Genomic DNA, 120,654 nt, shown 5'->3' on the forward strand with positions numbered 1-120,654 from the left:
AAGGAGTCGTCATATTTAAAAGCCCTCCATTATATCGCATACTCTCAGTCCTCTCCTCCTTTCTCCTTCTCCTCATCACAGCTCACTCAAGCAAAGAGAAGAAAGAGAAGAAAACATTAATACAGTACAGCAAAATCCCAGTGCATATTATAATAATTAATTAAAGGCATTAAACTCCTCGTCTTCTCTCTCTTTCTCTCCTGCTCTGGGGTGTGAACAGCGTATATGGGATCCACTCTGGCTGTAAAATAAATGCATGCAGGTAATGCAAAGACAAATTAAGAATTGTAAAGAGAAAAACGGAGTTGGGCTGTTTTTGGTGCGTAGCGGCTTCTGTTTCAGGCAAAGGGGAGTCCTCTGACAGGCGGGGCGGTTTCGGAGCAGTTCCGAAGAAATTCTCAGAAACAAACAAGAGCTAGAGGAGCGTTTCCCCGCCCAAACCCGCTTTTGCCTCATAATCTGTTGGCTTCATCTGCTCCCCCACTCCTCGTCCGACTTCACAATGCCCCTCCTCCTCCACTTTATAAGCCCCCCTCTCCTCCTCCTGCTTTCCCACACCACCGCTACTCCTCCATCCTTTCTCGAGGAGTAGTACTATACTCGATCTCCGGCCTCCATGGCTGACCCGCCAGCGGCGCACGGCGACAGCAGCTGCAGCAGCGGCGGAGGCTGCGGTGGAGGCGGAGGCGGAGGCGGCAGCCGCAAGAGGCCCGCGGAAGTAGGGAAGTACGCGAGGTACACGCCGGAGCAGATCGCGGTGCTTGAGAAGCTTTATGCGGAGTGTCCGAAGCCGAGCAACGCTCGCCGGCTGGCGCTCATTCAGGACTACCCTATATTTTCCAACGTCGACTCTAGGCAGATCAAAGTGTGGTTTCAGAACCACAGGTGCGTGAGATAATATGTAGAGTTATTTACTAATGATCCATTTTACGTTCTTGCAACAGTACTTAATGTGTGTGTGTGTGTGTGTGTATCTATGTTGGCTTGTGAAGCCTGTTGCTTAGAAGCTGACTGACTTTGTGTTTTCCTACCTTGCAACTCTAAACAGAGAAAGCGTCGACCAGGGTGGCTTGGGTTTTGGTCAGATCTTGCCGGGTCTTGTGTGTTTATTTCATGTTTTCCTATAGAAGCGTTGCCCATAAACCAAGTGGCCGTGTTGGTCCCAAAAAGGGGGAAAAAAAAAAAAGAGAGAAAGGGAAATGAGATTTAAGATCTCTCTCTCTCTCTCTCTCTCTCTCTCTCTCTATATATATATATATATATATATATATATATTAAATAATTTCTTCACACTCCATTCTTGGAAAAAATATCAACTGTACTTGAGGATATGTATGGACATTGCCTTGCCGTGCTGATTCAGTTTGTGTCTTAGCTTGTGCAGCTCTGCGGCGCATTGCAATCACGACCATAATTTCACCTAAATATGTAGTTTTAATATATATATATATATATAATCGGACACAATATTTTTGGGTTTCAAGGTTTTATTTTTCGTCAGCTTGACTTGTGCAAGTAAAAGGCTACCTTGAGCATAAAAGCTGCTTACCTATTTATATATCACCATTTTCAATATTGCGCATGATGGTTATGCATAATTTATTATTTGGTTTATCTTGGTGCATGCAGGTGCCGAGAGAAACAGAAGAATGAGACTACGCAACTTCAAACAGTGAATAAGAGGTTGACGGCAAATAACAAGTTGTTGATGGAGGAGAATGATCGTCTTCAGTCTCAAGTATCACAGCTGGTATATGAGAATGTGTGCATGCGGCAGCAACTGCACCATGTATGCCCAGTATAGTGCAACTCTAGTAATTTGTTACTATTTGATGTCTAATTTTCTTAAATGATATATAATCATTTAGGACTGCATTCAAATCGAGTTGAGCCTTACCATTTGCAGACTTGGCTTGTTTAATAAACGAGACTTTAAAATGGAGCTTACTTGGGCTCCTTAACTCAGGGAACTGAGCTCGACTCATTTATTAATCGAATTTGAAACAAGTCTAAACAAGTCAAGATTAATCTTGTTAAAATTTTAATTAACATATTTTGATATCGAAGTTCCATATTTTAATCAAATCAGAGGATTGGATTCATATGAATTGTTTTTGATACTTTTGAATCCCTTCCTTGCTCATGCTACAGTACAGCCTGCCTCCTTGAATTCCGTGATTCAGCATGCACGATTCATGTGATTTTAGGAGAATATTTTTCATTTTCTAATTTTTATAGTTTTCCAAAGAATTATAAAAATATTTATTTATTTTTAGATTCGTGTTAAAAAATTAAATATTAAAGAGTTTGTTTACATGTGCAAAAACAGTTTTTTTATTTTTTATTCCTAGATTTCAAAATAATTACAAAAAAGAATACTTGTTTTTCAATTTTTTTCCAAATTTATAATATTTACAATCTTGCATTTTTAATGCTTGAATATGGATTGGTATGGATTTATAAGAAACACTCTAATTATTCACGCAAATGTTCTAAACTCGCACACATACGACACAAAGTAAAATTTAAAAATTTAGAAAAACAATGAAATCTTTTTTTCAACTTTTCTATATAAATTGAAAAAATTTAAACATAAGGTGACATTTTTATAATTTATTTAAAATTAAAATAAAAAACTATTTTCACAAGCAAGTTTATTGTTGTTCATTTATTTCATAAAAATGATAAATTAGTTTACTTTTTTTGTAATTTTTGAAAAATTAAAATAGAAAATAGAAGCAGTTCTTCACAATATAATTGGACGAACCCTTATATTTTGTGCACGGGTTCCCAAGGGCGAAAGAAAGAATTTTGTGCGAGAAAAATAAACATGCTTTTTGAATATACAATTTTATCGTGAAAAGGAGTTAATTTAAGAGGATACAATTAATTAATTGCTTTTCTCCAATGTGAAAGCGTCCACTAGCTAGCTACTGCTACTATCTAGCTATTTTAATTGGGTGATGTAGTTGGAATGGAAACCCATATAAACAAACGAAGCCTTATGGAGAAGTTAATCACAGTTTACATGAATGGTAATAATTTACTTTTCATTTTTAACGCAGGAACCTGTAGCAGCCGCTCTCGCAAGCTGCGAGTCTCGAATTGCCACTCCACGACATTCATTAGTGTCTGCTAATAATTCCACAGGGTATCGTTGAACAAAATAAGCCCATCTTTTAAACTCTTAAGTACCCACGTCTCCTGCATGCATTTCAATTGTATATATAAGCTCCTGGTTTATTTCAAACTTCACATTTTGCAGACTCCTATCCATAGCGGAGGAGGCAAAAGGAAGGTTCTTGACCAAAGCTACAGGAACTGCTGTTGACTGGATCCAGATTCCCGGGATGAAGGCTAGTTATTTTATTTAATTCTTGATTTGAATGATTGAACAAATTTTTTTTTGTTTTTTTAAGAGGGCGGACCCTGCGGAGGAAAATGTGCAAACAGATAAACATAAAACGGAACAAGGACAAAACGAAATCAAAAGGACACATTAGACTCTTAAAATAGGAAGACAAATTTTGTCAAGACGTCTGAAGCCTCAAACTAGAACATGCATTGTTTGGGTGATTCTGTAAAAAAGGAGGTAAGTGATTGTCAAAGTTTATATATGTTTTCAGCCTGGTCCAGTTTCGGTCGGGATTCTTGGCATCTCAGGGGGCTGCAGTGGAGTGGGAGCGCGTGCCAGTTGTTTAGTATCTTTAGAACCTAAACAAGTAAGCTCTGGCATTTTAGCATTATGGTACCAGCTTCAGCATTCTTCTAAGTAGTTCTGATAAAATTGAGAATGAATGATGCAAATTCGATCTATATGGTCAAGTGAAATCATAGACGCAGTCTTTGTTCATTTGTTTGAAAGCGTTTAGCATATATCAAGGCACCCTTGTTTGTTAATTTATTTGAAAGCACTCAGTTTCCCCTTTTATTTGATTCTTAATTAATTGCTTGACAACTAATATTTTCATTCACTTTGTTTGGCAGATAGCGGATATTCTCAAAGACCGCCCGTCTTGGCTTCGAGACTGTAGGAAACAGGAAGTTTTTGCAAGTTTTCCGGCTGGAAACCGGGGCACAATTGAATTGATATACATACAAGTGAGTGAAAAGAATTGAAAGTTTTCTGCACTTTAATTTCTTCCTTTTGGTTTTGACAGCTGCACCTTTGTGGAGACTTTATTTTTTTTAGTAAGATCACTTTCCATCTTTCCCTTTCTGCTTAATACACTAACAATGGTTTTCAGATTTGTGCTCCATCTACACTTGCGCCTGCTCGTGACTTCTGGACCCTCAGATATTCTACGAGTTTAGAAGATGGTGGTGTTGTGGTAGGATCTAACTTGTGTTGCATTTGTCTGTCTTTTAATTTCGTAAGTCTTCATTGTGGTTGTCTTCGTGTATGCAAGTTGAGCGGTGTGTAGCAAATATTGGTGCTTCGTTTGTATGAAACAATGCCTCAGGCATTTGTCTATCAACAAGTACCTTTAATTTCTGAGAATCCAAAGAACTTTGAATTTCTATTATTTTTGAGAGATCGTTGTTTCATGACTACATAGCATTGACTCTAATGGTCAAGTGGGCTACTCAACTCTAAATGAGTCTTTCTTTAAAATTCATATGGTATTGTTTTTGGAGATCATAATCTTAAATGCTCATTGTTACAACTGCATCGACAATATTTGAAGGTATGTGAAAGATCGACGTCCGGTTCTGGTGTTGGTCCAAACCCACCGGCTACTTTAGAATTTGTTAGAGCCAGGATGCTGCCCAGTGGGTATTTGATTCGGCCATGTGAGGGAGGAGGGTCAATTGTCCGCATAGTCGATCACCTGGATCTTGAGGTTGGATTTCTGTCAATAGGCTTTTAAATCTTTTTTCATGATTACAACTTGATTAGCTCTATGTGATCTCCACAGGCAAGGAGCGTGCCTGAAGTGCTGCAGCCACTGTACGAGTCATCCCAACATGTGGCTGAGAAAATGACAGTTCCAGTAAGTGTTGATTGAAAATGGCAGTATTTTGAGGTCCCTGTAGCTTGTGAAATTGTGGTATTTACTGTTTAGAATTCTGGTGTTTGTGCATAAGGGTGTTTATATATAGTAACAAAAAATGATCCCATCATCTCCACTTACTCCTTTACATATGAGTTACTGATAGCCATAACCCAATGCACACGAGTTGTTCAATTTAAGAAATACTTGAGAGAAGGCTGCTGTCCAAGCATGAGAGAAGGGCAGAATATCGTTAGAATCATAGGGTATGGTTATATAATTTGAAGCTAATTAGGGCATTTGAGTGTTGGTGGGTTGGTATGCACCTTCAATTTCAAGTTAAAATGAGTTTGAATATCTACTTATATATATCCTTTCCAAACTTAAAGAATTCAACCAATTTTGAAGGAACTAATCAAGCCTTTTAAAAAAAAAAAAAAAAATCTCTGAAGGCACTGCACCATCTTAGGGAAATGGCGGAAGGACTCAGCAGTGAGGTAACGCATGCTATGGCCAAGCAGGCTGCTGTTCTTCGATCTTTTAGACAACAATTGAGTCGGTAATTTCTATTTTCCTATTAGGTTTTCCACTTTTTTCTTCTCCTACTTCATTTATATTTTATCTACATTGATAAACTCCTATTAGCATTGAAGTGTTTATCGTATTGGAAACTTTGTTAATTTTCATGGGTCCATCCATTCATTTTTTTTTCATTGATTTTTTATAGGGACTTCAATGACGCTATAAATGGATTCCACGATGATGGCTGGTCGCTGCTCACTAGTGATGCAACTGAAAATGTTATGATATCTATCAACTCAACCAAGGAGTTGAGCTCTCTTGGAAGCTCAATTGATGCTTCTTCATTGCCCATAAGAGTTCTGTGCGTGAAAACCTCCATTCTACTTCATGTGAGTTGTAAACACTTGACTTTTAATTATTTTCACATTTATTATCTGGATTGGGGAAGGCATCTAGGCGGCATTCTTTTCCTGAAAATTACGATCTTGAAATGTTGCAACTCTTTGGGAGTATGTGGTTTTTGCTTATCATCATAGTTCCTAATGTTGCCAAATATCTTTAGATATGTAATACCATGTTCAATCCAATAAAATTCACAAACCCAATTGGGGAATTAGTCATTACTTTGGGAGCTTTTGCTAGGTTTTTCTGATTCTTAGTAATTACCAAAATTGATGTTGAGTTTTAGTTATTGGTCAAAAATTTTCCCTTTCTCAGTCGAATATAATCTCACATACTAAAGATATCAACGCACCTTATGGGCTATGCCTAAAAATTGCCACCTGTCTTATGTACGGTAGGCTAGAGTATCTAAAATTTACCTTATTATGGATTCCTTCAGTACACAACATCTAAAAGATATGAAAGTGGTTATGTTGATGTTACAAGAATCTGATGGTCTTTCTTGATCCCAGCTGAATCTGATTACTACCTTGAATTAGAGTGGATTTGTTTTCTTTTCAGATAATAAATTTGGCTTGAAGAATGATGTTATTTTGAATGATTACTTTGCCAGAACATTGAACCCCCGTTGCTAATTCGATTCATGAGGGAGCGTCGCTCTGACTGGGCTGATTGCAGTGTTGATGCGTATTCTGCCGCGTCACTGAAAACAGGCTCATTTGCATTGTTGGGATTGAGCCCTACACAGTTTTATGGCAACCAAACCATCATGCCACTTGGTCAGACATATCAAAATGAGGTCTGTGTGTGCTAAATTTTAATCTATTTTTAGCTTTCTGGAATAGTATTATGAATTATACGGCAACAATAGAAATTCATTAAGTTATCAACAGCGAGAAAAATTTAAGTGTTGTTTTTCTTGTGTTCATTCTTTCGTGGAATGTACCGATGATATGGCCCATTATTTCAATAAAAGAATGCTTGCAGCAATGATGAACATAACAGATTGTCTTCTGGTTAACACCAGATATGCCCTTCTTTAAAGTTTTGTTAGAAAAATTTGCAATTTGCATTGATAAATATGGACAGATCCCATCAGACATGGAATGTTACTACTTCTGGAGTGTGTATATTCACTTGATAGTCAATGCTTCAATTATATGTTAATTAAATCATTTTTTTATGTTTTCAAATTATTTTGACTATAATCCTTATATGCACCACAGATGCTGGAAATCGTTCAACTCGAACATCGTGGTGTTAGCCAGGAAGAGGGTGTTCTATTCAGGAATATTCGTCTTTTGCAGGTGCTATCTCCAATCATTACTATAGTTAAGGAAATCTTGCTCGCAGTTATTGTGTTTCTTATTGCATTAATGCATGCGCATACACCTCCTGTTCATGCATAATATTGCTTCAGTCAACAGTTGATATCTGAAAAGAATGTTGCTTCAGTTTTAGTTGAACAGAATGGTTTATAAATTTGATAGAAACATCGCCAAATCTTGCCTACATCTTTCCACGAATGGTTATTCAATTTTCTATGATTCATAATAATGGCTAGTGGGACTTTAGGCTTGCTGTTTTTGCCATTGTTGATGTATCCTTCAGTTTGCAAGCACACGGGATCCTGATATTTGATTTATCGCAGATTTGTAGTGGAGTAGACGATAGTGTTGTTGAAACCTGCTCAGAGCTAGTTTTTGCCCCGGTCAATGACATGTTTCCAGATGAGGCTCCATTGATATCCTCAGGTTTTCGGATCTTGCGGTTGGATTTGAGAACAGTTGAGTTACAATGCATTTTTCCTGAGCATAACTTATCAGCTTATTATTATACAGCATCTTACTCATAATTTATCAGCTCACTGTTACACATTTATCTTAGCCATCTGAAAGTTGGCTGGATGGATGGAGCAAAATAATGATTATTTGTTCTCAAGTTTCATTTAGTCTATTGCCTTTGATGTGCCCTTGAATTCACATATTTGACCATGAAGCAGAATTGGTTTCACAGTTTTCACTTCACCTGGTATTCAACATGAGATCTCTGAAGTTGGACTTCTAAATGCTATAACTATGTTGATGATAAGGAACCTCCCTTTTTTCTTTTTTTTTAATTATTTGTTTTTTATTTTTTTTTACACTAAAACCCCAAATTTATTGATAGCTCTAACAACATGACACATAAGGAACCTAGTGATGCTTTATCTGCTTCCAATGTTATACAAAAAACACTCTTTAAATTCCATTTATTAATGATTATTTTTGCAGAGCGATAGGCAGGACATGCTTGCACAACAAAGGTTGGATCCAGCATCCAGCCTTGAAGAGCAAGCTACTTCAGGACAAACGGCTGGAAGCACAACTTCATCGGATACTTCACGCTCACTGTTGACTATTGCCTTCCAATTCCCTTTTGAGAGCCATGCTCAGGAGAATGTTTTGACCATGGCTCAACAGTACATCCGCAATGTAGTCTCCTCAGTGCACAGGATAGCCACGGCAATAGTACCTCCTGGATTGAGCCCGCATGCAGCACCAAAGCTAACTCCATGCTCTCCAGAAACCCTTACCCTTGCATATTGGATCTGCCACAGCTACAGGCAAGTTAATGCTTATATGACAGAAGTGCGAAACATGAAAAAAGCTAGTCTATTCATAAATCTTCGATTATTGGACCACTCAATTTTCACCAACAATGTAGATAAAATGATAATAATAAATTGCTCCAAATAGGAAAAATAGCTGAACTGAAACAAAATAAATTAATAGAACACGATAAATTTAGAATCTGTGGTTTTTACTGTACGTGCGCAGCTGCCTTTAGCAGCTTCGGCATCCACTCTGATACCAGTAAACAAAAAAGGGATTTCTGTGATTGAATATGTACACTGTCCAATATTGTCTAAACCCAAATCATCTTGTGTTAAGCTCAGGCTTGTAACATCTTGAAATTGATACCTTTTATTTTGATAAGGCAAAGTTCCTAAGCTGTATTTGTATAACTACGAGTTCACGATTTCTTTGTTTCCTTTTTTGGTTTTTTCTAGGGTTCACCTAGGAGCTGAATTGCTTAGTCCCAATTGCCTGGCTGGTGGTGACCCGATACTGAAACTGCTCTGGCATCATCCCAATGCGGTTGTGTGTTGCTCATTGAAGGTAAGATTTCAGAACCTTGGCCAAAGGAGGTTATCTCTCACAAATCACATGTGTTTAACTCTATGTTTCTCCAAAGAACTTTGTTGACCTTTGGCGTGTCATGATTTTTCCAATCTCATTTGTGCTTATTCCTTCAGCCATACATCACATATATATATATATATATATATATATATATATATATATGCATATGGAATGCTTTTTGATAGACATGTGATAGTTAATTATGAGCTAAACAATCTGATCCATATTGAATTGACTTTAATTGGTATGGCTGTTGTGATGTGCAGCTGCTTCCTGGTTTCGTATTTGCCAACCAGGCAGGGCTGAACATGCTGGAGACCTCACTATTGACTCTGAAGGGTATCACACTGCATAAGATATTTGACGACTCTGGATGGAAGGCAGTCTGTGCTGTAATTCCAAAAATAATGGAGCAGGTAATTAAGATGGACAATATTTTCTTTTCTGCTGCTAATTTGTTTAGGTTGAGATCATCTATGGTAATGCAAATATTAAAAGCAAATTGTTTCATATGGATTAAACCATTAACCATGCAGTTTATGAACCTCATGTGCTCTCACTGTGCAGGGCTTTGCGTTTTTACCTGGTGGGATCATTGTGTCAACCATGGGTCACCACGTTGCATATGAACAAGTAGTTGCGTGGCAAGTCCTCCGCCAGGATGGTGCTCTTCACTGCCTCGCCTTTGCTTTCATCAACTGGTCTTTTCTGTAAGTTAAATTATATTAGAGCAGAGAGACGTAGAGACGGAGAAAGGGTGAGTTTCCATGAGTGCTTTTCTCTAGGTAAACTCTTGCAAGTAATGCTGACAATTAAACTCATGTTCACCTTGTCCATTTATAAAAGTTAGATGTCGTTACCCTTTAGCTTGGGGGTGTCACTGACGTAATAATCCTTTTCTCTTGCCATGTGTGTGTGATATGATTCACTGGGGCAATAATTTTTCTTGGGCTTTCAGACAATGACTTCTTGCCATGTGCCTGGTCACAGTGCTCCTAGTCAACGTACACTGGAAAAAGAAGTTGGAATTAATTTCTAGCCCATTGTTAATTGAAAATCTCTTTCCCGGAGGGATCTTTCTCAAATAATGTGATTGTACTTGTTGTGAAGTTTTTACATAAGCTAAAAAATTCTTCTCTATTTTCATATTCAAATACAGAGTATATGTTTTGTATTTATATAATACAAGAATCAAGAATAAAGAAACTAACTAATCAGGCTAACTAATTAACTAATCTTCTCTTCTTCTAATTTAACTTGTGTAGCTTTGGATTTCAGTTCCAACTGTTCAATTCTTGAAGCAATATTCCAACACCCCCCCTCAAGATGAGCATGTATGTTGTGAATGTTTATCTTGCGAAGATTATGATGAAAAGGAAGTGAGCTGAGAGGCTTTGTAAAAATATCTGCGAGCTGTAATCTTGATGGAACATGAAATAGCTTTATGATATTTTGTTGGAGTTTTTCACGAATGAGATGGCAATCAATCTCTATATGCTTGGTTCTCTCATGTTGAACAGGATTAGTAGTGATGGACAAAGCTGATTTACTATCAGTATAAACCAAGGCTGGCTGCTGATGAATAATATGTAAATCATGTAGTGCATACAAAATCCATTGAAGTTCACAAGCTATTGAAGCAAGAGCCCTGTATTCTGCTTCAGCTGAGGACCTGCTGATAGTAGCCTGCTTTTTACTCTTCCAAGAAATTAGGGAATCACCCAAGAAAATAGCAAAACCAGTGACACTCCTTCGAGTATCGATACATCCTGCCCAATCACTGTCAGAGAAAGCCTTGAGCTGTAGTGTTGAAGAAGCTGGGGAGAATAACCCTTGACCAGGAGTTGCCTTTAAATACTTGAGAACTCGTATGGCAGCAATAAAATGACTAACAGCTGGTTTATCTAAAAACTGACTTAGAACCTGAACTGAAAAAGCAAGATCAGGTCGAGTTAAGGTTAAATATAACAGTTTCCCAATTAATCTTCTATAGGCTGAAGGATCCTCATGGAAATCATCATCTGCAGCAGTAAGTTTTAAATTGGAATCCATGGGAAAAGCCACTGGTTTAGCACCAAGAACTCTAGCTTGTTCAAGTGTATCCAGAATAAATTTCCTTTGACAAACAGATATACCAGTTCTACTTCTTGCTATTTCCAAACCCAGAAAGTATTTGAGTTCCCCCATGTCTTTAATTGTAAACTTGTCATGGAGAAAAGATTTAAGCAACTGAATTTCATTTAAACTATCACTGGCCAAAAGAATATCATTTACATAGACTAATAAAGCTATGAAAGATGATGTAGACTTCTTGATAAACAAAGAACAATCAGAAGTACCTTGAGTAAAGCCATAAGCAAGCAATGCTGTGGATAATTTAGCAAACCACTGCCTAGATGCTTGCTTCAAACCATATAAACTCTTTAAAAGTTTACAAACTTTATTTTCTCCTTTGACAACCAAACTACGGGGCAAGTCCATGTAAACTTCTTCATTCAAGTCACCATGTAAGAATGCATTGTTAATATCCAACTGGTGAAGATGCCAATTTTTAATAGCAGCTATAGCAAGTAATAACCGAATAGAAGTTATTTTTGCTACAGGAGAAAAAGTGTCGAAGAAATCTAACCCTTCTTGTTGAGTGTAACCTTTAGCTACTAATTGAGCTTTGTACCTTTCAATAGTTTCATCTGCCTTATACTTAATTCGAAATACCCACTTACAACCAATGGTCTATTTATGAGGAAGAGTTACAAGTTCCCAAGTTTTATTTAATTCCAAGGCATTTAATTCATTTTGCATTGCAGCTTGCCATTCAGGTATTTGAGCAGCCAATTTGTAAGTTTTGGGTTCTTTAGAAGCTGAAATGGAGACTAGAAAAGCTTTATGAGAAGGAGATAATTGTTTTTCAGAAAGATAATCAGATATGGGATATGGAATACCTTCATTAGAAAAACAATTAGCAAGATCAGATGAAGAGGTTGCAAGTGAAACCTTGGAAGCTGTATCACAGTAAAAATCCTGCAAATAGCTTGGCTGTCGTGTAATTCTTGAAGATTTTCTGAGTTGTGGTGAAATAATATCTGGGATGGGAACATTGTTCAAAGATGTTAGATGATTGTTGGTTGAATGTGAAGAGGATGGAGAGGTTTGATTAGAAGAATAAAAAAAACCAAATGTAGAAGCTGATGGAGGGAATAAGAAAGAATGTGATTCAGGATTAGGTGAAAAAACCTTAAAAGGAAAAATATTTTCAGAAAAAACTACATTTCTTGAGATGAAAACTTTATTAGTATTAAGGTCCATTCATTTGTAACCTTTTATGTCAGAAGGATAACCCAAGAATAAACATTTGGTAGATCTTGGATCAAATTTATGTCTATGGGTTGTAAGTGTTGATGCAAAACAAAGGCAACCAAATACTTTGAGATGAGAAAGATTAGGAGGTTTATCAAAAAGCATTTCAAATGGTGCTTTGTTGTTAAGAAGTGGAGTTGGAATTCTTGTTTATAATGTGAGCTGCAGTTAATACACAGTCACTCCATAAAGTTAAAGGCATATTTGCTTGAAACAATAAGGCCCTGGCAGTGTTTAATAAATGTTGGTATTTTCTTTCCACAACTCCATTTTGTTGTGGAGTTTCCATACAACTTCTTTGATGTATAATGCCATGGTCATTATAGAATTGAGTTAAAAGAAATTCAGGACCATTATTTGATCTCACTATTTTAATAGGAACATTGAATTAGGTTACTAACATTGTGCCAAAATTTTTAAGGATAGAAGAAACTTTAGATTTCATCTTGAGCATGTATACCCAAGTACAACGAGTATGATCATCAACTATAGTAAGAAAATACTTGAAACCAGAATAGGAAACAACATTGAATGGTCCCCATATATCACAATGGATCAAATCAAATTTGTTATTTGAACTAGACTGAGATACAGGAAATGAGAGTTTTCTTTGTTTTGCTAAATGACATACATCACAAACATGTGTGGTATTAAAAGATATGGATGACTCCAGCTGTTTAAGATAAGGTAACCTTGAGTTGGAAACATGACCAAGTCTGTAGTGCTAGGTATCTAATTGATTTTGGGTAATGGTTGAAGCCAAAGATGAAGAATGAAACTTGGCTTGATTGTGAGTAGCAGCCTATGAAGGAACTTGAGATAAATGGTACAGTCCATGTTTCTCAAATGCAATCCCAATCATCTTCTTTGTTAATTGGTCTTGTAGAAGGCAATATGAGTTAAAGAAAGAAACACAAATGTTAGATTGTTTTGTTAGTTTAGAAACAGACAACAGATTGAATGAAAAATAGGGAACACACAACACATTATGTAAAGACAGTATATTTGAAATGCAAATACTGCCAATGTGTGAAGTTGGAACAGAGTTTCCATTTGGCAAATTTATGGAAGTGTTGATTGGTGTAGGTGGAGAAGAATATAATGAAGGTGAACATATCATGTGATCTGTTACACCTTTATCTAGAATCCATGAATGTACATTTTGCAGAGATGAAGAAACTGAATAACAAAAATTCGAAGGGTTACCAGAAAATTGAGAAGTAACAATCTTAACAGCCGGAGAAGATGTTTGATGAGATATTGGAGATGAAGTAGAGTTTGCAAGTGCTAGCAATTTATTGAATTTCTCAGATGTAAAAGAAAACTTTGGATCCTCATTACTCTGTTGAAGAGAGAACTTAGGAGTTGTCATGGCAACATGTGCAGTAGGTGGCTTCCTTTTTCCTTTTCGTCCAGTCCAGCCAGGAGGAAAACCATGAAGATGAAAACATTTTTCTATTGTATGTCCATTGTATCCACAGTGTGTACAGTATAGAGAAAATCTCTTCTGTTTATCCTTTGAGAATTTCAAAAAACCAGATGGCTGAATGTTTTGTTTGGCAATCGAAGCATGAGTTTCACTGCTGACAACATTATTTAGTTGTCTTTGACTTTCCTCTTGAAGTAGTAAAGAAAATACTTTGGTCATACTTGGTAATGGTGAAATCATAAGCAATTTGCTTCGAATTGGAGCATAGGAATCATTCAGACCAATCAAAAATTTCAACACATAATCAGATTGCTGTCTAACCAGCAAAAAATCAAACAGGTTGCAAGTACAAGTTGCCATTTTTCCACAGCTACATGTAGGGAATGGTCGGTAGTTAACATACTCATCCCATAATGATTTGAATGAATTAAAATACTCAGTAATTGATAAAGAACCCTGAGTAATAGAACTAAGAGTTTTTTCAAGATGAAAAACTCTCGGACCATTACTTCATAAGTATCTTGTTTTCAGCTCATTCCAAAGATCAACAGCAGATGTAACATAGAGAAGACTATTTCTTATTTCCTTGGAAATGGAATTCATTAACCATGAAAGAACTAGATTGTTTGCACGCAGCCATGCAATATGGAGAGAACACTGATTTATAGAAGGAGCAAGAATCGAGCCATCAATGAATGCTACCTTATTTTTAACTGTTAGAGCAATGGTGATTGACCGACTCCATGCAATGTAATTATCACCATTAAAAATTTCAGAAACCAGTAATGCACCAGGATTATCACTTGGATGTAAGTAATATGGACTGGATGAATCATCAGAAAGATTGATCATGCAATGAGAATTTTGAGAACTGGTAGAATTATCAGCAGAAGTCATATTTGGAATTTCTCCAAGAAATATAAAAAAATTGTAGAACAAAGAATTTATCTTTGTAAAGACCAGAGATAAAAGCAATTTACTTGAGGCTTTGCAATTTGATACCAGAATAATGCCGAGACAGAATACTAATCTATCAGCTTCTCTTAATCAGGGTTAGAATTTTTTGAATATTCTTACTGCTCAGAATTTGGAGGCGCAAGTGTGGCTAAAAACAGAGCTTTCATGGTTTCTTGAAACTTAAAAAAAATTGCGGAAGGGAAGCATTGCTCTGATACCATGTGAAGTTTTTACATAAGCTGAAAAATTCTTCTCTATTTTTATATTCAAATACAAAGTATATGTTTTGTATTTATATAATACAAGAATCAAGAATAAAAAAACTAACTAATCAGGCTAACTAATTAACTAATCTTCTCTTCTTCTAATTTAACTTGTGTAGCTTTGGATTTCAGTTCCAACTGTTCAATTCTTGAAGCAATATTCCAACACTTGTCTCTAGTTTTCCTAGTTCTGTTGATGATTGTTATTAAGCCTTTCTGCCTGGAGTATGCTTAGGTTTAACTGTACTTGTTTCTAGATTCATCCTAATTTTGATTCTGTTTGTTTTTAATTGAGAGCTTTGGCCTCCTTCTCGGTGTATGTTTCATATTTTTCTGTATATATTCCATTTGATCAATATAATTTACCCATTACTGATAAAAAAAACAGATAAAGAGATGACAAAACTAAACACAGTTTTTATCTAATATTCATAATATATTAATTTCACAAGAAAAAATACCATAACTTTATTTTCCACATATTCATTTAATCAATAATATAAAAATACTGCTATAATTTATTCTCTTTACCTAACTTCTTGAGAGATTCGTTAAAACCCATATCCTATGCCCCTAGCGCCCGAAACTCAAATCCTATAATTCGCATTTTTCCTACATTAATTAACTCATTTTCCAAAATAATACCCATATAACCTTCCCTAAGCTCCATATACTTCAAATTAACATTCAAACTAATATTTAACACTCTTACCTGATTTCTTAAATTATGCATGTAGGGTTCCGAAATTACACTTGCGACGCTCACCTAGGTCCTGAATTCCAAAAACCCTACTTCAACTTCAGAATGCCTAATATTCTAACATTTCTAAATCAACATTAATTAAATAATAATTAGCTTCTTAATAACCTCCTTATCCCAATTTTGGGGTTATACCTACGACGATTTCACGAGAAATCTGCTCCGTTAGACTTGTAGAGAATTATCCCTAGATTCTCGTGGTGGTGTCTGATCGTCAATTGAGCTTAAAATTTACAAGAAATTGAGGTAAAAGTGAAAATTTAGTTTACCCTAAGAGATACGCCTACGCCGCTCCTACAACCAATCTGCTTTGGTAGAAATAACGATAGCGAAAAATGGAGTCCAATGGTATTTTCTGATTTTCGATCGGGCGAGTATCCGTTTGAAAAAATAAGGAGAGAGAGAGAGAAAGAGCGCGAGAGGTCAGAGGGCGTAGCTTCTCTTTTTTTTTTTCCTTTCTGTTGTTTCTTCCTTCCTTTAGGAAGGATGGTTGTTATATATATATATATATATATATATATATATATATATATATATATATATATATGTTAATATTATAAAATAATATAATATTATATCATTTTAATTAATAAAATTTTAAATTAAATTAATTTTTTTAAAATTTAATTTTAATTTATAATTAATTTTTTTAAAATTTAATTTTAATTTATAATTAATTTTTAAAATTTTTTAATTAATTCTTTTATAAAGAAATTTTTTTAGAATCATCCCACTAATCTTACATAATAATTTTTGAGATTATTACATATAATTTTTTAATTTTTTTAAATTTTATCATTTGAAAAAGTTGGATCCCCCACATGAACTGGACCAACCTAACAATTGCATGACAAAGGGATATCTTTGGCTATCAAACCTAATGTTAAATTAAGATAATAGAAATATTTTATTTATCACTTAATAACACATGCATACTATCTCAGTGTTTTGTGCATGTTGTATTATGTGCATTACATAGTCATATAAAGTGGTAAGTGTAAAATTATGCTTGGTTTGCGCAATGAAATAGAATAGGAAATGAATAAAATAAAATTTTGAATGTAGAGCTAACATGAAAAAGTCAACTAAAAAATTTGATTTTATTTATTATTAGGTACCAAACATGCCACAACTATAATGTTTGAATGGTAAGTATGTACTAGTGAACAAATAAATATATAATATTTATTATAATAAGCCTATAAATATGTATTTAGTAGACTCTTAAAAGAATAAATACATTCATTAAATTTGTGGGTTGATTCGTGGGTTAATTGCATGCTAATTCATTACATTCCAAACTATAATTTTTTAATAATTTTATTAGTAAAATCATGAAATATGTATATTGCACAATACTTTAAATAAAAATTTTTTTTTTAAAGAAGGGCGGCATCTTCATTTATTTATTGATAAACCCTCACTTTTAGCGGAGGAATACTATGGTTACAAGATAATTAATAGGAGAAATAAAAGACAAAACTATAAAAGGCCTCCCAAAATAACAACACCAACAATCAGCCAAAATAGGATTACATGTCCAAGCAAAACAAAACAAAACAATGACCTACAAAACAAATCTCAAGCAATAAAACAAACAAAAAATAAAGAACATAAAACATAAACCAAAACTAACAGGAAATCAGCTAAACATATCTCATATAAGTCGTACCCATCTTCTCTAGTTTATACAACACATTGATAACTCTAGGGAGTTGACTATTATTTGTAAACAAACTATTCCTCTCCATAGCACCTTGACGAGTCAGGGCATCTACCACTTTGTTCCCTTCTCTATACCAATGCTTTATCGAAAAGTCTACTCCCTCCAATAAACCGATCAGCTGCTCCCAAAAATCCCACAAATACCACAAGGAACACTTACTGGATCTTATCTAATTTACAACAATATTCGAATCACATTCAATATCAATACTAGTATGATCCAAATGTTTTCAAATCTTTATTCCCTTCAACACAGCTCTCAATTCAACTTCATTATTTGAACAAGAACCAAAATATTTTGAAAAACCAAAAAACAAAAGAACCTGTATGGTCTCTAAGGATGCCACCACCACCCGCCGGCCCTGAGTTCCCCAAGCTGCTCCCATCCAAATTTAGTTTCAATCACTTGCCCCGGTTTTAGCCATCTCACACATTGCATAGTTATACTTCTTTTATTCACAATTTGCACTTCCAGATTCTGAAATATCCGAAAATCAACATCCTTTAATTGAGTCATTCATGTCATATTCTTACTCAAAACCCCCATCCAATACTTAATAGACAGCTACACATCTGTAGTACTCTCCAATTTTCCCTCCATTTGAGCCGCACATCTCCTTCTCCACAGCTTCCAAACTACTAAATAAGGAATCAAACCCATCAATGATCCCATTTGAGAAAATCTGGAAGCCCTATTAAACCACATTTAGACTCTTTCTTTCCAACTTTGTTGTCTAAGGAAAGGAGCACCTACCTCTACTGAAACCTTCCTCCAAACCTCAGTAGCAAGGTCTCCCTTATTTAACACATGCTTCATATTTTCTGGTTGCCTCATCTCATAACAATTACACGCCGAAACCAGCGAAACCTCCACCCATCTCACCTTTTCATCAACACTTAAGCACTCAAAAGCAGCCTTCCACATGCAGATAGTAATTTTCTTCGGCAACCATTTATTCTAAACCCACTTTGCCCAATTAAACTTTGGAGCTTTAACTCTGATAACATCCTATGCAGGCTTTGTATTAAAGTAACCATCCTTTTTCGGGAGCCATAGCAGTAGGTTCGAAGAGTTTATAAGATTTCCCACCTTTTCCATCACTTCTTCCGCTTTATTATACCCCATAATCCTCTGCAAATTTTTCACATCTCACGCATTATTGATAACCAAATCTTTTAATTTGATATGTAAATGTGCACCATTTGGATAATCTGTAAACAAAGGTCATGAATCTAGAAACTTATTATACCACAATTTTACATATCCTTCTCTAACCTTCCACTTAGATTTACTTAATAGTTTAGGTATACCCTGCAAGACTTTCCTCTAAAAGGAAGAATCCGATCCATGCGATATGCAAAGAGCAATATGTCCTCCTTAAACATATTTAGCTTTAAAAAATCTAACTTATAAAGAATTTTGCATTAATAAATGCCAACCAAACTTCATGAACAAAGACCGTTGCACTTCTGAAATGTCCCTTACTCCTATGCCCCCCTCCTCTACAGGAACACACAATTTCTTCCAAGCCCTCCCTTTCATTTTTTCTTTTCCATCCTTAAATCCCTAGAAAAAAGAAGCAAACATACCTTGTATCTTTTTAATCACTAGTTTTGGTACATTTAGAACAGCTAACAGATGCAATGACATACTTGAAAGCACATGTCTCAACAAAACATGACGACCTCCTTAAAACAATAGTCTACTTTTCCAGCCCTCAACTCTCTTACTGATTTTTTTGGATTAAAGGGTCAAAATGACAACCTTTCAATTTACTATCCACTATTGGCACACCCAAATACGTAAAAGGAAATTTACCCTCAATAAAAACCAGTCTCTTGAAGAATTTCTCCTTTCCTCTTAACACCCAACTTGTTTGAGAAAAAAATAGCTGATTTATCTTTATTCACCCTTTGGCTAGTCCAGTTTTCATACTCCTTAATCACCTCCATTAACTGACTAACAAATTTTTTTCCAGCATTAGCAAAAATAACAACATCATTCGCGTACATTAAATATGATATAATAGGTGCACCACACGGGTGTGCAAATGGTAAAATCCGCTTCTTAGATAACTTTTTTTGAATTAATTTAGAAAGAATTTATTCCATGATGATGAAAATATACGGCGAAAACAGATCCCCTTGCCTCAAGCCCCTTTTTGACTTGAAAAAACCTCTATAAGTGTCATGCATCACGACAGAAAACCATGGAGTGGAAATACAATTCTAAATCAACTTACAAAACCAATTTGAAAAACCAAGAGCCCGAAAAATTTGATCTACCACCTGCCACTCCACTCGATCATATGTTTTGCTCATATCAAGCTTTAGCACTATATTACCTCTTCTCACCTGCCTATGTAATAATTTTTTCATCTCTTGAGTAAGCGTTATATTTTCAAAAATACTCTTCCCTTTCACAAAAGCACCTTGTTCTAAAGATATTAAATTACCCATCACCAACAAAAGCTTACCAACAAGGATTTTGGAGAAAATTTTATAGATTACGTTACAAAGGCTTATCGACTGAAATTTATCAAAAGACTGAGGATCCTTTACCTTAAAAATAAGCACTATGTAAGAGGAACAAAAATACCGAGGCAACATATTACCTCTGAAGAATTCTCTTACCTCGTCCATCACATCATTTTTAATAATCTTCCACTAGGTAATATAAAAAGAAGACCCAAATCCATCCGGTCCTGGGCTACTATTCACAGAAATAGACGAAACAGCTTCATAGACCTCCTCCTCAGTCGGTTCTTCCCTCAGCTGACCTATAGACTCCTCTGAAACTACCGAATGGATGATATCTTCTAGGTTTGACCTTTGCACTGAACTATTTTGCCCCAAGAATTGCTCAAAATACTTCACAGCCTCATCATGGACTATCTGCATATTTTCCAACACTGAACCATCAGGAAACGTCATTGAATTTACACAAGAATTTCGCCTTTTTTGCGTAATCACAACATGGAAAAACTTTGAATTCTAATCCCCATCTATCAACCATTTCATCTTTGCTTGTTGCGCCAATCTAGCCTCTTTCCTTCTATACCAAACCTTCAATTCAGCCTTAGAAACAAGGAATTCTTCTTCAATTGATTTTGAGTATTCTGTCTGCAGTAAATTCTCATATTTTTTCACCCTTTCCTCCAACTCTTGAATAAAACTACCAATACGACCGAAAGTCTGTTTATTCCACACCCTAAGCCTTTGTTTTCTAGGAATGTGTTAATGATACGTATTTTTTTTATAATGAAAAATCAGCGTACCGGCTGAGATTTTTTTATATGTTTTGCCGGCGTACGGGTCGTACTATGTGTATGATTTGCCAGCGTACGGACTGAGCTATGGATATATTTTACCGGCGTACGGGCCGTGTTATGGATGTTATTTACCAACGTACGGGCTGAGCTATGTACATGATTTGCCGGCGTACGTGCCGAGCTATGGATATGATTTGCCAGCGTACGGGCTATGCTATGATATAATTTTTCGACATACGGGCCAAGCTATGGTAAAATGTGAAATACCGGCGTACGGGTTGATGATTTTTCATGATATATGTATATATGCAAAATGATATGATTGATCTGATAATTAATGATATGAGATATTCATGTATCATAGTTTCAGTATATGTTATATGGTATCAGAACCTGGTTGGCTTGGTCTAGGCTAACACTTGCACGATACCGTTGCTATGTGTCTATAGTCTTCATGATCATGATATTTGTGTTAACGCCGCTATACGGAGTGGTGTGAGATTGGATGATCGATGTGATTTATAAGAAGTGTGTGAGCGCCCCTAGTGTACGGATCAGGTCTAGCTAACCCATTAGACTTACAGACTGTACTTTTGACTTGGCAGTGGTCGGCCAACCATTGTCAGGTCCCGCCTTCGGGCCATACAACCCAATCATGTAGGGGTAATACATGACAACAGTCAGCTAACCTATCAGGAATGTTTTTGTATTATTATTATATGAGATGAAATATGTTTATGAAAATGCAGTATGTTCTGTCATGTTTTGATGATATATATATGTTTTCCCAGATTTGACATAACAGTTGCTGAATATGTTTTGTATGGTATATATATAACACGGAATACTCATGTTGCCACACACTGGTATTAGTTTATTTCCCTTACTGAGAGGTGTCTTACCCTAAAATTTTATAAACTTTTCAGGAGCCCTAAATAGGAGAGCGGAAAAAGCCCCGCTGATCTAGTGCTGCTTGTCTGTCCTCTTTGAAGGGTAAGTTTTAGTGGGACAGTTGAATTTTGTGGAAAATTTCCCTAAATCTTGTTTTTGGTATGTATATACTGAAATACAGTGGATATAGTGACTCTGGTATTTATGGTAATGTGATGGATGTTTTTGTATTTATAATATTGTGATCGTATGTTTCCTGCTGCTTAGGCTTCTGTTATGTGTTCTGATGTATCACTGGTACCCATAGGTCCAGGTGAATTATGATCTGCTGAGTTGAGGGTTTTGATTTTGTAATATGGAAAAAAAAATATGGAAATTAAGCAGGTCATCACAATCTGATCTACCACTTGCCACTCCACTCGATCATACGCTTTGCTTATATCAAACTTTAGCATGATATTACCTTGTAACGACCTGAAGAATAATGATATTTAAATAATAAAAGAAAGGGAAATGGAAATCGAAAACAGAAGGAGAAGCGTTCGTCGACGACATTGCATTTTGAAAAGGATAAATCCTGAGGAATTTTTCAGCTCCTCGTCGACGAATACAAAGGACTCGTCGACGAGGGTATAACAGGAGCTTGTCGACGAACTTTCTACGGGAATCGTCAACGAGGTGACGTGGCTCGTCGATGAGGAAATACCGAGGGGATGATTTTAGGGTTTTTGAATTTCATTGATGAAGGGGAGAGTTCATCGACAAATTTTGTATTGACCTCGTCAACGAGTTGACGTAGCTCGTCGACAAAGGCCACAGTTTAAATAGACTTAAAGTTCATTTTCGGTTGAAATTTTCAACGCAAATCTTTTCTCTCTCCTACCCTTCGGTCCCTCCTCCTTCTTTCTTCTATTTTGGGCTGGATTTTCACCGGTTCGACGATCTGAAGCCACCACGACGCTCTTGGAAAAGTTCTCTACAAGTTTTTCGGAGCGGATCATCGGTGGGGCTGAGTTGGAAACCATCCCAAATCCAGGGTAAGACTTTCTACTCAGTATTTGGTTATTTGACAGATGTAGGAATTGTTATACGCGTAGAAATATTGAACTTTAGTTTTGGGAAATGTTGTTTCCAAGGTGTTGAGTTGGGAACCCTGCGGGTGCAGGACAGATTTTCTTAGGGGCTTTTCAGGAATCAGGTAAGGGGATAAACTAAGCTAGTTTTTTTTTAAGAAAATGTATGTATATATAACATTTGATTTCAGGTAAGTAAATATGTCTATATATATATGATTTATATTTGAGGAAACACTATTGAAAATGATGGTATGTTGAATATATGAAAAACCTGTTAGTGTGGCATGAGTAGAAATTGTTATGAAATACTGTTTTCTAGGAATGTGTTAATGATACGAATTTTTTTTATAATGAAAAACCGGCGTACGGGCCGAGATTTTTATATGTTTTGCCGGTGTACGTGCCAAACTATGAATGTGATTTGCCAGCGTACGGGTTGTGCTATGATATGATTTGCCAGTGTACATGCCAAGTTATGGTAAAATGTGTAATACCGGCCTATGGGCCAATGATTCTCATGATATACGTATACATGCAAAATGATATGATTGATTTGATAATTAATGATATGAAATATCCATGTATCACAATTTCAGTATATGTTATATGATATCAAAACCTAGTTGGCTTGGTCTAGGCTAACACTTGCATGGTACTGTTGCTATGTGTCCATGGTCTTCATGATCATGATATTTGTGTTAACGCCGCTATACGGAGTGGTGTGAAATTGGATGGTCGATGTTGTTTTTAAGAAGTGTGTGAGCGCCCCTGGTGTACAGACCAGGTCTAGCAGACCCATCAGACTTACAGACTATACTTTTGACTTGGCAGTGGTCGGCCAACCATTGTCGGGTCCCGCTTTCAGGCCACACAACCCAGTCATGTTGGGGTAATACATGATAACAGCCAGCTAACCTACCAGGAATGTTTTTGTATTAGGATTATTATATGAGATGAAATATGTTTATGAAAATGCAGTATGTTCTGCCATGTTTTGATGATATATATGTTTTCCCAGATTTGACAAAACAGTTACTGAATATGTTCTGTATGGCATATGTATAACACGAAATACTCATGTTATCACACACTGGTATTAGTTTATTTCCTTTACTGAGAGGTGTCTTACCTCAAAATTTTATAAACTTCTTAGGAGCCCCTGATGGGAGAGTAGGTAAAGTCCTACTGATCTAGTACGGTACATCTGCCCTTCCAGAAGGATAAGTATTTTAATAGGATCGGTTGTATTTTGTGGAAATAGCCCTAAGATATCTTTTTGGGTTGAGTGTTGTGTATATATATATAGTGATTGTAGTAACTCTGGTATTGTGATATATGATATACTAAGATGTTTATGATTATATGTTTCCTGCTGATTAGACTTCCGTTATGTATTCTAATGTATCCCTGGTACCCACGGGTTCAGGTGGATTATGATCTGATAAGTTGAGAGTTGTGACATTGATTTTATTATTTATTATACAAAAAAATGTGGAAATTAGGCAGGCCGTCACATACCTCCTCTCACCCGCCTATGTAATAATTTTGTCATCTCTTGAGTAAGTGTTATATTTTCAAAAATATTCCTCCCTTTCACAAAAGCACCTTGTTCTAAAAATATTAAATCACCCATCACCAACGAAAGCTTACCAATAAGGATTTTGGAGAAAAAATTATAGATTACGTTACAAAGACTTATCGGCTGAAATTTATCAAAAGACTGAGGATCCTTTACTTTAGGAATAAGCACTATGTAAGAGGAACAAAAATACCGAGGCAATATATTACCTCTGAATAATTCTCTTACCGCATCCATTACATTATTTTTAATAATCTTCCAACAGGTAATGTAGAAAGAAGACCCAAACTTATTCGGTCTCGGGCTACCATTAACAAAAATAGAAAAAATAACTTTAAAAACTTCCTCCTCATAAAGATAAAATGCAAAGATATTCCAACTAGAAAGTAGCAGACAATGCTGCCTTTCACCAGTTCAAGTATAATCTAAAATTTTTAGGTTTTGTTTATTTACACCATTTTTTATTATTTTAAATTTAATATTTTTTCTACTTCAATCCAGTGATGGCCATGCAGGATGTTACTTGAGGTTGATAATGAAATTAAACATATTAGACTCTTTACTTAAAAAAAAAAAATCTCTAGCAGCAGTAATTTCTTTTTAAAAGCCTAGGTCATTTTAGGAGTTGTATTTTTTATTAAAATATTTTAGTTAATACCTCTCATTACAAATATCCCCAAATAAAACGACGTTGTTTTATTTTGGGACTATAGTGGCTTCGCACGTGAAACTATCACAACGACGTAGTTTTGTGATCTGCTTAAAACCGCTGCATCACAGTGCGGATCTTTTCGTGAATGAAAGCAAACAATCAAACGACGCCGTTTTTTTGTTCTCTCGAAATATTGGTAGCTGTTTTTGCAGTCGCGACAGCTTCTTCCTCCACCGAGCAGGAGGTGGACCAGAACGGACATCTGCCAGCCCTCCTTCCTTTAAACTGCACTTCTGTTCGCACCTCCGAGGTCAAACTTTACGAGCCACGAGGTTCTCCCCCAATAATTCCTTCTTTCAGATTGACCTACTTTTTTCTTTCTGTTCATTTCGGTTTTCAAGAATGTCCAATAATCAATCTTCTCTTATATTCCGGTTATAGATGTATGTACGGTTCGTGGTTTGGAGGGACGACTCTGTGTTGATTTTTTATTTGTTTTATACCCATTTCAATTCAACTTCTCTGCCTTTTTGATGGTTATCACGGGATCGGAAAAAGTTCTGATCTGATAAGTAACTAATGTTGTATTTCAATGGATGGATTTCAAGGTTTGAACTTGGATTTGTGTATATATGGACAAAACCTAATACAATTTTGTATTACATTTTGTTCACACAAATTCAAATCCAAACTTTGAAATACCAAGCTTTCAAATACGGCAAAAATGTTGCAAAGAATGCAATAATATTTGTATAGTTCATTGGTGAGATAAATTTTTTGGGTTATTTTCTTCCATTTGGAGGAAAGCCCAAGTGGGCTTTATTAAAAGTCCAAAGCTCAGCTCTTTTAGTGTAAAAAACTTAAAGGAAGTTATAAAAAGAGAGGGGAAAAGAGAGGAGCCGTCACTTCTCAAAAGAAAGAGAGAAAGACATGATTTTTCTCATGCTGCCCAGATTTCATTAAGACTCCGATCCCGCTTTGTTTGTGGTCCGATCGAGCTGAAATTTGGAGGAAAGGTTCACGACTCAAGGAGCTACAATCTGAACGGTGGAGATCGGATTTGGAGCTTGGGAGTTGGGGTTTTTGTCCGTGAACAGTAACCGTGAATTTGGTATATTCTCTCTAATTCTCTTTATATTTGCTAAGATTGTTGATATCTTGATGAGAGATATTTGTATCCTCTAATTACGATTAGAGAAAACTTTATGTACCCATTATTTGATTGATAGTGGAGATTTTAATTAGACTAGGTCCCGTGGTTTTTCTTCCTCACATTGGGGAAGTTTTCCACGTAAAAAATTGCTTGTGTTCTTGAGGCTTCGTGTAATTGATTATTTTTCTTATTATTTCTAGCACGTATAAAAGTAGAGATACACTATATTTGCTTGCATATAGGGAGAAAAACTATTCCACTGTGGTTGTTTATTGATATCTCTCCCAACAAAGTGGTATCAGAGCCCGGTTAACAGATTGTCAGGTTGACAGTTTGAGTTATGGAAGCAAATACTAGTAGAATGATTAATCTCAATGGTTTAAATTATCACATATGGAAAGAAAAAATGGAGGATCTTCTTTATGTGAAAGATTATTACCTACTAGTGTTTAGTGCTGAAAAATCAGAAAAAAAGTCTGATGTGGAATGGACTTTGTTACATCGACAGGTGTGTGGGTATATCAGGCAATGGGTAGATGATAATGTTTTGAACCATATTAGTGGAGAAACAAATGCATGTTCTCTATGGAATAAGCTTGAACAGTTATATGCTAGAAAGACTGGAAATAATAAGTTGTTTCTAATTAAACAAATGATGGCTTTGAGGTGCCAAGACGGAACTCCTTTATCTGATCACCTGAATACATTCCAAGGAATTATTAATCAGCTGGCTGGAATGGGTATTAAGTTTGATAATGAGATACAAGGGTTATGGTCGCTTGGTTCATTACCGGACTCGTGGGAGACGCTCAGAACTTCATTGTCTAACTCTGCTCCAGAGGTGTAATCACAATGGATATGGCCAAGAGTTGTTTGCTAAATGAAGAGATGAGAAGAAAAACACAGGGATCCTTTTCATAGTCAGAGATCTTGGTTACAAAAAAGAGGGGGAGAAGTAAGAGTAGAAGTCCGAAGAACGGAGATAATAGTAGAAGTAAGTCCAACAAGTTTGCAAATGTTGAGTGTCATCATTGCGGGAAAAAGGGACATATCAAGAAATATTGCAGGCAATTGAAGAAAGAAAACAAGAATGAGAAAGGGAAGGGAACGAAGAATGGAGATGACAAAGATGGTGATGATAGAGTTGCTACCACCACTCCTGCAGAATTCCTCATTGTTTATGATGATGAGATGATAAATGTTGCATATTGTGAGACCAGTTGGGTGATTGACAGTGGTGCCTCCATTCATGCTACATCTCGGAAGGATTTCTTTACATCCTCTTGATCTGGTGACTTTGGAACAGTAAAGATGGGAAATGATGACTTGGTTAAAGTCATTGGAATTGGGGATGTGTATCTGACGACAAATAATGACACGAGTTTAGTTCTTAGAGATGTGAAGCATATTCCTGACATTCGTTTGAATTTGATTTCTGCAGGTAAACTTGATGACGAAGAGTACTGCAGCACTTTCAGTGATGGCAGTGGAAGCTCACCAGGGGTGCTATGGTTGTGGCTCGAGGCATGAAGCACTCTGCATTGTACATTTTGCAAGCAAAGATCTCCAACGACATTATTAATGCGATGGAGGATAATGGTATAGCAGAGTTGTGGCACAAGAGACAGGCTCACATGAGTGAGAAAGGATTAGCTCTACTGGGGAAGAAAAGTCTACTATGTGGACTGAAAAGTACACTTCTGAGAAGGTGTACCCATTGTTTGTCAGGGAAGCAGAGCAGAGTTTCCTTCAAGAATTCCCCTCATTTGAGAAAGTCAGAGATACTGGATTTAGTACATTCAGATGTGTGGCCCTATGAAGACGAGAACACTTGGTGGCTTCAAATGCTTTGTGACCTTCATAGATGATCATTCAAGGAAGTTGTGGGTATATATCTTGAAGTCAAAAGACCAAGTGTTGGCTGAGTTTAAGAAATTTCAAACCCTAGTTGAGGGACAGACTGGGAAGAAACTGAGGTGCATCCGGACTGACAACGGTGGAGAGTATTCTGGTCTATTTGATGAGTATTGCAGACAGTAGGGTATTCGGCATCAAAAGACTCCTCTGAAAACTCCTCAATTGAATGGCATAGCAGAAAGGACGAACAGAACACTGCTTGAGAGAGTGAGATGTTTGCTTTCACAAGCCCGGTTGCCAAAATCCTTTTGGGGGGAGACATTGAGCACTGTTGTTCATGTGTTGAATCTTATACCCTGTGTTCCTCTGCAGTTTGATGTGGCAGACCGAGTTTGGACAGGTAAGGATATTTCCTATAATCATTTGCGTGTTTTTGGGTGCAAAGTATTTGTGCATATTCCAAAAGATGAAAGGTCCAAACTTGATAAGAAAACACGACAGTGTATATTCCTTGGCTACGGTCAAGATGAGTTTGGATACAAGCTTTATGATCCAGTTGAGAAGAAAATTGTGAGAAGCAGAGATGTCGTGTTTGTAGAAGATCATACGATTTAGGATATTGAGAAGGTAGAGAAATCTATGTCTCAACAGGGTGACAGTTTGATTGATGTGGATCTAGTTCCTTTGAAGAATTTTTCATCTCAGGTTGAGAATGATGTTCAGGATGACCACCAGGGTAGAGGTGATATGGATGTTCCCTTACGGGTTCAGGGAGATGTTGAGACTAATGAGCAGTTGACAGTGCCAGAGATTCCACTAGAGATTCCATCCAGGAGGTCAGCTAGAGACTGACATCCTTCCACTCGGTATTCAGCAGAACAATATGTGTTATTGACTGATGGGGGAGAGCCCCAGTGTTTTTCAGAAGCCATGGAAGATAAACACAAGACAGAGTGGGTTGAGGCCATGTAAGATGAGATGCAGTCATTGTATGATAACCACACCTTTGAGTTAGTGAAGCTGCCTAAAGGAAAAATGGCTTTGGAGAACAAGTGGATTTACATGAAGAAGCCAAATGAGTTCTCTTCACGACCACTGTACAAAGCTAGAGTGGTTGTAAAAGGGTTCGGTCAGAGAGAATGTATTGATTTTGATGAGATCTTCTCTCCAATTGTAAATATGTCATCGATCCGTACAGTACTCGATTTAGCAGCTAGTCTTGACTTGGAAATTGAGCAGATGGATGTGAAAACTGCCTTCCTTCATGGTGATTTGGAGGAAGAGATTTATATGAAGCAGCTAGGGGGTTTCAAATGAAAGGGAAAGAGAATTATGTGTGCAAGCTGAAGAAAAGCCTATATGGTTTGAAACAAGCACCGAGACAGTAGTATAAGAAGTTTGAGTTTGTTATGGGGGAGCAAGGTTACAAGAAGACAACTTCAGATCATTGTGTATTTGTTCAAAAATTCTCTGATGATGATTTTATTTTCTTACTACTTTATGTGGATGATATGCTAATTGTTGGCAAGAATGCTTCAAGGATTGACCAGTTGAAGAAGCAATTGATTAAGTCATTTGCTATGAAGGATTTGGGGTCAGCAAAGAAAATTCTTTGCATAAGAATCAGTCATGACAGGAGTGCCAAGAAATTATATTTGTCACAGGAGGAGTACATTGAGAAAGTGTTTCAGAGGTTCAATATGGACCAAGCTAAAGTGGTTAGCTCTCCTTTTGCTACCCACTTCAAACTAAGTACAAAGGAATGTCCTTCTACAGATAAGGAAAAGGAAGACATGGAAAGAGTTACTTACGCCTTAGCAGTAGGAAGTTTGATGTATGCAATGATTTGCACAAGACTAGATATAGCCTATGCAGTTGGTGTAGTTAGCCGATTCTTGTCCAATCTAGGAAGAGAGCACTGGAATGCAGTGAAGTGGATCATGAGGTATCTTCGAGGCACTTCCAGTTTGAGACTTGGTTTGGGAAATGGACAACCATTGTTAGTTGGCTACATAGATGCAGATATGACTGGGGATGTGGACACTCGTAAGTCTACTTCGGGCTATTTGATAACTTTTGCAGGTGGAGCTATAGCTTGGCAATCGAGATTTCAGAAGTGCATTGCTCTTTCTACGACAGAGGCAAAGTTCATTGCAGCAACGAAAGCGACTAAAGAGTTGTTATGGGCAAAGAAGTTTTTGAGAGAACTTGGTTTTGAGTAACAGAGGTATGTGTTGTTTTGTGATAGCCAGAGTGCTATTCATCTTGTTAAGAATTCTAGTTTTCATGCAAGATCGAAGCACATTGATGTACGATACCATTGGATCAGAGATGCGTTGAATGATAAGTTATTGGAACTTGAGAAGGTTCACACTGATGATAATGGATCTGATATGTTGACAAAGACACTACCAAGGGAGAAGTTTGAAGTTTGTTGTTCGATCGCTGGGATGGCGATTCCCTCCACATAGTCGGAAGGGGGAGATTTGTTGGGTTATTTCCTTCCATGTGGAGGAAAGTCCAAGTGGGCTTTATTAAAAGCCCAAAGCCCAGCTCTTTTAGTGTGAAAAACCTAAAGGAAGTTATAAAAAGAGAGGGGAGAAGAGAGGAGCTATCACTTCTCAAAAGAAAGAGAGAAAAACGTGATTTTTCTCATGCTGCCTAGATTTCATCAAGACTTCGATCCCGCTTCTTCTGTGGTCCAATCGAGCTGAAATTTGGAGGAGAGGTTCACGACTCAAGGAGCTACAATCTGAATGGTGGAGATCAGATTTGGAGCTCGGGAGTTGGGGTTTTTGCCCGTGAACAGTAACCGCGAATTTGGTATATTCTCTCCAATTCTCTTTGTATTTGTCAAAATTGTTGATATCTTAATGAGAGATATTTGTATTCTCTAATTACGATTAGAGAAGACTTTATGTACCCATTATTTGATTGATAGTAGAGATTTTAACTAGACTAGGTCCTATGGTTTTTCTTCCTCACACTGGGGAAGTTTTCCACGTAAAAAATTGCTTGTGTTCTTGAGGTTTGGTGTGATTGATTATTTTTCTTATTATTTCCAGCACGTATAAAAGTAGAGATACACTATATTTGCTTGTGGTTGTTTATTGATATCTCTCCCAACAAAATTATCTTGGGAGCCATTATCTATGTTAAGTAATGTAGTTGGGTTGTTTTCAATGTCTTAACATTGGAAGTTAAAGCTGTGTTCCTTTTGTTGTCTTTTGTTGAGATCACAAACCGCAGCTGGAACAGAAAAAGAGAATCATTTCCTGAGGTTAACTTCTAATTTTGCTATGATAGGGTGTTTCTTGTACTGCCACCAAATGCAGCCATCTCTTTCATCCTGACAATCAAGTATGCATCATTTAGGGTGGTGTGTTGAGAGTAAAATTTAGGGTTTATGGTCACATCACGACAAGCTCCTCTAGAAGTTCATAGATTGTATACCACTAGTTTGAAATCAAAGTTATTGACGAGTTGATTTGTAAATTCAATGGTAAAATATATTTCCTTTGATAATTTGCACAAGTGCTGTAATGTTGAGTTGAGCCTATTATTTTTCTCTACGTTCTTTTCCATATTTGTGTGCGCCTCACATTTTGTTAGCGCTGTATGATGAATTTTTAATAAATTGGGCTATCAATTATCAACAGGTGCTTGCATATTGTACAAAATGCGGCGGAGGGTTCATAATTCTTCATCGAAAACCATGCCATCGATAAATCGTGAAGTGGGTGATTCAATTGTGGTTGATGAGGAAAAAACCAACGCTCATGTTGAAAAGCCAACAAGGTCACCATTTTTGTTTCTGGCTTTGTTTGTCATGATCATAAATGGCTCTTGGGCTGTTCATCATTACCAGTTCGAGAGTATGCCTATGCCTCTTAGTGCTGATCAAGCAGGAAAAAGGGGTTTCTCAGAAGAAGAGGCTATGAAGCATGTCAAGGCATTGACTGAATTAGGTCCTCATCCTGTTGGTTCTGATGCTCTTGATCTAGCACTCCAGGTTCAATCAATTGAATAGATATTTTTTAAAGAATTTTTAACATTTCTAATATTTTATTTATTTATTTATTTTTACACGTACACTTTTCTTGGGCATTGTTGTTCTTCCGATCAGCGCATGAATTGGTTTGAAAAAAAAGGCTTGTCTATGTTTTTATTTTCATTTATTTTATTTTATTTTATTTTTCATTTTGGTTAAAGCATCATTATTAAGCAAGAAAACTGTAGAACACCATTTAAATTTGGATGTCATTCTTTTTGCTACTGGTTTGAACAAAATGTTGTGGCATATTTTTTTTTTCATGAATCTGATGTATGCTTTCATATTCTGTATGCATTTATCATGCACTTTTTTAAAAAGGTTAGATCAGAGTGATTCTGTTCTAACTGAATTATAACTGTACATGTCCACTGGGTAGTTTTTAAATCTTTGGCATGCCACTCTGGGTGAGCATTTTTGAATTCTGGAATTTTTTTAGTGTGAAATATTTTGTACCATGCATATGCACATGCAGGCACACATTATGTGGTTTTAAATTCTCATATATATATGTGCATCGTTCATTCTTTCCTTCCACTGATGGTGTTCTAATATCGTAATTGCCTTTTGGTTGTCTTGTGTAGTCAGTCATCTTAGAAATTCTTTCCTAACACGCTTCCCACCACAGTATGTTTTGGCAGCATCAGAAAAAATTAAGAAAATGGCTCACTGGGAGGTTGATGTTCAAGTGGATTTTTTCCATGTAAAGACTGGTGCAAATCGTCTGGTCAGTGGCCTGTTTATGGGGAAAACACTTGTTTATTCGGATCTAAAACATATCATACTTAGAATCTTGCCAAAATATGCATCTGAAGCAGAAGCAAATGCTGTTCTCGTTTCCTCTCACATTGACACCGTTTTCTCAGCGTATGCGTTATTTATCTTTGCATTTCTATACACACTTACACAGTTGCAAATTGTTTATTTGTTTTTATATTTTTATATAGGATCCTGCCCATGGTTACTATGCAAAATCATCTTCTTTGCTCGTAGATCTTTGGGACCATGAGAAGTAAAATTCATTCCATAGATGTTCACATATTTCTGTGATCGAACAATATTCCATGGCCAGCTAGCCTAGTCCATGGCGATGCTTCCACTGTCTTGCATCAGAGTCCTGTTAATTAATGAAAATTCATTTTCTGATACCTTTTCCTAATGCCAAGAATTTCTTTCAAAACTTACCAAGTAGTAAATCATATCCTTTTTTTTTTTAATTTATTTTTTATTTTTTTATATTCATAAGTTGCTATTTTACATATGTGAATGTCAATTTGAACTCTTTTGAGTCTAAAAGAGAGCTTTATCTAATAACTTTTCCCTTTGTCGGATGACATTTTGTTGCTTAAATCAATTCCTAGTGATCTCTTGGACTGCAATATCTTAAATCTCATTTCTTAAGGTGACCCCTATTGTAGTGTCTTTTAGCTTTTCAAGCACCACTGATGAGGAAGAGAATTATCCTAATTTACTAGATTCTCTTCTCTCACACAATCTAATAATAAGGGCAATATAACACAGCATATTCTTGTTAATGAACATACATGCTTAATTATTGAAAACTGCAATTTCAGGGATGGAGCTGGTGACTGCAGTTCATGTGCAGCTGTTATGCTGGAGCTTGCTCGAGGAATTTCTCACTGGGCTCATGGATTTAAGAATGGTGTTATATTTTTGTTTAATACTGGAGAGGAGGATGGTCTGAATGGTGCTCATAGTTTTATAACTCAGGTTTGGAGCACTTAATATGCCTGCATTGTTATGAGATAATAATTTCAAAGTTGAGATTGTTTTCTATGTCTGCTCATGTATCAACTTAGTGTATGCTGTATTCATAGTTGCCCAATGCAAAATAGATGTCTTTATACTTCATACATGCATGCATGCTTTCTTTCTCTCCTTCCTGTGTGTGCCAATACATACCCTGACACATTTCCTCCTCTAGTGATTAGTGATTATGAAAGAATTTGTTACCATCTAGTGTTCTGAGGCACACATGAAGTCATAAACTGATGCTAGTCATCTCCCTTTTGCAAGTGCTGGAGTAAAATAGTTTTTTTAATATGTATCTTCAGGTAAGTTCTCTGTAAAAAGGAAAAAATAATTGATATGAAAATCTTATAAAAAAAATGGATAGAAGCAGAATTTTAATGGGAATTTTTTAACCTATTAGGTAAAACCTTGTATTGTCCACTTTAATGTATACTTTTCATTGTGTCAAATCTCAATTTGATAGACTTAACTGTAGATTAAAAATAAAGAAATTATTGATTTCTTTGTTTTGTAAAATCATTTTGTATTTGTAAGAGGATAAAAATTTCTATTTCCAGTGTATCAGCTTATCAATAAAAAATATTGCAATCAATTGCATTGGAAAACAGAAAAGTATTAAAATAGCCCCACTTGTAAATTCTATGAGTTTACTCAAAAGACTGCATCACCTAGCCATCTTGGGAGGATATGAACAAAGCCTTAGTGAGTAAACTCTGCCATCTAGACTGAAAAAGGTAAACTCTGCCATATAGACTGAAGAATGCTTCAAACCAGCTCTTCTCAAGGATCCAATCATAATTTGAGCATTCATTTTTTTTTTTTGACATTCTTAGGAACTGTACGTCAGTTTAAATGGATGAAGTATGAATAATTAAAAAGCATTCAGGTTATGGGTTGGTCTCAAAACTATTATTTTCATCTCTCTCTCTCTCTCTCATTTTAATTTGTTGTGGGATTTACATCTTGCACACTCATTGCATGTGCTCCTTGTTAATAGAACAAAAATTAAATGTAATACTGAATTTTATCAAATGGTTCTTTATAACTATAAGACATAAGTAACAACATAGTTAATTTGAGAATTGAGACCCTCCAACCATCGTAGAAAGCATAGGAGGACTGTAATTTTGGTTGCATGATGTCCTTTAATATTTTTTAAATTGAATAACAGGGTTGAACTTAAACCATAAATTAATCACTTTTCTTATTTATTTGAATTCAGCTCTCTCTTTTTGATTGAGATGAGGCTTTGAAATTCTATAACACCAATACAGTGGTGATCTCAACTGTTGGGAGTAAATAAAAATCTAAATAGTCATGGACCACTTGTCAAAACATTCTTTTATTATTTGGAAACTAGTTGGTAACACGCACAAAAATGTGTATTTTATTTATCATTTAAAAAATTAAAAGAATTTTGAACCGTTGATTGTTGATATGAACATAACTAGTAAATTTTTCACGTGCATGTCACATGATTTCAAGCTAGTAATTTTAAATATGTTTAAATTATTGAGTGAAATGTTAAGTTAGTCCTTGTACTATTAATTAAAATCTATTTTAATCCTTATACTTTTATTTTTTACAATTAAGGACTTGTACTTTTTAATTTTATTCAATTAAAGTTGCAATCTAAATCTTGTGAACTAGAGAGTAAAAATTAATAGAAGGCCCCGCCCTTAGATTAGTTAGTCCATTTGAGGCTTGAATATTATTGATTATGAAAAAAAGTATATATTATTTCTGAATTATTTTATAATAATTATGCTCCAGAAGCCATAATCAATTCACAAATAAAAATTACTTGAGATTTTTAGTTAGAGCTGGGCTCATAACAAATAATAGCAATACAACATGTAATGTCAATTCAACATTTTATACATGTAAGGACAATTCACCAATATTTTCAATTTAATAGGATGGCCAAAACAATTGCATGAAATTAGTGAGTACAAGTTCTTAATTGTACTAATTAAAAGAATAGGGACTAAAATAGACTTTACATAATAGTATAGGGACTAACTTATGATTTCACTCTAAATTATTTAATTTCTAAATTATTCAATTTATTAAATACATTATCAATTAATATGAGTTAAAAGTCCTACTTAGACAATATAATATAGTCTTAACATTTTAAAAACAATTTGATAATATATTGTAAATTAAGTACTAATACTCAAGACTATTGTTGACTTTGGTGTAATCCCAAGAGGGGGGGTGAATTGGATATTTAAAAATTCTTTCCTAGGTCAAACAGTCTAACAACAGTATTACGCAACTTAGGGTCTGTCTATGCAATTTTAAATCCAATCATTCACAATAAAACATACACATGCAGTAAATAAATTGCGGAAAAGTAAATTGCGCACACGATATGTTATCGAGGTTCAACCAAAGTGCATACGTCCCCGCCTTGGCTCACCAGGACAAGGATTCCACTATAAGCTTACTTCACGGGTGGAGTGGTACCGATTACAACCAGGTCAATTAACGAGGCTGACCCCAACCTACAAACACACCTTACTAGGATGGTGCACCTAACTTTCCTAACTGAGTTTAAGCCAATCTGAGACTATTCAACAGGGCTAGTCTCCCTCTTGAGGCCCACGCCTGGAATACAACAAATGTAATTTTTGCGTGCACGGAAATGTGCTTCACAACAAGTAGAAATGTACAACAATTCAACACAGTATAATCAATGCACACCAATAGTGTAAGAACTATAAGCTCAATGGTGTATATGTGCAATCAACACTCAGAATAATGATTATCTCAAATCAAGCACAAGAGTGTATCTACAAGCTAATCTTTGAAACTATGTAAAGATAAATCTCAATCATAGTTTTATGATTTCAAAGATTTGTACCTAGAGAAATTTGGAATATCTTAAAAAATATTTTCTCAATATATAGGCACAAAGAGATATTCAAATATAAGCTTGTAAAAAAAATTTTTTTTTTGCACAACCAAAAATATAAGCCCAATGAGTCTTGCAATAATAATGCAAAGACTCATTTAGCTATAAGATTTTGCTCAACCAAAGATTTATTAAATAAAATCAAGGGGAAAAATCCTTTGCTTTACCCTCAATCAAAAATCAAATATGTGAGAGCAAGTGAGGGTTTCTAACACACTAAAACAATGAATAAACACTCACAAGGCTTTGATTTTTCAAGAGAATGGTAGTATATGAGTGTATAGGATGTGTATGAAGAAATAGGGTTTAGGAAATTTCAGAGGAAATTTTGGCTAATCAAATTCCTAATCTCTTACTAATTTTTGCAAATGAAGGTAAATATATAGATTTCACTAAAAATATGAACGTTAGGATATAGAGAGAATAATTAAAAATGTTTTAAACAAGTTTAACCCAAAATAACCCAGTTTTATCCTTAATAACCCACGGTAAAAATAGTGCAACTCGAGAGGTTCGGTCGACCCATTTGCCAGGTTTGGTCGACCGAGGCATTTTTGAATTGTAGGTTCGTTCGACCAGACTTGAGGCGATTTCAGAACCTTCAAGGTTCGGTCGACCGGACTAAGTTCGGTTGATCGAAGTTGAATGTTCGGTCGATTGGGCCATTTTACAACTGTGAGTTTGGTCGACTAGGACGTTGGGATTTCCCACGTGCCATTTCAGTCGACCAGGGTGTTGACGCTCATTTTGAGGTCGGTCGATTGAAGGGTCAAACCTTTGACCCTAGGGAGGTTCGGTCGACCGAAGATCCATGTGCGTTAGGATTCGATCGACCGAACACACTAAAAATGTGCATTTAGGTCCAGATTTAAATTAAAAGTTTCCCCTGATAGCATATGTGATAATGGGGGCTTTTCTAAGTGTTAGTACAAGGACCTAGGGTCTTTTCTAAGGTCTTTTTACTTAGGCCAGAAAATTTGGCGTTGGTGGACCTTTGGTCGACCGAAGGGTGATCCCTAAGGTCCATCTATAATCTTGAGCTTATAGTCCTACATGCATGATATGCAGATTATTACAGACCTTTTTGAATTTAAATATTATAGACCCGAATATGAAAATACAACAAGTAAATATGCCGGGTCTTCATTCTTCTTCAAGTTGCCGCATGCCATCAATATAATCTTGCTAGTATTATCTTGCACATAAACTTAACAAACATTAAATACCTTGTATTTATCATTATCAAAAATGAAATATGACTCAAAAAGTCAACAACTATTCATAGAAATAGTACATAGTGTATCTATACTTTGTATTTTCTTTCCAAAAACTAAAACATGATGCACTTGACATATTGTATTAACAGATTTTATTTTTTTCAAAGATAAAGTTTTAGAATAATGCCTAACAGGGTGAACCTAATTGTAGAAGAATAATCTTATTTTAAAATTTTCTATGATTGAAGTACCTTATTTTATCTATGTGTGATGATAAAATGCTCTTGATGATTGGCAGAAAAGGAAGGACTTAATAGTGAGGAAGGAGTAGGCCTAAAATAACCTGAAATGAGGTAATGAGGAAGGATTTAATAGCTCTTAAGTTTGGAGGAGGAAAATCCTTCTGATCGGGTGCATTGGCGAAAAAGGATTTATGTAGCTGACTCCACGTAGTGGAACTTTAGACTTCTTGTTATCTGCATGTGTGATAATTTTCTATTGAAGTCTGAATGTTTTTTAAGCAAATGTAAAATACTTTGTTGTAATTAGACTTATATTAGTTTTGATATTTTAAAGGTGTAGATCATATTCTTTTAAAAATAAAATTTGAAAAGGAAAAATTATACAGAATAGACCAATAAAACATGTGAGATAATCCTTGCCATCATGAAAAAAAGTAAATGAAGCTAATATGCAGCAGGCACGTATAAATATGGTATGCTATTATGGAGATGTATATTTTGAAAGCATGTGTATAGAGGTAAAATAAATGTATTGTTGGGCACCAAGGAGGAGCCAACTTTTTTATGCAGAAAAATGAGATTAAAAAAAAAATCCCAAAAAAAGGAGCCTTTCACTCAGTGCTGGTGTAAAAATTCCAGAGCTCCAGTAAACATGGGTATAAATAAAAGAATCTTTAATATTCTGTACAATACCTTGAAATGTCCAAATGCCCTTTATGTGTCTTTCTCTCCAAATGCATCCAAAGTTCAAAACAGACCAAGGGGGGTCTTTTCAAAACTTTTTTCCTGCTCATATGGATATTATGTATCCTACTGACCAAGTTGCAGAAACACTGGAATGAAGCCAACCCACCCCCTCCCCCCCAACACTCTGGCATGAAGCCATTCCCATATGAATCCCCAGAAATTTCCCTGCTATTAAAGTGGTGGAGAAATGGTTAGTATTCTCCCTAGTTCCTTGCACATGTAACAGCAGCTAATGAGGATGTTGGTCTTGTTTTAAGGTTTTCTTCAGCTAAAATTACCTCTCAAGCAAAAAAAGGCATTTCCTTAAGACTCTTGCCTTCCGCACAGCTTTCCAAGGGAAGCAAGCCTCTGTCCTGTAGTTGATAAGATTAAAAATTGGTGCCTTGTACATTTTTTCTTTGTTAATATTATTCTTCTTTTTTGATAAAAAAAATTATGATTAAAAAATGACTTGGCATTTGGCCAAAAAGGTTGATTTTCCATGTCAGCATATGACTGACCTGCCAATCATTTTTATCTCTTCTAAGGTTGAGATTCCACACTACTTTGTTCTCTCCTTTGGATGGGACATTTGCAACCAGCTGAATTTTTTAGATAAACAAAGATTTATATTAATAAGAGAGGAGAGAACAGAAGATGGAGAATGAGGCATCCTCCAAAAACAGTGGGGAAAAAAACAGAAAGAATGAAAAGAGAAATCCTGAATAACTTGTGAAGTAGCCAGTCAGTTCCTTTGCATATCAGTGAAAGAATTTCCTCTAAAACCATTCAATGAATTCAAAGTGATTCTGAGAACGCCACTCTATGCCATAAATTATCATGCAAAGCATAGCACTTTTGCCAAAGTCTCTTCCTTTTGTCCCCTTTGCCAAAACCCCAAAAACAAAGAGAACATGCTTCTTCCAAAGATAGGGCAATCACCAAACAACTTGTTCCTAATCGCCTATGAGAAGAAACAGAGTGGCAGGAAATACAAATGAGGGCAGCTTCTCCATCCTCATTACTGAGCATGCAAAACAATAAGAGACTGAGCTTTATTTAGCTCTCTTCTGAATGAGATCATTTGTAGTAAGTCTTTAAAAGGTTGAGGTCCTCATAAAAGCTTTGATTTTTTGGATGAAACATAGTTTTCCAAATAAAGGTATGTAGTTGGAAAGGAGCAATATTGGGAACATATGAGTGAAAATGATTAACAAGAAAAGATAATCCAAACTCAAGATCTTCTGTACCTCTCCACTGGAAAATGAAACACCTCGAAGGTGCTCAGGAAATGCATGACGTAATTAGTCTCCCTCTGATTCAAATTTTGAAGAAAATGCAGACAAGCCAATCCCCTTGACTAGGGAAAAAATTAACAACAGGAGCATCAGGGAGATTAGAGGGATAGTGAAGATGGGCAAAAACTCAAACGAAGGGAGCTTCCCCAATCCAAGAATCCTCCCAAAACTTTAGCTTCTCACTTATAGCAACTTTATACCATACCCAAGGGAAGCAAAAGGTGTGAAACCTGAGAAACGAATTTCCGGCGGCTAGCATGGCTAACAATCACTCCAACTTCAGCACCCTACCCTTTCAGTTGAAGCTCTTAGTTGCTACTTGCTACCAACTACCTTATCCCACAAGGAGTTAGCTTCTAGAGGGAATCGCTATAACCACTTCCCCACTAATGAAATTTTTTGACACCAAATTGTCCTCAAAGGGACTTTAGATTCTAGAGGGAATCACTTCTGCTCAAGGAATTTTTTTTTCTAGATACCAAATTGTACAGGCATAACCCTCCCTAACTCTTAGATATACAGTCTCCCACCTAACCAGATGACCCCCCTTAGTAAGTCCAACACCTGACCATAAGAAAATCCTCATCATATTCTCTGTCAGGCGACTTGCATGGGCATCATGAACAAAGACAAGTAATGCAAAAGAATATAAGAAAGACTGGTGTGAATTAAAGTAACAGCCCTCCTAAAAACCTTTTGAACTGCTAGATCATGAAACCTCCTCAACCAACTCATTTTGGTTTATGGCCTGATTGAACAACACTTGGTAAGAATTTTTTATGCTTCATCCCTCACCACACATCCATATCCAAGCAGAACTTGATACGATTACCATACCTTGAAACCCCAAATTTGTCATGGACTACCCTCTTCTAAAGCCTCTTCCTCAACTGCCTATCTCCATTACCATTTTGCCACTAGTGCTTGATTAAAACTTTGTAAAGGAATGTCTTAGCCCTAGACTAAATCCCAATCAACTACTTAACTAGATGGATTTTCCTATCCTCTTCAGTCTTGTAAATATGATAGTTTGTTATGTGATTAGCATGTATAGGATAATTAGAAAGTTGAGGTTACTATTGTCTAACACAATGTTTAAACTAACAAAACATTTATTGCATGTGTACTTTAATATAGATCTTGTATTTATTCAGTTTTATTATTTTATAGGTTGATGTGGATGGACTAAACGAAGTTTAGTTATTAATTTTGATATAGGTGATATGCATTACAACTCAAGATAAGCTTTTCCTAGAATTTTTTCAGTTAATATAGAATTTTTTCATGTGTTTAACCAGATAACTGTATTTTTTATCAAATTTTCATTGATAAAATTGAGACTTCCTAGTTCAGTAGCTTTTGACGATATGCCTTCATGTATGATACACATCTATTTTTCATGATATACCTTTTATTGTGACTTTATGAGTGATTGGGATCATTCCCCAGGTTAGCCCCATAAGTATTTTTTGGTGTGAATAAATTTAAGAAGTAAGGATTTTTGTCAAACATAATATTGTACATGTATTAGGCCCAACAATTTTAAAAAGTAACGATTTTTTTGTCAAAGGCAGAATTATACTTAAGGTATGCTTATATAAACACATTTTTGTCCAAACAAGCGTAAAAATATGGATATTTTATTCAACACAATGTTTTGCATCCTTTACTTTTCTGTACTTTTATATATAATAATATTGATTCACATATTCAATTTTAATATTCAGGTTTCCTTTTGATGGCATTGGTAAGTATTGTATTCAAATATTCATTTGTAATTGAACATAATTAAAAATGAATTATTGAGCAAAAAAATTGAGTAGCTTGAATAAACAGTATTCCGTTTCTTGTAGGATTCAATCTTCATGCTCCCATTAAAAGGGTAATTAACATGGCTCAAGTTAGAATTTAACCTCAATTGTCCCTAAGTTCCAACTTCCAACTGTACTAACAAATACCAAGAATGCAATAATAAATATAATATAAAGCATAAACAGTGTGGAACATATCAAAAAAATTTACTGTATGTCAATTCAATCTTAATAGATGTTATCTTGAAATAATACTCACTTACACAAACATGCGCATGTGCGTACACATATACTCAGAAGCATGAAAGAATGTTATGCTAAATTAGTAATTTGTGATGGTTTTTAGGGATATAAAATAACGAGTTGACTGCATGGTATATTCATAGATTGATTTCAGGATGGATGAGCTTTCTTAAAGTCAAATATTATATTAATCAAATTTTGAATTGATATATGGATAAAATAGCATCTCAACCTTAAATTAGTAATAGTATCATAGCATATGAAATTGGAAAATTGAGATGGATTTTACGTGTAGGGTATGAGGAGGTAAATAAATTTTTTCAAGATAATATGCTCTTGTTGGACTTATGACTTATCTACGTAATGCAGAATAATAGGCCATCTGTTTGATAGGAGAAAGAGAGGAAATGCTGGTTAATTTGGAATGTTACAGTTGGCAAAATAGTGACAGGAAATGCTGTCTTCTTATTTTTTTATGACAAGAGGGAATGCTATTCTTGTAAGCATTGAGGTAGCAATTTCATATGCTTTGGTGGGTTGGTGCATTTGTGTATCATATTGGTCATGTGGTTGGTCTTTAGATACCTTCATTATACATTTTCATTATGGATTGCATCTACATTAAGGCTTGTTATTGTTGCATTGTCAAGGCATCACTCATAAATATTTAATGGAAGTTAGAAATCAATAGCATTATGGTATTATAAAAAAATATAATAAATATAATTATTATGTGAAGATTTGATTAGTTAATTATGGACATGCAAGACATCCTATGGATAAACAATACCTTCTTATAATAAGAAATCCAAATGATAGAAAATAGAAAATCTTTAAGGTTGCAGCCGATACTGGAGCTAAATTTCTTGTCTATTGTCATGTATATGGCTGCTATGTGTGCTTTCAACCATTTTTAGGGGGCTATTTCCTAGTTAGCATTTTTTTCTTCTTCCATAGAATGTTTGAAACACTTTTTATAGGTGCTTCCTTATGGGTTGTCTGCCTTTTTCCTATTTGCCGGATGATGAATTACTTTACACACCTCCCACTCAAAAGAAACCTTAAAGAGAGTCGGTTTGAAGTAGAAAAATGCCTATATACTTACTGTTTTACAGCATGTTTTATATGTTGAAGGGATAACATTGAATTTGCACGTGCAGCATCCATGGAGTAGTACTGTTCGAATGGCTATTGATTTGGAAGCAATGGGTATTGGAGGGAAGTCTTCAATATTTCAGGTCTGAGTTTGTTATCTGCTTTTAGTTATTTTAGCATTTTTTTTATTGCCCATGTGATACAATTGCACTGTGTAAACCTGAAGTTACTGGTGAATTAGATGATGTTACTGCTTGTTAATGGGCTATTAATTGCCTGAAATCAAGCAAACTGCTGAACAGCTTTGGTTATCTGGTAAGTATGTGGGTGGTTTTTGTCATAAATGTAGTCAATAAATTAACTTGTGTCTTCTGTTGGACATCTAATGGCCAAAAAGTGGCCTAAGGAAGTCTGAGATATTTAAATGGTTTATCTGATTCTGATATGCTCTCCAAGCTCTTTCTTTAGTTACAGAGTTGCAAAAGTTAAATCAATGAGTAATTTTTTAACCTGCTGGATTGGATTGTAAACATAATTTTGTCCTCTTTCTGATTTTCAACTTAAATTGAGCAGGCTGGGCCTCATCCATTGGCTATTGAAAACTTTGCCAAGGTTGCAAAATACCCATCTGGCCAAATCATGTCTCAGGTTTGTGGTTTATTTATTCATTTAAATGGAAACTTTTCATGCTTATCACATTATTATATATTTCTATATGTACAGTGGAAAAGAATTTAAATCAAGTGACTCTAGTGCTGCAGGATATTTTTTCTTCTGGACTCATAAAATCTGCCACAGATTTCCAAGTGTACAAAGAAGTTGCTGGTCTTTCTGGGCTTGACTTTGCATATGTAGATAAAAGTGCAGTATATCACACCAAGGTTTTTCTTTGCACTTATTTGGATCTTGAAATTCTCTTGTTAAATTCTATCCATCTTTCCATTTCTGCTGATGGAAATCCATATCCTATTTTGGTCAATGTATGGTAGTTCACCAGCACAAAAAATGACCAACTTTGTCTGATTCGATCTACCACGTGAATCTTCTTTTGTTTGATTTGATCTAATCTATGAATTCTCCATATTTTTCCTTGTGATTGCGGCTCAAGAGTTTGAAGTGGCTTTAAACTGAGAGTTTAGTCATACTTTAACCCTTGAAGGGCTTGGATGGCCAGACAAATGCTGGAGACAAAAACACCTATGTGGATGGCACTGTCATATATGATATATGCAATGCCTGCAATGTGTGTTGCATAGTTCATTGAAAAGTGGTGCGGTTTGTGGTGATGAGAAGCAGCATGATGTGTGGTGATGCAAGGTGACAATTAGTTGATGGTTGTGAATGATTTACTGGTCAAAGTTGGGCAAAGTGGAACGCATAAATTTAAACTATTTATGACTTCTTGTATTTGCTTTTAGTAAATGCTATTAGGAAATTAACGCTTGCTATAAAAGCATATTGATTGGTTTGTTATTCATTGGCTTCCTTGCAAAATTTATATGTAAAAATTGGAACTGGAAATCATTTCAAGAATAAAATTTTTTGTATTTGAATTTTGAAAGCCAATTGAGTAATTGACTGCCTGGAAGGTATCTAGTCCAATTAATTTAGAGATTACTCAGCTGAAGAAAATACAACTGGTATGACCTTAGTTATATCTCAAATGTTAATTTATTGATGCAGCTTCACCGCCTCACCATCAAGAAAAAAGCCTTTCACCCCATTATCTGTCAGCTGTGCGAATCCTTTTTCTTTGCTGAAATCAGTTTGCGGTTGCCTCCTCATTTACATTAAATTTCATTGGATCTTTTTAGACTGCCTTGACCTGTGTTTTCCTTGGTTTCGCTCTTGCTCTTTAAATTTCCAATGATAAAATGAAACAAATTTTTCTTTGTGCAGAATGACAAATTAAAGCTTCTGAAACCGGGTTCCATTCAGCATCTTGGAGAAAATATGCTTGCTTTTCTACTTCATACTGCTTCTTCATCTCAACTTCCAGATAACAAGGCAATGGAAGCAAATGAAATAGAACGTGACTCTGCTATATTTTTTGATATACTGGTACATTTATAATTGATACTATTTATTAATATTCTTGGCTTAATGGAATTTTCTTATTTGACACAGGGTTGTTTTGGAAGGACACTGTACTACTTAAGTTTGAAATGTAATACCTTTCTTTTTTAAACAAATTATTGAGAGTTGTTTATTGTCTATATCTCAGGGTTCATATATGATCGTATATCGTCAAAATTTTGCGTCTATGCTTCACAATTCAGTGATAATGCAGTCTCTTTTGATATGGGCTACTTCATTGCTTATGGGTGGTTATCCAGCAATGATTTCAATTGTGTTATCATGCTTGAGTCTTATCCTCATGTGGACATTTTCAATAATTCTCTCTGTTTCTGTTGCCTTTATTCTACCATTCATATCTTCATCTCCTGTACCTTATGTTGCAAGCCCATGGCTGGTAGTTGGGTTATTTGGTGCACCAGCTGTCCTTGGTGCATTGACTGGTCAACATTTGGGTTATCTCATTCTTCTGTCATATTTATCACGTATATGCTCCAATAGAATGCAGCAGCAGCAATCTCCTGTTACTCAGACTGATTTGATCAAGCTAGAGGCAGAAAGATGGCTCTTTAAAGCTGGATTTGTTCAATGGTTTGTTCTGCTGATGATAGGAAATTACTATAAGATTGGGTCTTCCTATTTAGCCCTTGTTTGGCTCATCTCGCCTGCATTTGCTTGTAAGTCTTTTACACAAAGAATTATCGTAATCGTCAGTATGAAATGTTTAGACACCATGATCTGAAAATGAAAATTGGAAAGTGATAAATTTGACCATGAGGATAACTATCTGACACTGACTATCATGGTTTTAAATAAAGGTCGCGACCGTTACGTAACACCATTACGTAACGGTTTTTTGTGTTGCCGATACTGTTACACACCGCAAAATTGGTGTGAAGAAAAATCACGGCTGTAATGGCCGTTACGAACCGCGACCGTTACGTAAAGGCCGCTATGGCTGTTACGTAACCGCTACAAGACTGTTACACCAAAAAAATTATTTTATTTTTTACCTTTTCTTCTCACTTTTTCCCTCTCTTTCATAAATCCTTCTCAATATATCATGTGGCGAGAGAGGGAACAAATTATAATGAGGATGACAATGATACAAAATTTGCTATTTCTTTAAATACTCACAATAGATACGTTAATTAACAATTTGTAAATAGTTGTTAGGAAAATATTTGATTTTGATAATATTAGTAATGTGATATTTATGTTCTATATTTTCCAACTTCAACCATCTTTCTTTTCTAATTATTTTATATTTGTATTATTTGTATGTCTTATGTGTCTAATAGATTAATGGAGTGTATAATGTATTTTGTTCTATTAATTAATTTAGCACACATAAGAATTTATCACAAATAAGAACAATGAGAAGTATAAATGCACACGCACACGTAATTTTTCTATCAATGGTGGTTTAAAACAAATGTAAACTTGTTACCCTTACCAAAGAACTTAGTTACTTGAACTAAATGATCCAAAATACACTAAAACTCTTTCTAAGAAGGGCTAAAAGCTTAAAATATGCAAGTACGCTAATATGCACAAGGCTGTGCATGCTTCAAAAAAATTCACGGCCGTTACACCCGCTTCCCGTTATGTAACATCCGCTACCCGCACTTCCTATTACACCCGTTACTGTTACGTTACGCAAATCGCGACCGCGATTTAAAACCATGCTGACTATTGTTCCCAAAATGGAAGAGAAAAATAAAAATACATTATTCTTGTTGCTAGATAGTGGTGCAGTTTGTGCTTCTTGTTTTTATTACTTCTTTTTTTTTTCTATCTGCTTATTCTATATTTTGGAATGTTTAGATGGTTTTCTTGAAGCAACTTTAACTCCAGCCCGATCACCGAAGCCACTCAAAGTTGTAACCCTACTGATGGGCTTAACTATACCAGTGTTAATGTCTGCTGGCATAGTTATTCGGCTGGTGGCCACAATGATTGGAAGTGTAGTTCGGTTTGATAGGTAAAATCTATGATATTGTTGTTACATTAATGAACTGTCTTTGAGTTTAAAAGCATGGCAATTATTTATTTATTTATTTTTGTAAATGCCCTCCATGTGGTTAAACTTATACTTCTAGGTTGCTTTGATACCACATGGGACTTTTGATTATGATTATCAATAGGAAATACTAATAAACAATATTAATTATGGTTGCTTGCAATTGTCTGTAGGTTTTGCTTAGCATTGAAATGTTATCATCATAAAAAAGATTGAAAAAATTAAAATAGTTAAATCTTTGGAAGTCAGTATTTAGTTTTTCTTTGCATGGGTGGTATTCTTGATCCCTTTCAAGGTCTCACTTTGTCCAACTGAAAACAAAAGGGGACAACCCTATCACCATTTATGAATCACAATATTTGCATTGGTGATACCTATAATATTAGTATAAATACTTGAGCATCTCTTTTTCCCTTTCATAGTCTGACTACTATTTTTTTTTAATAAAAAAAAAATTTCATCATTTATGAACTGCAATATTTGCTCTGGTGAGGATTGCCCATCTTGTTAGTGGAATGGAGCTGGTTTTCATGCATGTAGTGATGAGAGTCATGAGACTAATATTTGAGTTGCAATGATACCCTTCATTGTGTTGTTTCCATGTGTAGTGTCTGTGCTTCTGACAACTGTAATTTAATCATTATCTTGAGTGTAGTAATGTATAACATTACACGTGTTAGTAATGCTTTTAAGTAATGCATGTTCTAGATTTGACAACATCACATGAGATGTCACTCTGCATATTAGGGCAACATTAATTAAGTGAAAAACATCAAAATTTTCTCAATTTTTCAACCATTTTAAAGGAGAATATGAACATAGCATTAGTGCTTGACAATACAAATGTACATTTTATTCTGCTGCGGAGTATGTGACCGCAGTGACGCATGAACTTTACACCATGGTAAATATCCAAAATCTCCATGGCAAATTCACTAGAAGATCTAGGCTTTCTGTAAGCACTGTGATCTTGTTGCATCTGTTCTCTTGGGCATGCATGTTTGTATTTATGCTTCTGCCTATTATCTGCTTCTATATTGCTAGGGATTAGTTTTTCCAATGCCTATATGCATGTGTAGCAATTCCCTGTGCGATAAACTGGTGGTCTTTGTTGTCAATTACTTCAGTCTCTTAATGTTGTAAGTTGATTTTTATTTTTTTTACCTTTATCAATGAAACTTTTTAAAGAGACTACTAACATTGCCTTTGTTTGCAGGAATCCTGGTAGCTTTCCTGAGTGGCTGGGAAATGTAATAATGGCTATTATTATTGCTGTTATTGTTTGCCTGACAATAGTGTTTCTACTGTCGTACCTTCATCTTTCAGGTTTTATTTATTTGTCTATTTATTTATTATCTATTTTGGAAATGTATTTTTAGTTGCATGCAGAGTGAGACTTCTTCTATTAATGATGATTGCTAATTTTGGGTTAAACTTTTCTACAGCCGACCCTATAAAATGAATATTTTTTAGGCGAATAGTCTCTAATAATAACTGTCTTTAAAAACAGATTTGATCCCATGGTAGATGACTAATAACCATACCTTGTAGCCTTTTTTATTATAGTGTAAGATAGTGTATGCATTTGTATGCATATATATCATAATCATGCTTGTGCTATGAAATTTGCCTACAAAGTGCATTAATTTTCATTTAAAACAATACATCCAAAATTAGGATTCTTGCATTTGAACCTCTGACAACAAAATATAAGGCTGGCTGAATAAGATGGGTATCTCACCCCAGTATGTGGTAATCATTCCTTAATCTAAAGTACCAATCTATTATTGACAGATAGATGAGATTTGGAAAAATGCCCATCTTACCAAGGTCAAGGTACCAGTCATTAATAACTCAAAATGGAAGCCCCTGCTGTCATATTTCCTTCTTCTTCACCCTGCCAAATTTTTCATACTTTTAAACAAGACCAGTGAAAGTAATGTTTGCAGTGCTTGTCTACTTACAAGGATAAACCCTAAGTGGCTTAGACTCAATTTTCTTTTCCATTTAACTGTGCCCAAAACAATGAGAATTTTGGAATTTAGTAATTAATGCTCGAGGAAAAGACACTTTCCCGATTTAGACTAAAAATAGAAATAATTAAGATTTCCTAAACTTTTAGAAGATATATGGGTTCTGAGCTGGGCCAGCCTTTCCTAACAATCTGGATTTACAAACTGCATTATGAACTGAGGATTCATTTGTTGTTTGACATTGTCAACAGATCTGTAAATTTTTCTTTGGTAATCTTACCCTACCTAATCAAAGCAGAAGCCCAAGCCGAAGCTGAGCCCCAAGCTAACTTCCCCACAACACTTCTGTTCACCCACAAAAAACCCCAGCTTATGTATTCCACACCAGTTGACATTGGAATGTGGAGCATGAAAGTGGTGTTAAGCTGCCACTGAACTCTGAGAAATTTGATTCATTAAGAATTGGTTAACCCCATGGGGGTGAAGTAGCTATTTATACAGGGCAATTTTTAGTTGATTAACAAGAGTGAGCTGGCTCCATGCAATTTGTCACCTCCTTTATCTTTAACATCTATATTTGAGCTTATTCAGATCTGCAACTTGTATTTTTTTGTTCTAACACTATGACAATTAAGGCATGAACAATCTCAATAAGCTCAATATTCTCAAGTTAAAATGGACATGGGGATTTTTAAGGCCTTAAAATAGACAGAATATCTTTAGTAATCGGATCAAATCATCTCAAATGATTGCTACTACTAATTTAATACTTGTTAAAGAGTTTTACCATGTATAGAGACCTAGAACCCTAGTCACATCAAGTTCAAGTTGAAGATGGAATCATTTGTTAATACTTAATAGGATATAAAATGGGGTGTGTCAGAATGATCAAATTATTCTTTGTTCATATTTACATCCTTATATGTAGATTTGATCAGGTTTTATATGGGGTTGCAAAGCATAACTGGTTCCAATCTATGCTAGAAATAGGATATCAATATTCTTTGACTATAGAACCAACATGGCAGGAGTCTGTTCAGATTCATTGCCACAATTTGGATCCAGGACCTCTTATACCCTTCACACTTTGTGCTGGAGTACCCATGTAAATATCCATAGACTCAAATCTGCATGAAGTCCAAGCAGCATAATCTGGTCCATATCTGATTTACTTTTCTTTTCACTTTACGTATGTTTCAGTCCCTAATTATGTTTCCACCTTATCTATACTACTAGAACAGTGATTCCCTGACATAATTTGCTTGATCTGGTTTTTGAGTTTTCAAAATTTTACTCTATAAACTGTTAATTCCATGCTAAAAAAGGTTCAATTCCATGCTGAAAAACAGTTATTTAGTCCTTGAAACCATTATAGTCCTGGAGCAGGAGCAAAGTGCTTGTTCATGTCTAGTTTATTTTATGTGCACCATAACATTAAATAGGATTTTTCTACAGATAAAGTGCTATGCTGCTTGTTAACTCATATATGATATCAATTGATGAGTAGGTGCCAAAAGATCAACAATTCTTGCAGCCTGTATCCTCTTTGGCCTTTCGGTTGCTGCAATAAAATCTGGTATTATTCCACCATTTACAGAAGACACGGCTAGAGCTGTTAATGTAAGTCATGATTACCTCTTGATATCTCTTATGCTGTCACCTCTCAGCCATTCAAAATATCTTCACCTTGAGCAGTACTTATCCCTAATATTTTAATTCTTCATCAATCAAAACACTCGTTGGGAATCTTTTCTGTGCATCTTGTTTAACAGCTGAGAAGCTGTTTCACATTGGAGATTTTCAATCAACTGAGCTATTTGACACATTCAAGCTAGTTTGTGTTTTGGTGTGGCTATCTTACTTGAGTGAGTGTGTGTGCACAATACAACGCGCACACGCACACACACACACACACATGTATATATATATATATATACACATACTTGTGCGTGCATACACACTATTTGTGGCACAAAGTATGTGTGTGCTCCACAATGCCAAGCTTATTGTTTGTTAGGGAAGAATGGAAGTTATGGAGATAATGACTAGTTATAGAAATAATTTGGAAATTTGAAAATAAAATTATTTTATTAAATTGCTTTTATATCCATGGTTTGTACATGTTAGAATTAAATGATAGCTTGTAAGGCCGAGCACATTTTAGGAATAATGAGGAAAAATATTTGATTGAAACTACCTCCTCTTCTCATAATTAATAGCAGGGATATATGCAATAAACACACAGACATATATCTCTTTTGTGGGGGGAGGGAGAGGGGGGTGCACAGGGGTGTGGGTTGCGGGGATGAGGCAGGGAGTGGAGGCTTTTTTCCCCTTGTGGGGTTGGGGAAGCTTCCAAAACTAAGTCAATCTATGCCTGATAGTATTGTTTCATGTTTGTGGACAGAACTAAAAATATTTTTAAAAAAAAATAAAATTTTTGGTAAAGAGGAATGCTAGGGTTGATTTCTGTCTTCAATCACCTTCGATCACTTGCTCAACGAGAGTGGCCACGTTAGTACAGAAACTTATGCTGCACAAGACACAGAACACCCTTCCCAGCTTTCATAAGCAGAGAGGGCGTAGAATCTTATCCCATTTCCTACTCAAAACACCTTGAACAGCCAAGTCCGACACCCTCACCTGTATCTTATTTCTTCTCTTCTCCTCTTTTTATTTCATAATTTTTTGATTATTCATCTACTCTCTCTCTTCTTCTTCTTCTTCTTCTTCTTCTTCTTCTTCTTTTTTGGCAGTAAACTGAAAGAGCCATCAGGAACATTTGAAGAGGGAATTGAAAAAAAAATTCTGGACCATAGTGAACTCAAATTTCAGTTATTTTGCAAGCCACTTTCTATGCTAGGTTGTCTCCAATGTTCTGCACTAGGTCTCTAAGCCCCTAGTCATCATGCCAAAACCCTCTTTTCTCTCCACACGTGATTTTACTCGTCAAGAATCCCCTACCAGCATGATATGCAACCTCTATTTTGAGGCACCAGAAAGAGCTGAAGAAGAAATTTAAAAACGAAACATTAGTCAGCTTTCGAGACCTCCACTGATCCCCAGTAAGATTCTGAGGGAAAGCAGAAAGCTACCAAAATACCGGGTGGCATGGTGCTCAATGAAACCAAGAAGGAAGCTGATGTTATTGAGTCGGCCTGAAATTGGTTGGCTTCTGTTCATGGGTAGAAGAGCTGGAGAGGGAAGGGATCAAGGAAAAATGAGCTTCAATCTTGTAAAGATTGGTAGAAGAGGGAAGGAGGAAGGGAGAGGTGTAATGGGATGGGTTGGATGTTGATTGAAACGAGGTTAGAGGGGAAACAGAAGCAACAAAGGGCAATTTCCGTTTTGGTTGTTAACATTACAAAAAAGGTGTGATGTGACATGTTATGGTAGCAAGCGACAATAGCAATTGCCTCAGGCAGTTGTTAACATTCCCCTTTGGTAATAGATGTGATTTTTAAATGTGTGAATGGAAATGTTCACAAAAAATTTCTGGGTGTTTTTTTGGGCTAAAAATTAAGAGTGTTGTCCACTCCCCGTCTTATGAGAGGAAGATAAAACCTCTCAAGGCTCAAATCATTAAAAAAAAAAAAATTGTCGTGTAGAATTGAGTCTACAGAGGTATATTTATAGTCAGAAATCAGAATTTGAAATGTCCATTATGATAGAATCTGCAAGTTGTGTAAAATTGAGTCTACAGAGTAATATTTATGGTTGGAATTTGAAAATGTCTGTTATGATAGAATCTTCTGAGCAACAATTAATGAATTCAGTGGCCGTTAATTCACATATAACTATTCGCTACACCAGCAGCCAACAAGCATTGGTTGACTGGTTAGAAACTGATCAGTCTTGGCTCTGCATAACCCTATGCTCGCCATCGAAATTGAACATCCAGTCTCTTAAGGGTTGGTTGACTTGTATTTCTCAGAAGGTTTAGTGGCAGCTTTGGTCAACCCATCTAAAACTAAGGTCGTCTGGGCATTGTTCAAATTTAAAAATAAAGCGCCAAAGAATTCCAACTAACTTTCTACAGCTAATTTACCCAATTATTGGCCTTCAAATAAATTCAAAAGATTATAACAACCCAATATAGGCATGATTGAGCTTCAATGTGGTTAACCTATAAAATTGATCTCGAGCTTGATTTTTTCTTTCAAGAGGATCAACACTAACAAATATAGTTCATTTATTGTGATCAACACTTTGTTATCATTGAAACTAGTGTTGGCCCAAATATGGCACTCGGGATAGAGGGGGGATGAATTGGGTGTGTTTTTAAAAATGTGTTCAGAACAATTTTTGAAACAAAGTGCACAAGCAAGAAAACTACACAAACCAAACACAAACAACCAGGTACATGCAAGCAAGACACCAAAATTTATAGCGGTTTGGTCTTACATCACCTACATTCACTCACCAAGAACATTACTTTGTTGTTCTCTATACCAATCACACTTACAACTCGTGCTCTCGGCACACGGTCACTCCAGTCTGCAATAATCCAGTTATCAAAGCCAACAAACAACACATTCCAACAGATATGAGATCCAAGTTCAGGTAAGTTAACAAAACTAATAACTAATCTAAATCGCACAAGTATTAAGCACATGTATATTTATATGTATTATACACACACACACACACACACACACAACAGGTATCAGGTTTGTGCAGCTCGCATCCCCTTCTAGAGTGCTCCAATTTCAACCATATACTTCTGCTTCTCAAGCATTAAAATTCAACTGTCCACTTTTCACCCACTCCTCAACAAGCACACTTCTGGTTGGGTGCATGCAATGGCATCACCTGCAACAGCAACAGATCGTACACCTGCAGTGGATCGTCCTCCTCCGTTGGGCCCTTCTTTCTCTGGCTTCTTCAAACTGTGCGGCTGCGACGGCATCACCTGCAACTATGTCATCTTCAATGGCATCTTCAAGTTCCTTCAGCTTTGGAAAAATCAATTGTTCTCACTTATTCGACAATGGCAATGTCATCATTGTTTCCTGGATGCAACACCAGCATTGCCAACTAAAATTGACACCATCGAAGGCCAAGATTAACACAAATGGGCAGTTCATTGGCACCATGAAGGCCCAAAATTAAGACAGATCTGCAGTTCGATGGGTTGCATGTTGCAGCAAAGCTGAACCCAAGTACCTTGTTGATTCAAATCAGCATTCCAACAAGTTGCATGTGGAAACTGCAGATTGGAGGATCGGGTCTTTCTGGTGATGGATGGTGCAGGAACTTCTGAGTTGCGTATTGCAAATGCCAGGTGGACAGTAAGATTTTAATGCTTGAGATGCTGAAGTGTACGGTTGAAATTGGAGTGTGCAGAAAAGGGAATTCATGCTGTGTACTCATGATACCTGCTCTCCGTGTGTGTGTGTGTAGCTGAAAGCTCTGGAATAGAAGTAATGCGCAACATTATTCTTTTTTATCAGGTAATGCATAATATTATGAGCAGCAGTGAGTCAACTTATGGATTGATTGTGAGTTGACTCATGTAATAACTCTACAAGTCAGTGTATTAACACTCAAGTATTTACAATACATCACATTGTTTTGAATAAGGATTCAGCTGCAAGAATGGGGCTTTGACAGATGAACACCATAAAATAAAAAACTTTCTAGATTAAGAGGCAAACAATGATTTTTCTCTCAATGGGTTGGGCACTCTCTTTTCCTTCTCATGTTTATCACAAGCTACCATGCTTTTCATTTCCTTGGATGTATATGACAGTCTCTCTTGTCTTTCTTGCTTTCTTGCTGCGTTGAAAAGACACAAGCTTAGGGTTTTGAAGAGTGAACACAAGCTACGGTTTGGCCAAGGTCGACTGAGTTTCATTGCTTTCAAACAGATCCTTGTTTCCAAAATCTTCAATATATTATCTCTTAACAAAACAAGACTTAGCTTTGAAGAAATACAATTGCAATACTTGATTCAAAAAAGAAATAAGAATTCGAGCTGATAATGTGTAATTTAAATTTAAAAATAATAATGTTAAAAAGGTTGTTGTGATGAAATGCACAAGTAGTAAATATTTGAAATGCATATGAATCGATTCATTGGTCTACTCATGTACGCTATCACGAGTCTACTTATGCAGAGCATGATTCAACTCATTGTATCCAAAACATAAAATAACATGTATAATATGAACCAATGTTTTAAAAGGCGAAGGTGTAAGGCAAAGTGTTTTAACCCTTAAGAGGCAAGGCATTGATGCGTAAGCCTTTTTGAGAATTTATTTTTCGATAAAAATATTTAATTAAATTATATATATTTTTAAAATAATTAAAAAATTTTTAAAATCACAAATATTATGTAAAAAAAAAAATACATACAAACTACTTGTTGGCTATTTAAAAATTGGTAATCATGGCAAGAGATAGCTATACTATTACAAAGTTCAAATTATTTTCATGATCTAAGATACATGTAATGCCCCAAACCCGCCAAGTGGGGCCCGGGGTGTGATGAGACAATTCACACGCATCTCTGATATCATTCACGCAACGGAAAACAATTAAACATACTCCAGAAAAAAAATAATAAACAACCTCAAATAAAATACCAGAGTACTATATACAACCCAAAAAGGAGTATAACAAATTCTCCATATTACATCACCAGAGAAATATAGAAACATAAATTGTACATATAACTATTCTTCTCATTGCTCAAAATTACCAAAAACTAACCCTGCCCTCGGAGCCTTCTAAGCTCGATCACCTGAAGAACCTGAAAATGATAATAATATGCCGGGGTGAGACACCTCTCAGTAAGGAGGAAGTAAACTATAACAGTGTGTGGCATTAGGGTTTTTGGTAGATACAAAATATATTCATTAATTAATTAACAACAACTGGCAAGGCGCATACAGATTGTAGTCATACAAACATAACTAATATTTATAGCGAAAGTTTCTGAGGATAGGGAAGATTACACGCTCATACATGTACCTGCCCTCTGTTTTGATACAATTTGTAATCTTACCCTTTAATTTGGGTGCGGCTACAACTGATACTGATCAAGGCACTCACCTTACTCAGTAAGCACTCAAGCGGAGAGTTTTACTTTGCTATAAATATTCATGCAATTAAATTCACATACCAATATTTACACACATTCCAATATCCATCACATTCCACATCAATCATCCACACAGAATTTAGTACATTCCATTCACATCCACATAGGATTCTCACATCCACACAAGATACTACACACTTCTTTCACACCCACACAGGGTCCATGTCCACACAGGATTCACAACCACACAAGTTACCATTCCACACACACCACCCTGTTCATAGTAAATCGGTAAAAAGAATTACTCATTCCACTACCAACGTTTTACCCCTTTTATATAAATGACCATATAACGACCTCCTCATGCCACTGCCAACGTTATATGGTAAGGTACGATATAACGACCTCCTCATACCATTGCCAACGCTATATCGCAATTTATATGAACCACAATACACATCATTGACATAACCAATCATCCAAGCACATCAACTAACGCATTCATCGCAGTATTCAAAACCAACCAGGCAGTGTTCTCAATCAAGCAGTATCCACAAATAAACAATATTCACAAACAAGTTTTCATAAGCAGACGGTAATCCCAACTCAACAATACTCACAAGAAAATAGTATTTACAACCAGTTAATTATAAAGGTTATTCCCAAATATAAATTATATTCAAAACCATCATTTTTCAAATGCCTAGACCGTTTCAAAATCATACTTCTATATATATACGACTTTTATATTGGAAACTAACCGGTTCAAAATTAATAAAAACTGGTATAACTTACTCCGCTTAGCTGTTCCTCAAAGTTCTGCCTAAAACTTTTCAAAATCCTGAAACCTAGCCTCTCAAATTCACCGAGAATTGACAACCTACCATCCGGGAGAAGGAAGAATGGATCATGGAGCACCCGGAAGTGTTCCAGGAGGCTTAAAGTAGAGAGAGAGAGAGATGAGAGAGATTCGGAGCAGAGAGAGAGAAAATCCATTTCCTAAAAAAATGACCTAAGATCTATTAATAAGTGAGATGTCCCTGTCGAAAATCGTGAACGGTTTCCTTGGCCATGTTGAAACCGTCGACAGAAAACTAAACTTAGAGATCCCAAGAGCCTTTCTGGAGGAAACCATCGACGGTTTTGTTTGGGGTTCCCCAAACCGGAGACGGTTTTGTCCTGTCCTTCTCCAATTTCTTTTTTTTTTCCTTTCCTTTATTTATTTCTCTTTTCTTTTATTTATCTTTCTTTTATTTTCTGGGTTCGGGTTATTACATTTTCCCCTCTTTATAAAATTTCGTTCTCAAAATTCGTTAATCAATTATTTTTCACCAACCTAGAAGTTTATTAACTAATCACATTCACACAATTCAATATACTCCAACATGTGAACTTTTGCATCTCTTAAAATTAAATGAAATTATTGCTTATCCCAAACATTAACTCATTACTTGCACCTCTAGTAGTGTCTGTCTCAGTTGGGGCAAGCATGTAGACACGCGCCGGGCCACCACGAGGCACCGAATTGTTCCTCTGGTTCTGATCAGGAGCGGGTGCATTGTTCGGCGGTCCCCAACACTCTCGGGCAATATGGCCGTATCTATCACACCTATAGCACACAACACCCCTACCCCGGCATTCACCCCAATGCCTCTGATTACATCGAGCACAGTGGGGGCGTGACGAATCGCCATGATGTCCTCGATCATCCCTTTTAACCTCTAACCCACAGTATCTCTATCTCCCCTCCATGAACCCTATCTGATATCTGCATAGGAACCGGGAGGCAGGGGTCTCTTCCTCCACTCTGATGTTTCTGCACCTCTCTGCGGGCTCAACTCCTCTACAGTGGCTTTGTTCACCAGCTCTAAGAAGTCCTGTATTTGCAAGACTGCCACGTGCTCGTGGATCCTCTAGTTCAGGCCCCTTTTAAATCTTCTCGCCTTTTGATATTCATCCGGGACCATGAAAGGAGCGAAGCGAGAAAGCTCCACGAACCTAGCAGCGTACTATTGTACTGTGAGGTACCCCTGAGTCAGGTTGAAAAATTCCTCCGCCTTCGCATTCCTGGTGGTGGCGGGGAAATACCGGTTGTAGAAGACTTCCTTAAAATGTCCCCAGGTCATCACCATGGGTATCGCTCGCTGCTCTTCCAGCAGCTTCACTGCTTGCCACCATTGCTCAACCTCTCCTGTCAGCTTGAAGGTGGCGAAGAGAACCTTTTGTTCCTCAGGGCAATTCAGTACTACCAATATTTTCTCCATCTCCTACACCCATGTCTCGGCCATGATTGGGTCATTGCCACCCGCAAAAGCAGAGGGTTTCAAGCGGGTGAATTGATCGATCGTACAACCCTAGTTCACAGGTGGACAGCTCAATCCCTTGGGGTCTCGTCTCATCTCTGCCCTAACCTGTCGGGCTATACCTCGCAGCAGTCTGGAGGTTTCAATCTCATCTCCGCTGGAAGCCCCCAACTCGTTCTCCCCTCCAGCATCCACGCCTTTACCTTTGGGATCCATTCTGAAGATAGGATAGAGGCTAGTTTAAAATCTCCACATCTTAACATAACTGGCACAGTTATAAAATAAGAAACCAAATTAATATTCATATCCTCAATTAAACATCCAACACCCAATTAACCATAATTTATCCAATTACAATTCTTAAATCATCAGAATTCCCTTTCAGAGGCTTATCCTTATAAATCAACCATCCTAATCTTCGAGTTATAATTTCAAGTTCTAGTCCCTTAATTCAGAAACATCATCGTCGATGGATTTATCGTGATTTTCTGAAGCCAGCTACTACTTCAGAAAAACACAGAAGACCATCAAGGAATTTCTGCCCCCAAACTTACGAAATAAAACTCAAAAGTCCTAATAATATCCTATCTACCCGTTCCTATCTTTGTCCTAACTCGAACCTATACTCTGGTATTAATCCGTCCTAGAGTCTGTAGAACCTATAACCTAAAGCTCTAATACCACTTTGTAACGCCCTGAACCCACCAAGTGGGGTCCGGGGTGTGATGAGACAATTCACACGCATCTCTGATACCATTCACGCAGTAAAAAACAATTAAACATACTCCAGAGAAAATAATAAACAATCTCAAATAAAATACCAGAGTACTATATACAACCCAAAAAGGAGTATAATAAATTCTCCATATTACATCACCAGAGAAATATAGAAACATAAACTGTACATATAACTATTCTTCCCACTGCTCAAAATTACCAAAAACTAACCCTGCCCCGGAGCCTTCTAAGCTTGATCTCCTGAAGAACCTGAAAATGATAATAATATGCCGGGGTGAAACACCTCTTAGTAAGGAAGAAGTAAACAAGAACAGTGTGTGGCATAAGGGTTTTTGGTAGATACAAAATATATTTATTAATTAATCAACAGCAACTGGCAAGGCGCATACAGACTGTAGTCATACAAACATAATTAATATTTATATCGAAAGTTCCCGAGGATAAGGAAGATTACACGTCCATACATGTACCTTCCCTCTGTTTTGATACCGTTTGTAACCTTACCCTTTAATTTTGGCACGGCTGCAACTGATACTGATCAAGGCACTCACCTTACTCAATAAGCCCTCGAGCGGAGAGTTTTACTTTGCCATAAATATTCATGAAATAAATTCACATACTAGTATTTACACACATTCCAATATCCATCACATTCCACATCAATCATCCACACAAGATTCAGTACATTTCATTCACATCCACACAGGATACCACACACTTCATTCACACCCACACAGGGTCCTGTCCACACAGGATTCACAACCACACAAGTTACCATTCCACACACACCATCTTGTTCATAGTAAATCGGTAAAAAGAACTCCTCATTCCACTACCAACGTTTTACCCCCTTTATATAAATGACCATATAACGACCTCCTCATGTTACTGCCAATGTTATATGGTAATTTATATCAGGTACGATATAACGACTTCCTCATACCGTTGCCAACGCTATATCGCAATTTACATGAACCACAATACACATCAATGACAATCATCCAGACACATCAATGCATTCATCACAGTATTCACAACCAACAAGGCAGTGTTCTCAATCAAGTAGTATCCACAAACAAACAATATTCACAAACAAACAGTTTTCATAAGCAGACAGTAATCCCAACTGAACAATACTCACAAGCAAATAGTATTCACAACCAATTAATTATAAAGGTTATTCTCATGCCACTCGGTTTTTTCCAAATATTAATTATATTCAAAACCATCATTTTTCAAATGCCTAAACCGTTTCAAAATCATACTTATATATATATATATACGACTTTTATACTATAAACTAACCGGTTCAAAATTAATAAAAACTGGTATAACTTACTCCCCTTACTTGTTCCTCAAAGTTCTGCCTACAACTTTCCAAAATCCCGAAACCTAACCGCTCAAATTCGCCGAGGATCGATGACCTACGTGCCGGGAGAAGGAAGAATGGATCGTGGAGCACCCAGAAGTGTATTAGGAGGCTTAAAGTAGAGAGAGAAATGAGAGAGATTCGGAGCAGAGAGAGAGAAAATCCATTTCCTAAGAACAATGATCTAAGATCTATTTATAAGTGAGTTGTCCCCGCCGAAAAACGTTGACGGTTTTGCTGGTCATCCTGAAACCGTCGAAGGAAAACCTGAACTTAGAGATCTCGAGAGCCTTTCTGGAGGAAATTGTCAGCGGTTTTGTATGGGGTTCCCCAAACTAGTGACGGTTTTGTCCTGTCCTTCTCCAATTTTATTTTATTTTTCCTTTCCTTTATTTATTTTCCTTTTCTTTTATTTATCTTTCTTTTATTTTCTGGGTTTGGGTTATTACAATACAACTCTTAGTTATTCTAGAAGGGTTGAGATTTAAGAGTTTTAGAAAGCAACTAATATTATGACATTCCTTTTATATAAACATGTAGTTAAAATTTTCTAGCAAATTCTAACTTGAGAATCACATGCCCAAAATGTGTAGGCCTCAACTAAAAAGGTACAGTACGCTTGCCTTTTGTGCAAATATGCAAGTCAACACGTAATTTGGTGTTTTAGATAGAGCCTCAAGGCATTTTAGGCATCTTGTCTTGGGGCAAACCTCGATTGAGCCTTTTAAAACATTGAAATGAACAATTTAAGTGTCAGCAAACTGTAATTCATGATACTACACAAAAACCATCGCATAAAAGTTTTGCTACAGGATATGTGAAAAGTGCATAACTCATTTAAATGTTTCAATAGTACTATGCTAGCATAATATTCGCTATGTTTGCACATATTTCAACAACTATGTTGAAAAAGCACCATGATTAAATCACAACTCTTGACATTGATGTGCGAAAAATGAATGTAATTGAATAACCAAAGGTTCATCTGTGAGCTTATATATATATATATATATTTTGGGGGGAGGGGGTGGGGAGGTGCTGGGGATGTAGTTTTACAACTTTATATCAAACATTGCGAGAGAGAGAGAGAGAGAGAGAGAGAGAGAGAGAGAGAGAGAGTTGTGTAATTTGTTTGATGGAAGTTTTCTGTTTATTGTACTAAAAAAATTGTTAGAACTTACTCTTCCTCCCCTCCCCCCCCCCCCCACTCTTTTTTTGGGTCGCGAGATTGTCTCCTGTTGGCTAATTTGCTTTGTATACATACACCCTTCTTTGGCACCACGTATCTTTTGTACTTCGACATTTCATATGCAAAGATGAGCCAGCACTGATTAACAAACTGAATAAGTTTCTATGCAAGACTCCACCTTTTTAACCACAAATAATCTGGTTGAGAGTGGATGTAATGTAACTGTAGTTAAAGCACTGACATTTTTTGTAGTCCCCCTCCTCCCCCCACAACATGCTTCAAGAGTTAAAAACCATATTGCAAGTTGGAAAAATTCAGTATTGCAGTTTTTAGTACTCTAATTCTTCAGTTTTTTGGCCGCATGTATCTTTTGTACTTCGATATTTCATTTGTAAAGATGAGCCAGCACTGATGAACAAACTGAGTAAGTTTCTGTGTAAGACTCCACATTTTTAAGCACAAAAAATGTGGTTGAGAATGGACATAGTTTAACTGTAGTTAATGCCCTGACATTTTTGTAGTGCGCCGCCCCCCCCCCCCCCCTCCCACAAATGCCACAAGAGTTAAAAACTAAATTGTGAGTTGAAAAATACAGTACTGCTTCTTTTTTTCTTTTTTTTGGGTCTCTAGTTCTTCAATTTTATCCTCAATTATTTGGTCTTTGTTAATTACAGTTTTGAGTGTTCCATGGAAGATCTTATCGGAGTTGGGGATTACAAATATTTTTTGGCTGGCAGGTGGTGCATATTGTGGATACAACAGGAAGCTATGGTGAACAAAAAGACCCTCTCTCTTATATTTCTCTATTTTCTGCAACCCCTGGGAAGCTGACAAAGGAGGTTGAAGAGATTAATGAAGGATTTGTTTGTGGTAGAGACAAGGTTATTGATTTTGTTACTTTTTCTGTCAATTATGGCTGTTGGACTGACAATGATACTGGAAGTGGGTGGAGCAAATCAGAGGCTCCAGCACTGCATGTTGAGAGTGACATAAAAGGGGATGACAGAACCACACAAGTATCAATTGATACAAAAATTTCCACACGCTGGTCTCTTGCAATCAATACTGCAGTAATAGAAGACTTTGTACTGGAAGGTATTTATGAATTTACTGTTGATGCATATTTTTATTTTGCTTCACCTGTTTTTATTTCTCATTCTTCTTTTGGGTTTTTTTTTTTTTTTTTGGGGGGGGGGGGGGGTGGTGGGAGAAGGATCTTGGTTGCAATTTTCATGCATTATGCTTCTTTGATATGTGCAAGTGGAGACTACTATTTGTATCAATAAGGAAGAATCACTCCTAAGCAGAAGTAAAAATAAAAAGTGACTTGGTTGGGGTAGAGGTTGCTTGAACTTAAAAAAAAGATAGAGCAAGAAAAACATTTGCCAGTACAGGGAAGGAGTAAAAATAATCTTATTTGTCAAGAGGTAGCCCCAGACTGAGCTCATGAAAAGGGATTCTTGTAGCTGATCAGGTGGTAGAAAGAAGGCATTTTCTTTACACTTTTTGTTCCACTAAAGTGCATAAAATTATGGATGTTAGAGAAAATAATATAATGACCATTGAATAGCAATTGTTTAGCTACTCAGGTGTTGTTGAATAATGCAGAAGGATCAACATAAAACGATTGGTGTCAAAGTGCAAGGATATAGCAAAGTAGTTATGTAAAGAAAATAAGAAAGAGAATGCACTTGCAAATTCATGTGGCATGTTTATAAGGCCTACATAGACAAGTGGCATGATGGGCAGAAATCCCCTACAAACGGGAAGGGTACAAAAGTGATCAAATTTAGAAAAGATGCAAAAAAGGCCATTAGTGAAGCTAAACACAGATCATTTAATAGTTTGTATGATAGGTTAGATACAAAAGAAGGTAAAAGAGATATATTTAAACTTGTTAAAGCTAAAGAAGGGGTAAGGACTTAGGAAATGTAAAATTTTTAAAAAGTGAGGATGATATTTGTCTTGTTAAGGACGAAAACGTAAAAGATAGATGGCGAAGTTACTTGAGTAAGTTGTGTAATGAAAACCAAACTGAAGGCTTACTCTTAGAATTGACAAATGAGGAAAAGACTAAAAATATGAGATTTATTCGCAAAATTAGAGTTAATGAAATTAAGTTGCACTAAAAAAGATAAAAAATGGAAAAGCTATAGGACTGGACAACATCCCAATTGAAGTTCGGAAATGCTCAGGTGATAACAGAATTATATGGTTAACTAATTTATTTAACACAATTATAAAAACTAAGAAAATGTCAGATGAATGGAGGAAAAACACTTTAATACTTATATACAAAAATATAGGAGATATTCAAAATTGTAATAACTATTGTTGAATTAAACTTATGAGTCTTACAATGAAACTGTGGGGAAAAGGCAGTTGAACAAAGATTAAGGTTAGAAACGAAGATCTCCGAAAATCAATTTGGTTTTATGCCTAGGAGATCTACCACAGAAGCTATATATCTTTTAGAAGATTAATGGAAAAGTTTAGGAAAAAGAAGAGGGACTTGCATATGGTATTTATTGACTTAGAGAAAACATATGATAAGGTACCTAAGGAAGTTCTATGGTAGGTTTTAGAAAAAAAAAAAAAGTGTATGTCGTAGGTATACTGATGTCATTAAGGATATGTACGATGAAGTAATGACTAGTATAAGGACTATAGATGGAGAAAATAGAGAATTTTCAATCACCACAGGTGTACATCAAGGATCTTCTTTGAGCCCTTATCTTTTTATTTAGTGATAGACCAACTAAGTAAAAGCATTCAAAATGAGGTTCCATGGTGTATGTTGTTTGTAGATGATATTGTATTAATTGATGAAACTAGGGGTGAAGTAGAGGCTAAGTTAGAATTATGAAGAGAAGTTTTGGAATCTAAAGGCTTTAGGATAAGTAGAAATACGACAGAATATATGAAATGTAATTTCAGAAATGGTAGGAGGAATATTGGAGACAAAATTAAACTTGAAGATGAAGAAATAAATAGTACTTGTAGATTTCGATACCTTGGATCTATTATGCGAGGTAAAGGAGAAATTGAAGATGATATGATGCATAGAGTAAAGCAGGTTGGATAAAATGGAGAAGTATTTCAAGTGCATTTTGTGATCGTAGAATACCCTTAAAATTAAAAAGGAAGTTTTATAGGATGGTTATAAGACCAGCTATCTTATATGGATCAGAATGTTGGACGACAAAAAAAAAGAATATTTAAAATGTAAAAGTTGTTGAGATGAGAATGCTTAAATGGAAGAGTGGTATAACATTAAAAGATAAATTAAGGAATGAATATATTCACAGTAAGTTAGGTGTAACTCTTATAGAAGATAAGATAAGGAAGAGATGACTCAATGGTTTGGGCACTTGCAACATAGGCTACATAGTGCACCAATGAGGAAGAGCGAGTTAATTACTTTTTTTTTTTTTTTTTGGGGGGGGGGGGGGGGGGGGGGGGGGGGGGGGAGGGGCAGCAGAAGAGGTAGGGGTAGACCTAAAATAACTTGGAATGAGATTGTGAGTAAGGATTTAATAGCCCTAAATTTGTCGAAAGGAATGGTCCATGATTGCATAAATTGGTGGAAAATGATTCATATAACTAACCCTACCTAGTGGGACCTAAGGCTTGTTTTTGTTGTTGTATGTCTTGTAGCCCCAATTAAGCCCATCATTTACAAAATGAACTTGCACAAAAGGCTTTCTTCTACTGAAGGAACTATATAGAGAACTATGGAGAGAAGTTCTGAAAAGAAGTTCCCTGAACAACTGAAACAGGCATTTTGGAGCAGTTTTTCCATAGGATGGTTGATGAGCCATTCTTCAACTGATTCAAACTGAGGGTAATTAATTCTTCATAAATCAGTTGGCTGGTTGATGAGACATCAGTCAAGCAAAACAAAGAGAGTGAACAATTATTAAGATTCAATTATCAGTCAACCTAACTAACCAAACTGGTTGACTCCAATGCCCTTACTATCAACTAAACTGTGGAGATCAATTTTGGACTTGATCAGAGTGCAAAACTTCTTCAAAATATCAGCCACATTATTTTCGGTGCAATCTTCCTCACAAATATCTTTCTACAAGCAAGCAACTATATCATGAACAAAATGCTATCAAAGATATGCTTTGTCCTCTTATAAAACATCTGTTCTTTAGTCAAATGAATGGCACTCTAGATATTATAACAGAAGAATGTCATCCCATGATCTGTATTAATTTCTATTGTTAAACCTCTCAACCAAATAGCTTCATTAACTGCCTTTCTCACTGCCTTGTACTCTGCCTTAGTTGTAGACCATGCAAATGTAGGGAACCAACTAAAATGTCACATATGATACCTGCAAATGAGAATGGCTCTGAATTATGTCCAACTGCAGATCTATAAAATGATTAGTTGTCCTTGCATAAATCTCTCACTGATATTTAAAGTGATACCTGAAGTCTTTTCAGCTGATGGAATGGTGTCACATGATTCATATGCTGTTTTTAAGGCCTTACCTTTTCATGTTATTGGAGTAGCTCTCTAACTATGTTCAGCTACTGGAAATTTTTAAAACAAGTAGTTATACTTGCATACATCTCGGATTGATATGTTTTATTTCTAAGACAAGCAGTGCCTGATGTCCTTTTTCATGGAATGTTATGGCTTGATTCATATGCTGATTCTTGATATTTCTACTTTTTGTACCATATGATAAATAAATTGTATCATTTGGATGTACATGTTAATGTCATTTCAATTTCAGTTTGTTTCAGTACTGAATACAAAGTTAACCATGTCAAAACAATAGAGACTTGCAGACTATACCCATAGAAACAATGCATGCTTCTCTTATAAAAATGAGAAAACGTAGATGCATTTTTAAGTAAAAGCAAGACAAAGTTGAGATTGCATTATAATACTTTCACAAACTTTTTGGTAACATCATTTCAATTTTAGTTTGTTTCAGCATTGAATACAAAGTTAACCATGTCAAAACTATAGACTTACAGACTATACCCATAGAAACAATGCATACTTCTCATATAAAAATGAGAAAAAAAAAGTAGATGCATTTTTTAGTAAAAGCAAGACAAAGTTGAGATTGCATTATAATACTTTCACAAACTTTTTGGTAACAACTCTTGCAATATCTTGAATGATTAGTACAGTTCATAATATTCTCATGAACAATAGAAGTGCATCCTAGTGCATGAGGCTTCTGCCAAAATGTGCATCTGAGCCTTGATGCCTAGGTGGCCTGGGCCTGCACGCCTGCACCCATTGTAAAGTCTTATACACGATTTGAGACAAAACATAGGATTGTGACATTATTGTGGACTCTTACCTGATGTAGGCCCTATTGATAGGATTTTACATTATTGTGGGACTCTGTCCTACTAATAAAATTCAATTCATCATCATCCTGATCAGTTGGGGCACTTAAAGCACTTTTCTTTCTATGTAAGTTTAATCTAGTACATTTTTCATATGATATTATAATGCCTCATTCTATGTTTGACAAAAATGTATAAATTGTAATTAAAGAGGCCCTGTCCATGTGGAATTTTACTACTAAGCTCCTCACGAACAATCTGCAAATGGTCCCTGGAAAAAGGTCACCATTATGCTTTTTAACTGCAGTTTTTTTATATATATGAGATTTTTTAGTTTGATCAAACATGATAAAATCTCTTTTATTGTACAACATTATATGACTAATTATCAAAATAAACCTGGAATGATGTGGTGAGAAAAAATTTAATAACTTGAGTTAGCCGAAGAAAATGCCCTGGATCAAGTGGATTGGTGGAGATTCATATAGCTGACCCCACTTAATGGGAATTAAGACTTGTTATTGTTATTGTTGTTGTTGTTAAAATATATTGTTCCACAATCAGTTGAAAATAAAATAAGAATTAGCCGACCCCATTTAATTTACTTGCTTTTCTGAAATAAACTGGTCTCATGTAGATATTGTCCCATACAATGGGAAAAACCATGAGTCCCCAAGTTATCCATGTCATGGATTGAGTTGGCGTCAAAACTTTGGAAAAGAAAAAGCCACTGTTTAAGTTGTTACAATGATATAAAAACTTCTGAAGTTGGGATAATTTGCATGTATGAAACTACAATTCATATTTCAAATTGTGACATGTTTTTATGACCTGTCATCTTGTTAGTTTTAATCTTAAACACTGTACTGATAGTGAGCCATCTGGCAGAGTGTTTATGTGGTAGTTAAATTATCATATAATGATTCTGTTTGATGCAATAATGTAGTAGGATTGCTGAAATAGCATGACTGTAAATATTTCAGGTCTGTTATATGCATGATTATCATTTTTTATAATGATTCTGTTCGACACAATAATGTAGTTGAGTTGCTGAAATAGTGTGACTGTAAATATTTCAAGTCTGGTATATTCATGATTATCATTTTTCTTCTCTCTCTCTGTCTCTCTCGGGATGCAGGGAACTCTGGGGAGCTAGTCCCACCTGGCAACAAGGGCAGCATGGATGGATGGCACATTATTCAGTTTTCTGGAGGGAAGAATGCACTGACTAGGTTCAATCTGACTCTTTCCTGGTTCAAAAATTATACTCACTTGATTGGTAACATCAGTGAATGGAAATCCAACGAGCATCTCCTTTTAAAATTAAGAACAGATGTGGATAGGTTGACAGAAAAAACTGAAAGAGTTCTTACAAAGCTTCCTTCTTGGTGTTCCTTGTTTGGGAAGTCCACATCTCCCTTCACCCTGGCTTTCTTGAGTGGCCTACCTATTGTTTTTTAGGTACATAAAATTCCATGAGAAGAAATGTAATCATTTTACAGTGTACGTTTAATTTATAGTTAGACTATGAGACCAATAATTTTTTTCTATGTATATGCTGACAGAATAAGTTGTGCAACACCCCTGCTTGCATGAGTTGTACATAACAGAGATCCAATTTTTGATCATCTATTCCTATGGCTTAGTTAGAACTGTGTTAGTTACATTTCTTTCCCAATCGTCGTGAATTCATGTTATTGAAAAATATTATCTTTAATACTTATGAATTTGGGTTTGAGACTTTGATTTTGAATTTGGATAAAATTAAATATAAATTTGTATTGAGCTATCCACAAAAGTCCGAAATGCCACGATATCAAATACAATGCCCCAACTTGATGTTCCCAGATGAGTCAAACATGAGGAACATTTTATGGTAAGGGTCCGGTACTTGAATTTTGGTATGGCTTCCAAAATAAAAGACTAATAATGCCTCTTGCAACAATTGGAGTAATTTGTCTCAGAAAATCTAATTATACTGCCAAATGCTAAATATCAAAAGTGAAACCCTTCTTAAATTTAGTGGCAAAGCCCATCAATAATTTACCAGAAATAAAAATTATAGGCCTCATATCATACTCTTGATTTCCTCTCCTTTATAATTAACTTGTCATGCACATCACTTCTCAAAAATTTGCAATACATTCGAGTTTCTTATCATTATCAAAATGTAAATTTTGTGTCACATACCTTACGGCCTGGGTTTGGACTAACAGTAATTTTACAGTACGAATTTATTTATAGATCAACTTTCAATATTTAAGTTAATAATTCACATTTTTAAAATTAAAAATTAATTGACACAGAAAATCATTCACAATTGCCACAGAAAATCATTTAACTACTAAGAGTTATTAACTTATAAAAAGCAAATGAATTTTTTTTTTATAAATTCATTGCATGAAATATACCTACAGTTCGTCCCGACAATATATACTCTTATTACATTTCATATTCAATAAAATAATATAATTTTTTTGTATAAAGAACTTCTTTCCAAATTATTACAAGAATAATAATAAAATTGAACCTTAAGTTTTATTAGGTGTAATTCAAATCATTTTCTATCGATTTTTCAAATCATCATGTTTCTTCAAAGTAATCACTCCCAATTTAACATAAATTACTTTTACCATCCTGCTAAATAAAAAAAAAAAAATTGTTTTTTACTAAAAACAGTGCAGAGGAGGGCTCATATTAATAAATTATCATTGGAGGCGGCGGCCTGGAATTGTCGAGTAATGAAATTTTTACTACATGCGGATTTTTGCCCCTTCTGAGTGCAGAAAGAAAATTGAATTTGGAAAATTTCATGACATGTTCGCCGTCTTGTCTGTTTGTTGGTTGGTTAACTCATGCTGTTCATAAAGTGAAGGCAACTAAGAATCTCCCACCCATTAACTCTCTATTGCCATAATTCCCCCCAAATTCTGTGAGCAAGACCTCCACAGAGATGCAGACCCCGCCCTTAGGCATCACTGTGTCATCAACGACCGCCACCGCCGCCGCTGCGACCTTGTCCACCCACGCTTCCAAAACTACACTCTGCAATTTCAAGAAATCATCCACCTACCCTTCCAGGGTCCCTCATCAATCACCCTCTCTCTCTTCTCTCTGCAAATCAGGTATTGCTCTCTTCTCTCTGTGTACTCTCCAGTACCCCTTTTTTGTGAATTGTGAAGATTTGCTTATAGCGTACGCAACTCCATTGTTAATCTTACTAGAATTAGCCGATGGTTACTGAAACATCAGCTTTTGTCCATTGGGGTTTAGGGTCCTCGCTTAGACATAATTAAGCTTTTCAAGATTTCAAGCACTGGAAAAGTACATATAATTTTCTATTATAGGTGGAAATGTAGGCGATTCAGAGTTTGGCTTATTAAATAACTGGATTTTCCAAGCTGATTTAAGTTCCTGCTCTGTTTGTTTACTGAGAAAAAGACGGAAGGAAGAGAACTTAAAGTTGTGACTTCTACTTTTTTAAGATTCAACTCTGCCTAGGACAACTGTTTGGTTTAGTTGGGCAGCTTTTATTTTCCTCAAAACCAAAAAACATGAAATAGTGGGATTGGTTTTTAGATTTGAAATGTTTCACTCGTTTAGTGTTCTCAGAAGCCAAATAGAGTTAAGAAAAATGTGATAGTTATTTGTTTCTGGGTATGTGATTTTGTCTATTCGTTTGGATGATTCTGGTTTTGGATGTAGGAGTTTGCAAAGCCAGTCAAGTGGTTGAATTATTTCCAACCGTGTCTCCGGAGATTGTTGTCCGTGAGGCTAGGTTTGAGGACTGTTGGGAAGTGGCTGAAACTCATTGCAGCTCCTTCTTCCCTGACTATTCTTTCCCTTTAGATTTTGTGCTGAGAGTTGACCGTCTGGTGGGCATGCTATCGGGTTTCTCTGTACCTAATGGTTGCAAGAGAACTTGTTTGGTTGCCGTCGTTGGTAGCTCATTCGATGATTCCTTCCTCTTTGGAAGTGAAGACTTTAAAGTTGGAGGTTTTGACAGGAAATTCTTTCTCAATAAGGGGTATGTAGTTGGGATTTTAACAGTGGATACCGTCGCTGACTTTCTTCCAAGAAAAGGACCACGTCGGCAGAGAAGGTGAATCCAGCAACCTCTTTTCTGACAAAACTGAACTTACATAATATATGTGCAAGGTATATATGCACAGCCCACATATATAGAAAATAGGGCTTTACTAATTTTTTGTCTTTTGACTGTAGCTTCCATGCATGATGCATGAGCAAACTGTTGCTGTTCAGTATATTAGTTCAGGAAACAATGTGATCTGACTGTTGAGAGAGAAGCAATGTTTTCCAACACCAAGGAAGGAAATTTATTTGTGCTACGCATAACACCAATATGAAGTTTGGGTCCATACTTTAGTTTGGATTTTGCATCAAAATCATCCACTAGAACAGGACTGTATGGCGTCTGTTAATGCATTATATGCTTTATGTTGTTCCAGTTTTTGGTATAGTTGTATATCCTGGCCTTTCATAATCGATTATGATCACCATGGCTGAAGTAGGGAGAACTTCATTGATTCAACTTGTTTGTGAGAGACTGAGTGAACTGCTGCTACCTTCACAAGACGTTGCCTTTTTCTGTGTCAAGTATGGTATTTAAATGTCATTTGATTATTTATCAATAATTCCGCTAGGATAGTATGAAGATTTTTTAATTATATTATTTTTATAATTCTAGAAGATAAATTTTACAGTTTTAGTATTTGTTTGCAGTCTCTGGTAAAGGTGTTCATACAAGAGGTTCAATTTCATTTTCTATGTTCTTTTGCTTGTATGTGTGTTTTTAGCAGTACACTGAATTCTTGAATATTTGTTATTGATGTGGTTTTACACATGAATATAATTTCTCTTGTAAGTGAGTTTCCCATGATATCACAGTAGCATATATTGCCAATTGATTTTTCTTTGAATTTCCTGTTTTGGCCAAACTAGAAATATGAAGAGAACCTGACCGTAAAATCTGTGGTAACCAGTGCAAATCATGATCTCCACGTGTCTCACAAATTATTTATTGTGATTTTGTTCTAATAATATTCCTGATAATAAATGGAAATATCTAATTTTGGGTTTTTTGCTTATTTTCCATTATGCTTCCCACACCTGCTTCTTTTTTTTCTTTTTCTTTTTTTCTTTTTTTGAAAAAAAAGGGTGGCACTTCTATCTTTATTAGAAAACCCCTCACTTATGGCGGATGAATACTGTGATTCCAACCTTGAGACTTGAGGACAACAAACCCCAAGACTCTAAAACTAATTTAACCAACTTATTCAAAACCAATAAACCAATGACCAACAACCAAACAAATAAATAAGAACTAAACAACTATAAGTGGAAAACAAACAAAATTCCGGAAGATAGCACAAAGTATTACGAGCGCAAGGAAGGAAATCCCAACAAATCCAATCTAATCATTCCCCTGACTTGCTGTGGAAGATCATTCTGGAAACTATATGATCGAGATATACCAGATTCACCCTGCTTGGCAAAGAAATCTGTACTTTTATTCGCCTCCCTGTAAACATGTTCCACTTTGTACTGTATGCCTCTCAATGCTAGCACAAGCCCTTCCCACAATTCCCATAAGTTCCAAGCTGAACACTTCCCAGAATTTATCCACTAAACCAATAAAGCAGAGTCACAAGCAATCTCCACTTGATCAAATCCGAGATCTTTGCACAGATTAATCCCTATAATAATTGCCTTCAATTCAGCCATATTATTGGTTCCATAACCCAGTAATGAGGAAAAAACTGCTTTAAATAAACCTCTTTCATCTTTTATCACGCCTTCACTACCACAATTACCTAGGTTACCTCTACAGCTTCCATCCACATTCAACTTAACCCAACCTATCCCAAGTTTACACCATCTGACTACACGAGGAAGACGAACCCTCACATTTTTTACTTGAAAATTCAAAGTACAAAGAACTGCAATATCCGTGCAAGAAGCAGGTGCACATTTAGTTAACTTGTCCGAAATGGATCTCAGCCAATATTTAATATCAAGCCACACAGTTCTCACCGAATCATGAATTGATTCCATCCTGGCTCTACATCAACGAGTCCAAAGTCTTCAAATGATGAGACTAGATATAAGACCTACCAAAATGCCTAACTATGAGGCCCGTCTTGCACAACTAAACCAGACATTAACTCTGGCTTTCCATATATTTGTTGTCATACAACTAACACCCAACGCCACTGCTGCTTGTTTTCATACCTCCTGAGCAAAAGATCCCGTGTAAAGCACATGGTCTAGAGATTCAATCTTGGCATTTGAACAACAATCACACCGAGAGGCCATCTGAGCACCTACTTCTTTAATACGAGTATCAACCGGAAGACAAGCGAACCAAGACTTCCACATACAAATTAACACCATTTTTGGCAACATAGGATGCCAGATCCATTTTGCAACTAAGAATTCCTCTTTACGCTCCCTTATAATTTCCCAAGCACTTGTCGTGGTAAATTTCCCACATGTTGAAGGTTCCCAAATTACTATATCTGGACCCTCCTTGCAAGAAATAGCAGAGTTCATTACTTCCTTAGCCTGATCTTCACCCAACAGATCCACTAATAAATCAACATTCCATCCATCTCTATCCCAACAATCTTGTGTTCATAGCTTATGGTTTCTGATTTCCTGAATCTTAGCACAAAAGGGACCGGAGGCTAACCATCAATCAACTAGAAAGAGGCCAACCCTTCTTTAATTTGAACACGAACATGCTCTAATACTTCAAGTATCACACGAACAATCGATCTCCAAAATCTGGTTCCTTTATCTAGTTTCATTTCTCTCAAGTGGTGTCTATTATACAAATACTTGACTTTAAAGAATTGAGTCCACAGATTATCCATAGTTAACAATCTCCACACAAACTTCATATGCAATGATTTTTTTATTTCCTCAAAGTCCCTAATACCCAAACCACCCTCACAAACAGGCTTACGTATATTAGACCAGGAACACCATTTCCTTTTCCTTTTATCATTTACTCCACTCCAAAAAAAATTCGATAACATAGAATTTATCTTTGTGAAGACAATATTAGGAATGTCCATTACCGCCAATTGATGAACCACCATTAATGATAATACATGCTTAATTAAAATTAAGCGGCTCCCTTGAGATAAAAGCTTAAATTTCCAACTTGTTATCTTTTTCCTCAATTTAGCAACTAGGGGCTCTAAAATACGAGCCGTAAGACGACCTGATACCAAAGGAACACCCAAGTATGTAGCAGGGAAACCTCCTTCTGCAAAGTCAATCGTCCTTAACAAGGATCTCTTCCGAGCATAAGCAATTCTCTTTGACAAAAAAATACTTTTCTTTATTTATCATTTGACCAGACCAATCCTCATATTTCTTAAGAGTCTTAATAAGCATTCGAATGAAACTTCTCTTACCATTGGTAAAAATAAGAATGTCATCCGCATAGAGAATGTGAGATACCAAAGGCGCCCCACGAGGATGATAGCAAGCTCTTATCTTATTCTCCATAAAATTTTTCTTTAGAAGCCGAGAAAGAACTTCCCATAAAATAATAAATAGATAAGGAGATAGAGGGTCTCCTTGGCAAAGCCCTCGAGAAGGTTTAAAGAAACCTTTATAAGTGTCATTCATCACAATGGAGAACCAAGGAGAGGAAACACATTCCGCCACTAAACCATAGAATCTTCGTGAGAATCCAAAGTTTTTCAGAACCAAGTTTAAAAAATCCCAATCAACCCTATCATATGCCTTAGCCATGTCCACTTTGATCATTACATTTCCATCATTAGACTTCTTATGCAAAGAATGAACAATTTCTTGTGCCAATGAAATATTTTCAAATATTCTTCTACCAGGAATGAAAGCTCCCTGCTCCGGAGAAATCAATGCAGACAATAAACCTGTCATCCTTGCAACAATAATTTTTAAAAAAATTTGTAGATAACACTACAAAGACTAATAAGCCTAAACTTGTCAAAACTCTAGGGATTCTGAACTTTTGGGATTAGAACAATGTAAGATGCAGAATAAAATTTAGGAAGAGGAGACCTAGCAAAAAAGTCTCTAACTGCATCGATCACCCCTTCTTTTACAATATCCCAACAATCATGGAAAAAAGCCGAACCAAAACCATCCGGACCTGGGCTACTATTTCTCGGGATAGAAAGAATAACTTCCCTTACCTCCACCTCGGACGGTTCACGACAAAGAGCAATATTCTCCTCTTCTGAAACCATAGGAGATATTATATCAATAAGGTTAGCTGTTCAACTGGGGCCTACACCTGTTAAGAAAGTTCGAAAATACCTTACTGCACCCTTATGAATAGCCTCCATAAAATCCAACACTTCTCCATTCGGAAGTTTCAATGAATGAATCATAGTCTTTTTCCTCTTTTGGTTCACAAATGCATGAAAGAACTTTGTATTGTTATCTCCCGCCTCCAACCATTTCTTTTTGGCTAGCTGAGAAATACGAATCTCCTCCCTCTTTTCCCATGCTTCCAACTCGAGTTTAGTAAAGAAGAAATCTTCCTCCATTTCTGGTGAATACCCTTCTTGAAGCTGAGCCTCTAGAACCTCCATACTTTCCTCCAGTTTTTTAATGTTCAGATGCATATGTCCAAAAACCTGTTTGTTTCATTTTCGGATTGCAACTTTCGTATGCTTCAATTTAGCAGTAAGTCTAACTAAACCCGTGCCGTGTGACCCCTCCCTCCAGGCTTCCTCCACACAAGATTTAAAAGACTGATGAGTGCTCTACATATTCTGATACCTGAAGGGAGAAGAACCATACCGATGCAAATTTCAATGAAATCGAATAATCAATGGGTTATGATCTGAAGTCCTCCTCTTTCCATACTCAAAATAAATATTTGACAAATATTGGAGAATATTCGAATTATAGAGGACCCTATCCAATTTTGTACAATTCCGAGAATTTCCACTGTGACCATTACACCAAGACATGTTGCTGCCAATACCAACCAAATTCATAAGACCACAGTTGTCCAAGCAAGTATTAAATTCCTCCATAGTTGATAACGGCCTCGTATGACCACCAGTACGTTCCGAATCTGAATGGATGATATTAAAATCTCCCGCCACTAACCAAGGGAAATCATCCCTCTTTACAAACTCCAAATCATTCCAAAGTTCCTGGCGATCTATTTGACAACATTTAGTATAAACATATGAAGTCAAGAAATTCTGGTCCACAGAACTAAAAATACCCGAAATAACTTGATCAGACATATGTTGTAACTCAAAGTGCACTTCCTCTTCCCAAAACATCCAAAGTTTACCCCCCACTGATGCATTCACACAAAAATTCGGAAAATTTAGAAAGTCAGCCCATTTGCGACATCAGACTTTCATCAGAAAATGGCTTTGAAAGAATTAAAATAGAAGGCGAAAATTTTCTCATTAACTTTTGTAAACAACTTTTAGACGTGCCTAAACCCCGCACGTTCCACACTAGAATTGTATTAATCATAAATCAAGTTTCTTTGGACGGGTAATAACCCATTGAGACTTCTTCTGGCTTTGCTACATGGGCATATGTGAAAATATCATCGCAACCTACATGTCTTAGTGACAAATCAGAGGTATGACTAGAAAACCTGCTCCAGCCCTCCAGAGGCCCCCAGAAAAATGAAAAACTGACCCCAGAAAAGGAAGCAACTTAAGAGCCAGAATGAGACTGTTGAGATGGATGAATGCATTCTTGAGAAAGAAGCATTATTGAGGACTAGAAGAGAAAAATTTTGCCATGGTATATGTGATAGACAACAAAGACAAATGCTGGTCCCATGGGGAAGAAATGATTCAATCGGAGGGCATTATGAGTATGCAAAGACCTAGAAGAATATGCGACAGTATTCTCTTAAAACGTGTAATGGCGTATGATATGATGGAAGATACGGCCTTGATTGAGCAAAATGTCAAATGATGACTATATGCCGCCAACAGCAACCTGCAGTCAGTAGTTTAATATCTTGTGAATTTCAGTTGAGTTGTGCTGCTATGCGTTAAAATTGATGAATTTTTTGGTTATTCAAAGATGGCTATCATCAACTTGTCTGCTGTATTGACTAATTAAATTAGATGAAGTCTTATTTTTGCCATTAAAGGGTCCTGGGGTTCCTGCCCCTTGAGTTCTCCAGCTTTTATCATGATCAAGAGATCAGCACACAAATTGCATTCCAACTAAATTTTGATATAATGCATCTTATAGATTTTTAATCTTGTCCTTGCCAATTCCATTTGCTGCCCTTCATAGATTAAATATTATCAAATCAATTCAAAATTTACATAGATAATGCCCAAGTGAACTCCATTTGGACCCAAAATACTGTCGAGTAGTGGATAATGATATAGACTTTGTAGATGGATTACTTTGTTCATTTTAATCTGTTCATTGTTTTTTATTGATAGTTTATTGGAGCTATTTATGTAAAGCCAAGGTTTTTATATCTATTTTATTTTTATGGTTGCTGAATTCCTTTTACTCACAAAAGAGTAATTTTTGTCACAGGACTGGCATAGCCTACATATCAAACGTGGCTGTTCGGGAAAAATTTAGACGAAAAGGGATAGCTAAGAAGCTCATAACCAAAGCAGAGGCTCAAGCCAGGAAATGGGGCTGTCGTGCCATTGCACTGCACTGTGATCTGAACAATCCAGGGGCAACAAAGTTGTACAAAAGCCAGGGATTCAAATGCATCAAGGTGCCAGCAGACGCAAACTGGCCGCAACCCAAGACCTCTCCAGATATCCAATTCGGCTTCATGATGAAACTCTTAAACACCCCAATCAGTGCTTGGACTGTTTAGGAATACATGATGAATTTTAAAGGGAGGGGAAAAAAAAAAAACCATATATAAAGGCAAAAGTATGATATATGGCATTGGCTCATGGGATTGGCTTATTGTATATATGCAAACCGTAGGAGTTGGTTCTGGTCTCATGGTATTGTGTTCATTGTCCTTTGATGTTTATCCTGTTCCAAAACATGTTTGTTTGTGCTAGTAATGGTATTAAGCCCTCTAGCATTTCATTATTCAACTGTTCATAGAAAAATCATTCCAACATCTTATTCTTGGATAAATAGTCGATCAGCAGCCACTCACCACTTCTGCAGTTATGGAGAGAAAAAGCAATTGAGAGGCTCAAAGTAGCCTCCAAGGGACCTGCTTAAGTTGTAGAATGAGTTTCGGATTTCAAAATCTACGTGTATTGGATCCATAATGGCCTTGAAAAAGAAACCGGCAGAAAATGTGTCTTGAGTAGTGTTTCCATTGGGGAGAGCATAGAGGTTAAAAACCTCTGCCTGCTTATGTATGGGGGTGCTACCCACTTTTTGTCTTTGGTGTGTAATGCTTCTCAGATTTTCTCAGGGTTAGGATGGTTTGCACAATCATAATACAGAGTATTTACCTGCCATAGTGACACAGTAAAATTTCATTTAAATATTTTTAGCGTGGTCAGGTCTAGTGTATAAGCCCCGTTTGGAGCACTTAAAATAAAAATATTTATAAATTTATCACTTAAAACAAGCATTTTTACCCCAAAAAAAAAAAAAGTGATGTTTAATTTATACTACAACGAAAACGTATTACAAAAGGTATTTTTCTCGAACTATTTCTTTTTTTAAACTATTTAAGTGAATGTTAAGAGAGCAATCTAAGATGGCTTTTTGGCCACTTGTAAGTGGCAGTGTTCATAGGCAGGGTCAATTTTATAAATATAAGAAAATTTAGTAGCTATTTTGTGATTTAAAAAATACATTAGAAGATAATTATATATTATTTTATTATATATTATCATAGATTAACTATTAATGAAATATAATTCAATTCTAGAATAAAGAAGAAGAACCATCTATTAATTAAAATTAATAGTAAAAATTAAAAATACTAATATAATTAATAATATAATTTTAACATAAATTAATATAATAATCATACGTTATAAATATAAATTAAGAACAAGATTATTGTTAATCAAAAATAATATTATATTATTTTTACTTAATAAAAATATTTAAATGTTAATTAAAAATAATAGTTAACATAATTATTAATCAAATTATTGATATACTATTTTATTATGCAATACAACCTATTAATTATTGATAAAATATAATTAAATTATGGAATAAATAAAAAGAACCATCTATAAATTTTTATTAACATTAAATAAATTTAAAATTGTAATTTAGTTATTAATACTATTTTTAACATAAATTAATGTGATAGTGATATGTTATAAATATATATTAATAACAAGATTATTGTTAATTAATAAACAATAATATTATATTATTTTACTTAATAGAAAATATTTAAATTTTAATCAGAATATTAATACAATTATCATTTAAACCCTTAATTATAAAAATATTAATATTTTATTTAAAATATTATTGTTAATAAAAAATATATTATATTATTTTTACTTAATAAAAATATTTAAATATTAATTAAGAATAATAGTTAACATAATTATTAATAAAATTATATTATTTTATTATGCAATATAATATATTAATTATTAATAAAATATAATTAAATTCTAAAATGAATAAAAAGAACCATCTATAAATTTAAATTAATATTAAATAAACTAAAACTTTTTATTTTAATTTAGTTATTAATACAGTTTTAACATAAATTAATGTGATAGTCAAATTGTATAAATATACATTAATAACAAGATTATCACTAATTAATTAATAATATATATTATTCTAGTTGGTATAAAAATTCAAATTTTAATTATAAAATTAATATATTTATCACTTTAATCTTTAATTATAAAAATATTAATATCTTAATTTAAAATATATTTAAAAATAAATATTAGTTATTGTAATTCAATTATGGATTGAATAAGGATTATTTATTAATTTAAATTAACATTAAACAAATTAAAATTTTAAATTAATTAATAATATTATTTATATCCTAATTTAATATTATAGCAATATTGTAACGCCCTCAAAATTCATACAATTTTTTTTTTTTAAATATATATATCCATATCCATACCTAAGCAGCGGAAACACAAATCATACAGTCACTCACATATATACTAAATAACACCAGAATCTAGTGTATATAGACTATAGGCAAACAAAAATACCCCTCCAGCATCATTTACTCAAAAATACACCACTCTAACAAAACTCACCCAATAACTAGGGTGATCAAACTACTTTCTATTCGCGAGCCTAATCTACTCACCCAACTGGCTCACCTGAAAAATAGTAAAGTAATGGGGTGAGTCGACTCTCGGTAAGTGGAAATATGTTATTATTAGTGTATAACAACTAAGTTAAATATACTTAAAAATAGTACTGAACTGTACTGCAACAAAACATCTGTAAGGCATATTTTCCTTTCACAATTTAATATATACTGTATTGTCTATATTTTCTACTTTTAATACTGATAATATCATACTATACTCATCATATATTGTAAAACTGTATACATTTACATATCTATACTTTATCCTTGGGACTCTGTACGTCATGATTTGACCCCTCATGACAGGGTTGTGTGGCCCGTAGGCGGGACTTCATCTGGTCAGCCCTCCAGATAAGTCAATATACTCTACACTACCTCAGTCCAGCCAAACTGCATCTTCTCCTAGGCGCGGTACTGACTGCTACCTCGTCTAACCGGCCCCCCTCTACCCAGCGTACTGGGGAGTTGCATCATCTCCAAGCACGATTAGACGGTACCCACACACTATCTGAGATATGTTGTTGCACTTTATTTGTATATAGCAACGGTACCATACTCTGTAAACTGTATTTGTACTGTATCTATCTGTAATCTTTCCATAGGGATCTAATACTATATACATATATACATATATACTCTTTTACTGTTTTCGTCATATTTCCAAAGTTACCATAATGCTATCTTTTTGTACTGTAAATATTATAATCTCTGTATACTATATCGGTAGCATCTTGATGCTACCCCTGTATATTTGTCTATACACTCTGTCTATATATTCTATATGCTATGGTAATAGGAAACATTGCATACTATAACTCTGTATATGCTGTTCTGTATAAAGTTGTGATATAAATACTGATCTGAACAAAACTGTACTCATGTATATGTATATATATATATATATATACATCTGTGTATCCAGTATAGTATGATTCATTATGAAAGCTGTATACATTTCTTCATTACATAAAAATCTACTCAGGCCACACAAGTATTTAAACTCATATTCTATAAATACTGTATAATAAACTGGTATAAATATGTATCTATGAAGTCTCTAATAACATTATGAAAATTCCTAACATATCATATTTCCCTTACCTTAGTTTTAAAAAGCCCCTATAAAATTATGGCTCTATACCCGCAGGGTTCTTAGTTCAACATCCTTGAGATTGGGACGAAATTCAACCCAACTTTTCTAGCGATCAGCTCCGGCAGACTTGCAAAGAATCTCGCTAGGAGCGTCGTGGTAGTCTCAGATCTTCGATCCGGCGAGAAACAGGCCCGAAGACGAAGAAAGAAGTGAGAGAGAGTCATAGAGAGAGAGAGGGGCGCGAATAAATGATAAAAATCCGAGTTTTCCACTTTTATACTGCGGCCTTCATCGACGAATTTCAGGCTGCCCCATAACCCCTCTCGGTATTTTCTCATCGACGAGGCCCTGTATTTGTTGACGAGTTTCCTTATGTACTCGTCAACGAAGCCTTGTATTCGTCGACGAGTTCTGACAATTCCTTAAAATTATTATTATTATCCTCAATTATTATTATCTCCAAAATGCAATATCGCCGACGAAATCTACTGCCTCCTTCTATTTCTGTTTTCATTTTTCCTCTCTTTAATATTTAAATATTAGTATTTTCTAGGTCATTACAAATATGATATAAATACATTAATAACAAGATTATTGTTAATTAAAAATAATCTCTCAATCTCTTATTATTTTTTAATAGAAAATATTTGAATTTTCATTATAAATAATTAAAATAATTATTAATGAAATTGTTAATTGAAAAATGTTAATATTTGTAATTTAAATATATTTAAAAATAATCATATAGTTAGTAAGTATCCAAATACCACTTATTTTAAATACAACAACAGATCACTTACAACTTTCAACACTTACTAAATTTAGTACTTCTTCTCAAAAATACTTTTGCATAAATGGTTACAAACCATCCCAAGATTGGTCGTCTCTAAAAGGTCAACAAAATATAGGTTGGGTTATCCAAATAGTCAATGTCGAATTGGCACCACTGTAGTCTATAGTTAGGGGCATTAAGAATAAAGCATTGAGAAGTATACAGTCGCATGTTCTTAAGAGAGTGTTTGTTTCACAAATCAAGGTTTTGTAAACAGTTGAATAATATTGAGCAAGATTAGTTATGATAATTATCTATCATGTGTTTGGCCTATCATATATAAGTCATAAGATAAGGACATAAGTGGAATTTTTTTATATATTTTTAATGCCTGAAAGATACTTTAGCTAGCCAAATGGGGGGAAGGGGGCGCACCAGCTCACACTACCCCATGAGAAGATGTTTATGTGGGTTAACAAAAGTGCTATAAAAAATCAACTTAAGCATATAAGAGGGACACGCTGAAAAGGCTTCCCTATTAAGAACATGGCAGCTTGACATTGTACCGACCAACCAAAGGACAAAGTAGCTTAGTCATTGCACCAATATGCTAAAAAAATATAAGAGACTTGAATGGCATGCATCCCAATTATTGTACCAACATAATTGAAGATAAAAGTATGTACTCCTTCCAGCTCAACGATTACGTTGACATGTGACAGCATAGCTACTGTAATAGCTCACAGAAGGCTCAAACATCTCATACCTTCTCTATTATAATTTTACTAAAAAGATAGGAACCTAATTAGGTTGCGGTTAATCATTGTACCAAACATACCTGATTTTGAAAATCCAATAAGAATACTGTGCCCAGGACCTTGGGCATTGCTCGCTGGCTTGGTGGTTCCACCAAGGAATATAGATTGGTTAAATCCACAACGAGGCACATTTTGAAACCAATCAATTGCCGGTTCAGACCCCAAGTTGCCTTGCACGCTGGTCCTTGATATACAGGTGTAACACCAGAAAAGTGCAACAGCCAAACCCAAACACAAATTTTCAAGTCACAAAAAGTGATGTCTACAGTAGAATCTTGTACGCAGCCCCACAAGCGTAGTGTCCACTGGATAGCATTATAGGTTGCTGTCTGTCTTGGCTAAGACTACTAGAGTTGTAAACAAAAGCACTATATAAACATTGCGCAAGAATTTAGAACTACTGCGATCACTGATACTTCCACTGTCTTGAACAATTATCCTTCATGAATGGCAAGGAAGCCATTGTCAGCTTGCCCTGACACATGCAGTTATGTCAAATGCTCAGATGACGCACCAAACCAAAACTCAAATACATTTTATGCATAATGTCAACATTTCCCCCTGGGGGTATCATTCAGATTTTAGTAATTCTAAAATATTACCTCTCTCTCTCTCAAACACACACACACACACACACACACACACCCCTTCTCACTGAGTTTGCAGATAAAAACATGACATTTAGACAGTGATATTCTCGGGCTATTGATCAAAACTCATGTCCTCAAGACTTCCCAAAGTTCCCACAGCTCCTAGACACCACTTGCAGATGAAGTTGAATTCTGGCAACAACCTAGTTTGACTGTTTTGAGACATGGATTGGCCATCAATGTAGCCACTCAGCCCAGTAGCTCATTATACTTGGACAAATTTGTTTAAAGCAGATACATCCAAAGCGGAAAACTCATTTACAGCACTGAGCACGACAAGTCCAAGTTTCACTGTATCATCCTGGCTGGGTGCCTACAATATTTTTCCGGTCAGTTGCAGTATGCTCGCTGAGTAGCACAGCAGCAATTAGAAAAGCTTTTGTTGGGAAGGGCTAGTATTACCTCAATGTTAAGCGGCAGAACAGGGTCATGCAGCGAGAGTCTCAAAAGGAACCAACCTCCAAAGCCAGAAACTCGAACCTACTCATACAACCACATATGAAAATATGAGCAACAACACGCAAGGAACACAATAAAACAAAATATAAGTAAAAAATTGAAAAGAACAGTGATACAAAAAAAAAAAAAAAAAAGTGGCCTTAAGATATGTTAAAATAGGTGGGTATGGGGAATGGTTGGATAAAAACGAGTTGGGTTATTTATGACCTTTTTTTTTTTTTTTGGAAAAAAGGACGGCACCTCCTATTTTTATGACCAATTTATCCATTACAATCCATTTACACAAAGTTGGTTGTACCCACTTACCACCCTACTCATTTATAATTGGGTTAACCCATTTACAATTAGGTCAACCTATGCACCTTACAGTGAGACCGTCACAGCAAGGCAACCAAAGAGGCATATTCAGTCATGGCAATGCAACTTCAGCCATCCCATCTAGAGCTCATTGGTTCCTAAATACAGCTCCCATATTCTGTGGAAGAGGTACTTAATTGTTGCCTACACCAGTTTGTAGCACAAATACCTAGAAAGGACTACATTCAGTTTTCACTTGATTCCCAAAAAAACTACAAGAAAGGACAAGAAAGGAAAAAGAAAATCTAGAAATTTGAATCAGATGACTATCTCTTGAACACACTCTTTAAGATAGGCTTATAATTGGATTTCTTTTTTCCAATTTTCTGAATCTGTTGAATGCAAATCAAACTAGAAATATCTGGATTTCAAAACATTACTATCTTTGTGGCCTACAAATTCAGAACCCATCCAGCAGTACCAACATTTAGCTTGCACCTTTACTTCGTCTTATGCCCAACAATTCCTGAGGCTAATCACCATCAATGCACATGAATCAAACCTAACTGACCAAAACAATTGCAGAGAACAATTGATGGGTTAGTGTGCTGTGATACAGAGAGCCAGAGAAGGAGAAAGAAGGGGCTGGTGGGCACGGAGAGCATGGAGCTAGAGTTTGAGAATGGCAGGCATCAAGAAACCCTAGTTCACAAGATTAGAGAGAGAGAGAGAGAGAGAGAGAGAGAGAGAGAAACTAAGGCTGAGGGGCTCTTAAACATGCACTGAGTTAACGTGGAAAGACCCATTTCAACCCATTTAATTATTCGGTCAAATAGGTTGACCACTATATGACGCATTTAATTAAACATGTTCACCCATGCCCATTTATTAAATATAGTTTAGGCTGGTAAATGGTAGGGGTGAGAACTGTCATTTTTCCAAGACCTACTTGGCCATGAAAATTTTTTGCCAGCAACGGCATTGAAAACATAACCGTTGGTATAAAAGGGTAAATGTAGCTTTGAAAGAAAACTAGAAAAGTACTTCAGATCTAGTGCATGCAAATTTCTAGCATACATCTGGACAATCATATCAGGCACTTCAGCAAACATGACTGCACACTACAATCTTAAACATAAAATGCCCTTAAAATGAGAATCATTCTACTCCCCAAGTTGCACAATGTCTAGCTCGCATCTCAGAAACTAAGAGCCAGAAAACCAAATTCAAGACGGAAAAAAGTAAAAAAAAAAAATTATAAACACATCAAAAACACAAGAACTTGATTAAGGAGACCAGGTATCTGAAAAAATAAAGATTTCACACACAATTACAGAATAAGAAACTGACATTTGATGCTCTATTGCAATGTCTTGAATTTCATATAATTTGTTTTCCAAATGCAAATGCAGGAGTACTTAATTTTACAGTGTCGAACTTCTTAGATTTAACTATTCCTTTTGGAAGCCACATCCCCTGTGCTAGAGTATCCATTTAGAAAGAGAACTTCCCCTTCATCTTCCCAAACTAAAACCACACAATGGGCCAATGACCAATGCTGATAAAGTCAGTAGAAGAGAATTGCTGGCATATGAACAAGCAAGAAAATGAGAGTTCAATGCATACCGAGGCCAAAATGAAGTGCCTACAATAAATGGTGCTAGAACTAACTTCAGGTGACTGCATACTGCAGTGAGGATGGTACAAATCCTACATAAGACAATTTCAAAAATATGTCTAAAGAGTTGCCAAACTTACGCCTTCATAGTTTTTCGGGGCTTTCCAAAGCCTTGGATCTGAAGCTACAAAGTTCTCCAAATGTTTCAGCACTGCCTCTCCATATTCTCGGAAAGATCTGAAAACTTCATTGTGTCAGTGAATTTACATCAAAGGTATAATCAATAAAAGCTAACCATGTACTCTGCTGAAGCCAAAAATTTTAAAGGAACTGCAATGACCACCCTTAGAGGCCGTGCCTTGGTGTGATGGCAAGTGCCTCCGCCTCAGTATGGGTGGTCTCGGGTTCGAGACTTGGGAGCGGCCTCTCCAAAAATGGGGGTAAGGCTTGCCGACATCCACCTCTCCCAGACCATACTCAAAGTGGGAACCTTGTGCACTGGGTACGGCCTTTGCAATGACCACCCTTGTGCTTCATAAATAACATCAAAATTCTTTCTGGTCTAACACATACCCCCATCAGTTGAAACTCTAAACAATGATACCAATATTCAAGAGACTGCTTGCCCAACTTAACCTAAAGCAACTATTTTGCCCTCATTAATGCGACCTACTCAGAAGGCAGCCACAGAACCAATCTCTATTACTTTCTTAGGAGTCGAGTTGGGCAAATCACCATTTTCAATTAAATACTGATCATTTTCTTAGTTATCATCACCAAACCTGACAGTCAAGAGGTGTAAAGGAGTAAGGAGGCATCAGATGGAATTAATATACCTTATAGGTGATCATTGTTATTTCTAAAAAAGTAAGCGAGTTCCCATTAATAGAAAAGTGAGGAGAGGCAAATATAGCAATCTCCCCCACCATCGCCCTACCCCCACATACACACTGGCAAAGAAAGCTGGCATACCCTCCTTTAAGATCTCCATGATTCTGATCAATCTTCAGCCTCAATTCAACAGCAATGGCTGGTTCCTGCAGACCCTCTACCAAATCAGTCAGAACTTTGCTGCCACCACCTATTCCGGAAGCTCTGGCTGAAGCTAGTTTGTTTAAGAGCTTGACCTGAAGTATATGGAAAGGAAGTAACAAACTTGATATATGACACAGTAAGCATGCAAGATAGGTAATCAGAGCCAAATAGGTATACAATTGCATGGTCAATTAATCTAGCTTGTAAAAGGAAAATTCACAAGGATATTACAGCTAAAGCCTACCATGAGGTATGCACCATCATCAAGCCAGTGATTCTCCTTGAGAGCTCCATGGCCACTGGTTTCAATAGCCAGATGCGACTCCTCTCCGACAGTGTTCTATCAGCATTGTTTGTACTTTCAGTTTATTTAATAAGAGAAAAAGGAAGGAAAAAGGGGATAGAAGGGGAGCTTAAAAGGCATGATCAAAACTTTTTGTGTGAATATCACGAAGTACTGAGTTGGTAACATTAAGAATCACACATGCTACATTAAGAAGCAATATGACAAGAGCTTCTGTATGTGTTCATCATGACTAGTTGAACATACTCAAAATGGTAAAGCTAAGTGCCTCTGTATGAGACTTGAGCTCTCGGTTTGGGCTTTGTTGCGTGCTACTCATTGATAAATACTGAATCAAAGAGCTACTGAACTTAATAAGCACTCTAATAAGTGCTTTTTCAACAAGTACTACAAGTTTTCAGGTAATGTTCTGTAACATTAGAAAATAAGTATTGACTTGACTAATAGCACTGTCATAAGAGTTTAATAGTAACAATAATAGTTTAATTACTCTATTATATCCATATAACTAGCTATGCAGGTAGACACTATGTGTCTGCCCCACAACATTTTTTCTGGGAAGAATGGAAATTATGGAGATAATGGGGTGGTTATAGAAATTGTTAAAAATTTTAAATTGAAATTATTTGGTTAAATGACTTATGTATTATTTTTTTAAGTTACTTATGCATCCGTGCTTTGTAAATGTTGTCATTAAATGATAACACACAAGGCTGAGAACGTTGTAGAAATAACGAGGAAAAATGTTGATTGAAAACTACCTCCCCTTCCTATAATTAATAATATAGATAATATCTTCTTGTTAAATAAGTGGTACCAAATGAAGCCTATGTCAACTACTTTCATCCATCAGTGTCTTGGCAGCTTATTATGCATGCCTGGACAAAGCATTGGCATCAACATTGTTTTTGTCGTCACCTTTTATGCTATATCTGCCTGTCCATGACTTAGACTGCCAACTAGAAGCCTATGTCAACTACTTTCATCCATCTTTGTATTGGCAGCTTATTATGCATGCCCGGACAAAGCATTGGCATCAACATTGTTTTTGTCATCACCTTTTATGCTATATCTGCCTGGACATGACTTAGACTGCCTACTAGCAGCAATGGGTTCAAGTGGTGCACTTAAGTCTGCTCGAGGGAAAATAACATCTTACCAATCGAATAGCCTCATCAATGACATTCTTGTACCCCCTTTTGAACCGGTGGTGCTTTCCTCCTATTAGATATTGTAAATATTGAAACACTCATTATATGAAACAAAAATTATATCATTTGAGTTTTTCTCATACCAAGTTTTTGTTCAATAAATGTAGTCAACCCATCTGAAGTCACACTGTCTGTGACAATAGTTGTTCCCGAATGCTAAGACAAAGAACACGAAAAGAAAAAAATAATTATTAAATTTTGTACAGGAAAAATCCATGTTCTAAAACAACTGCTATTAATGAATCAGAACCAGAACAAAAAAAAAACAAAAACAAAAAAAAAACTCACTTCCTCAAGGATGATTGCAGACATTAAAGCAATCAACCGATTCCGGTTGAACTCACGGCCAGTAGAATCAACCGCAGCAGATCTAAAAGAGAGACTCATTCAGGGCCCAAAGAATTCATGAATATGTTAAATACTTAAAATGAAAAAAATGGAGAGTAATCGCCCTCACCTGTCAACATCTGTATCAAAAATGATCCCCAAATCAGCCTTGTTATCAAGGACAGCCTGGATTATCGCTTTCATTGCTGTCTTGTCCTCAGGGTTAGGAATATGATTCGGAAACATACCTGATCCCACATTTCTAACTCATCCAGATGTACTGCGATTGAAACAAACTAACAAATTTTCAAATTTAAATATTACCATCAGGTTCCAAGAACTGGCTACCAGTAGTGATAGCCCCCAAAGGCTCAAGAACCCTTGCCTGCATTGAGATAAAACACCCTCCATCAATTTGGAGAAAAAATAGCAGCTGCAGAAACACTGCGAATACATAGACCTTCACATGAATTTAACTATTTAAGTTAGAAACATATAACAAAATAAAATTGAATTAATCAGTTCAATTTCACTGCAAAAATAAATCAAAATCAAAATGTTGTATATATGTTTTAAATAACATAATATTTGTGAATCTTAAAAAGTTGGGGCATTGAATTTCTAGTTTCTGGTAGACACAAGGACACACCCAAGGGACGTCCAAAGAATTGACAGGGATATTTAGAAGGAGCATATCTCCCTCTCCCTCAGCCCCTCAATTGCTTCAGATTGTGAGACTTCTCAAAGAGTACCATGAGACTCATCATGGGATACCCCACATCAGTTGTACTTGAGTAGAAGGAAGGGATGCTACCATTATAAATAGCCCTCTCCCACTCCAAAGGAACTGTTCATGCAACCCTTCCATCTAATCTTGGGTCCTTCCATCTAAGCTTGGGCCTGCCTATCATTTAAAAATTTTGAAATATGTGGACAGAAGGCTAAAGCCTTTTGGTATATTTAAAAATCTTGGCCCAATTAAAACCAGAAAATCCAATTAAGTAACCAAAACGAACTACATAGCCAAGTTTGGTTATATGGTTATTCAGTTCACGATAAAAATTAGAAAAGCGAATAAATTTAGTTTAGTTTTTGCATCAACCAAAAATATTGAATAAACCATGTTTATTATTGAGTGGCACTATTGCTAAGGCTCAGTAACTTCTTGTCTGCTGATACCATCAAGTCAAGTAGCAATTTAAATTTGCTCATGTTTGGATTGAAGTACCAGCTATACCGACATTTCAAAAAGCCTTTGCTTTGTTGAGGGACTAATGAGACGTCCCAAACCAATGCACATCTTTCCACAATATTTGAAAATATATGTGTGTCTAGCATTTGGCCACATACAAGATCATCAAGAAAATTCGGGTTCCAAAAGCCAAGATGTTAAAACAAAAGAAAGGTATAGTGAATGGACTGTGAATAAGGCTAAAATTGTTAGAAGGGGAAAATCAAAATTTTAACCAAGATTCCTATCTTCGTGCTTAAACACCACAAAACTAAGAAAGGAGATTGCTCCTTTCAGTAGTGAACGTGTTCAGCCTTCCATGTTTGAACTGTTTTACAAGCTTCTGATATATGCATTGAACCCCACCTCAATAGTTTTAGTGTTTATGAGTAAGAAGACAAGAATGTTAGGATCAATAACAAAGCTCTGCATATTATATTTCCATTAGACTTATCAAAACACGATCTTCAGACATCTTATGCATGGTTGCATGCTATTACATACAGGTTTTGTCTATGTACTGTGTGAACTTGTCTTACAACTTGTCTACTGCCTAAACATTTTACTCTTTTGCAACATATCTGTTTTTCATTTTAAAATCTAAGTTTGTATTTCCTTTAATATTCGAATTATGAGTCTTTAGTGTGTATATTCCTATCATTCAACAAAGATTTTTAAAAAAAGAAGTTGACTTAATCATACTTTGAAGATCTTGCTTAAATTGCATATTTTTGAATACAGATTTTGATTAATCTAATCCTAATTTAATTTCCAAATTGTATTAACCTCTTTTTGAAAAAACTTCAAATCTGTTAACTTCCATGATCATGAACTAAATGATGATCTTACAAAGGTATGATATCCTTCTAAATTCAGCTGCAATGGTTTATTTGGCTCAAACTGCATGATTTTAAATATTTCTGCTACAATTATTTGAATTTCAAATTTGAAATTTAATGGGCAATTATCACCTCAATTGATTGTTTATAATTCTAATTGGATCATTGAGTGATTACCAGCAAGCTACCAAGAAACTCCTCTCTATATATGCTGGAATTGATTCACGGACAATATATACAAAAAGGAGAGAACAGAATGAAACATACTGGAAATTATTCAAAAAAGAAACGACACACGAGAGAACTATTAGATTACCACTTTACCTAAAAGCTTAAGTTGTTAGATTGTAGGCCAACAATGTATATCAAGCCTTAACAAGAACCATTAGATTATTCATGATTATGTCGAGTGCATTCGTGCTTGTGATTTTTGAGAATTTGTCTGTGACTGAAAGCAGTATGTTGTCTTGCATTACTAAGAAGAAGTTGTACTCTTATCTCTTCTCTAGGCCAAAAGTTTTGTACTTTTACAAAGTCAACTGAGATCATCTTTGAACTCATCTTTTGGGTTGACTAAGTAAAAGCCTGAGATATTTTCTTTGAATATTGTAATATCTCTATCTCAAAAATATTTTGCCACAAGTAATCAGTAGTTACTATTGTTCAAACTTGTGGTTTGCTTGTTTAAGCTTCTAGTGGCTAGTTAGCCCGACTGGGTTGTATAACAGAACGTTATTCTTGGCTTGTAGCTGTTTTGGGTTTGTGTTTGTGCTGGTTTTGGACAAAGTTTATCTGAGTGCAGTTCACACAATTGATCGTAATATTGGTTTGATATAGCAGAACTCTCATGCAGTTTACTTGGGGACTGGACCTAGGTCAAGTTTATCAAACCACTATAAATCTTGCTGTCATTTGAGTTTGCTGGAAAGAATACTTATTTGCTTCGTATATTAACCTGATCAATGATTGTTTGGACTTAATTAGTGAGAAAAGGTTTTAAAAACCCAATTCAACCCCCCCCCCCCCCCCCTCTTTCTTTGGGTGCCAATAACCGGACCAACAACCCACAACTATTGTCCTTTCAGGCTGTAAGTTATCTGGTTTTCATTTGGCAAGGTCCTATACCTCTAGCTATAGAAAATTTCTGCCTCTTTTTTTCTCAGTTGCTCAACTTTAGAACTGCATTAGTGTGCACTGGAGCATTTTTAGTAGTTTATTCTTAATTTCTGTTCTTTCATTTGGAGAATAAAATTCCCAGCCACCAAAAAAAGAGGAGGTTGACAAGATCAACACAAGAAACATGGATTGAAATAATAGTGATGAACCAACACTTAAATTAAACATAATGTAAAAGTCTAATAGCATTTTGAAGTCTGGGCTGGCAACCTCAAAAACAGTTCAAAACTTTAAATAAATAGATGATGATAACTGCAAAAACTTGAAATACATTGCTGGCCTTAAAGGTCCTGGGCTCTAGTCTTGTTGCCTGCGTTTGTTGTTTGTTTGTCGAGAATTAACTTATTCCCTATAACGGTTGTTGTTTATCGTTTGTTTAACCCTCACATGCTGTTGGACTGCACATGCGAGGGAGTGTTAAAGCTTGATACACAACTATACATTTTGGGCCCACAACCTAACAGCTTAAACTTTTAGGTCATGTTGGTGCCTACCCATGTATATCAAGCCAGCCTTTGAGGACTCCCCAGTCTTAACATTGTATCAAAGCTAGTTACCAGGAGATCTTGAGTTCTAGTCTCATTGCTTGCATTTATCGTGCAGTGTTTAAAAATTATCGTATTCCCTGTTATGAGTGTTATTTATAATGTGTTATCTCCCCACGTGCTATTAGGCTGCACGTGTGGGAGGAGTGTTAAACAAGAACACTCCAAATAGATGGGAGGCTAGAAACTCTACTAGTATTCTAGAGAGTAATGCATGTCCTTTTCTAGAGAAAATGCTAGTAAGCGGGATTCCAAGATTGAGTTTGGGGGATCTTCTAAGAATGCTGATTCTCGTGGAGTTGAAAATCAGGATTTTATTGTTGGTTTGGAAGGGAATTTAGATGATAAGGGAGTCAATTCGGATAATTAGAAGAGTTGAAACGTGGCTCATAATAAGACTCTGCAAATGGGCTTTGAAAGGAAGAAGTATTTTGAATATAATCAGGATTCATCTAGTGACCGAAAAAAACAAAACAAAACAAAACAAAATCTTTAGTGGAGGAGCCAATCGTTGAGAGGGTTAATATAAGTAATGATAGTAAAGAGAGAGGGGAGGGGGATGTATCAGATGATAACGTGGGTAGTGATGATTTAGAAATTGACAAGGGTTTACTTTTGGATCAAATTTGGGAGCAACAAGGATTTTCTTCCAACTCTTTTTCTGATTCTCTAGAGGATTTAACACATGTGCCACCTCCTCCTCTAGAAGGTTTAGATGGAATTAATATTTTTGAGGATGATATTTCTATAGAAGAACTGAAGGTAAAAGATGGAATTCAACCCGCTCCAGTTCAAGTATCTACTGATAAAGACATTCAAACTCAACATATGCTGGATAGCTTGGGCCTCATGTTGGCTGATCATGGAGGAAATGAAGTTAGGCTTGATGGGGTAAATCTAAAGTGAAGAAGGATCATAGGGAATTAGCGAATTTGAAGTGTTCAGTGAACTATGATAAGAAGGGATTAAAGAGAGGCTTTCTTGGTTAATTTCAGATTTTTATTTTTATTTTTTTCATTTTTTTATTTCCTTTTTTGTTCTTTTAACTTTTTTTATTTTTCTTCTTTTTGAGGATTTAGTATCCCTGCTCTGATTGTAAATTCTCTTTCTCAATATATCTTTCATTATCAAAAGAATAAAAAACAACAACAACAAACCAAGCCTCAAGTCCCACTAAGTGGGGTCGGCTACATGAATCCTTTTCTACCAATTTACATGATCTTGGGCAATTTCCTCTGACAAATTCAGGGCTATTAAATCCTAACTCACTATCTCATCCCATGTTATTTTAGGTCTACCCTTTACCATTCTATTGCCCCTCAAGGTAACTAGCTCACTCCTTACTGCTGCACTATTTAGCCTATATTGCAAATGCCCAAACCATCTAAGTTGTCCCTCACTTATCTTATCTTCTACAGGAGCTACCTAACTTGGCACGAATATGTTCATTCCTTAATTAGTCTTTTAATGTTATACCACTCATTCACCTTAGCATGTGGGGGAGTGTCAAAGCTTGAAATAAATTGTTGGCACACAGCCTAATAGCTTAAGGCTTTAGGTAAAGTGGAAATCTAACAATAACAAAAACAACAATTGTTTTGAAAGAGAGGGGCATTTAAAAAAAAATGAAAAAGGCTTGGGAGATTCATGAAAGAGAGGGATCAGCTTTGGAGATTCATGTCAGCATAATAAGGATTGGATCAAAAAAGCTGGGAGAGAGCACATGAAGTTGGAGTTTGGAAATCCACTAGGAAAGGGTGTGATGATTTTTTTCTCCCTCATAAGCTTTCAATTTTAGCATGATATGGTGCAACCATTCTCCCCAAAGCATTAAATTGCTTTCCATTTTCAGTTTGTCCTGTAACACAGATGCCCTTGTCAGTATTCATCTTCAAATTTCTGACCAGGGATTTTCTGGTACGTTCCCCTTGAATAGAAGTGCTTTCAGGCTGGGAAAATGGCCAGATTACTGATTATTATGGTAGTTCATAAAAAATCTGCAGAACTCAGCTATTGGTCCAAATTAAATCCAGGACAAGAATGGTAGATTTACAGTCGGATCTTATTATAGGAAACTCAATCCACAGGCTGAAATTTGTAACAACTTTCCCTGGAAGCCCATTTGGATAACTGCAGCACCCCCACAAAAATGGCCTTATTTGTGCGAGAGGCAACTATGAGAAAACTCTCACTGTGGATAACCTGCAGAAAAGTGGACTGCCTCTCATTAAGAGGTGCTTTTTGTGTTTATAAAATCCTGAACCTACTGATACATCTTTTACACTGCTCCTGGACCAGAACACTTTGAGATTTAGCTTTCTCTCTGACCAAACAGCAATGTTACTTCCAAAACAGTGAAAGAAGAGCTGTGGGCCTGGAAAGGCATTTGCTCCAGCAAGGAGAGGACAAAAGCTTTTTGTCCCTTATTCTCCTTGTCATCTTTTGGTTAGTTTAGAGGAAAAGAAATAAGACAGCTTTTGAGGAATCAGCCATGCCCATGCACATTACCGAAGACCTGACAGACGTTATGGTTTATTTTTTGTTGACTCCCTTGTAATTCTTGATTTTTTTGACAACCTGCAATGCAGAAGATTCCCTTTGTTTGTACTAGGACTACATCCCCTTGATGCCCTTTAATGAATTTTTATTTTCCAACTTAAAAAATAGCACTTCAAAAAAGAAACTTACAGCAAAAAACCCTCCAGCTCCATTCCCTGCATCAACAACTATATGGAACCCCTCCAATGGTTTCTCTGAGCAAAAAAATACCAAACAATAACTAGTATAAGATTCAGGAAAAGAGCGCCAAAGGATGAAAGGGGTGGTGAAAGTAATGTCGATCAAAACAAAGCTAGACTAATACACAAGATGAAATTAAATCACACAACATGAAAAAAAATGAATTAACCCTCCAAAGAGAGTTTTAAATTTCCATTACTAAAGATAAATGAAACATCTCAGAATACAGTTACCTATATTTCCTGCTGCTTTGCGTACTGCCTCTACAAGATTAGATGCATAAACAGTCATATAGTCAACTCTTTTCACTGAAGCAGAGGCATTTCTTTCTGAAGTTATCAATCCTTCAGATGCAAAGTTATTGTATATATTTGCAGCACGCTCCAAGATGTCTCTAATGTCAGCTTTTCCAAGCCCTCCAGCATTTGTGAAGAATTTGAATCCATTCCTGTTGTATGGGAGATGACTTGCTGTTTCCAGAACACAAATAAAAAGCTTCACTTAATGAAAACAGCACATAACAAAAATATTCTTACCGCAGTTCAAAGGCATCCCTATTTCAATAGGGGTGTCCCCGGGCCAAAAGGCTCCCCGCTTCGCAAGGGTAAGGGGAGGGTCGTCACAGTGTATGCAGCCTTACCCCTACTTTTATGTAGAGAGGATGGCATCCCCATTTCTATCATGTTGTTAAATTATGTAAACCCGAATGGCAAAGTAATTAAAAAGCATCCAAACCTGGGTAAGCTATAATTCTAATTGAGATAAAAAATTAATTGGCAGTTATGGCCATATTATGTGGCTGTATTCTCAAGCAGCACCCAAACCCATTGAGAAAAAAAATCAATCTATATTACCTGTTATCATAATAGACCCATCAACTGGGCATGAAAACTGGTCGTCACAAGTGAGGGTGCTATTAAACATTGCTGGTGTAGATGCTAATCTACAGAAGGCATTTATATTAATCAGCATAGGCAATGATATTAATCAACATTTCCAGGTAACAATTAGTAACAGAAAAAACAACAAAGTTCCTCTGATGATTGTACAAGAATTTCAAGAAATATTAAAAACACTAGCATCATTGCCATAACCACGACGCCATATAACAGGTAAATTACAAAACTCTCCATACAAAAGGGGACGTGAACCCCACAATTAAATTTAACATGCTCTCCACTCACTCTCTCTCTCTCTCTCTAAAAATATATTTTATCGTGCAAATATTGGTCAGAAGGACTGCCTTTTTTTCCTTATCTTAATATATTGTCTTTCTCATTTTAATGTTACACCAAAACAAAAAAACTTAAAGCAAAATGGTTAGTATATATAAAGCAGGAGAAAAACTCTTCGCTCCTCCCATCAGTTGCCAACCTTCAATTTTATCCTCATTTCATTTCATCAAAGCACAAGGTCATCTTTCTAAAAATTTTGTCCCTGATGTCATCATGTCAACCACTTTTTAGTAACAGTAATGGCAAGGGTTATGACCACAAAGGGTATTAAAACTCAAGGGATGTAAGATCATTATCTGGAACTGCAAAAGAAGTGTGAATGTCGGAAGCCTCAAAGGAGGTTCTTGCAATTTGCCCAGAGTTAAATGCAAAGCAAATGATTACACCCGTTATGGGCAACCAGCTGAAGTAGTTGGGGATCAATAACTAAATATTGAAATGATTTTCAAGCACAAAATCTCTGTCAACACAATTATAGCCTGCAAAACAGTAACAAAGATTGAAAACCTTCACCACTCACCCATATTGAACCACATCCAGACCAGCCGCAGCGATTCCTAGAGAAACTGCATCCTGAAAGTTGAATCATCTCTCAGTAACTAATAAAATTAGTAGTTTGTAAATTTCCCTAATTAAACTTGCCACAAAACCAAAAAGGTAATAGAGTAGGATTCCTCTTAAAGACACTCTACATTCTGCATTATGTTTATATAACAATGGAAAGATCAGCTAAGATGCACAAGCTTGATGAATGCAACATTATCAGAGATCTTTCCTTCAATATTACCTCCAGAAGCCGGATTTTACCTATGATCTAAACTTTACTCCTGCATAAACAGCTGCAGAGATTCCAGAATTATGTGATTCTAATTGAGCAAATGTCAGTTGAAAAGAAGTGGCCTTTCTATCATCTAATGAGCACTCCAAGAGTTCAATTGGGAACAATATGTGAGTGCCACACTAATCAGAAGTTTAGAACCATAAATACGTGTGCATGTGAGACATTGTGCAACTCAAAAAATAAAACATTATCATAAGTTGACAAGATTTAGATGAACAAACAGCAAGTCACCAACTTCATATTAGACTTAATAAAGGGTACTTATTGGTGCACAAATGACCTGAATATTAATGCTCTCCATTATTTACAATCATTGGTTACAGCAATAGAGAGTGATATGCACAATGGAAAGATTTTTCGATGATATCCTTTTTTTTTACTTCTCATTTCATGGATCACAAAACATAAAAAAACAGGCGTCCCTCAGCCACAAGGCTCCCCACTTTGTTAGGTAGTGGGAGGGTAGTCACAGTGTATGCCTTACCCTTGCTTTTATGGACAGAGGTTGTTTCCCTGGACTCGAACCCATGACCAAATGGTCACAAAGGAGCAACCTTACCATTGATCCGAGGCCCTATGGATCACAAAACATAGATGCACCAAATATCTTATTACATATTTTTGTTAAAATTAAAGAGCAGAGGAGGTCCTACTTATAAGGGTCTCAACACCAATTCTTTGCCCTTTCTCCTCAAAAGCCATGGTACAAACACGACAACTTGAAAAAGATAAATGGCAAAAAGGCACATAGGGAGGCAAGTCCTGCTATCCATAAAAATTCTCACACAAAGAGAGATAGTATAACAAACAAATAAATATCACGTCAGCTATTCAAGGATGAGATAAATTCCAGTTGTTCATTTGGATAGTCAAAAGCTTGCTTTTACTGATAATGAATAATTCATTGAAGATAAATACCTGAAGTTTTAGCGCAGATATTCGGGAGTCATGACCAATGGAAATTTTCAGATGTTGAGATGCATCAGCTTTCTTCTTTTCGGATAACCATGCAGCAAAGGCAGCCGCTATGGCTTCTGCAACTTGTTCTGTTAGAGTAACAGGTTCTCCCTCCACACCAGGAACAGCAACACCTCGGATATCACTGTAAGAATGAGCATTAGTCTATGTGGAACAATACCAACCATGTGCTTGTTAGAGTAGAAAAATATATAAATAAGAGGCAATCACATCACCACAGCTTGAAAGCCACATTAAAAAATATTGGCAATAATGTTTCATGATAAATAAACGATATCTTCAAGGATCCATGTCTCCATGATGTAACAGAGTTCCACATTGGTTATCAACTACAAAATGCAATTGGGACCAACTAGACAGGTGCGAAGTTATCAAAAAATAAGCAAACCAAAAAAGAAAAGGAAAAAAGACAGAGATCCTTCAAAGCGTAAAGGAGATACAAAGACAAAGTGCCATATGGATGCAAAGTACTGGAGTCTATGCTGTTGAGATGTTATTATAGGAATGAAATAGAATGTCACTGAGAACAGCACCCTTTCTGTTAACAGATCACCTTCTTGGACAGAAGTGAATTCTCTTGTGCATTCCTAGTTAATAACTCCCAGTTACTAAACTCACATTGTATAACATGGATAGTTAACCTCTTCCTGTTCTTTATTCCAATTGCATTCTAATTCATCATACACCATTCTGTTCTGACATTTGAGAACCACCATCAATAACTCGGTGTAGACCTGAAGTACTCCTTTGTTCTATAGTCTTAAGGCTACTTGCAACTAGCCAATTAAGATTCTTATATGCATGAATTATAGCTAATCAATTCTCTCGGAAGGGCACAATTATAGCAAGCAAACACATTATGATGAGAAACATGTTTTCGCGTAATGCTTGTATTTGCTCTATAATTAGCCCAAGATGGATTAAGGAATAATTACGAGGCTAAAACCCAAAAAAAAAAAAACAACTTATAGCCCCTTCGTACTATATATAATGATTTCATTACCATAAATAATAAACAAAGAAAAAAATGTGACATCGTTCTACTTTAAAGAGACCCATATCCAGTGGCAGATTCAAAGGGGGCCAGGGGCGGCTCCAGTTTTTTAAATCCTATTATAATTTTAAATTTATTCGCTAATATTTCACAGTTGCCCCTTCTAGAAAAAATTGTCCCTCCTTACTCTAGTCCAAATTTAGAATCTAAGACCTGTCAAGATCAATCTATGTCTTGTTCCTCTAGATCCTAAGGGAAAAATTATCTTCTACTAAGTTATAAATAAAAATATAACTAAAGTATTTCATAAAATATGTTTACAATATTCGTGTACTCTTTTCTCGTATATTAAATACTAAAACTTGAATCTTTCTCCAAAACTTCAAAAAATACAATTTACTTAAAACTTCTTATATACCCAAGCTTAAATACTTCAATGAGTTCTCCTAAAATGAATCATGATGACATTGTGATAAGTTACAGCAAAGCAAATAAAAAAATCTACACTTAATGAAAATAATTTTTTGGACAAAAGACACTGACCTCCCTTGAGTTTTGGCAAAAAGGATGGACCTCCTTGAGGTTTCAAAAATCCCCGACCCTCCTGAGGTTTCAAAAGTTTCACACACCTCTCTTGACATTTGATTTTTGGGACACTTATATCCATGGATTGTCTTTTTGCTAAACATAAGAGGAAGTCCGTGTTTTTTAGCAAACCTCGGGAAGGTATGTAGAATTTTTGAAACCTCTAGGGAGGTCCTTGAGATTTTGGAAACTTCGGTGGAGGTCTGTGGCTTTCCATCAAACCTCAAAGGAGATCAATGTCCTTTACCCTAATTTTTAATAAAATATTCATTTTACTACTCAAAAATTCAGTTCTAGAACTTATTCTAACATTGATAAAGCTATATTCTGATAATATGCTTGTTGCATACTTAATACACACACATACGCACACGTATATATATATATATGTACACATGCATTTTTGTGTATATCATATGTTCATTTTTTCAAATACAACAATTTTTTATCATTGTTTCTTGAAAAAAAAAATTAGGCATTGAATCAACAATTTTCTCAAAAATAGATTGTCTCCAAACTATTGAAAATGAAAAATTAAAACATGTAAGCATAAAAATTAGTGTATAAATATATTCAAGACTATTTATTATCTATAGTCACATTTTTATTTTTTAAAAAATAAAACTTAATATTAGAATTGCTTATAGAAAAAGGTTATGGCTTGGAAAAATAATAAGTTAATTACTTCATCACATTTCAAATAAATATGAAAAAAAGTATAAAACATTGTACTGCATATTTTTTTTTTACTGAGTTTAGCTTTGCTCCCCTTTTCACAAAATTGTTATCTGTAATTGCCCATGCCCAAGTTCCAAAGCTTTGGGTCTGCCATCCCAGCCACAACTTTCCTACTCCAACCCCTAACCACTGGATTTCTTCGAAAAGGAACCGTACTTCTCCCCAGCCATTTCTAGTTAAGATATGAAAGTGCAACTCTCTCTAAAACGGTGAAGTGAGAGAGGAGGGAGGATGTCATGAGTATGGTTTTGAAAAATGACCATTTCATTTTCTTTTTACCTACCTTTTAGATTGAGAAAGGAGAAGTTACACTTTAGCATCACTGTATTGCACTAATCGCTAGACCTCCCCAGCAGCAGCATTGCAGCAATTGAGTTTAACCACCAAGTATGAGACTCCCAGGAAAATCTCAACGACCTTCAACAAAAGGGTACACATACCCAAAACCGATACATGTGGGCAAGTAGAGAAAACCCTAGAAGTACAAAACAACTCTACCTGAGAAACATGGCAAATAGCCCAGCTACTTCAAATGAAGGATCGCCACCTCAAAAATGGGGTCGCAACAACCGGCCCAAGCAAAGTTTTGCAAAAAACACAGGTCTCTGCAATTCAGACCAAGGTGAAGCTTTCGAATTTCAGCATATTGAAAGTTGTCTATGAATTACTGAATGCATTAGTAACTATGCATGTGATCTAAGAATGATTATGGAAGTATGATGCCTCATAGGTATTTAACCACTTTGGCCTCTCAGGATCTTTTGTCCTCAGGTATCCTATGCAGAGTAAACGAACATACTACTACTACTCTCCCCCCGCCCTCTCCACCCCAAAAAATAATAATAATTAAATTTTCATCTTAAAAGCAATGCAATAATCAGATGTAGATCATGACTCCAATTAACCATCCATAGCCACAAAAAAAATATTAGATGAAAAGTTGGAAACAATAAACAGAAAGATTATCAATGTACTAAATCAATTTTTTGTGAAAATTTTCAAGATAACTAAGTTCGTCTAGATGGAAATTTAAATTCAACCATACACTATGTTTAACTTTAACCAGATGGTTTGGGCATTGATTCTACCTGCCATTTTGAAGCTTCAGAAAGTCAACCTTTTCAAGAGGCAGAACTGCAGTAGTAGATGGAGCAGCTGCAGGAAAGTTCACAAACTAATAAATAATTATCATAAATAAAGAATATGTTCACAGACATGGTATTGGCATGATCACAGCAGCTCAAATTGGTCTGCCTCTTTTACATAACCAACATGACATAACAATGAAACAGAAATACTTATTTTTAGAAATTATGGATCAAAACTCAATGTAGAAATAGAATGGCCGTGTATATGAAATATTTAAATGGTGAAATGTGATGATTGCTTATGATATCAACCTGGATAGTGAGAGTCTAGAACAGACCGTTGCAGAAAACAGTTCGTTGGTTAACAAAACCACTCTGGTATTTTGGTACGTTGCGCAATTGCATGGAAGAGAAGGCAGTCCATGCTAACTTCCTTCCTTGAAAGGGAAGAAAGCTGCGCACGTCAGGGTCACAATAGTTCCTTCGGTATTGGGTGCCAAACTGCCTATTTTGTTGGCAGCAATGTGCTTGAAAAATATTTTGGATAACCTTCCCTGAAGTTGCTGCATGGAAATTTGCAATTTCTATCAGCTTCCAGTCTAGTAAGAGTTTAATCAAAAGCCAAAAATTTCTTGTGCAAAAACCATTTTAAAAGAAATTTAAATTTTCATTATTGATCATGTTGCTTACAAACAGAGATTAACAGATATGGATTTAAATCTTGAGGCATAATTTGTGCTAGAGGTGACAATGAAGCTACATACGGCAGGAATTGTGTACAAATAATTGGGTGCTTTGTGTTGGTATGTTTATCTGTTATTTTCCAAATACACTAATCAGAGGCCGTTCTGCATGAATTACATAAAAATAACTACGTGCAATATTTTGCAACCCTTCTCCATTTTCGACAGCAAAAGTACAATTCAATTCCCATTCATTCACAGCCTTTAGCAAGCTAAGTTCACTCCTTTTTTCAGTCGAGGACACTTTCACAAGAACAAGAAGCTAACAATCCAGCACACTCCAAACAGTAAATCACTTCTCATCAAACAACTTCATGATTCTTCGTAGCACCTTGTAAGTTGTAAGCCCAAAGCTTCACAAACCTGCACTCCGAATATCTTAAGGGAACATCATCCAGACCCCAAGGGAGAGAAGCATGGGATAGAGTAACAAACAATAACCCGGGCATTATATACGGACTCATAACGCACTAGTGTGTCGACAGAGACATAGGTAGCCTGAAAGCATGCATGATAATTCAAAATTCCAACTAAAGACCTAGTGGGGTTCAGCTTTGAAGGGACAGTTTCCCTGCTATCTAAAGGTGTGTTTGGATGAAGGATTTTATCAGAGAAAAGGAAAGAAAAGGAAAAGGAGGAGAAAACTCATTTTCTATTATATTTTTCTTTTTTATATCAAATATTATTGAAAATAAAAATTGTAATAAACCCACTTGAAATGGAATGAACTCAACACAATTTGTAATGAACTCAAGCGAGTGATAATTCCTTGAATGAATTACTTGCAAGAGAATGAAATTACAGAGATGAACTGAATTTAATACTCCAATGCATACAAAGGAAATGGAAATAAGAAATAACAGGTTGGCTGGTTCGAGAGAGCCACTCTCCAGAAACAAAAAAAACAAATTGATTCCCAATTTTCTACTCCCCTTGTATTCCCGCTGACCCCTAACTTTATACATAACAAACTCTAACTAACTATTCTGGAATACCCCATGCGCTCTACTACAGTTGGCCCCTTAACACTTAAGAAACTAATGAGCCGTTGAGGGAGTTCGGCCCAGCACCCAGCCCAGCTACCACGTGATCCACGCCTCAGCCCACGACGACTCGGGCTGCGAAGAGCTGACCTGCCAGTGGCCGACCCACCCAAACCCCCCACTCGGTTCGGCCTCTTCTGCCGACCTCAGCTCCGAACCCTCGGTCCGAACTCCCCTGCGCCCAGCCATTTCGTCCGAGCCCCTCAAGCCCTCTGCTCGATCTCCCCTGTAACGAACCACCTCGTCCGAGCCCTTCAACCTGCTCGGCATCTTCAATCTGACAATCAGCTCGGAACCCTTCTATTCGAGCTCCCCTGTAGCGAACCACCTCATCCGAGCCCTTCAACCTGCTCGGCATCTTCGATCTGACGATCAACTCGGAACCCTTCTGTCTGAGTTCGCTAGTGACAAGTTACCTTGTCCAAGCCCCTGGATCTGCTCGGATTCCCCTCTGGTCGGTATCTCCGACCTTATTCATGACAAAAATTTATCTTAACATGATTAAAAATATAAAAAAGTTAAATATTATTAATATATAGAATCAAAATATTTTGATTTGATGTATTGTTCATTTTATTCTTCAATTTCTTGATATTTTCCCTTGACCTCGCTTTCCTTCTTTCAGGGAGTATATTTGTTTTTTTCCGTTAGTAGAGTTCCTTCCTTCTCTTGCAGGTTTGCTATAAAATACAAATTAACTCGATCTGCTGATGGGCGGGAAGGTTTCAAAAGCCTTTCCCTAGGGCAAGTCTTCTCTCTTCGAGAGAGTTGCAGTCCTAAACCTAAGTCCAAATAGAGTCAGTATCAATAGTAGCTCTCTCCTCTTTAGCTGGGGATTTTCCAATAGGGAAAAATAGAAGACCGATCATATGTCCTTCAAGCCCAAAGCCAAATACATTTTCAAGTTCCTAACGGAGCCCAACGGAATCGCATTTAAAAGGTTAAAACAGTGGAAACACGAATTTCCCAGAGTTGAGTTAGTGGAATTGAAACTTGAAATGGAAATTGCAGCTTGCCCTGTACGAAGGGAAACGGAACTGAAGTCGAATTGAGAATAATCAAAACGGGCACGAGAAATTCCACAGTAGAACTACAATCAAAAATTCAAGATTATCGAACTCCAGGGCATCCGCATTCCCAAAAAAAAAAAAGCAGCCTTCTCTAAACAAGCATTTTAAGCTAACCCAAACAGTGCAGCTGAATCAAGGAAAAATAAAACGATACCAATACCAAAACATGGAAACAGAAATGGGAAATAACAATAGGGACCATCGAAGAGAGTTGGATATAAGGAAAAAACATTAGAATCAAATTTCACCTGCCATCGGATAGCTGGGTTCACGCTTATTGCAATATCCTCGCGAACAGACAGACTGATAGAGGGGAGATGGAGAAATAAAAAATCAGAGTACAGTCGTGGGCCTCTAGGAGGAGTAGCTGGGGCTGGTGGCTTCTAGAGGGCGCAGGGTGCGCAAAGTCCACCAACCCTCTACACTGCTGGCGCCTGGCTTGGCGACCTTGACGAGGTGGTGAGGCAATGGGACTGGCCAGCGCGTCGTGGGTGATGATTGCGAGGATGCGTGAATATGCTAAATGACAGGGACTGGCATGGATCCGTGCAAGCAGATTGGAATTACACGATTTCATATATTCGGCTGCTAATACGTTGGCGGTAGGGGCGCGTAATTCGGGTTTACTCAAATTAATTGATTGATTTCGATCAATTTGATTTGATTTAAAAGAATAGGTTACGTTCGGTTTGGTTCGATTCGGTTCGGTTCGATTCGATTCAGTAACAAATTTTAAAAATTTCAGTATTCAATTCTGAGTATGAAAAATATTAATTCGATTGACCGAATTACCTGAATTATTAATTAATTAAAAATTAAATATAAATTAGTAATATTTATATATTATATGTCAAATCTTAATTTTTTAATTTCTTTTTACTCTTCAAAGGTTCAACCGCTACTAGAGTCCTGTTCATGTTAAGGAATCTAACCTCTGAGTTCTCCACTTCTCCCTCTTCGCCTAAGCATCATCCTAGTTTCTAGTTCTCGCCCTGAATCTCTCTTCCCAGAGTTTCCTCTGGGATCTCCCTCTTCGCCTCTTCCTAATTCTCGTCCCGAATCCCTCTTCCTTGAATTACCTCTCGAGTCTTGGCCTCTTCGGCTCTTCCCTTCCTAGTTCCCGTCCCAAATCTCTCTTCCCTGAGTTCCCTCTTAAGTCTCGTAGACTTCGGGAATTCCGCTCTTGCTTGTCTGGCAAAGGCGAGACTTCACAACTGATAGACTTGCAAATCGCAATGCTCAGCCACTCAGGTACCTTCGTCTTCGTTGCTTGAAAGCTCTCTCTCAGTTTTGTACAATAAACAAAAACAAAATTTGCAATTATATTCTGTCTTTATAATTAATTTTAAATTATTTCGATCAAATTTGATTAACCAAATTATCCAAAAAGTTTGTTCAATCAAGTAGGTTCAGTTATAACACATAATTCGATCGGTTCGGTTAAAAATTATTGTTAACCAAAAATTTTAGTTAATTGACCAAATTTGGTCAAACAGACCATTTGCACACGCCCAACTACGTGCCACATTATTCAGCATTTTTTTATTATGTGTAGTTTCATTAGACCTATTATGATTCACCCCTTCCCTAAACCCTGGATACACGTGAGCTTTTTGCACCAGACTGTCCTTTTTTTTAGCTTGTAGTTTCATGATTTTGCCTTACTTTTCTTTTTAAAAATGTTACAATTAAACCGTGAAGTTTTTAAATTCCAACTTCAATTTGTATCGGATGATTCGATCATATGGCATGGGCTATTTTTTTCTCTAGGTAGTCTTTTGGAAGGATTTGATTATTGAATGAATGATCTTTCATTCAAAAAAAAATTGAATTTGTGCGGCTTTACATTTAGTATAATTTATTATTATGTTTCTTTTAGTTTATATAAATTTAAACTTCAAGATTTGGATTTTGAGTTTGATATTTATTTTTATTTTTGCTACTCCAAAATTGGAGTTCTTTGTGAAATATTTTAATGATTAGCGCATTAATCTTTTATGCTGTATGTGCTAATTTTAATTTTTAAAAAAAAATAAGAAGGGATATGAGATGTGGTAGATAAGTCCCTAGGTCACACAACTAAATGGACCTTCTTAAATAAGAGCAAATTAAGTCTTTCATGTGCTAACCATATAATCAATAGAATTTCCCCAAGTAAGTTGCAAGTTAGGTTAGTCACTTACAATTTAGCCACATAATGAAGAGATCCATCCTCGTGTGGAAGGCAGATATTGTAACATCCTAACCCTCTAAGTGGACCCGGAGTACTATTAATCCATTAATTTCCCTGCTAGTCGACATTCTAATATCATTTATGCAACAAAAAACATAAATATAATCTTCCAATAATATAATACCAGAGTTTTCTACTTCTATCTATATACCAAAATAAACTTTTCATCCACCTGTATTCACATATTTACATATCTCCAACAATCAGTATTCACAACCATCCATCTCTCAAAAGACTTCAAAACATAAACTTTATACATCCCAAAATATCATCAACTTTATACCCTTTATTTCTATAACTCAAAAATGCGGTAATAACCTCAAGCTCTCTAAGCTCAATCTCATGGAGGTCCTGAAAAATATAAGTTCATATTCAGGCGAGACACATCTCAGTAAGGAAAGAAACAATATATTAAAATAGTGTGTGACCAACATAAGGTTTGTATATAACATATTATTCATCATTTGCGAATCATTAACACAATTTTTGAAATCATTTTCTGATCCTATTCAAACACAAGTAAGGTATTTTACCCATGAGATTACCTAAGGATAGGGGTGATTACATGCCCATACAAGTAGCACCTCTCTGTTCTGATACAATAGGCAACCTAAAGGTTACAGTTAAAGCATACCAAGGCACTCACCTTACTCAATAAGTCCTCAAGTGATAGATTAATCTCGTACTTACACAGTTCATACAAAAGTTTATCGGCGAAGGCCCCAAGGATAGGAAATCTACCCGATCATACAAATAGTTTCCCTCTACCCTAGTACGTTATGTAGCCTACTGCTACATCTGATACCTACTAGCGCACTCGCCTTCCTCAGCAAGCCTTCAAGAGAAAAGTTTGTCCCGCCCAAACATAATATGTTTTTCTAGTATAAATACTAATAATATCATAATACATTATTTTGTCTGTCATTATTCTGTAGTTCACATCTGTTAATGCTCTCAACGTTGACATTTCATAGCGCTTCACTTTGCATGACTCTTTTCCATTTTGCATCGTTCGCATATCACATTTCATTTCCATTTCATTCATTTCCATTTTATTCTCATTTTCATTTTAATTCATAAAATACTCGGTATCTTCTCAGTCGTGACTATTTAGTCTCGACATCTTTTCAGTCGTAATTGTTTAGTCTTGACATCTTTTTAGCTGTGGTTGTTTAGTATCGGCATCTTTTCAACCGTGGTTGTTTAGTTTTGGCATCTTTTCAGCCGTGGTTGTTCCCATAGTTGCATTAACACTCACAGGCAACATATTTCATATAACACTTTCATACTTAGTTCATTTCTTGTATATCCTACATCTTATATATAACATAGTTCCACACAGTATTCTATTTTACTCATGTCACACTATTTTGCAATAAATTCATATATATCTCCTGTAAAATAAGTCAACCTGCATTTAACATTTATATATTGAAAATATGTCTTAATTCCTTACATAATTATCTTGAAAATATCTTCTACTTTCATCAGTTCATTTTCATATATACATATCTAATAACACAGTCATGAGCTCAGAAATCATAATTTAAACGTATATCCATAACATATTTCATTTTCCATACAAAAACATATACATGTATATCCATAACATATACACGTATAACATAATTTAAACCCATACAAAAATATATATACATGTATATCCATAACATATTTTATTTTCTAATTAATTCATAAAAATACAATTTAATATATATTCCGCTTTACCTGGTTTATTGAATTACGTCAACAGGGACCCTGAAAAGTTACCTGTGGCGCTCACCCGAATCCTAAATCAAAAATCTCAGTTCCATTAAATAAAGCATAAACAAAGTACTATTTTAACATTTCCTAAGCCCCTAAATTCCAAATAAATAATTATACTCTCAAACATAACCAATTTACTTAATTCCCAAAATCTCACTCTCGTTTTTTAGTGATGCCTAGGATACGCAAATTAAAAATTTACTCCGACCAAAACGTAAATGATTGCGACTAGGACTCCGTGGTGATACTCGATCGTTGATTTAACAGTAGATTTAAGAAGAAATTGAAAAAATAAAGAAATATTACTTTACCCCAGGAATGGTGCTTATATCGCTCTTACAACAAATTCGTTCCAGTAGAAATGCTGGTGGCGGAACTATGAATCCAGCGGTATCTTTAGTTTTCCAATTGATTGAATATTTGCCGATAAATTGAGGAGAGAGGGAGAGGAGACGAGGAGAGTGATGGAGAGTGGGGGAGGCATCTGAGGGCCTCTGCCTATTTCAAATTGAGATTGTGGATTTCAATTTGAAATCCACCGAGGAAGCTTCTAGCTTCCTTTTTCTTTTTTTTTTCCTTTTTACTTTATTATATATTATAATAATATCATATTATATACCGATATATATATATATATATATATATGTAAGCTTCCTCAGCGCCGCTCTTACAACAAATCTACTCCAGTAGAAATGTCAGTGGCGGAACTATGAATCCAGTGGTATCTTCAGTTTTCCGATTGATCGAATATTTGTCGATAAATTGAGGAGAGAGGGAGAGGAGACGAGGAGAGTGATGAAGAGTGGGGGAGGTGTAACATCCTCAATTTACCATTTTTATTTATTTATAATAAATTACTCCAACACCTGCATGTAATGGTCATCCCTATGCAGCGAAAAAACATAAATTTCATAACCACTCATACATGTATATACAATACCAAAATTTAGTATCTTCAACCATAGCTTTATAATACATCTCTCTTCCTAGTGCCCACTACACAAAATACAAACCCTACACAAAACTTACCCTCTAAACTAGGGTAATCGATATACTCTCTATCCGTGAGCCTAATCTGTTCGTCCAACTGTCTCACCTAAAAATGGTAATGTAATTGGGTGAGTCGACACTCGGTAAGTGGAAATATGCTATTACTAGTGTGTGGCGACCGAGTCATAAAATTATAATAATAATATTTAAAACTGCATGATCTGGAAAATCTATAAAACATGTATATAAAAGCTTAAAACATTTGTATCATCTGAGCTTTCTATCATTCATACTGCTATAATTTACTACATACAATAAAACTATAAATTTGTACACATATATATAACTGTGTTCTTTTCCCTGGGACTCTGTATGTCATGATTTGACCCCTCATGACAGGGTTGTACAGCCCGTAAGCAGGACTTAACCTGGTCGGCCCTCCAGGTAAGTCATCATACTCTACACTACCCCAGCCCGGCTAAACTGCATCCACTTTTAAGCACGAGACTGGCTGCTACCTCGTCTAACCGGCCCCCTCTACACAGTGTACTGGGGAGCTGCATCCTCTCCGAGCACGGTTAGACGGTACCCACACACTATCTGAGATATGTGGTTGCACTCTATCCATATATAGCAACGGTACCGTGCCCTGTAAACTGTATCTGTCTGTAATATCTCCACAGGGATCTGATACTATATAAGTACATATATATATATATATATATATATATATATATATACCTCTGCTGTTTTCATTATGTTTCCAAAATAACCATAACGCTATAATTCTTTACTGTAAGTACTGAAAAATCTGAATAGCCATAGCATCTCGATGCTATAACTGTATAATCTGTTGTTATAAACTGTGTTATGGTATTTAGGAAAACATAGCATTCTGTATAAACTATGATATACTAAACTAAATAAAACCTATATAAATTTGTCTGTTAACCATCTGTGAATAACTATATATATACATGCCATATAACATATCATGCTGAAGTATTGTATAAATTTTACATCAAGTAAATATCTACTCAGGTCACATAACATTAAAACATTCGTTCTGTAAAATCTGCATAATAACTGGTATATATATGTATCTATGAAAACTCTGTTAATATTCTTAAAATCCTAACATAGTATATTTCCCTTACCTTAACTCTGAAAAGCCCCTATAAAATTATGGCTCTATACCCGCAGGGTTCTTAACTCAACATACTGAAAACACAATCCTCCATAACAAAATGTCAGTATTTTCTTACCTACAACATTCCCTATAACTGTCAGAGGGCCAAAAATGGGCTAAAAGACCTTATCCTGAGTTTGGGATGAATTTCAACTCGATCCCACCGACGATCCATCTTAATAAACTTGAAGAGAATTTCGCCAGGAACGTCGTGGTGACTTCAGATCTTTGATCCGACGAGGAATAGGCTCAGAAATGAAGAGAGAAGTGAGAGAGGGACGTAGAGAGAGAAAGGAGAGAGAGAGCGGCGTTGAAAATGAATAAAAATCCGATTTTTAGCTATTTATAGGGCCAGATTCGTCGACGAGATAGGTCACCTTGTCGACGAGTCATTCATTAAATTTGTCGACGAAACCCTGTATTCGTCGACGAAATTCAGAGCAACCTATTCTTCGCTCGGTAGTTTCTCGTTGACGAAATCTTTCCTTCGTCGACGAAACCTTGTATTCGTCGACGAATTTTCTTATGCACTTGTCGACAAACCCCTGTATTCGTCGACGAGTCTTGGAAATTTCTTGAAATTATTATTATTATTATCTCAAAAATGCGATGTCGTCGACAAACGCGGACTGCCTCCTTCTGTTCTTGTTTCCACTTTCCTCTCTCTTTAATATTTAAATTTCAATATTTTCCGGGTCGTTACAAGAGGCGTTTGAGGGCCTTTACCTGTTTCAAATTGAGATTGGGGATTTCAATTTGAAATCCGCCGAGGAAGCTTCTAGCTTCCTTTTTTTTCCCCTTTTTACTTTATTATATATTATAATAATATCATATTATATACCTATATATATATATATATACATATTTATCATCTATCCTTATACATTTAAGCATATAAATTTAACCATCATATAACTTAACTTAACTAATTAAATTTAATAATGTCTAATTAATTAATTAATTAATAATATATATATTTTATTTTATTATTTATTTATTTATTTTTTTCGAGTTACTACAAATATGGTTAGTCATGTGCTAACGACTTACATGATAGGTCAATTATGTATAACTTACATCAGTCTGCTTAAACAGAATAGATTAAGTCAATCACCATAATCATGGTCAATGTCTACCACCTTTGTTGGTAAGAGAAGGTTAGGCCAACCACATGTTAATCACGTGACTCCCAAAAATTGGCAAATAGGTCAAGTTGGGCAAGTGTCATTAAATTCAATACTTTTTTTTTTCTGAAAAATACTTTTGTATAAGTAGGTCCAAATAATCTCTCCGACTGCTTTTAGCCTCCATCCAAGAACACTTAAAAAAATGTTTATAACACTTGTCAATAAAATAAGTACTCTTACAAAAAAAAAAAAGTGTTTAGTTTGTAATGTAACAAGTACTTATTGCAAAAAGTGTTTTTTTAAATCATTTTTTGATAGTTTTTTAAGTGAATTTTGAGAAGTAATTAAAAGATAATCTTTTTTAATTACTTATAAGTGACATTGTTTATAAGTGGAGTCAATTTTGTATATAAGGAAATTATTGACTATTTTTTAATTTAAAAATCTATATTAGGAGACAAATATAGGTTATATTTTATTAATTATTGATGAAACATGATTCAATTACAAAATAAAAAACAAAGACCATCTATTGATTTAAATAAATACTAAAAATTATTTTTAAAAATAATTAATAATATTATTTTAACATAAATTGATATAAAAATCACATATTATAAGTATACATTATGAACAATATTATCGTTAATTAAAAAACAATATCAACACAATTCTCAACAATTAATTGCTAATTTAAAAAACTATATTTTAATTTAAATATATTATAAGATAATAATATATTGTTTTATTATATTGTAATAAAATTAAAATTTGGAATGAATAAAAATAATCATTTGTAAAAATAAATTTAATATGAAATATAGTAAAATTGTTAATTTAATTATTAGTACTATTTTTTACATAAATTAATGTGGCAATCATATGTTATAAATACTTAATAACAAAAATATTCGTTAATAAAAAAATATTGCATTTTTTAAGTAATAAAATATTTAAATTTTAATTAGAAAATTCAATACAAATGTCAATTTAACTATTAATTATAAGATATTAAGACTTATATTTAAAATAATCATATTTTATTTTACTGTGTATTATGACCTATTAGTTACCAATGAAACATAACTCAATTTTTGAACAAAGAAGAACCATCCATTAATTTAAGTTTACATTGAATAAAATAAATTAATATGATAGTCATGTGTTATAAATATATGTTAATAAAAAATTATGGTCAATTAAAATAATTATTTTATATTATTTTATTTAATATAAATGTTTAACTATTAATTAAAATAATTAATAATTACTTTATAAATATAAATGCTAGTATTTTTATTTTAAAATATATTTTTAAATAATCATATAGCAACATAAAATAAAATTAAGTATCAAAATACCACTTATTTTAAGCATAACCAAACACTATTTATAATATTTTTCAATTTAACACTTATTAAATTCAATGCTTTTTAAAAAGGTACCCTCCATAAGTGGTTCCGTTGTTCACCCATGACCTAACAAAAGAGCAATTGAAGTGGTAGATGGACATGACATGTAACAAGCTTTATTATACAATTTAGATCTAATAATTTTCTAATATACCATAACAAAAACATCATCGAAACAAAAGCATCCGCTAAACTAATTTTATTAAATACATCTTAAGAGAATTCAAATGAAATTGTTTTTACTTTAAGGAATAATGAATTAATGTGTGATTTAAGCATAGAGCTATAACTGCACATTCTTTTTCCTTTCTTATTTTTATTTTTTGAAGGTCAATTCATTACAGAGGACATTGATTTGTAGGTTTGGTGCCGCACCAGGGGGTCCGAAGGGGTCGTTGGTGGCTGGAGTTCCTATGTAATAAAAAAAAAAAAACTACATTATACTATAGTCTTCCAGTAGTATGATTTAAAAATATAGCTATAACTATAATTTGTTTCTCCTTTTCTTTTATTTTTGAAGGTTAATTATTGCCAAATAAATATATTATTCCATGGTGTCTCTCAGTAATGTCTTTGTTATTTAAATTTTAAATCACAAGAGGGGAAAGCATATCTTTCAAACTCAATGAGAATTTACAATTAAAGAGAAAAGGAAACCTTAAAATATTACACAATAACCTAAGTTTACAAGTTAGGCGGCATGCTATTTTTTATAAACCTAGGGGCAACTCAACTATAAACTAATTAGTTGTCTTTTTGGCGTACATTGTGTAGCATGATATCCAAACCATTACATTCCCTACCAACATAAAAGAAATTGTACGCCTGAAAAAAAAATTTTCAACAATTTAACTTATTTTTTGTCAGATGCTATATTTGAATTTGTGTAAATTTTGATAAAAATGTCATAAAAATTTGTGTTAAAATTTTTTACAGAGTTGTACAAATTTATATTTAAGGTACAAAAACATGCTACTAAACACAACGATAGTGTCTGAAATAAAGTTATTATAAATAGCAAAATAAATTATTTTCTTAAACAATGTTTTTTAGGGTATCTTGACGTCCAAAAATACTTGAGATCATTATCCATGCTCTCCTAAAATACATCTAAGCTTTCGTATAGAAAATTGAGTCTAATAATATACCGGTTGACAAAAATGATTGTAACTATTTTATTTTTATTTTTATTACAATTTCTTTTTCTCTTTTTACATTTTTATTAATATAAATCATGTTTTATTTTTTACATGACATGATGACAAAAATGAATGCAATTAATCAATATTTTGTTATATATATATACTAACTAGATTCTTTAGGGGTTATTTAGTCTCGCCATTAAAAACTATGAAAATAATTGAGATCATTATCCATGCTCTCCTAAAATACATCTAAGCTTTTGTATAGAAAATTGAGTCTAATAATATACTGGTTGACTAAAATGATTGTAACTATTTTATTTTTATTTTTATTACAATTTTTTTTCTCTTTTTACATTTTTATTAATATAAATCATGTTTTTTTTTTTTACATGACATGATGACAAAAATGAATGCAATTAATCAATATTTTGTTATATATATATATATATATATATTGTACTAACTAGGTTCTTTAGGGGTTATTTAGTCTGGCCGTTAAAAACTATGAAAATAAAAATTATAAACATAAATTAAAAGTTAGAAACAAAAACTAAAAATCTATTTGATTAATGTTTTTAGAACTAAATCAAACTAAAATCTTGATTAAACAATCTTCTTTTTTGTCCTTGAATCGAAGAACAAGTGCTAATTATGATTAAAATAATAAAAGTATAAAGTAATATAAATTAGATCTACTATAATAAAAAAAAGTATTATAATTATTGTGGTTTAGTATCATATTGCAAACTTCACTTTACATGAACAATCTTATCACACATGATAATTGAAATATAGTAAAAATATTTTGTAAATGACTATTTATTATTTTTATTTTGTTTGAAATTCTATGTGAATTGTTATTTTAATTATATTTTAAATTCATGACCATTTATTTTAATTTTAAATAAAAAAGTATCAATAAAATGAATAATTCAATCCAAAAAAGTTATTTATGACTACCACTATGTTAAAGTAACATGTTGCTTAAATAACTAAAAATCGTAAAATTTAATTAATTTTTTTTTTACAAATGATTTAAAATTATCAATAGAAAAATAAATGAAATAAAAAATTATATTTTCATAGTTGTAACGTCTTGGATGAGGGTCCGAAATGGCGATGAATAATAATATTAAAAATTTGATGGAATTGCTACTAACTTATTATTTATTTAGGTGCGGTTGGATCCCCTATATAATTACTACTTGTTCATTTGTCTCTAGACTAATCATAGGCTAACGAGCCAGTAGTCTCGGTGTATATTTATCAGAGTCGGGATTGAGAGTTCAATTATGTGAGGGGAAGTTTGTAACACCCCAAAGCCGATAATGGGGCCCCAGGTGTTATGTGTTCCATTCACAAATCTCTGATACCATAAATGACATCCAAATATCATAAAACAATTAAACATTCTCAAATAAAATACTAGAGTTCTATACTATCACCAATATAAGCATCTCTAAATAACGTTATTACAATATAAGGATTTAAAAATAAAAACATGAAGTTCCATATCTTACAACCACTCAGCTAAAAAAACAAAACCCTTCCCAAGCTTTCTAAACCCGATCTCCAAAAGGACCTAAAAAGTTAATAATTCGCTGGGGCGAGACACTTCTCAGTAAGGCGGAATAAGTTATTACCAGAGTGTGACTAACATGAGTTTTAGCGTATATAAAATATAACCATTACTTTAACTTGAAGAAACTACATTTATAAACTGTAACTCATGCCTATATCATCAATCATACCACAGTAAACTGCATACACATATTGTACGTAATAGCACATCACATTTACAATCACAGTACATTTAATTCACATACAAGTACTCACACCCACAAAGGATAATGCACAAATACTTCACTTCCCGTGGTTCTCAGAGCATCCCTCCTCATCGTTCCCTCCACATACTGAGCATCCCTCCCCATCGTTCTCGGCACGTACTTCACAACAGACAGTTGTTACGCTTTCACAGTGACCTATTCATGGTAAATCATTAAAATGACATTCTCATTCACTGCCAACGTTTTACCCCCTTTATATAAATGACAATATAACAAACTATTCATATTCTGCCAACGTTATATCACGATTTATATTAAGGATAATATATCGAACTCCTTATGTTTGCCAATGTTATATTATGAAATACACGAATAACCACACGAAATAGATCACCCAAACATTTATTTACCATGGTAATCACAATCAATTCATTATGAAGAATTAATCTTATGTCACACGATTTGAATGTTATATCATACCCTAATAATTTAACCAGATAACATATATCATATAATACTCAGTAGACTTTAATGAAACCCAGGGTATGATCACCTCTACCATTTTAATTTAACTCAAAATATATAGTTTACTGAAAAACGGAGATGATCAACCCTACTCATCTTAGTTTTCCCAAAATACGAGTATAACCACCAAAACCATCGATTTCATACGTATATTACATTTAGAAAATACCATATGATGTTTATGTATCCACATACTTAATTTTAAACGATTCCATTTCCAAATTAAACCGATATAATATAATCCCCATACCCATACTCAACTTCAATCGGTTGGATTTTGAAATACAACTAGTATAACGTTTCTAGTATCATAAATTTTAGTTTAATCGGTTCAAATTTATTAAAAAGCTGGCATAATTTATTCCCCTGACATGTTCGTGAAAATATGCTTAAAATGTTCAGAAGATGGAAACCATATCTTTTCGAAACCGCCGCGGGAACTAATCTGACAAGCCGAGAATGGAGAGAAAGACGATCAGAGAGCGAGAGCGGATCTTGGGAAGCCTAGGAAGAGAGAGAGACGTGCGGGAGAGAGAGAGAGAGCGAAGCCCTAGTGTTTAAAGAGAGAGAGAGGAAGTGATTTTTTCTTAAAAAAATGAGCTTAAACCTATTTATAGGCAAGCTGGCCCGCACAAAACCGTCAATGGTTTTTTAAGAATTCCTCAAATCAGTTTGGCCTTGCAACCCTTTATATACGCTTTCGGTAATTTAAACCGTCGACAGTTTTCTGAGATGACCTCAAACCGTCGACGGTTTGGTGCTGAACCAAACAATTTTTTTTTTTTTTTTTGTTGCTTTTCCTTCCCTTTTATTTATTTTTCTTTATTTTATGGGTTCGGGTCTCTACAAAGTTACTAGCACCCCCACACACATATTCTACGAACGGTACCTAATTAATCACAAATCATCCTTAAATTGAATCTAATGATCTTTAATTAACTCATTTAAAATAAACAAATAAATAAATAATTAAAAGGAAAATGAAAACTACAATGCAATTTATGAATGTTTAATAAAAACTCTAAATGAGGGGATCTTATTAGATAAACCCTTCATAACTAATATAGGTAAGGTATGAAATACCTCTTTATCAATTGTTAAATCATTGGGACACACGTACAAAAAAAATAAATATATACAAGTAATAAATTCATCCAAATCTATTAAAATTCAATCAAAAAAATAGTCTCTAAAATATTCCCAGATTTTTCAAGAAAATTATAAATTTTTTATGAAAAATTGTCAACATTTTTTTGATATTTTTGAAGACTTTTCTTCGTTTATTTGGTATTTTTTAATTTTCTATTTTTTATTTGAGTCAAAATAACCCAATTTTTCTGTAAAATATTTTTATATTTTCTTTGATTTTTTCTATTTTTTTAAATTTTAAATTAATTAAAATTAATTTAAAAATAAAATAAATAAGCCAAAGGCTAAAAATTAGACCGGGTCACCTGGTCTAAATCGAGTTTAACCGGTTGGGATAGGTGGGCTTGGGCTGGTTTGAGTATGAGATTGGGCTTTTGGGCCAAGGTCACAAGTTAATAGGCCCAGGTCCAATGGGACCTAGATCTTGGATTATGAATCAATTATTCAACTTGGGTTGGGTTGGGTTGACCCAAGTAATGGGCTATGGGTATTCGGGTTTGGGTCAACGGATATGGCCATTCATATCTCCGGGTCATTAGGTTAAATTATGCAAATTATTTCATATTTAAAAGCACATAATTCAAATTTCGATATTTTGTTATAAATTAACAAAGAAACTGGTATTTACCTTTCACTGAGCTACTTCTTTCAACAATTCTTTCATCCCTTTTGTTCTAATCGTGATATCGCGTGGAAGAAATACTTAAAAGGATTAGATGTTACTACTGATATCAACAAGGTGCACATTTCTTTTCGGAAGCCTTCCCATAAGAACTCCACAATTAAGCGTGTTTGGTTTGGAATAATCTTGGGATGAATGATCTTCTGGGAAGTTTTCTCAGGAAGTGTGTAAGTGAGGATAAAAACACAATAAAAATGACACTTGTTGGTCTGTGGGGCCACTCATTAGTTTGATAAGACCTACCCCTTGTTGTCTAGTCCAGGTGGAGGAGGAGAGACACAGTGCTTCTTGGCAGACCTAGGTTAGGATGTTACAAAAATGGTATCAGAGCAATTACCCAACTGAAAGTGTGATGAGATTCACATTACTTGAGTTTGGAAACATGGGACGTTGTGTTCTGTAAGTGGGGGAGAATGTGATACCCTGTGGAAGAAAGACTTAAAAGGATTAGTTGTTACTACACATATCAATAATGTGCACTTTTTTTTTCGGAAGCCTTCCTATAAGAACTTCATGGTTAAACGTGCTTAGATTGGAGTAATATTGGGATGAGTGACATTTTGAGAAGTTTTCTCATAAAGTGTGAGTGAGGACAAAAACAACACGTGCTGGTTTGTGGGGCCAATTATTAGCTTGATAAGGTCCGCCCCCTGTTGTCTGGTCTAGATGGAGGAGGAGAGACGTAATACTTTTTGACAGACCCAGGTTGGGGCGTTACATGAATTCTCTTTCTATAATTTGAAGTCTTTTGAATTTCTCCCTTCAGAACCCTTCACTTTGCAACCAGATGTTCTCTGAACTCCTTAAATTTCAAACTTTATTTTTGAAGCTTCAAACATTTTGAACTCTTTTGTTACAATCTGTTCCACAATTCTTAAATTCTCCAGCAACTTTCTCAAATTTTGAATTCACTTTAAATTGTTTGAATTATTGTGATTGCATCTCTTACTTAGTAATCAATCATTTATCTGTGCCTTTCTCATTTCGAGGAGTATTTATTTATAGACTTTGGGATCCAATCAATTTAACGCTTATTAATACAAAACTTTATCAATCACCATTTACTCAATTTTTTACATGTTTTTCACATGTTTAATTGCTGATTATTTTTTTGCAGGTTTGAATTGGAGACACTAAACTTTATCAATCACCATTTACTCCATTTTTTACATATTTTCTATATTTCTAATTGCTGATTTTTTTATTTGCACATTTGAATTGGAAGTTGAAAATGCTGTCCCACCTCATTTGTTTTTGTTTTTGTTCTTGTTTTGTCCTTCTATGTTTTTTTTTTTTTATATTTTTAATCTATAAATTTTATCCTTTAAGAGATTTTCCTTGTATATATATTTTTTATTTTATGGAATAAAATTTTGCCAAATTTCCTTATATTAGCCCCGGATAAAATGGTTGTCTACATTGAGAGCAGAAAATCAAAATTAGAAAT

General features: G+C 35.3%; 4 protein-coding genes across 13 annotated transcripts; 3 read left to right on the forward strand and 1 right to left on the reverse strand.

Annotated features, from left to right (window-relative positions):
* Positions 1-479: 479 nt before the first annotated feature.
* LOC131165655 (homeobox-leucine zipper protein REVOLUTA-like) lies at positions 480-22,014 on the forward strand. Of its 5 annotated transcripts, none has more exons than XM_058123628.1 (19): positions 480-885; positions 1,630-1,789; positions 3,066-3,151; positions 3,266-3,356; positions 3,627-3,722; positions 3,988-4,101; positions 4,248-4,331; positions 4,689-4,844; positions 4,920-4,994; positions 5,447-5,553; positions 5,722-5,905; positions 6,532-6,717; positions 7,145-7,225; positions 7,570-7,704; positions 8,192-8,523; positions 8,971-9,079; positions 9,370-9,519; positions 9,671-9,860; positions 21,793-22,014. In XM_058123628.1, exons 1-18 carry the CDS (start codon positions 617-619, stop codon positions 9,815-9,817), a joined length of 2,562 nt encoding a protein of 853 aa, XP_057979611.1. In that variant the 5' UTR covers positions 480-616; the 3' UTR covers positions 9,818-9,860; positions 21,793-22,014. The 5 variants fall into 5 exon arrangements, with proteins under 5 accessions (XP_057979611.1, XP_057979608.1, XP_057979612.1 ...); XM_058123625.1 differs by lacking the exon at positions 21,793-22,014 and adding an exon at positions 10,369-11,350; XM_058123629.1 differs by lacking the exon at positions 21,793-22,014 and adding an exon at positions 10,624-11,264.
* LOC131165654 (uncharacterized) lies at positions 21,799-69,156 on the forward strand. Of its 5 annotated transcripts, XM_058123620.1 has the most exons (15): positions 25,223-25,396; positions 26,018-26,175; positions 31,734-32,086; positions 32,754-32,992; positions 33,700-33,856; positions 43,516-43,593; positions 44,024-44,098; positions 44,212-44,331; positions 45,350-45,511; positions 45,675-46,203; positions 47,354-47,510; positions 48,766-48,875; positions 51,030-51,142; positions 62,904-63,261; positions 68,629-69,156. In XM_058123620.1, exons 3-15 carry the CDS (start codon positions 31,754-31,756, stop codon positions 68,949-68,951), a joined length of 2,754 nt encoding a protein of 917 aa, XP_057979603.1. In that variant the 5' UTR covers positions 25,223-25,396; positions 26,018-26,175; positions 31,734-31,753; the 3' UTR covers positions 68,952-69,156. The 5 variants fall into 5 exon arrangements, with proteins under 5 accessions (XP_057979605.1, XP_057979602.1, XP_057979603.1 ...); XM_058123622.1 differs by lacking the exons at positions 25,223-25,396; positions 26,018-26,175 and adding an exon at positions 21,799-21,859; XM_058123619.1 differs by lacking the exon at positions 26,018-26,175 and having other exon boundaries at positions 25,212-25,396.
* Positions 69,157-70,215: 1,059 nt separating this feature from the next.
* Positions 70,216-78,612, forward strand: LOC131165656 (GCN5-related N-acetyltransferase 4, chloroplastic). The gene is made up of 3 exons (XM_058123630.1): positions 70,216-70,615; positions 71,196-71,592; positions 78,057-78,612. Exons 1-3 carry the CDS (start codon positions 70,444-70,446, stop codon positions 78,352-78,354), a joined length of 867 nt encoding a protein of 288 aa, XP_057979613.1. The 5' UTR covers positions 70,216-70,443; the 3' UTR covers positions 78,355-78,612.
* A 5,349-nt stretch (positions 78,613-83,961) lies between these two features.
* Positions 83,962-105,778, reverse strand: LOC131165657 (uncharacterized). 2 transcript variants are annotated; one of them, XM_058123631.1, is made up of 18 exons: positions 105,450-105,761; positions 102,684-102,908; positions 102,346-102,412; positions 98,881-99,064; positions 97,642-97,694; positions 96,741-96,829; positions 96,120-96,356; positions 95,836-95,900; positions 89,681-89,741; positions 89,487-89,604; positions 89,318-89,399; positions 89,113-89,185; positions 88,978-89,039; positions 87,759-87,854; positions 87,452-87,606; positions 86,620-86,716; positions 84,508-84,585; positions 83,962-84,418 (listed from the first exon to the last, which is right to left on the reverse strand). In XM_058123631.1, the coding sequence occupies exons 1-18, from the start codon at positions 105,454-105,456 to the stop codon at positions 84,311-84,313; spliced, it is 1,857 nt and encodes a 618-aa protein (XP_057979614.1). In that variant the 5' UTR covers positions 105,457-105,761; the 3' UTR covers positions 83,962-84,310. The 2 variants fall into 2 exon arrangements, with proteins under 2 accessions (XP_057979614.1, XP_057979615.1); XM_058123632.1 differs by lacking the exon at positions 102,684-102,908 and having other exon boundaries at positions 105,450-105,778.
* Between the last annotated feature and the right edge of the window lie 14,876 nt (positions 105,779-120,654).

This window comes from Malania oleifera, chromosome 10 (genome assembly GCF_029873635.1).
Source record: "Malania oleifera isolate guangnan ecotype guangnan chromosome 10, ASM2987363v1, whole genome shotgun sequence".
In the NCBI taxonomy this organism is placed as follows: domain Eukaryota; kingdom Viridiplantae; phylum Streptophyta; class Magnoliopsida; order Santalales; family Ximeniaceae; genus Malania; species Malania oleifera.

Coding starts and splice junctions, on each gene's coding strand:
- LOC131165657 (XM_058123631.1), bottom strand. Junction 97,695..98,880: donor TATCTGCGCTAAAACTTCAG/GTATTTATCTTC, acceptor TTCAACTTTCAG/GATGCAGTTTCTCTAGGAAT. Junction 89,605..89,680: donor CCAGTTCTTGGAACCTGATG/GTAATATTTAAA, acceptor ATGTGGGATCAG/GTATGTTTCCGAATCATATT.
- LOC131165655 (XM_058123628.1), top strand. CDS start 617: ATGGCTGACCCGCCAGCGGCGCACGGCGACAGCAGCTGCAGCAGCGGC. Junction 6,718..7,144: donor GTCAGACATATCAAAATGAG/GTCTGTGTGTGC, acceptor TATGCACCACAG/ATGCTGGAAATCGTTCAACT. Junction 8,524..8,970: donor TGGATCTGCCACAGCTACAG/GCAAGTTAATGC, acceptor GGTTTTTTCTAG/GGTTCACCTAGGAGCTGAAT.
- LOC131165654 (XM_058123622.1), top strand. CDS start 31,754: ATGCGGCGGAGGGTTCATAATTCTTCATCGAAAACCATGCCATCGATA. Junction 44,332..45,349: donor GTGCAGTATATCACACCAAG/GTTTTTCTTTGC, acceptor TTCTTTGTGCAG/AATGACAAATTAAAGCTTCT. Junction 46,204..47,353: donor CATCTCGCCTGCATTTGCTT/GTAAGTCTTTTA, acceptor TGGAATGTTTAG/ATGGTTTTCTTGAAGCAACT.
- LOC131165656 (XM_058123630.1), top strand. CDS start 70,444: ATGCAGACCCCGCCCTTAGGCATCACTGTGTCATCAACGACCGCCACC. Junction 70,616..71,195: donor CTCTTCTCTCTGCAAATCAG/GTATTGCTCTCT, acceptor TTTTGGATGTAG/GAGTTTGCAAAGCCAGTCAA. Junction 71,593..78,056: donor GGACCACGTCGGCAGAGAAG/GTGAATCCAGCA, acceptor TTTTTGTCACAG/GACTGGCATAGCCTACATAT.